This window comes from Papilio polytes, unplaced genomic scaffold, assembly GCF_000836215.1.
Source record: "Papilio polytes unplaced genomic scaffold, Ppol_1.0 DF821511.1, whole genome shotgun sequence".
In the NCBI taxonomy this organism is placed as follows: Eukaryota; Metazoa; Arthropoda; class Insecta; order Lepidoptera; family Papilionidae; genus Papilio; species Papilio polytes.
This window is the reverse complement of record NW_013527693.1, coordinates 1-144,179: the sequence shown is the minus strand read 5'-3', so window position 1 is coordinate 144,179 and position 144,179 is coordinate 1. Positions and strand designations below refer to the sequence as shown.

The 144,179-nt window shown below is 33.5% G+C and overlaps 6 protein-coding genes and 2 non-coding genes across 8 annotated transcripts; 4 read left to right on the top strand and 4 right to left on the bottom strand.

Annotated features, from left to right (window-relative positions):
- Positions 1 to 12,114: 12,114 nt before the first annotated feature.
- On the bottom strand, positions 12,115 to 21,203 carry LOC106108412. The gene is made up of 5 exons (XM_013289577.1): positions 21,167 to 21,203; positions 20,803 to 20,946; positions 14,215 to 14,331; positions 12,553 to 12,684; positions 12,115 to 12,209 (listed from the first exon to the last, which is right to left on the bottom strand). Exons 1-5 carry the CDS (start codon positions 21,201 to 21,203, stop codon positions 12,181 to 12,183), a joined length of 459 nt encoding a protein of 152 aa, XP_013145031.1. The 3' UTR covers positions 12,115 to 12,180.
- Positions 21,204 to 31,748: 10,545 nt separating this feature from the next.
- LOC106108478 (calmodulin-A-like) lies at positions 31,749 to 39,892 on the top strand. The gene is made up of 6 exons (XM_013289647.1): positions 31,749 to 31,887; positions 32,101 to 32,134; positions 33,374 to 33,475; positions 37,817 to 37,952; positions 38,404 to 38,552; positions 39,330 to 39,892. Exons 1-6 carry the CDS (start codon positions 31,795 to 31,797, stop codon positions 39,359 to 39,361), a joined length of 546 nt encoding a protein of 181 aa, XP_013145101.1. The 5' UTR covers positions 31,749 to 31,794; the 3' UTR covers positions 39,362 to 39,892.
- On the bottom strand, positions 37,296 to 37,369 carry Trnat-agu. Its single transcript has one exon. It is a non-coding gene; the product is annotated as a tRNA-Thr (tRNA).
- A 12,437-nt stretch (positions 39,893 to 52,329) lies between the features above and the next one.
- On the top strand, positions 52,330 to 70,394 carry LOC106108651 (membrane-bound alkaline phosphatase-like). Its single transcript, XM_013289905.1, has 8 exons — positions 52,330 to 52,446; positions 56,793 to 57,085; positions 63,136 to 63,328; positions 65,007 to 65,176; positions 66,966 to 67,136; positions 67,665 to 67,830; positions 68,743 to 69,063; positions 69,154 to 70,394. Exons 1-8 carry the CDS (start codon positions 52,386 to 52,388, stop codon positions 69,447 to 69,449), a joined length of 1,671 nt encoding a protein of 556 aa, XP_013145359.1. The 5' UTR covers positions 52,330 to 52,385; the 3' UTR covers positions 69,450 to 70,394.
- Positions 70,395 to 71,718: 1,324 nt separating this feature from the next.
- Positions 71,719 to 83,917, top strand: LOC106108658 (membrane-bound alkaline phosphatase-like). Its single transcript, XM_013289912.1, has 9 exons — positions 71,719 to 71,823; positions 78,210 to 78,289; positions 78,748 to 78,921; positions 79,510 to 79,702; positions 80,651 to 80,811; positions 81,044 to 81,377; positions 81,918 to 82,123; positions 83,130 to 83,238; positions 83,556 to 83,917. The coding sequence occupies exons 1-9, from the start codon at positions 71,745 to 71,747 to the stop codon at positions 83,744 to 83,746; spliced, it is 1,527 nt and encodes a 508-aa protein (XP_013145366.1). The 5' UTR covers positions 71,719 to 71,744; the 3' UTR covers positions 83,747 to 83,917.
- Positions 81,515 to 81,586, bottom strand: Trnae-uuc. Its single transcript has one exon. It is a non-coding gene; the product is annotated as a tRNA-Glu (tRNA).
- Positions 83,918 to 86,676: 2,759 nt separating the features above from the next.
- Positions 86,677 to 116,043, top strand: LOC106108411. The gene is made up of 16 exons (XM_013289576.1): positions 86,677 to 86,788; positions 94,810 to 95,012; positions 96,547 to 96,644; positions 100,861 to 100,995; positions 107,786 to 107,908; positions 110,157 to 110,270; positions 110,847 to 110,972; positions 111,883 to 112,011; positions 112,850 to 112,979; positions 113,104 to 113,226; positions 113,657 to 113,746; positions 114,177 to 114,300; positions 114,984 to 115,072; positions 115,343 to 115,472; positions 115,542 to 115,633; positions 115,879 to 116,043. The coding sequence occupies exons 1-16, from the start codon at positions 86,785 to 86,787 to the stop codon at positions 116,041 to 116,043; spliced, it is 1,875 nt and encodes a 624-aa protein (XP_013145030.1). The 5' UTR covers positions 86,677 to 86,784.
- Positions 116,044 to 117,627: 1,584 nt separating this feature from the next.
- On the bottom strand, positions 117,628 to 143,576 carry LOC106108410 (receptor-type guanylate cyclase gcy-21-like; the record flags this gene model as incomplete). The annotated part of the gene is made up of 12 exons (XM_013289575.1): positions 117,628 to 117,753; positions 118,771 to 118,862; positions 119,671 to 119,889; positions 120,549 to 120,643; positions 120,709 to 120,950; positions 132,746 to 132,875; positions 133,737 to 133,880; positions 134,163 to 134,387; positions 137,343 to 137,363; positions 138,357 to 138,449; positions 143,045 to 143,148; positions 143,441 to 143,576. Coding segments are annotated over 12 exons (1,627 nt in total), but the record flags the coding sequence as incomplete, so codon positions are not given.
- Between the last annotated feature and the right edge of the window lie 603 nt (positions 143,577 to 144,179).

Sequence of the window (144,179 nt, the reverse complement as noted above, 5' to 3'; positions counted from 1 at the left end):
TTACATTATTAGAGCGTGCTTACACCTTTGACTAAACTATCGCATATCTGTTGTGAGATTGTCGATTGTTTCATATCCAAGTCAACTGTTTAGTTGCACAACTAAAAATCGAGTAGTGTGCGCACCTCCATAGAAGCTCATAGCAATTATAGCGCGACTAAATAGTTGTGCGACAGTTTAGTCAGAGGTGTGAGCACTCTCTTTAAGAGATATTTAGTGACTACAGTCACTTTGAGGATGGTAGCCTTTATAAGATACTATCTTCTATTGCGTAGGTTCTATCCTAAACATACAAATATGTTCTCTACTGAATATGCTTAAACTGACCGATTTTAAACAAACAGCCAACCGCAATTACTTGAGCCGGTCGCGCGTACATCGCCGAGAATTCCCTATCGGCCGCTACCAGAATTGAAAAGCTAAGGTTTCAAAAGACTGCAGCCTTAACGCATTTTCTAGAAGAGAGCGCAGTTTCATTTCATTTCAGTTCATTCGAATAGTTCATTCATACATTCCTTCGTTCAGATCGTTCATTCGTTCATTGGTCGTTTGATACTGTAACAGATTACGTCGCGAGCAACAGCTATTATAGTTTAAACTAATATAAATTGTGAAATGTGTCAACAGTTTTATCCATACTAATGTAATAATGAGGAAAGAATTGTAGTTTTGTATGTATTTAATTCACGTAAAAACTGGGTCGATGTTAAAAAATCTTTAACCATTAGAAAGGTAAATTTATCTGTGAGTAATAGGTTATATTTATTAATTTTACGCGGGCGAAGTCGCGAGCAATAGCTAATATCTTATATTTTGAGACTATAAATGAAAGGTCTCATCAAAACACCATTCCTTATCTGCAGATAGATTGTAGGAATGAATTATTTGGCAACATTCCAGTTTCGCCGCCTTTCAGGTTCCTTGTTGCGTCGCTAGACTCGCGGGCGTCTGCAACTGTGCTAACAACTAAAATAATGAGTACAATTCAACTAGTACATCTCTTTTTTTTTTTTTAATGGGCGGCTCTATGCCACCCTCTCGTTCCCCTAGCATATTTTTGGGATAGGGACGTTAGGTGCGGGTGGAACGTTTCTTTCTTTATTGTGAAATTACTATAAATTACAAATATCTACAAATTACTTACAACTTTTTAAGATTTCTACTTGCCTAATAAACTAAAGTTACTAAAATGACTAGAAAATATTACTAACAAATAAAATGACAAAATTAATATTGCACTTACAATTCAAAAAATAAACTTACAATTAAATTAAAATAATAAAATAAAATTTACAATAAAATGGCAAGGAACTAGTACATCTTGAAATTAACCAGAAACTCAAAATAAATATATTTTAATTAAGCATTATTATATAACTTTAGTTAAAAAACGCACAGTAGGACTAAGTCTTGAATAATTAATAAAAATTCATTTTGAAAACAGACCAAGCGAAAGATAACTAACGGGAACTAACCTACCGCAAAACGATTGCGCGATTGTCGATTGTTTTGCAGCCAATTCAACTGTTTAGTTGCACAACAAATAGAGTAGTGCGCACCTCCATATAAGCTCATAGGAATCAAAGCGCAACTAAACAGTTGTGCGATAGTTTAGTTTTAAGTGGACTTGAAAAGTGATGTTTTTTTCAAAATTAACTTTTGAACATTTCAGTACCAGAGTATTATTATGTGGAATTGAGAGTTAAAGGGACTAACTTATTTTAATCAAAGTAGAAAGTTTTTCAAACTCGCAAAGTTGATTGGCGCTGTATAAACACTAAATTATTCCACAAAATTGTTTGTAGGCGCGTCGTCTTACCACATATGTGACCTAATTGGAAAAGTTCTAAGCCGCAGATTATGTCACTGATCCCAGTCGGCATTTAACAGGACGAGAATGTGCGCAAAGAATTTTGATAATAAATCACTATATTAGCCAGGAATATATTTTATCGCGCCATTTCGTAATCTTACTTTTTACTAATGAGAAAATTTATGTGGATGGATGTTGCAAAGTGTCTAAAGGGCTTAACAGATCTCGATATAATTTGTAACATGTAGAACATAGTCTAAAAGAACAAATACGTTATTTAGTTAAGTTTTTTAATTCCACGCATACAGACTCGAGGGCAAAAGATAGTCTAAATTAAATTATAAAAATTCAATCGTCTCAAAACATTGAATTAAAAATATATTTAACTACAGACGAATTGAGTACCTCCTTTTTTTGGGAAGTCGGTCAAAAATAATTTTACGCAGGCTTCAATTTAGAGTTTTAAGAAATACGAAATTTGGTGTAAATGTGAACATTTTCTTTGCCAATTATTTTCAACGAAACGAATTTTTACCTCACGTGTATAAAATCTACGTACCATTTTGGAAAAGCGTATAACGAATTGAGACATATTCGTGCTGTTAGCGGAGGACTTAAACAAATCGGCTCATTCTTCATCAGTAATTGGGTCAGGAGTTACAGTCACACCTGTACGGAATTCTAATGTGCCATATCTATCAATTGTTATCAGGTAAAATACGTGTTGGATATTTATAGTCGAATAAACGTAAGAAATTGGTCATCTTATGTTGACTTCCAAATTACATTAGCAATCTTACTAATGTTATAAGTGCGGCAGTTTAGGCGGTAGGATGGATGGATGTTTGCTACAGTTTGTATCCTAAACTGCTCAACGTATCTCGATGAAATTTGGCACGAATGTAAAGGACAGTCTGAAAAAACATAGGCTATTTATTTTTGTTTATTCCAACTCCACGTTGACGAAGTCGAGAACAAAAACTAGTTAAAAATAAGTAAAAGAGTACTAAAATTAATAAGAATTAATCTCCAAAGTCTTTGTGGTCGCAAGATTATTATTTCCAATAATCGATTCAGAATAACGCGGAAGCGGCGACTAATGTAATTAAAGGCTTTAACACGCCGAAACACGATCAAGCTTTAATGAAGCAAAACAAATACATGCTATTTTTAGGTATCGGTTTACGAAATCTCGCCCGACAGCCCGCGTAAATGGAATTGTGAAAATGAATCCTTTTAGATCGCCTTGGGTGTAGATGTTGAAACTTGGCTAACATTCAATGAAAGTTCAAAGTTTATTTTAACTATCCTTGATTTTTGGGAGTAAAAATTGGTTTATGTGTAAACGTATCTATACTAATATAATAAAGCGTAAAAACACACTTCTTTGTAACGTAAGATGTCGGTACTTACACCATATTTTTGAACAATTATTTCATTAATAAAAAGCCCTACACTTACGTCACGCTTTAGGCTATATATTTTCACGGCGTTAAACTTAGGGGTAAATATTTTGGAGAAAAACCCTAATGTGGGAAAAAAACCATAAGTTGTTCCCAACATTAAGGAAGTAAGGTTGCCATAGTTTGACATCATGTCATGTCATTTTGATATTTCCATTGATAATTTGACAAATGTGAACAATAAAATGAAATTTTTATAATTTTATGAGGATGAAGTTGTATGGGAGCAGCTAGTGATTTATAAAAAAAAACATGGAAATGATAGATAGGTATCTAAAAATAAATAGATAAATTAGTTACCTTCTCGTTTCGATCATATCGCAATTAGATTTTTTAAAACTTTGTTCCATTGTAAGAAACTAACAGTACAATACTGTGTTATTGGCTATCGTAGTAATTGTAGAACATACGGCAATCGATAGAATTCCGCTTTATCAATGTTGAACTTTGAATCAATATTGGTGACATTTTGTAAACAACAGTGACGAAATTATATTACTCACGCTATTTTATTGTGTATTTTAAAGTCTATTTTCTGTATATTTAGTATTTGTACTGCTACGTTAAAATCATACTCCATACTAATACTAACATTATAAATGCGAAAGTTTAGATGGATGGATGTTTGTTAGAGTTTGTAGTCTAAACGGCTTTACGAATTTCTATGAAATTTGGCATAGATGTAGAGGATAGTCTGGAAGAACACATAGGCTATTTTTGTTTTTGGCGAAAGCTAGTTATGACATAAAATACAAGCGATCAATTGAAGTCAGTCGCGATGGACACAAAAACGTTTTCCATTTATCAACACACTGACTTGTTACATATCATTGTAATTTGGGTACATTTTATAACATTGTTTTACGTGTTTATTATTGTGTTTACGGTTAACTTTTTGCGTCGGCGGCAGTACACGACAGCTGCACAGAATTTTAGAAACGATACAAATATTTTACACTGCTTTATAAATTTGTTTTTGTTAAACTGACTTTCGTAACATTGCTAACGTCAATACTGTACTGTCAAATACTTTAGAGAGATTGAATTAACTCGAAGTAAAACTATATGAAATTCAAATTGTCGCCCGCGACTTTATCCGCGCGGAACTAATAAAACTTTAATTAGTAGCTTATGTGTTCTTCCAGACTATAATCTATATTTGTGCCAAATTTTAACGAGTTCTGCTAAGACATTCTGGAGATACGTTACCAAACATCCATCTATCTATCCAAATTCGTAACCTTATCATATTTATTAGTAAGAAATAACCAAAAATAGAAACTGAAATAAAAAGAGTTGTATTTTATAAGAATATTAGTCAAAATTCTATTTTACATTCAAGTTTGATTTTTAATATTCTGAAGTCTAATGGACTTGATACCTGAGAAGAAAAATTTTCATCTCATTCCAGCAATAAGCCTCTTATAAGTTCGTAGCGCACCTACATAAAGCCTCCATTGCAATTTGCTCGTGTAATCGCTTTTGTAAGGCACGACGAAAATAGGTTGTATTGTCTGAAATTCTCTGCTGAAGGAATTAAATTTAACGAGCAATTTCCTTAAGTAGTAAACAACTTATAAGTTTATATTGAAGGAAATGGTACTAGAGATTTTTATTGCGTTTAGTTTACGCTGATATTAAGGTGCGTACAGACTGCAAATACACGGTGAGTATTCATGCAGTACCGTATGTAGTGTACGGGGAAATAGGCGAGCATCGAACCACTCGATACGAACGTTACACCTCGTAACGTTGATTAGAGATACTTCATGGTAAATTTTAGATGCGAGTAGTATGGATAATAATCTACGTTGTAAAACATAGACCGAATTTACAAACGAATGATTGATTTTTTTGTTTATTTGGTAGACATTCCCTCTATTTGATTCACCTTAACAATTATATAACGTATACAATATTTGCAGATTTAAAATACATTAGAACAATTCTATTTATTATTGTGTTAAAAACAAACAACGAAGAAGGCAATAAATCGTAATAAAGTCGTTATTTAGTGATAGTTCAATTAAATTAAAAACGAAAAGCAATTAAAATTGTCAATTTAATTAATAATATTAAAATCTGTGATCAAAAGCCTAAAGTGATTGCGGTTTTAAGTAAGTGTTAAATTTGAGGAGTTGCGAAGTGTTAGGGAAAAGTGTTAATAAAAGTGTTCAAATTAAGATTAAAGTATTAGGGACTTTGTTGTAATAAGTGTGGCATCGGATAGAACTTTTTATCAAATCAAGATGGCGTTCGCGGCGGCGCGTATGATATTGAAGGACAAGCGACGGAAGGCTTCCAAGGAGGACTTCAGGGATCCCAGGAATAGAAGCAAGGTATACACTTAATTATACACCTTAAAACAATTAACATACGTGTTTATTTTAAATGGTACGAAAATTATAAATTCAAAAACACTTTGTCTATTTAAAATATCTTGAACCAAAACCGCACCTTTAGAATTACTTAACGACTCTGCGTGGAAAATAAACTTGGAAATAATATTATTTAAGTATATTAACGTCTATTTTTGTATCATAAAGGTATAATGTACCCGCCCTGTGGCGGCTTTTCGCTCGGAAATTGCTCATTAAATGGCGCTGAGCCACGTTCAGGCCGTATATTACACCGTAACATAAATCAATGTGTAATTCTAAACGACAGTTCCTAAAAGTTATTTGTTATTTTATTATAGTGCTACCATGATTTAGACGAACGATATTAAGCAAAAAATATTAATTTCAACTCGCTAAGATTATAAGTTAACGCAAGCATTAGTATCGTTAGAAAACATTACATTCACTAGGATGCCGTCACACTTCGGTGTGATAAGCGTCCATCAAAGCTCGACTTGCTAAGAATTTAACGCGAGATAATTGTAGTCGTTAACGAGTTGAACTTTTAATGGGCTTTCGTTGTTTTTGTGGCTTTTATCCTTAAAGCACTACTAGCCTTTCCTGAAAGAATTTTTCCAACATTTGAAATTATTAAGTCGTCTTATTTTGTACTTGACACTGAAACCGTTTATTTTAAGGACTAATGTAAGTATAAACTTCGGACCAAAATGACGTAGAATATCGTTAGTGTGGCGGCCCGGTTGTTTAATTTCCGTCAGTCAAAACCCGCACTTCCGGTTATAGCGGCACATGAAGGAGAGTATATACCATTCTTTTATCAGTAATTATTTTTCTTAAAGGATTGTATGACACACACTCTCTTTTGTTCGAAATCAAACTGTATATAGTCATCCCACTTATTCCCTTCGAAAAAATAGAGACAAAAATCAATAACCCAAAATATTGTTACAGCTGCTATCGCAATTCGCACCAAAGCTTCAGCACGCTCCATTGGCTCTGGTCTCGGGTAACGCCAAGTGCATTCAATGACATCGCGAACCAGCAAATAAAACTTTATTCGTTCGCAATATTGAACTATAAACTTTTATCAATCGTTGCTTTTAGAAATCGTGTTGCTTTATCGTGTTGCTTTATCGTGTAACTGATTAATTTAATCATATTTAACTTTTTACAAAAAAGAACATTTCTGTTTATATTACGCCTAAACAGAGTTGATACATTTCAACAACAAAATAATTCAGGATTAATATTATCATATTATCATAAAACTATTAAAAAATCATGGTAGCACGTATTAATATGTATTTTGTAATTTAACATTGACGCAATAAATAATAATGAGTAATGTATTTTATTACAATACTAAAATACATTGATTTAATAAAATTTTCATGTAATCTTTCACAGGTACCAACATAATATAATTAAAAAGGCATACGTAATGACGTATAGTATGCAAGAAAATGAGTTGCAACCGATAGGTGTCGCTGATTGTATTGGAATTCGCTTTATATGTTGAACATGATTGCTTACATTTAAGTTTGATAACACGACGCCAACAGCTTTGTATATTAACATGTTTAAACTACCCTTTTTCAATATTTTTAACATCAATAAAAACGTTTACTATATAGCTAAGTGTTGGCTAGTGTAATTACTTCAAACACACTTATTTGAAAGCTATTCAAGTACTCTTCATGTTTGTAATGTAAATGTTTAACAATTCGACAATAAATATATGAAAAGAGATACATCTCCGTAGATATGTGACTTTTTTCGTATTATTTAAAGAGTAGCTTGCAAATTTGCAGATTTCTCTGTAGCTTTTCTATGGCTAAGTAAATGTTTTCACCGTTTCCAAATCTCTTCGTTTCTTTATTACCAAATAACACTTCGGACCAATGCTTGCCTAATTGTGTTTGTTTCCTTGTGTTTTGGAGCCAGATTTGTATGCCAGATACATACGCTCAGTTTCAACTGACAATTTTAACTGAAGAATCGAACTAGTTAGTTAAAACTGTGTGTAGGCGCAATGTTAACTATCAGTTGAACTGTTCAGTTGCTTACACACACAGTTTCTATTCATATGTTCGATTTAAATTGTAAGTTAGAACTGAGCTTATGTGGGCTTTAAGAACATTTTTATAATAATACTGAGATATACAGATCTTGCTCTAAATATGCATATTTATATGTTATTGTACTATGTATACCAGACCAACAAGGTAGATATGCTGCACGATTTCTCTTCCTTGAGCACGTTGTATAACAATATTGTTGTTACACTTTCACACTTTAACTACACCAGTGAGAAAATCACATATCTGACATTTTTGTACACCTCATATCATTTTTATTAACGACTAGCTTGGGCTCCAGAGTTCGATCGCGCCGAAAAAAAAGCTGTAACCCAAATTAATCCAACTCAGTGAAGTAAATTTTGAATATAAACATATAAATACAAATAATATGGATATCATTAGTCCTATCAAGTTGTCTATCTTCATTAAATGACTACTAAAGCCTGCCTCAAATGCTAATAAGCAATTAACATTGCCCCTGTCAGATATTCACAGCATTAATGAATTTATGATTGACAGTCGGTTTAATATCGAAACCTTTAACGATATTAAATTATTGCGAGCTATCCAATCTTAAGTAATTAAGATTGCGCCAACTATGATTCTGGAATCAAATTATTTTTTTTAATAAATGTTAAAATTTAATTATCCACATTAAATGGTAATCGATTATCATCTCCCTTGCCTTATCCTACTCTTGTAGGTTATTCGTTATTCGTTATTCGATTATTAGTCGATGATTTTAAATTAAGAATTAGCTCATGGCAATGTCGCAATTGAATTGGATAAAATGTCCAAACTATTAAACTATATCAAACGGTCCAATTTTAATATATTCAATTTGCATAAATACACAAACCTTTGAAATAAAACAAGTCATGAAATCGATTCAAATCAAATCAATACTATATACTCCGATCCTGTAATCAACGCATTGACAACACGAATTTGTGCTTTTTGAATTTCTGTATCAGCTTTAATTTTTTTATGGTTCCTTTTTATTTGACATTACATTTATAAAAGCAGGAATACAGTTCGATATTCTTTTTTACAAACCTTTATTACATTTCATTCGAAATATCCTAGCAATGAACCTTTTTGTAATTTGCAATATTTCTTTTTACTACAACGAGGACAGGCACTTTTCATAAATTGCAAAATGTCGAACCCCAACTCTATATTTCATCGTTCTATTAAATCCTTGTCACAAGCTTGGATTCCTGTCTAGGAACATAACGTAGTTTTCACTCCATTTTATTTTTAGAGTTAAAATTCATAGTAGACACTACAAACGTAGTCACTGCAATACTTTATTTCAAATTCTCGTAAACTATGATCCAGAATTACGAGATCAAAACTTAAAAAGCAATAAAATTTACTCTAAAACACTTTGTACATTAAAATACGATTAAAGAATTAAATCACAAATTCAAAATTGAACTCAACTACATGTACTTCAGCATGTCAATCTTCTTGGTCGCTACATGAGCTATGTGTGCTTGGTGTATAGGAACGATTATTTCTTCTTGCAGGCTCGGAGCGCTAGCACCAGTAGCTTTAGGAGTGTAAGTCAGGTAATGACAGTACGTAAAGACGCTTTCTTCACTCCTGATCATTACCATCGTCTATTTGATTTCGTTGGTTGTTTTGTCGGCAATGATTTTTGAATGCTACACGAATATTAAATTGATATTTATCATAGAAAAACTTACCTTGACGCAATTACGAAAGATTTACAAACTCTAGGAATTAAAAATGCTTCAAGTTGGCACATAAATCATTGCCAAAGGGTTTTGTCATGAGTCATGCGCGGTTTTGATCGTAGTTTGTTTTAGATGTAGTAGCACATCATCAGCCGTAGAATATCCAACAAGGTGAAGGTAAGAAATGACGTTGGAGATATCATACTAATTAATATATCACCAATGATGACGTGTTTTAGAAATGATGATGGGGACATAAACCAGAAAGTGTTAAGATTGAATGTGGATGGCTACAAAGGAAGAGGAAGACCGAAGAAAGTATGGATGGATTGTGTGAAAGAGGATATGCTTAAGAAAGGAGTGGATTCAGATATGACGGCTGATAGAGATGTATGGAAGAGCAGCACATACTGTGCCGACCCTCCATAAGGGATAAGGGCAAGTGGATGATGATGATGATGATGACGTGTTTTAGAAGAAACGAATGAAAAGAAGTTTGTCTTCTTCGTCTTTTTCTCGAATATATTTTCGTTGTAATGGATATGAACAAATGGTATAAAATCAAATACGCCTTAGGCCACATTTTTTTTTAAAAAAAGTGTACCAATTAATTATACTTTGTTTAAAAACTAAAATAATGTGCTAAAGAGCATTCTACTCAAACAATCGCCTGTAAAAATATTAATTCAAGAAAATTATGTTATATTTCGTCTGCTTTAACTAAGTGATTAATTTGTTTTTAATATGTGGTTGGAAAAAAGAATCTTTGCCCAAATTTTGTTATCACCTTTACCTCTGATCATCTTTTATATTTAAGCGGTCGTGAAGCTTAATTTTTATTCTTCTTATACATAAAACATTTAGTTGCTGCATGAGATTTATCGAATTAAATAGTTTAGTGTTTAATCAATATGTTTTCTTAATTTTTTTAATCTTAAAACAGCGTGGACTTCTTTTTTAACCTAAAAAAAATATTTTCAACTTGAGATTATTAAAAACAAAGCAAGTAAGAAGTCTTGAGTGACAGATGCCCTTAATCATCAGAAGTTATCTTCAATATTAGAATCATCGGCGTACGGACATAAGAAATTATGCCAATGGACCTAATAGACTTGAATAACGTAAGACCGCGGTTAGACAAATTAGGCTACTTGACGCTAATTTTGCATAAAAGCTACATAAACAGAACTATGTAAAACAAATAAGAGGAAAACGTAAGGTAAATAAATCAAGAGGCTGTAATCCCGTTTGTAGATCTTTCAAACAAAAGACGTGAGGGAATTTAGTCAAACGTCCTGTGACCCACAAACCTAGTTTTATGCTTGAGGTAAGGAATGAAACGTCTCCACTGCAGTCTACTATACAAATAATTTTAAACCTTTACAGTCTAATACAAAGAAAGATCACTTTATTCATAGAGAATCTTGATAATTTTGTGCTACTATTCCTTGACTATTTACCATGAAACTCATTTCGTAAATTGGAACTTAAGTAAGTAAAAAGAACAAACTAAACCCATAAATGAACCTTTCCTCGGAATAAAATTCAAACTCGTTAACTATTCACTTACCCTTCGCAGCCCTTTTCTTATCTTCAAGAATCTACCTTCGAGCTTATTTGGCATTTACTATTCGATGTTTCATAAAATTTCTCTTTTTAACTTCAATTGCTTTATCTTGACCTTTTTTGGGTACGCTTTAAGAAGTGTGTTTTGTTTGAAATCTAGTACGCTGTTTAAGATTTTAGACTTTGAATTTTAGTTTAGTATAATTTAGGGAAACGGTTTTTTGTCACCTATTTGTTACTATGCTTTGTTATACTCTTAATCATTTTGATTCACACCACCGATAATAAGAGATAAGCAGACGACAAACCATCAGGTTTCATCCTCACCAGGATAGCTTGTATTCCTCAACGCTGCAATTCTCCTGGAAAATCCTGCCTCGGACAGCCGCTTTATGGACACTATCTCGGTGGTATTACTAAACCAGCATGCCTTAGGTTCCTTTGAGAAGCGAGCTTATCTCTATTTCAAAGGCAGCATCTGCAGTCCCTGTGGTAAAGAGGATAGCGAGGCGTCGATGACTCAGTATTCCCGCACCTCGTTTTCCTTTTATTATTAACTATAACTTAAATAAATGCATGATACCTTATACTTTAAAATTTTCTAACGTTGAATATAAATGTGGCAACGTAAGTCTGTGATATATTAAACAAAAGCGACCACATAACCTCAAAGAACGTTCGCACGTAAATATTTTCCTATAATCCTCAAGCCCGTAAATTTCCGTTGCCCTAGTTCCATACGTAAACACCGACTTTAAGGATAGTGTGAAATAGAAAATACGACGTTGTGAATATCCTAGTAGAAGTCCTGAAATGTTTCTCTTCTCACGTGCAGAAAAGAGACGGAAGGTTTTATTATACGGTTAACCGAGAAATAATTTTTGAGGGTTAGGGCCTGTCCCAACAAATTGTAAATTGTCTGGTAACAATCCAACGTGTAAAATATGTGATGGAAATATCGAAATTTGTTTCCTTATCTGACAGGGACGTTTTTAAGCTATCTGAGCCTCTATCAGCCAGTGGTGGGACCGGCCCTTTGTTAAAACCACACTTTATAGCTTTATGTATGATTATTCTAAGAAAGATCGTATAAGGATAAAAAATAGTCAATATTATTTAATAGAGTTGTTTATTGCATGACTAGAAACTTTTTTATAAATATTTTTTTCATATTTCTCTGTATTCATTTGTTTCTTAATCGCCAGTCATCATTTCCATGAACTCTGAAAGAAAACTTCTTATTAATATACAAACATTGATATGAATTATTTGCATTATCGTCGTCATTGTCCTTTCCTTTATATTAAAAAGAAATGAGACTTGACATGCGGTTAGCAGTAGTGTAATATAGTGTAGCTGTTACTCGAGACTTCGTCCCCGTGGAATTAAGAAATAATAAAAAATATAGCCTATGTTACTCACAAATAAAGTAACTTTCTAATGATGAAAGAATATTTAAAATCTGCCTAGTAGTTTTGGAGTAATTGCGATACATACAAAAATGCAAATCTTTCCTCTTTATAATATTAGTATAGATTATTCCGATATAAAAATTGTAGTAAATACCGTCAAAGTCAACAGTTCCAGAAGCATCGGTGTCAATTTCTGCGATCATTTCGTTGAGCTGGTCCGGAGTCAGCTGGTCATCTAGTGCGGCTAGGATCTCGCGCAAACTCGATGTCGGGATGTATCCGTTACCTGGAAAAACATTTTATGGAGTGGATTAGGAAATGTGTACTATTTATACCAAAAAAGTGCGCTGACAACTTCAGATATAATAAAAAAAAAATTAAACCACATTATAAAGTATATTAAAATGAATAACCAGTCACTGTGTAAATATGAAAATAAACAAGCTAAAATTGATTAAATTTAGATTCAATTTCGTATTTCATCCGAAATACGTATGGCAAATATCGACAATGGCACATCACTACGCTCAAGCAGAGAGTAAAGTCGGCCAGTGCGAGTTTAATTGTTTGTAGTGACGCGCTGTGACGGACAGCTTCACATTAATTCTGCCAACGAACGTGAAGGAATCGATTCTACCGTCCACCGTGTATGATTAATTTACCCCTACCATTCGCTTCGTAATTCAGAATTAATATAATTTTCTTGATTCTTGACATAAAAGTTCACGAAGTTTGATCAGAAATGTATGATATAAAATTATTCATGTCTGTAAGATTTAAAATAATCACTAGAACTAAATTATAAGGCGCACAAAGAGGGACTTTTATATTTTTTTCTAAAAGAGGATCTTTTCATTTTGTCTACGTGGAATAAAAAAAAAGTAAAAAAAAATTGCTCAATGATAACGTTGCTTTTTAACGGTCAAAGAATTGTTGAATTTGATTTATTTTAATACATACAAAAATAGAATTTTTTCCTCTTTATCACTAGTAGAGAAAATACGTAATATGCGTATGTAAAAGTCTGTGCAAAAACATTAGTGAATTTATATAGCTGAATCATTTTTGCTACATTTTCAAAAGATTTAATTCTTTTATTGTTTATATTCGAGATCAATTTATTGTTCGAATGTAACAAATGGTAGGGGATGGCTGGCGTGCGGCCAGCGAATCGATCGTTCGCATTCGTTGCGAACAATTAATGTCGAGAATCCATTGTTTTCTACACTCGTAAAATTGGAAACTGTGTTGTTATATTGGTTTTAGCGAAAACAATGAAAAATGTAATAAAGCTGATTCTATAGAATTCACAGCACTATTCAATAATTATTTTTTGCTATAAAATATATCATTTTTAAATATATTAAAACAACTTTTAATAAACATTAAAACATGAAAGCAATATTAAATCCAACATTAAGGCGACTGCATATTTAACTATTCTATTTTACAGTGAACTTTTCTTAAAAAAGTGATGTAAAAGTGTTCAATCTAAACAACCAAGATAAACTCCGAACAAAACTTGGAATAGAACATCCGTTGTTATCCCAAGCTACTTGACACCTACAATACGTTTTGCGATGTGTTGTTTGTAAAACAAACGACTTGTCGACGAGTCAACAGCCCTGAAGCAAGTTACGTCTTATCTAAATGGCACATAAAACACGCCGCTGTGCGGGAATCTGCAAAATCATCTGTTAAGGTACGTTTTCACTGAAAAAGTACATCCACTTAAAATAATACTGAACAACAGATTTTAGTACAGAATTATTTAGTGCATTTGAAAGCAAAGGGTTACCTAATTAAGTTTTGTTACCTTCTTTATCGTAAAGCCTGAAAGCTTCTTTAAGTTCTTTCTGCAGAGCTTCATCATCCTCATCCAAGAAGTGGGTTGCAACTCGTACAAAAGAGTCGAAGTTGAGCTTTCCTGAGCCTAGAAAAAGATATGAATAAACTTAGTTAAAATAACTAAAGCTTACGCTTAAGCCTCTACATCAAAAACTATGATACAGAATTAATCAAAAAAAAAATGTGTTTATGAAGTGGTAGAACCCGCTTTAACATTTTCACACGAATAGGCCGACTCGTCCAATGCACAAATTGTTAATTATTTTTACAAAGCATGAACGATAGTAAACCTAAATTCGACTAAACTTTTAATCCAGTAAATGTCTATTTTTGGTTGCACGATTTCTAAGAACTCTACGTTCACATTCTACAGAACTTTGTATCTTGGCACCGCGTTACTTTCGCCAATAAAATGATCGCTTAATGCATGTCCTACTTCCTTGGAGATATCGTAAAAATGTGTACCGGGCTAGCTTCCAAGAATATTTCGTGTTAGAAATACGAATCAAATACAACCATATGTAAAGGGAATATGGGTCAAAATTGTTTGAACTATCAATAAGTATTTACTAAAACATACGACAAATTGTTTTAGTTAGCCAATTCCTTAAGGCACCTTGTTAATAAACATTTTTATGAGAAAGTAGGAAAGTCATGCGATATTTCACTTTATGAAATTAATTTATCATATGAGGACCTTGTTTACGTCCACGTGGAATAAAAAAAACAAAAGTAAATAGCCTGTGTGTTCATCCAGATTTGCTCTACATCTGCTAAATTTCATCGAGATCCATTGAGCCGTTTAGGTCGTAAACTTTAACAAACATCAAAATTTTCGCTCATAATATTAGTAAGATTTGTATTATTTGTTTCTTTATTATTAACAGGATATTTCTAGCGGTTTTTTTTTGTTAAAATTTATGCAAAGAACCAAATAGCTTAACTTCAATTATTTCAATACTAAATTCAAAAAAATTCTACATTTCTTTGTGGTCCCTAGTCGAAAACAATGTAGATTTACTACATTTTTCTCATTTCTTATTTGGCATTTTTTAAATAAATGTATAGCCCGAAATTCATTTGTAGAGATAAACTAGAACTTAAGACCTCAATCAAGGAGCTTCCTTTTAACTAAGTTAATGCAAAGTAATTTGACTCTAATGTCGTCCAAATTATAGACCCGATGACCTCTACGCGGACAGTAGGACACACCTCAAGGTCATCTGAATCTAAACCGCTTAAGAAATCCTTCTTAAGCAAGAATCCCACTCATTTATTAACCTTAAAGGATTTGGATAGATTGTGAGCTTTTCTATCCAATCTTAAGGTTGCCCTTTATGGTTTTCGTCTAGTTGTACAAAGTAGTAGGTATTTAATACAGTAGAAAAATACTATTTTAGAAACAACCCATTTGAAAACCGATGCCACAGATTGATTATGCTGGAGAATTCGTATGTTGAATAACTTATCTTATGGTCAGTTTCCATTGACACTAAACACAACTAATTATTTATAACAAATCTGATACTCTCTATAGAAACCAACAGTCAATTATCAAAACATCTCTTTGGATTTAAGGTGCGTAATGATCGATGTTACCTGGTGTAAATGTTACAAGGCGAGCTTTCATTCAATCAGTAGTGTTACGGGGAATCCAGCGAGCAACGTTCGACGCGAATGTCACACCTCGAACATTATCCCACGTTACGTTCGTTCAACACGCACCGGTAGAAAGAGCGCACACCTTTGACTAAACTCTCGCACAAATGTGATTGTCGATTGTTTCATAGTCCATTCAACTGTTTAGTTGTACAAATAACTATCGAGTAGTGTGCGCATCTTCATATAAGCTTATAGGCATTACAGCGCGACTAAACAGTTGTGCGATAGTTTAGTCAATGACGTATTCATAATATTGTTAGCTAATTTTCATTAAATCCGCTACGTAGTTGACATCCATTCAAACAGCTCTGTCTCTTGAACTAGATTACAAATGTAAGGTTAATTAAGTGAAAACACATTTGTAGCGATGTCAATTTCTCATTCACAGCAATATGAGGCAGACTAAGAGTTAATATCGCTTGTACTGTTTAATGATTCTGTTCTGATGAGATTTTAATTACTCCTGGATGTAATCAAATTCATCTTAACATTAAACAGTTTAGATGTTTAAAGTATTCATTTGTTTTATTAAACCTAGTGCTGTATTACGTAATCTATACTATTATAACAAAGCGTAAACACACACTTCTTTGTTGCCTAAGATGTCAGCAATTACAACATATTTTTGAATAATTCTTTTTTTAAGAAAAAGCCCTACACTTAAGTCATGCTTTAGGCTATATATTTTTACGCCATTAAACTTAGTGGGTAAATAATTTGGATAAAAATGTGGGAAATAGACCATAAGTTGCTGCCAACATCAAGAAATAAAAGGAAGATTGCTAAGATTTGTCATGTCATGTCATGTCATTTTGACATTTGCTATTGATAATTTGACAAATGTAAACAATAAAATAAAGTTTTTATAATTTCAAACGGATGAATCCGCACGCGAACAGCTAGTAGGAAGATATATCAGTTTCTATAATTTAACTTTTTTTGTTAATTATTTGTTAAGCTAGCGCTTGACCACGATCCCACCAGAAGGATGTGACGATGCAGTCCAAAGATGGTACGCGCTTGCTTTATAGGCAGCTGTTCACTCGCCTTTTGAAGGCCACGTTATTACCTCTGTACTAAATTAACTAAGACACAGACACAGCCCCGAATTAAACAATCTAAAAGCCGAATACTGAAACGACAAAATATCCCGGTCAGATAAATTGATGTCTTTCTTGTGAATTTTGATAAATTTTAAATGTGAAAAACTTTGCAAATCAATTTTGTTCACTGCAAACGTCGGCTAAAGCATGTCAGAAGCAGTTAGCGTTACAAGTTTTGAAAATAATTTGCATGCTTTGAGAACTAATACCAGTCGGAAACCAACATTATCCGAACTTCAGCAAAGTTGGAGATGCTCTGAAGACTTCCAACACAAGCTCGATTAGTTTGTCTGTTCGTGAGAAATTATTACAGATAGAGTATCTATAATATTCTGTAACTATTGTTTATTTTAAAATTATTACCGGTTATTAAAATATGAAAGGTTGTTCGTTGTTAATATAAAGAGGAAAACTTTGTTTTTTTGATTGTAATGAATAGGCTACTGAACTACTGGACTGATTTTAAAAATTCTTTCACCGTTAGAAATGTGATTTATCTGTGAATAACATAGGCTATATTTTTTCATTTCTTTACTATTATTTTTAAATTTCACGCGGACGGAATCGCGGACAAAAGCTAGTCGAAGATAAGGATAGGCTTTCAAGGACTTATCTATACTAATGTTATAAAGAGGAAAGATTTGTATTTTCGTATGTATTGAAATAACTCACAAACAACTGGACCGATCTTAAAAATTCTTACACCATTAAAAAGCTACGTCATCACTAAGTAACATAGGCTACCTTTTTTATTATTTTTTTTAATTTCACGTGGACCGGCAAGCAACAGCTAGTATATCTATAAAATCATTAGTAAATGTAGAATAAAAATTACTTCAAATATTAACGCGTCATATCTCTGTGTATTAACTTAAAGAGAATATTAGTTCATTAGCTGTTGAGAAATTGAATTCCTAAAATGTACACGACGCAAAGTAATTAAACTTGGAAACGTTTATCTTACGACGCAGAGTTTCACTTTATAAGGTTTATGACAGGGTTATATTTTGTCATCGTTTACTAGAGGCATAATATAATTTTATGACGTCATAGTCTGTATCCAGATGTTATTTATCTGGTTTAAGATTCGATTACGAGCAAAAAGTTGCAATATTTTTGTTTGATTAGGAAGCAGTTATCAATTGTCCGATTGTGTTAAGATTAAATGTGGATGGCTACAAAGGTAGAGGAGGACCGAAGAAAGTATGGATGGATTGTGTGAAAGAGGATTTGCATAAGAGAGTGGTTTCAGATATGACGGATGATAGAGATGTATGGAAGAGCAGCACTTACTGTGCCGACCCTACGTAGGAATAAGGGCAAGTTGATGATAGGAAGCAGTTATCAATTGTTGGATTCTGTGTACATTCTAACGGCTACTTTAACCCTTACTTAGTATAGATTTATTGTACTAAATCTACTGACTCTTTTAAAAATAGTTAAAGACTCTTCCATCACTTCTTGTTATCAACAAACTAATGAAAGCTAATGAAACAATAAAATCAAGTATCTGGCCGAAAAAAAATATGGTTCATATTTTTTTTAATCTAAGTAGTAAAAATGTAATTATTCATAAAAGCATTAAGACATAATGACAAAGTTTAAGTCGTTAAAGTTTAATGACTTCAACTTAATTGGCATCAGCTTAATTGAACGACGCACTTAGACGGATGATGGAGTAAGTTCTCGTTAAGTTATCATTTCTGAAAGCTGAAGACTTGAAATTTACAATTTAATTCTTATTAGAGAAGTTTGTCGTGTTTTAATGTTTATTACAACTTCTTTACTCGCCAATTATTAGCTCTGTTTGTTTTTTTATTTCACAACAAAATGCAGTTTTAATGTAATCCTTCCTATTTTTATTTTACCTACTTTTCGTAGTTTTACTTTCAAATTTATCACAGTGTCACAGTAAAACTACGTTACTAAAGATGTCATAAGAGTTTTCTAGAATTATAAAAAAGTTGTTTACTTGCTATTTTAAAAAGATTTACAAAATTTCGTGTAATACAAGTGAATTATAATGTAACGTTAATTTGAGCAGAGACGTCTATCAATTAAGAGCGTGAAGCGTGCCCGAGTGACAGGTAGACGTTGAGGCTTGTCGCTACAGTTTATGAGACAACGCGTCTAACAAATATAGTTAAACTAGCTGTCCCCATGGCTTTATCCGCATGAAATTATGAGAATTTTATTTCATTACTGACATTTATCACATCATCAATCCCAAATTTCAAAATGACATGACACGATGACAAACCGTGGCAACCTTGCATCCTTGATGTTGGCAGTAGCTTATGGTCTTTTTCCCACATTAGTGATTTTATCCCAAATATTTACCCAGTAAGTTAAATGGCGTGAAAATATATAGCCTAAAGCGTGACGTGTGTAAGGCATTTTATTAAAAAAAGAATTATTCAATAATATGCTGTAATTGCTGACATCTTAGGCAACAAAGAAGTGTGTGTTTACGCTTTATTATAATAGTATAGATTTCATAAAATAACACGGTCATTATTCTAATAAACACACCCCGATTTTAGTCTGAAACGCATAGATTTTGGACTGATATTTAAAAATTTACGAATTTAAGCGTAAATTGTGCAATGAATCCCATGAAATCAATGTTTACGGAACCCATATTACTAGCCAATAGAAGAACATTCTTTTAATTACGGCATTTTTTAATCTGTACCAATATTATAAAGAGGAAAGATTTGTATCTCTGTACGTATTGGAATAATTTAAAAACTACTAGGCCGATTTTAAAATTTTTTTCACTATTACAAAGCTACGGTTGTATGTATCAAAACATAGGCCATGATTTTAATTATTATTATTGCACGCGGACGAAGTCGTAAGTAATAACTAGTGTATCATAACTATTCACACTTAAAGACATTAAGAAATAAATCGATGGTATGTTATGTGGTCGTTACAGTTAAATAGTTCTTCGTATTTTTTTACACAATGACAACTCTTGTAAAAGAATTTAATCACACTTTTTTTGTAATCAAACATCAAAGGACGTGTTTCTTTGAGTCAGCAATCGTCAACTCGTAAAGACAGTAACTGTTAGGAATATGCTTCGCTCGCGGATTTAAAGACGCTATTTTGGTCACCGGCCTGACTGTTTTAACATTTTAATAGTCGCCTGGCGACATCTGTTTTATTTACACTTAGGGTCTGACCCACCATATTGTAAATTGTCTAATAACAATCCAATGTGTAAAATATGTGATGGAAATATCGAATTTTGTTCCCTTATCTGACAGTGACGTCATTTTTAATCTATCTGAGCCTCTATCAGCCAGTGGTGGGACAGGCCCTTATAATTGTAATACTCTATGGTTATTATACATTGAATATTAAAAAGCAAATAATGTTTAAACATTTTTAGTTACAAACCGTTTTATAACTTTTTTTTTAATATCTCTTATATTATAAATGCGAAAGTTTAGATGGATGGATGGAGGTATATTTGTTAGTTTGCAGCCTGAACTGCTTAACGGATCTCGATGAAATTCGGCATAGATTCTGAGGACAGTCTGGAATAAAACATAAGCACGGACTCGTGGGTGATAGCTAGTTTAATACGTTCAAGTCGCCTTTATTGTGAAAATATTTATCTTTATAGTTTAGATGTAAGCTGTTCAATTATTTAAGAATTGCATAGTGTAAATCCCTGACGAGAACACAATAAATCTGCGACATATCAATGGCAGTAGATTGGATGTTAATCTTCTTGTCCTTCTCCTTCTGTATGATTATGAAAAGAGATAAATGCTTACCATCGATGTCTTCGTTGTCTAATATCTGGTCGAGCTCATTGTCGTCGTAGCTGTGCACCATTGTGTTAAGGATGGTGCGAACCTTCTCCTTCTCAATGCGGCCCTGCTTGCTTGAGTCGAACATGCTGAATGCGCGTCGCAGCACTGCGGAAGAATAATAGGTTATATGTAGGTATCTAATGTGTGCTTCTATGTGTAAGAATTTGATAGGCTATTACCTACATGACTGCTATAGGACTTATATTATGTGTACGACGAACTGTCGCAAACTTCGTTAGCGCAAATTGGACCACCATTTACGCAATTTTGACAGCTCGGCATTTAATAAAAAGTAGCCTATAACATGGCCGTCTATGTCAGCTACCCTTCAGCGAAAGTCCGGTCGAAGTCGACCCAGCCATTTCGGAGATTACCCGGAACAACGCGGCTTGCGGACAGACAGACAGTCAAAAAAATTTTAAATGCTATTCTCGTTATCAGCAACGCACACATCATCTTCCCGAAATCTGGGATTTTTCTTTTGATATTCTACGTATAGTACGATAGGAAATATATCAATTTTATGTTACAAACATTTTTGATAAAGCAGCCTTTTCTAACATTGTAATAATAGAGAAATAAGTGGCCTAAAAATCCTTTCCATTGTAGTTTTCACTTAAGCAGGAGTGTTACTATACCCGCAACGTTTGCCAATCGATAGCCGAACCTTTCAAACTCCTTGATCCTCTAAAAGCTTGTTTAGTTAGCAGCAGCTTTCGTTTGAAAGCTTTTTTGTTAGTTTCGACTTTCATTTCTTTGTTAATAGAATAGTTCGACTTTTGTAAAGGTTGGATAAGTTTAGATTTTAATTAAGTGTCTATTGTTTACCAGCTTTCGCTCGCGACTTCGTTCGGGTGTAATTAAAAAAAACTATAAGTGATTAGCCTATATATTCTTCCGGACTACGCTCTACTACAAATTTCATCAAAATCTGTTCAGTCGTTTAGGCTACAAACACTAACAATCATCTAAACTTTCGCATTTATAACATTAGTACGATGTTCTTACTGAGCGACATGATGTTTATAACAAAATGCGACAGTTGCAATATTTTCGATACGTGTGTAAAATATTGTTCGTCTGACCAATTCTTTTACCTTAAGAAAACAACTTATTTGAAGAGATAATAAACATACAAACAACAAATTAAGATTGAGTAGAAAGCTACAAAAGTAGAGGAAGACGAAAGAAAGTATGGATGGATTCTGTGAGAAAGAGGATATGCTTAAAAAGCTAAATTCAGATATGACGGCGGATAGATGTATGGAACAGCAAATTACTGTGCCAACCATGCGTAAAGAAAAAGGCAAGGTTGATGAAAAAAAAAATAACTAATTTAACATGAAACATGATAGGCAGTAAAAGATTATTATAAAGGCCCTCGCACAAGTTCATATTTCCCTCGTAAAATTTATCGCGTACACATGACAGCTGCCACAGATAAATAAAATTAGTGGCTTTGTTTTTTTTATGTGTACTAAATTGTAGACTGCCTGATAGAAACGATAACAGATGTATAAATTAATCACGTATAACAAAAAATGTTTATTTTAAAACAGAATTCGGTTATCCTTTCACCTTAAAATAGGAGTCTTAATCCCAGGAATTTATGATGCCCGTTACACACGCTCTGTTTTATCTGAACAGCCAGATTGTTCAGATAAATCTAACAAAACTGAGAACTATATAAGTTTCAGTTTTGCGTACACGTTAGATTTATCTGAACGATCCGATTGTACAGATAAAACGGAAAGTGTTACGGCTTAAAGGTATACCATGTCATTCTGAACGTAAATAAAGCTTAATCGGTTATAGTGAGTTCTCTTTTGTTTTTTTATTAATGGCCAGCTTTAATATCGAGAATTATTAGATAATTTAGACAGCGCAATGATTTCCATGTGTAAATATTCGTGTTTTTTTTTAAATTATAACGTGGCAAATGTACAAGCGGCCACCTGAATCTGCCGAAATGGAGAAGTGACCGCTGCTCATAGACATCCGTAATTGCAGATGCGTTGCCTACCCGTAATCGACGGTAGTTGAGACACATAAATAGGATATTTCCCCTCCCTATTCTACTCCGCCGTCAAATCCTATCTCTCTAAGAAAAGCGTGGAAAGGAAAAGGGACTAAAATCAGGCGTGTTACATTCCATGTATTAATAATATTGGATTTTAACCCAATCCAATTTATTAACGCGTTATACACTGATTTAAATCCCAGTAATGTTGAAGCATTACGTTAATGTAATTAAAGTGTATGTAACCAACCGTTCACGCGTTCAGAGAACAAAGAATTATGTCATGTAAACATTCACGAGCTCTACCTTCAAACATTTAATTTGAATTAACTATTTTTTTTTAATTCTCAATAATTAACTTATCAGTCTACTAATTTTGAATAATATCATTTTAACTAGTTATACATCTATATTAATATAATAAAGCGTAAACATACACTACTTTGTGGCGTAGGGTGTCAGCAAGCACAGCATATTTTTAAATAATTCTTTCTTTAATAAAAAGACCTACACTTACGACACGCTTTAGGCTTTATATTTTCACGCTATTAAACTTAGGGGGTAAATAAATTGATAAAAACAATCATGTGGGAAAGGCACTAAAGCTGCTAACATTAAGAAAGCAAGGTTATTATGGTAACATAAAAAAGTTTTTTATAATTTGATGCGGATGAAGCCGCACGTGAACAGCTAGTATTTTAATATTATTAAACTGCATACAAAAATATAAAAGTAATAGGGCTTTTTCTTATTCCAATTTTAAATTAATGTGGCTTTAAAGTATATTCTCAGTTCATTCTCTTCCCATAAATACATCTATTGAAAATCTTTGTATTTTTACGTACAATAAATAAATGAAGTAGTTCTGCGATCTTAAAGTTCAAAAATCTTAATGTTCCACAATTGAATGTATGAAAAACTAGAACACACTAGTTAAAAATATTTAATTTTGTACGTTTATTCATTTACATTGTTGATTTAAACGTTTACTGCAGTAAGTAAAATCATAATTCTTCATCTCTTGCGGCGGCGGGCCAAAATTCGCCCCCAATGATCCGCCAGTGCGTGACAGGTCGTTCCTGACCCACTAGCACTAGGATCGATTAAATTGCTATAATGATTTTGGAAACAAAATGTACATATTTTATGTAATGTAAAATATACACCTGAAATAATTGTTTCACATAAGCGAGAGGAACATAGTTTTCTTCGTCCGCAACTAAAGTACCGCGGCAGGCCGATATCGGCCTGTTACGAAGTGAACGTATTAAACTATGAAGAAAAATAAAAACACTATTAAAAATATCTCACATTTTACAAGTTCTCGTCTGGCAATGTTTTGTTTAAGTTATTTGGCACAAATATTCTAAAACTCTAAAAACGTCTGGCATTTAATTGTTACTGACAGGTAATGAAATAAATTTCTTCTACACTCATAAACATTTCTACCGACGAATCGTGTCTTAATAATAGGTAAATTATATGAATTTGAGCGTGAAATACAATTGACAAAGACGTGATAAATACAAAATAGAACTGGCCATTTAATGTACATAAAAACTTATTTAGTAACGTCATTTACTGAAAAAGAAACAACCCGTGGTAAGTGTTAAGAAACACCCGTTAGTGTTAAGAAACAAAAAATATTATATTAGTAAAAATCATTACAGTTTAAACTTATGTAAAACTAGCTTTCGCCCGTGACTCCGTCCGTGTTGATTTAAAAAAAGTAAGTAGCCTATGTGTTCTTCCAGACTGTTCTCTACATCTATATACCGAATTTGATCGATATCCGTTCAGTCGTTTAGGCTACAGACTCTAACAAACATCCATCCATCTAAACTTTCGCATTTATAATATTAGTATGATTAAAAAAATTACTATTAAGTATAATATACAAAGACAAATGTGTATTGTGTGACTACATTTATGTCTGATTCAACAATTATCATATACAAAAGCTATTTAGAAAAGAATAAAATTTATAACATCCTTGATTTAATCTAGTATTTTTATTTTTGTCAAGTGTAAATATTTAAATTATATGTAACATATCTTACATGAATTAAATAAATAATTTAAATTAAATAAAATTATTATTCTAATTTAAAACAAAACATAAACTTAATTATTCATTAGTAAGTTTATACATTTATCTATCGTTAAATTTGACTATTTACTGTTTCAAAAATAGTGTTAAAATAAAAGTTACATTTTAAAATAAACGACACATTAACTTCACAAACGTGCTATAAAACTCAGTACTTCTCTACTGGAAATAACCTAACATTGACTGTGAATAGATGCTAGAAACTTCGAAATAGTAATCAAATAGTCGTATTTAAATACTCGTAAAATATAATTATTCCTATTGGAATTCCTCAGAAATTTTTTTGACCGGAAACGGAAACAATTAAAGAAACATTTTTGCAAACATTTGTATGTTATACGATGACTTATCCATTAACGAAATTAAAAAAAAAAAACTTAGTAGGCTGCGTATACTTTACGTATATTTTTTTCAACTTAATAGTATGCTTTTAAATAAAATTAAAACTCACTTGTAATCTGCTCATCGTCGATTTGAGTAGTCTGTAAACAAATAAATTCACATTATTATTAGTTAAATTCAATAAAATTAAATAATCAAGAAGTCAAACGCACCATTTTTCAATCTAAAATGTAACTAACTACTTTGAAACAATAAGCGCGCTTGTCGATGTTAGCGCGGGGCGAGCTCGTATAGCGACTGACGATTTTGAATCATGTTCGAAATTCAAACTGAGTCTGGAATGTTCAGGCTATGTTTATACGGAGTCTATAAAAACCTATATTGAAGCCGGAATATTAAAACTTAAGGACATAATAAGGTTTTTTTTATCTGTGAAGATTTCCTGCAAATTAAAGAAAAATAAAAGGTCTATCATTACCAAATCTCGTAGTGTCCCAAGCAAATATAGCTGTTTGCTATCAACTCCACAGCGCTGTTCTTTCATTGGACTCTTTTTAATATCCCTGATAATAAACGTGCAATCCGCTACAACAGTGCTAGTCATTATAGACTGTGCGCTGTTTTTTATTTGGTGAATTAAAAAAGCAGCGTAGAGTCAGCAGAAATGTGGCTTAGTTACAACGAAGTACTGACTGAGAGAAATGTTATTTTCTTTCAGTTAGTACTTTTAAGTAGTTTTAAACATTTGCCTAACAAGGTCAACTTCTAGTCATTTTAATATTTGTTTTAATTCATTTTTAAAGAAGATAAAATAAAACAAAAAGCATAAAAAGGTTTCGTTTGTATACTAAATAATAATTATGAAAAACTGACCAGCCAGGGGAAAGGAAAAAACAGAACGAAACTACTCTTTTCTATTCTTTTTAAAGAAGAAGAAAATATAATAGCATCAGACCGAATAACAAAATATGCTTTCTCATTTGCCTCTTTCTACGATAAAAAATTCAAACTCACTATTAAACATTCTATGCCAGCAATTATATTCTTTTCGTAGCAAAGTCGTGTGTACGCAATGAATAATTCTACGAATTTTAAAAATCATACTTGAAAAAACTGTCTTTTGTTTCAGCCAAGACAGTTTCTCGTTGTTAGCTTTGAGAGCAGAACTTATCTTGTTGATTTTGAACGATTTAGCTCTTGGCTGTATTCCAATTTAAAAGTAGGCTTAAGTATAAAGCAATTTTAAAAAGTTACCGGCTGCTTTCACTTTCAAAGGGCCATTTAAAACTACTCGTTATAGATAATTGTGTTAGCAGTTTTAAATTTAGAAGAGAACAATGGAATGTCATGTCATCACTTTTTGACTAATATACCAAGACCTATTCCAACAGAAGTTGATGACCTCCCAAGTTGACTATCGAGTGTCAATAATTGTTTTCTTCTCTTTATTATTAGGTTTACTTACTAGCACACGGCAATAAGCTGTTTTACTAACAAAATATGAGATAAAAATTTATTATTATTAATAATAGCTGTTCCCGTGCGATTTACATTATACAATTATTTTATTGTTTATATGTGTCAAATTGTTAATTGCAAATGTCAAAATGACATGCCATGACAAAACTTGACAATCTTGCTTTCTTGATGTTTGTAGCAACTTATGGTCTCTTTCCCACATTAGGGTTTTTATCCAAAATATTTACCCCCTAAGTTTAATGGGATGTGAAAGTAGCGCCAGTGGTGGAGAAATTGAGAAGCAAAAGGTTAGCGTGGTATGGACATGTTGTGCCGACCCTCCATAAGGGATAAGGGCAAGTGGATGATGATGAAGTTTAATGGCCTGAAAATTTATAGCCTAAAGCGTGACGTAAGTATAGGGCTTTTTATTAAAGAAAGAATTATTCAAAAATATGCTGTAATTGCTGACAACTTAGGCAACAAAGTGTGTGTTTACGCTTTATTATAATAGTATAGATAGTATAGATAACTGTTGAAGATGTAACTTAAGTCTTCTTTAAGTATTTTATTAAATATTGCAATATATGTCAAGTTTGTATTATTTCTATTTATTTCCTAATTGTGTTTATTATGCTGTATTGGCCATATGTTATCTGTTGCTACCGAGTTCTACCACTGTAGATGGAAAAAATGTTATTAGTATTTAAATATAAATAATAAAAGGAATTTGGAGGGTGGCACACAATAAAAAGTCAGTCGTCGGAACCCGAATTGTACACACCTATTTAAAACCACGAGTATTCTTTCGTCTCCCCATCGCCGCATCCTTTATAATTACTGTGGGGATTTCTTGGATCTTGTATGTCTTTTACATATTATCTTTTAAAAATATCCTTTAAATATATCCATCCATACAAAGTCACAAGTCATATACATAGAATTAGTTCCATAGTTGCTTAATGAGAATATTTTTTTAAAATATAGATTAAAATACATTTTTACAAACATAACATTTTAATTTCCACATCATTTTAGATATTCTGGTATATCTAAACTGCTTTATAGTTTGTTTATCAGGAAGGTAGTATACTAAATCTGTTTATCTATAGAGAAAAATTAACATCTTATTTGTCAACAGGCTCGGAACAAACCAGCTGACGGAGGCGGCCACGTCAATCAAAAGAATGTCGCCGGACAGAAAGCAACCCCACCCTGCCAAAAAGGTATCAATTCAACTATAATTATTTACGTTGTATTGTTGCTCGCGACTTTACTTACTCAGCGATAACGTAGCTTTTTATTAGTGAAAGAATTTTTGAAATCGGCGCAGAAGTTTTAAAGTTATTTCAGTTATTACAAAAATGCAAATCTTTCCTTTTTGTCTTAGTATAGATGAAAATTAGCAGGTTTTTTTATCTAATCACAACTATCATTACATCATTAACATCGACATTGCAATATTTAATGGTGATGACCTCAGGCTCTAGTGAGAATAGACTGGAGTTTCATCATCCCATCCTTCACCCAATGGACGGATAGCATAGTGTGTACTTCCATACGTCCCCGTCCATACTTTTGGTACCATACCATTTTGGTTTTCGTATGCCTTTGTATTGAAAATTACTAAACTATACCTTTTTAGGTGCATCAACTAAAGGTGGTCCTAAGACTCCAGTTAAGCCATCAGCACAGAAAGGTGCAGCGAAGACCGCGCCACCGAAACAAGCTGCGGCCGCGGCGGTGAAGACTCCGCAAGGAAAAAAGAAGAAAGGCCACAAGCATCAGCAATACGAACTTATTGTCACCATTAATTTGGTAAGTGTACTTATCAGATATACCGAGAGAATTTGTAACATGAAAAATTTAATTCTGGGCACATAAATGACAAGCAAAGTCAAATTTTGCAAACGCCAAAATTTCTTCTAAAACATTCCGACGGGATTTTAACAAAAAAGAACTAAAGAAAACAAAAGATTATCTTACTAGAAACTTCAAATTCTAATCGTATTGCTTTATTATTGCTATTACAAAAAATATCTAGAATATTCCAAAGTTATAAGTAATATTAGGAGGCTATAAATTATTATTTATGTGGTATCATGAGGCTGTAGACAAGATGTTTAGTCAACTGAAATATGTAGCAATTTCAAAAGTTATTTCAAGGATATTGCCTCGCAAAATCTCTAGAGTAAAGTTCTATTGTCTCTTTCTGACAAATGAAACTATAGCTACAGCTATCTCATCTTTACTTCTTCAAGTTCGGGACCAATTTTCCGTAACTTGCTCCCACTAATGCCGGAAGGAAAAAGTTTCAATGTGTTTTCTTACAGCAAATTATATTTGAATCTTCAAACATAAAACCGTAAATAAAAAATAACTTTTATTTTTCATATTCACGCCAAAAAAAATGTAGTTATGGTTTATCTGGCATTAAAAATACACATTCGAATAAAAACTCTTGTAAAAATTTATTCAGCATATCAACTCAATGGGTTATTTATTGACAATAAAATCTACCAGATTAACATGTACAAAAACGATATCCAATTTTCGTAAATCATATAAAAATGTACAAACATTGTTAACCTATGTAACCCGTAAAAAACAATTTCGATTAACTCGTATCGAAAACAGTATAAACAAATGATTATTCTTGTCGGAAAAAACAGATAAAATAAAATTACATTCTCGTCTAGCGTTCGCAGCGGTGATTAAAAAGAATTTAAATTCCATTCACAAAGTCTTGGAGTTTTAAAAATAAAACAGACTTACACCCAGGCATTCGAGCGTTGTTAAAAACGCTGTAGGAAACTGCAATTCTTTTACGATTTCTCTGGTTTAAAAAGTATTGTTTGTTATCTAGGGCTGTCACTAAATCAGAGGTTTCAAAATATGATATTTTAAAGCACATCTTACATTAATTCGCTCTTGTTTTTAATTACTTACTTTTGATGAAACTCTATCATCTTATCGTATTTAAGACTTTGTTAGATAATTGATATTTTTAAATAATTGTGACCATATATTTACTTAGGAACGTAATGGAATCACATTAACAAAATATACTTGAGTTATTAATCTACGTAAAGGACTAATGCTTGGGTGGTCAAGTATCTTATTATTAAGATACTATATACCTATGTATATAAATTTATACATATTTTGACATAGTTTAGTTTATCAAGAAAATTATTGAAACCAATCTCGTTAAAAATCCACCGCAACAGTTGGTTGCTAGAACATCTCAAAGGAGTTACACGGGCCGTCGACAGCCGCGACGCTTGTTGACAGCATTCCGCTCTGCTGCTTTGTTTATAGCTTCTTCACGGCTATTCTATTTATAGTTTCACTGAGATGTGTTATCATATTTTACTGAAATATCGTTTTTAACTTCTTACCTTGGAGAAATACCATATCCTAAAGTCGTGTTTCATCTGACGAGTTAGTTTCAGACCTAGGTAAACCCTTTTATACCTTCTGATAAATCTCATGAGACATTTGTGTTTCACCATGACGGGTGTGTTTCTGGTGATAAATATGTTTAATATTGTGAGGACCTTTCTTGATAGGGCCATTTAAAACACGTGAAAAATGAAACATAAATAAAGTTTACTTAAACATTGTTCTGAACTTTTAACGCCATCTATGTGAACACTCGTACATTAAGAGGTTAGTTATTTGTTTTTTATCATCATAATAGATGGCGCTAAGTCACAAAACGTTATGGAGGGAAATAAAAATTTAAAAATATGCGAAACTAACCTCTATTGCATCTATCAGATGTTTTTTATTAACACAGATCTAATTATCCTAAATATGTATTGCATTTTCAGCCGAAACTGTTCTTACCATTAGACAAACTAAATTTAGTAAAATGTAACCATTCTCTTCTTGCAATAATACTTTACTATGTTAATACGTGCATTTAATAGAATGGAATTTTTTAATGCAAATATCTGTTTTCATTACTACTGATACGATATTTTTAAACCTAGAACGCCAAGAAATCGGTACTATTTAAAACAAAGAGCTGAGTAAATAAAATAATTGACATCTATTAAATCTGGCTCATCCACTGACGTCGCAAAAATAGACACGTTAAATTGCGTTCACTTCGCGAAGCAATGGTAATTGCAAAGAATTAAACACTTCTGCTAAATTAATATATCTTAATTGTTTTGATAAGCCATTATGAAGCTTATACGCACGTTGTAAAGTTGACAATTGATTTACTCAGTAAATGTAGTATCACGCGTCGTGTAGTATCCACAATTTTCCCGCCAAAACAACGCGTTCCTAATGATTTTGTCTGTGCCAAGATTGTAGGAACATTTATCTGTTCTACAATGACCACAATTTTAAAAGTATAAAAAATGTTAATAATAAGGAAGTAACTAAATAGAATTTTATTTCTAAGTAAAATCGATTACAAAGTTTTTAAATTTCATCGGATTAAAAACTTTTTTGTTGATTTTCAGTAAAATAAATACTACCTCATATTTAACCTGATTGTATAACTAAAACATTTTAATCTTACAAATGTAAAACAAGCGCATATTGATACCAAACAAAAAAAAAACTGCAAACATCCGATAAAAATGCAATCAAAACCGACCTACCTGTCACTAAAAAAATCTGTTACCACTGTAGAACGACCACATGTTGTTATAGCGCAAAAATCCAATTTAAATATAGTCTACATATAACAGAGCTGACAATGTCACGCCGCTCGTGTCACTACGAACTTTATCCGTTTGTAATAAAATTAAAAATTTAATCAATTTGCCCGCGTCAATTTATACAGACTACGTAAACATCGTATTTTTTTTTAAATCTGCGAGTGTTTTTTAATAGTTTTGTTCAGTGCCAGTAACATGTGTTAAGATTAAAAATAATAATTTTAGTGTAGTGACAACGCGCCAATTTTAAATTGTGTTGCGTCGATTTTATTGTTTAATTTTATTTTCTTGTTACGTGAAAAATCTTCAAAAAAAATAAAGTGATTGTATTGAATTACAAAATGGCAGATATAGAAACAACTGACGAAATATACAATAAGGAGTACAGAAGAATACGTCGAATAACAAAAGATTTGGCGATTAGGCAGATATCTGTAGGTTTAAAATATTTACTAAATTTGATTAAATAATGTTCATCTATACAAAATCTAACTTATTATTAAGGGAAATTTCAATAGTTAACGTCTTATTGAAGTCTAACTTCGACGTTCAATTTCAAATATATTTACTAATTCTCCTATTTTTTAAAACTATTGATGTTTTAAAATAATAAATTATTGAAATCTCACAGTAATCTTTCTTTTCAGTCTGAATACGGTCTCACCGAGGAACAAGTTGCAGGTAACATAAATTCCAATAAATAAGGTAATTAGTATGGTCTTTGAATCTACGCTTGTTTTATTATCTGTGATAATACAGTTTCTAACGGCGTGTGGCCGCCCATAAAAAAAAAAAAACGTCGACATTAAATCAACTTTTTGCAAATTAAACGAGTGCTTTCAAAACGTTAAACTTGCTATGTTATGTTACGTTAAATCTCAAATTACATGTTTAATATCACTAAATATTTTAAAGGCGAAAGTTTAGATGGATGTTTGTTAAAGTTTGTAGCCTAAACCGTTGAATGGATATCAATGAAATTTGGCACAGACTTAGAGGATAGTGATAGACCTTATACAAGAATTTAGATATTGTTTACAATCAGGTGTTGTGCATTATCCTGTCCAAGGTTGTTTCAACCAGTTAATATAAAATGCAATTAAGCGAGTATTTAATAATTTAGCACAAGTGTAAAGACCTTTATCTGATTTGGGTTCTTAATGTTTCCTGTTTTATTTATTTTGCAAGCCGTTATTTTTTATACCAATTACGTGTGTACGTGTAAGGTATTAACGCTCTGGAATTCGAGGCTTTTCGAGACACGAACAATGGGGCCTGCCTTTTTGTCGGTACGCCTACGTTTTAATATTACTGTAGGCTTGTGATTTAATAATAAAAAGATTATCTTTAATACTCACATATTACAATTTATTAATTACTAGCTGTCGCCCGTAACTCCGTCCGGTCCGCGTGAAATTAGAAAAAAAAACAAAAGTGAGTAGCCTATGTGTTCTTCCAGAGTATCCTCTACGTCTATGCCAAATTTCATCGAGATCCGTTCAGCCGTTTAGGCTACAAACTCGTAACAAACATCCATCCATCCATCTAAACTTTCGCATTTATAATATTAGTATGAAGTATGATTTGTATGATTCCATATAAGATCTTTGGTTAGGGATTAATAAAGAGACAATACATGTGCACAAAAAAATAAAAAACATAAATTTAAACTTACTTGCTACTAGACCTTTGTAAAACTTTTAATCTATTCAAAACATCAGCTCACAGTCTTGATCCGTTGAGCTGCGGCTCAACATAGCAGCTCACGGCTCGACGCGATGTATTAAAACTACATACTGTCCGATCTCGCAACGCAAATTAAAAAACAAACTGAGCTGATCTGACTCGATTCATAGATCTGCGAACCGTCAGCTCTAGCAATGGTCCTTATGAAAAAATGTACATTGTTTTTCTTGTTAGAATTCAAGGAAGCGTTCATGCTCTTCGACAAAGATGAAGATGGCACCATCACTATGGCGGAGCTTGGAGTTGTGATGCGCTCCCTCGGACAACGACCCTCAGGTATGTATGAAACAAATATATTTACATGCAAACCTAAAACTAAATTAACGCACAACTGTTTAGTCTCGTTTTAATTCTTATAAGCTTATATGTGGATGCGCACACTATTCAATTTTTTTAAACAGTTGAATTGGCTGCGAAATAATTGACGATCGCACAACAGTTCTGCGACAGTTTAGTCCAAGGTGTGCGCCCGCTCTAAAACACACTACAAATGCTCTGTTCTGATAGATTTCACTGGATAGAAGAATTCTTCATTCAAAACTGCATGTAGGCATTAAAACTGTGCTCGTTTGCCCGCTTTTCTTATAAAAAGGCAAAATAACTATAACTGTCAATTAAACAGTTCAGTTAGAGTTTTTTTTTATAACATAAGGTGGCAAACGAGCAAGCGGCCACCTGAATTCGCCAAAATGGCGAAGCGACCGCTGCCCATAGACATCCGCAATTGCAGATGCATTGCCTACCCTTATCCGATGGAGGAGGAGACGCAAATAAAGAGGATAGTAATATCCTCTTTATTTGCGTCTCGAAGGGGTAACCCTTCCTATGCATCACCTCTACCGTCAAATCCACTTCCCGTTCCCATCCTCTCATTATAAGAACAGGGTGGTAGGGTTTTACTTGGACTACGAGTATTCAGTTAAAACTACCAGAACGGAGAGTCGGTTTTTTTATAAATATCAACTTTGTTCTAAGTCTTTTATTAAGCAATAACACACTCTAATGTCTAGCCCATAAAGTGTGAATTTGATACTAAAACGTTAGAATAGATCATTTGAAAACGATTATTTATTAAGAAATTATAAATCTTTATTGGGAACGTAAATAGGAGTAGCTATATTTCATTATATTTGGCGCCATCAGCACTGATCAAAGGGCCGTTTGATCTGTTACACGCAATGTTTACATTCCTAACTGCCAGTGGCATTTCGTCACGTTTTTTAACATGCAAAATACAGCTGTTTGATAATTTGTCTAATATTTTAAAGATAATATATGTTTGTCAAAGATTAAACTTATACGTATTCTTATAATTAAAATATTACGTGAACAGTCGAGAACTTTTATTTCCTACCCATTTCTGTGTAATGACATTTAAAACAATATGGTCGGAAACTCATCACAACAGATACCTGATTAATGCTCTTATCATGCTCTGTATATTCGACCCTAAGTAAGTCATCATCTCCCCTACCTTATCGTACTCTCGTAAGGTCGGCGTACCGGGTTTTCGTCATCCGAATAACTCCATCATCCGTCATCTCAGTCATCACTCCCTTCTTGATCATGTCATCTTTCATGCAATCCAGCCATCTCTTTCTTGGTCTACCTCTACCGGTGTACCTCTACACTCATAACTAACGTTCCTCTTGTTACATGCGATTCATCCTTCTTTTCTATTCATTCGATTCATTCATCTTTCTATCCTAAGTGGGTAGTGAATTTAATTCTTTCACTGCAATGTTATTATATAAGGGCGTTGATTTGAATCGTTACAATGTCTTTATAGTAAACACTTTTAACCCAATGTCATCAGTTACAGCGGTTACGTTGCTAAGAGATGCTCGTATTTCGCTTAACCACAAGTTATGTGTCCTAGATATGTACCGGCGCTGTTGCATTTGTTTGAATGTGTTGTTTTCTATAAGAGAAATAAAAAATTAAGTAATGTGTTCTTGCAGACTTTGTACTACATTTTTGACAAATTTAATTGAAATCTGTTAAGTCGTTTTGGAGATATTTAGTAACAAATATCCATTTATAATTACTTAATTTAAGCTTTGTTGCATTATTTGTGCAAAAATATTAAATAAATAAAATCAAATGATTATATTTTATAATTTTGTACATGTTATAAATAATTTATATCTAAGTATCATTTTTTTAAATTTTTCGACTATTAACGTATCTATATGACGGAACCAATTAGGGACTTTCTAAAGGTGTTACTATGTTCTAAATCTCTTGTCATGACAACAATCATTATAGCAGTGAACGTTAAAGTTTGTTTAACGAGATTCATCATTCCCAAACTGATATCAATAATTTGACGTAACTGCCAAAGCCCTTGCCAAATGCGTCCCCAACTGCCGAAGAATGACTATTAATAACTGAGAAAATAAACTGTTGACAATAAACGTTTCTTCCTACATATCTATACTAATATAATAAAGCGTAATTATTTGTAGCCTAAGATGTCAGCAATTACAGCATATTTTCGAATAACTCTTTTTTTAATAAAAAGCCCTACACTTACGTCACGCTTTAGGCTATATATTTTCACGCTATTAAACTTAGGAAGTAAATATTTTGGATAAAAACCCTAATGTGGGAAAACCATAAGTTGTTGCCAACGTCAAGGAAGCAAGGTTGCCAAGGTTTGACATCATGTCATGTCATTTTGACATATGCAATTGATAATTTGACAAATGTGAGTAATAAAATGATTTTTTTTATAATTTTATGCGGATGAAGTCGCATGGGAACAGCTAGTTTTTTTTTTTTTTTTACTCTTGAATTTAAAATTTGATAAACAGGGACTTATAACATTAAGGAAAATAAAAGATCTATACTATACTAATATACTATCTATACTTCTGTCTATATAATCTATACTTCTATACTAATATATTAAAGCTTAAACACACACGTATTTGTGGCGTAGGAAGTCAGCAACCACAGTATATTTTTACACACCAGAATTTCAAAATACCAGATTTACACACACAGCAAATCTGGAATTTTTCATTTGATATTATAAACAGACACTTCAATTGTTGACCGACTTCCCAAAAGAAGGTACTCAATTCGTCTGTAAGTTTTTTTTATGTGTGTTACGGCATAACTCCGCTGCCAGTGGACCGATTTTGATAATTCTTTTTTATTCGAAAGGTAATGCTTGCAGGTGGGTCCCGTTTTGATTGATTTTTATTACATGTATAAATAGGTATATTATCGTGTAAATTAGTGGATGTTTAAAATAAATATTCTTTGCAAATTTGCCACGAACAATTAAGTAAAAGCCATACCCATGTTAGTACATTTAATTCGTGCAGATTAACATTATCTACCCACGTGATTGCCTTTAGGAGAGAATACAATGGATTTCCTTGTTTAAAATTTCTCAAAAAGGTCGAGTATAATAAATTACTAACAATTGTACTGTAACAAATAGTTTTCAACCTCTATCGTACGTACCTTAATTTTGTATAACTATACTTTTTGCGGAAGATCGGATGGAAGTTTAGTGGCTTAATGGATTTCGATGAAATTTGCTTGGTGTCAAACATAATCTGGTAGAACACTTTTTTTCACTCATAGTCGCGAGTAAAAGCTAATATTATATGTAGACTATGTTACTGGCATATAATGTAACATTCTAATGCTGAAAAAAATAATAGAAATCAGTTTAGTAATGCTTGAGTTAGCTTCCAAAAGATCAATAAATAATAATAATAATAAATTCATTTCAACAAAAAGTGGTTACAGAAAATTGACCCAGAATTTCAATTTTGAAAAGATCAAATATTTACTCTTTATAAAAATACAGCAGATTATAAAAATAATGCGTTGGGATCAATTTCATTTAATCACAATGTCCTCGAGGAAACCTTATTTGTTATTATCTGTAAGTTCCTTTCTCGTTTTTTTTTTTAATTCAATTTTTTAGTTATGCACACGAAGTGTTTACGGCCAGTTATATGAGAAGGTCTTATTGTACAACCTTTAAATTCCTGGCCAGATTAATTATTATTTTTAATAATGCTGCGTTAACTACCGTAAATTATTGGAACAAAATACAAAAAGGACTTATCACAGGCCCCGGCGAGATTCGAACTCACGATCTCCTGTTTACTAGACAGGCGCTTTAACCAACTAAGCCACGGCGCCGATGAGCGCTTCGACGAAATTATCGTCTTATTTATGTTAACAAAAAAATCTCAAATTGTACAAAATTAATTCGTTTATAAATTATCTGGAAAATTTAAATTAATAATTTTCAATCAGACCACACAAGGCCATAATTCAGAGGCAAAGTTATCCCACAATTGTTACTCTCGCATATAAATCATGGGATTTCGCTTACAGCGGTCGTTCCCGTGAAATCCGAGCACTAATAAAGCTCGCCAAAATTGCATTGCTTCATTCCCTTTTTGTTTATTACGGAATAAAACTGTAGTTATAATAACCTATAGATTTACCTGTCAAAAATATCACTTGGAAATCCAATGAAATGTATTGGAGTTATATAAAAAAATGTTTCTGGGATACTTTTTATCAAGTTTTTTTTTTTATAATAATTATGTTGGTTCTAATTCTCTAAACACATAATTTCAGAGACTGAACTGAGAGACATGGTGAAGGAGGTGGATCAAGACGGCAACGGCACTATCGAGTTCAATGAGTTCCTCCAAATGATGTCCAAGAAGATGCGCGGGGCTGATGGAGAAGATGAACTGAGGGAAGCTTTCAGGTAACAAGTAAATGAATTAGTCAATTTTCCCAGATAAGAACAGCTATGGACGTACCCTTGCATCAGTGTGCGAAAAACGCAGTGTGCAGGGGTGGCGGCAGCTTGTGTAGCGGGTCACTGATACCTGATACGCGATAACTACGAGTCTGTAAAGACTCAAGCCACGAAGAAGAAGAAGTAAACATATTGTAAACAATATATAGCAACACAGGCTTTATTATTATATAGTAATCCGAAAGTGCCAATGATAGAGAAATAGTATAACGAATGGTCAGCTATAGAAAAATTTTACGGAGAGATAAAGACCATATAAGTTTTAACGTAATTTAAATAACTGTGGATGTTTTCAATGATATAAAGTCCAAATAAGTTATGGACGTTGACCCCCGTAATGCAATCATAAACCTAGAAGAAATCAGCTATCGCATTAATTCTAGTTGTGTAATTCCAGGGTATTCGACAAGAACAATGACGGTTTGATCTCGTCTGTGGAGCTGCGCCACGTGATGACCAACCTGGGCGAGCGGCTGAGCGAGGAGGAGGTAGATGACATGATCCGGGAGGCTGACCTCGACGGTGACGGCATGGTCAACTACGATGGTAATATTCTAACGATAAGTGCTCGTCAATGATTATTCTTTCGATTCTTATCTTTACTGATATTATAAAGAGGATTGATTTGATTTTTGGATTTTTTGATTTTTGTATGTATTGAAATAACTCAAAAACTATTGGACCGATTTAAAAAAAGCTTGCACCATTAAAAAGCTACCTTATTAGTGAGTAATATAGGCTATTTTTTATTATTTAATTTCACGCAGATGAAGTCACAAGCAATAGCTAGTTTTTAATAAAAAAAATAGGAAAAAGTGGTAGTCTTAATGGTGAAGAAGTTAATTCTTAACTTACTTCTAACTAATATTTTAAATGCGAATGTGTGTTTGTATGTTTGTTATTACGTGTTTTCAAAATTGATTACTTTATCTTGTTGAAATTAGATAAATGTAGAACAGAGACTGGGATTATTGTTATAGTTATTAGAGTTTGGAATAAGACTGTCCGCACCTTGCAATAATCGCACAACCGTTGTGCGATTGTCGATTGTTCCGCAGCCTTCAACTGTTTAGTTGTACAACTAAAAATCGATTAGTGTATACCTCCATATAAGCTTATAGGGATCAAAGCGAGACTAAACAGTTCTGCGATAGTTTAGATTCAGGTTTGCACACTCTCCGAGGCTATTGGATAATAAAAAAAAAAACATATCGACGAATTGAGTACCTCCTTCTTTTGGGAAGTCGGTCAAAAAGCATTATCAGACGTAGTTGAGTAGTCTGAAGTAGTTGTTTATTGTATTAAGTAAAATGTTTTTTACAGAGTTCGTGACAATATTGACATCGAAAAACTAGTATGCAGAGAAAAGGCCACCAAGAGATCGTCCCCCGCCCGTTCCCAGACAGTGCTCTCACCACGAACTGTTCAGGTTCGGAGGGAAAGAAACTCTTATATAGTTGCCAAATACTCTGAACTGGAACGTAAACGAATGTGTTTCCGTTCGCGTATAGTGAAGTACCCAAGTGTTAACGCAAATAACGTTATTACTACATTTTAGATGCGCTTTACCGCAGTGTTTAGATGTGTGAAGTGTAAAACATTGTAAAAATATCATAAAATTCAATACAATCGCTTTATGATGTCTTTTTATTGTTTTGGAACATATTTAATGAATGAATGTTTGTTTAAATGTATCATTTTATTGGTGTCCAAATTAAAGGAAGGCAGGGTAATCTGCACATCACTACATAATTATCGCCTTCAAAATTAGAATATAAATTATTACGATCAGAATAACATTTCTAAGGATCCGTACAGCGTCGCAAATAGAAAATATCTCCTTAGTACATTTTCTTACTAAAAAATCACTTTTTAAATTTTTTATAAATCGCTCTAATAAATAAATTTCAATAAATATAAATAAATGACTGGTATTTCATAGCTTAAATGCGGTTCGATTTTTACGTATCGTGGTGAGAAAATTGTGTATATGACGAAAAATTCGAATATAACAGATAATGTGAAATCATTTAAAATAATTTTTATGTAATATCTCAAATTTACATAACCGTTATAAAATAAGACTGTTATATACACCATCAGAAAACACTTATTGGTTTAAAAAATCACTTTGTTTCTTTGAAAACATCACACTTGAATATAAGATCATTTATATAATGAAATAAAATAAAAAATATATAACTGCATACCATGTAGCAATCATAGATGTGTTAAGAATTATTGAACTCTAAAACTACAGATTCTTCGGTTATACTGTTTTCCACATGAGGAAAATTTAGTGATGTCACGAAGAAAGAAAAGTCATCATCTCCCCTGCCTTATCCTACTCCCGTAGGTTCGGCGCACCGGGTTTTCGTCCTCCAAAGCATTCTATCATCCGTCATCTCAGTCATCACTCCCTTCTTGATCATGTCCCCTTTCACGCAATCCATCCATCTCTTTCTAGGTCTACCTCTACCGATGTACCTCCACATTCATAACTAACATCCTTCTTGTTACATGCGATTCATCCCTTCTCATACCATGCCTATACCACTCTAACCTTTTACTCCTTATTTTCTCAACCACTGGGGCTACTCTCAAACTTCCTCTAATAAAGAAGAAAGAAAAGTGAGTCGACTAAAGTAGGAACGATGTTTGTTGGTTAACTAATAAACCTTCAGAAAATACGATATATTAAATACTAGTGTAATGTTCGTGTAAGATAAACGAAAAAGTTCAAAGAAGTTTGAATCTTGTAACATCTTTATTAGTTGAATTCGGCTGTAATTTTTATGCGTGTAGGCTATAATCACTGATCTGTATAAATGGACAGGTGATTGTTTGGAAACGGCAGCTTTTGCTACGTTCTGACTTCGCGCCTTATGAATTTAGTGGTAATTATGTCTTATCACTTATTATAATAGTTCGAAAACTCTTCACCGCGGCCAACCATAACCATTAGAGTCTGCGTTTATAGCCTGTCCATTTATATAGGTCGGTGGCTACATAATTAACTGTGTGAATTAGAGGTAGATAAGCAGAAATGTGTGCATTGTATTTTGGTGTCGTTTCTTTAGGGCCTGTCCCACCAAATCGTAAATTGACTGATAACAATCTAACGTGTAAAATATGTGATGGAAATATCGGATTTTGTTCCCTTATCTGACAGTGACGACATTTTTAGGCTATCTGAGCCTCTATCAGCCAGTGGTGGGACAGGCCCTTAGTCTTCCAATTAGCGGAGGTTGACTGAAAGTTAAATTACGCCAAATCAAGTTCATTAAGGTTACGAGAAGGTGGGAATAAAAAAATATTTATAAATCGTAGAAGTTCGATGTAAAATGCTGTAACTCTAAATTTTAAGATATCTCGTAATTTGTAAAATTAAGATTGGATTTAACAATTTAGAGAAGAGATAAAGGGTACGTTTGTTGACAACGTAATAGATTTTAGTCTTTATTTTCGAGTGTTTAAAGTTGTTTTTATTATTGAACACTTCGTTGCATTGCTATATTCGTGTTTATTTCATATTTATTATATGTATGACTGAAATGTATGAATTCACCAAAAAATACTCTATCAAAATTTAAATGTCTTTCATAGTCATATTTTTAGAGAAAAGCGATTTATTTTAATTAAATTTGATATTACTTTATTTAAATAAATATATTTTTTTTCGATTCTGATTTTGAAAAAGGAATAAAACAGATGTTGTTAGTGATAAAAAATGGGCTTCCCCATGAGTGAAAATAAATTCGACAATTGTTATTAAAATTTATTAAAATAATAGATATATTTTCTTTTATAGAGCCCATATTTCTTGGAAATTAAAAATGTTTTTTTTTAATTGATGACAATAAATCAAAAGATTACGTCAATTTTCATATTCCGAAATTCAATATATTTCTTGATATTTTCTAAGTTACGTAAATACGCATATCACGAGCAATAAAATATATTCAAATGAGATATTTTATTTCCAAAAAAAGATTTCTATATTTACATGAAATTATTTTAATGAAATGTAATTTTTATATTTACTTTATTTTAAGAATTTTTATGTGGAAATTATATTTACATGGGAAATAAAGATTAAGTTATTTATATTATACGAACGATTTATAATCTATAGATATAGATAGATGGAGGTTTTATTTAAATTTGACGTTCAATAATGATCCAAAATTCGAAATGTCATTTTGTACTGTAAATCTAGACACAAAAAAGGCCTCGGAACAACTTTTTTTGCCTTTTTTTGCTCCAGATTAATATCTGTAGGTTATATCTATATACCATTATAAATTAATACATTAAGAGCGCGCGCCTTTGACTAAACTAAACTTTGACTAAAAAAACTAAATCAAACAACTCTTTAATCGCTCTTTGATTCCTATGAGCTTGAACTAAACAGTTGAAGGCTGCGGAACAAAAGACAATCGCACAACAGTTGTGCGATATAAGTGTGCGCCCGCTCTTAAATATATACTTATTTTAAAAGATAACTAACCATGCGTTAATCATATCTTTGAAACTATAAAATATAATGCTTTGATTGTATTTAATACTGTTTGAAATAGATTGATAGTTGTTGAAAATGAATAAGTAATATATATCAGGATTAGGGTTGTAACAGAGGCCATTTAACCGGAAGCGGATGCGGATGCGGAGGCGAAGGGCTTCACCTCTGCAGAAGCTGAGGTTAATAATAAAATATTAATTGCGATTTATTAAAAAAAAGTAAAACTACGTTAATTCAAAATACAGATTGGTACATAATTACAAGATACAGTTTTTATGCAAATTTATTGTATAACAATTAAAGTTAGTCGAACTAGCACAACAGCCTAATCGCCCTATTCGCGTTAAAGACGTAAATTAACCTCCGTTATAGCTCCGCATAAGAAATAACGGAAACGGAAGCGGATGCGGAGTTAATATTTCTTGCGGAAGTTCCGCACTTGCGGATGCGGAAATGGAGTTCCGTTACAGCCCTAGTCAGGATATAAAGATTTGATTAAAAAAACTTATCCGTGTAACTATAAGTTATGAAGGTACGATGTTATTTTGCACGTATAGGAAAAAATCTATGTTACAGTGAAATTTATTTCGTAAATTGTCAATATGTACCAACATACAGATATATTTATTGTGTAATTATTGTCAAAAAAGATGTTTAGCCTATGAGAAAGGCTGTTATCGGTTTTGTCAGAAAATATGTTAAAACGAATAGTTATAGAGAAAAATTTAATAAGAGGGCGCTAGTGAGTTAAAATAATTCAGTTCCACTTATGTGCATCGGTCAAAAAAGCTGTTGGTCTATAGCTGAATACCTCAGAGTTGTTAGAGGATTGTGTGTTCTTGTCATGTGACCTGTGTGTAGCTATTGAAACAAATGTATATTTATGATTTGTTTTTATTTCAAAGTGTACTTGGTTTAAAACGTAAGTGTAATAGTTTGAATTAATCCGGTAAATAACGCTCAGTTTTCAGTTAAGACGGAGCGTCTCTAGTCGGCTTTGTTCATATTTAACCGACCGAGGTTATATTTATGAATTTTTTTGTCTATCAACAAATTGAGAAAGTGTTCGTACTAAATTTTATTAGACGTCATTTTCCTCAATGCATCGGTCAGAGTAATTTTGGAAGATATCCAAATACCAGAGCTATGAAATAGAATATAATTTTGATTAATATTATGTCACCAACTACAGTTGTATTTGTCTGTACTTTGACATATCGATTCGATATGCCAAGACATAATAACTGGTAATTCGTTTCCCATTGTAATTAGACTAGAATTAAATTCTAAAATGTGTTTTCATTTATTTTAATTAAAATAAGAATGTATTGTGAGCTCGCGCACATCTTTGACTAAACTATCGGACAACTGTTTAGTCGCGCTTTCATTTCTTTGCGTTTATAAATGCGCACACTACTTGGTTTTCAGTTGTGCAACTAAACAATTGGATTAAAAAAAAATGCTGCGAAACAATCGACAATCGCACAATAGTTTAGTCAAAGGTGTGCGCCCGCTCTTCATATTGGAAATTATTCATGTGTGTAATACATACTATGTTTGTTTGTTTAATAATAATAATAATAAAACTTTTCCAACTGGTACTAAATCATTTTTGTCGCCACTCATTTCTTAATATTATTTGTAAAATGACGTAGATTTGTTTAATTTGATCTATTTCTAAATGTAGTCATATGTCAGATGTAATTTATACGACAAATAATTGTGGCGTGTCTGTTGTTTAGATTAAGTTTATTCGATGATAAATCGCTAAGAAAACTTATGTCTGCTAATGTACTTAGTGTGAAAATATTAGTGTGGTTTTACATAGATTGTAAATTGTTTTACAAGTGTTAATGTGTAGTGTACAGTCGGGTAATCTAGCGGTGTTTCATAAAGCTACATTCGATTGAACGTTTTGGAAGATTATTCCCAACCGTCACCCTGCTGCCCCCACGTAAGAATAAAAAGTTTTATCCGTCCCACCTATAAGTCTCTCTATTACCAATAAGGGGACAGATGGAACCGTTATGAAATAAAATAAGTTCTAACCGCATCGCAGAAGGTGGGATAGATAAAACATTTTATTCTAACATGGGGACAGAGTGGGGTGACGCTTGGGGATAATTCGTTTTGAACGCATTACGACGCGGAAGTAACCAATAGGATGCAATATTTAAATATGCTATTAAAAAAGTGATACACCGTTTTTTAATATTATCTCGTCGTTTGTGCTACTTACCTGGTTGTTGTAAGAGGCGGAGTTTGCGTAAGTAAGAGAAAGATGAAGAATTTTTCTCTAAGTGTAACACCGCGGATTTTCGCGACAGTACAATTGGCTTTTATATTAGCGAAGCAAGTTTTTAACCATGGAGTTGATATCACGGGAGGTAAAGTTACATCTCACAACGTTGGGCTTCCATTGTCGTGATTCCTGAATAAATTATATTAACATCTATCTCTGTTTTCTTCAAAGTATATTGGATGACATATTTTTGTACGTTGTCCGGACAGTGGAAACTCATTTATTTATTGAGATAACCCTACAGGACAAAATTATGACGCATACACAATACAATAAGTAACATGCAGATACTTTGTTCTAATTAGAGGTATACGTGACGTACGTACATATAAAAATAACATCAACAGTACCAACAGTAAACAGTTTTTTTATTTGTTTATTGAATACAAAACGTAAAATTTTAATTAAATTTAAGCGATAACCTCTCGTGGGTATTTTCTAAAATTGAACATTCTCAGTGCTATTTAAATAATAAAAGTCATTGTAGCTTTAATGTTAACTCCATGGTTCTAACACTTGTCCGCACTTTGATTGTTGAACTCGTGTATTGTATGAGAATAATATGTATTGCGTATTAGTGATTCGATGTAATTAGATGAGTTTACAGGCTTCGTATGAGATGATTCTAATAAAATCGATGTGTGATGGCGATTGTGTTTTATTTCAACAGATAAAGTAATACTTATTTTTTTTTTATAATATAAGTCGGCAAACGAGCAAGCGGCCACCTGAATCCACCGAAAAGCGACCGCTACGTAAAACATTCGCAATTGCAGATGCGTTGCCTCCCCTTCATTAATGGAGGAGGAGGCGCACATAAAGTGGATATTTCCCCTTCCTATACGTCTCCTCCGCCGTCAAATCCACTTTTCCTTCCCATTCTTCCCTCTTAAGAAAAGAGTGGAAAGGGAAAGGGACTAATATTAGGCCTCCGGCACCACACTCATCAGACGAAACGCGGAATTGCTTCTGTGTAATCGTGGTGTTACACCGGGCGAGCCGGCCCATTCGTGCGAAGATGTTAAAGCGGGCTCTACCACTGTTAAATTGCTTATAGTTTTACGTTAATCTACTTAATTGAGTCTTTAACAGATTACTTTCGCAATAGATATCTTAGGCTTATCTCTTCATATTCCATTGTCATTAATCCTTCATACAAGTTGTGATATTGTTTATTCTGATATTACCATTGACTCGTTATTGCATATTATATATGAAATAGCTCATTGGGATTGCACTTAATGCATCTTTATCAAAAGAATATGATTAAAACCCTACTTTATTATGGTCGCCTGATAGAAATTAATAGCAAAATTGCCGATGAAATTTTTGAACATGTATTACGAATTCTCAAAAGAAAAAAATCATTTCTCATTATGATACAATCAATTTCCTCTAAAACTCAAATGTTAAACCTTAGCAAAGACCGCCAATTCGTCTATAAGTTTTATTCAAAGTTAGATAAAAATTATTGAACACACAAAGAAAACATACCAGTCATAGAATTTAAAAATAGGTGAAAATATAGTTTAAAATACAGTAAAAAATATATCCATTTGTTGACCTAACAATGTTCCGGAAACGTGTTAAAAATAAAACAGGTTTCAGTTGTTTTGTTTGCATAAAAACGTATCTATTATAAAGAAAATAGCAAAGCATTAAATCGATAAAAATAAGTCAACCAAAATAAGTGTAAAATTTATTTACAAAGTAAATAACAAGCACGTGGTACGTATTAAAATGTTTCGCTAATCACGATATTGCAAATGAGCTAAGAGAAACGTGATCAACCAATAACCGGTTTAAAAATAGATATCACATGATAACTGTTCTAAGTAACACGATAAAGGAAGGCGCAAACAAAGTTTTCAAACGGTTATCGAATACAGATTAAATAAGTTGTTTTTTCGTTAATTGTTATCAAATGAGTTACAAATAATGTAATCGCAATAACGTCATAAGGTAGCACGTGCCGCGGACGACACGACACACCGCCTTTCCACTCGATCGTCACGCGAAGCACGCCTGTTGCCTTCAAGTCAGAGAAGTACGGAGACGGCTTTTTAAATACAATCAAGATAGTTTTTTAAGAGATGTATTACCATTTTAATTGTGTTATTCCATTGTATGTAATCAGATTAATTAATAATTTCGTCAGTAAATAATTCGATTTTCACAGTTTTTAATATAATTCACGCAGATTCACAGTTATGAATTCGCACCGCAATAAACGAATATTTCAATAAATAAATGCTGACACTTTTTCAGAATATTGGTGCCATTGGTGGTGGTTCAGGATATTGCCATTTCGGTGGATTCAGGTGACCGCTTGCTTGTTTGCTATCTTATGTTATAAAAAAAGAATAGAACCTCTCGTAGATGGATTAACATTTAAGACACAAACATAGTAATCTTACTAATATCATAAATGCGAAAGTTTAGATGGATGGATGGATAGATGTTTGTTAGAATTTGTAAACGACTGAACGGATTTCGATGAATTTTAGCATAGATGTAGATGATAGTTGGAAGAATACATAAGCAACACTTTTTTGTAGAGTAGAGTATAGTACACAGAGTTAAGAACAACTGTAGTGTTTTATTTATAAAAGTCTATCTCCACACTAACTGATCACTCTACAAAATTAGTTTGAAGGCTCGTCTCCGCTCCACAAAGATAACGACTTGATTAAACACTCAAATATATTAAAGCAGTATAAAGCTATCTCTGACCACGCCCCATTCTTATATTAATATTTTTGTCCGCAAACGATGACTGTTATATTATCAAAGCAAAGTTTATCATTCTAGCAGATAAGGAGCATGATGACCAACCATGGACTGTAATTTTCAGATAATGTTTTCCACATATTCTAAACGTTTTCAATAGTTACTATTAATACTTTCCTGTTTAAGACTTTTTTTATTATAAAAGGACATTGTACTCGTATGCACGCTTCTTGGAAGACCCTATTGTAGACTAGTTGTTGGTCGCGACTTTCCGCATGAAATTAAAAAAACAATAAAAAAGTCATGTCAGTCATGTTACTCACTGACAATGTAGCTTTTTAATAGTGAAAGAATTTTTGAAATAGGTTAAGTAATCTTTGAGTTATTTCAATACATACAAAAATACAAATCTTTCCTCTTTATAATATAAGTATAGATGTAGATAATGAAAGGATATTCTTATGATATTTTGTTTAAATAAACACTAGCATTGTTTCCTTGAACAATTATACCGAGACATTTATCATAGAATTGCATGTTTTAAGATTAGTATCGCACAACTTGAGGATAAATAAGCTTAGATTATTATGAGATAAACTAAATACAAAAACGGCTAAGATATCACATACTACTTGTATACCCATTGTAAGTCTCTCTCTCTCTCTCTCTCTCTCTCAGCTTAGTAATGGGAATAAAGACTCATTCTCTATCTTATCTTTAAGCTTACACAGATCCTATAAAGTTCCTTAAAAATGACACATCCTAAAGCAAAATAGTTTGTAAATGCACTCACGCGCGGGGTCAGTGCCGACCGAACCTTCCAAAGTAGCCAGAGGCCGCACGGTCCGCGTTCCGAATCACGCAAATCTATTGTCATAAAATAATATGTACTTAAAACTATCAAAGAGGTTTAATACGCATGTTCTAATTTTAAAAAAAGTGTTGCGAAACATAACAATGCTATTGTGATCTGAATTTAGATGATATTGACCTCTTAGTACCGTTATATTCTTGACCGAAATTTATCAAGAAATTAGTAACATTAGGGCGGTGATACATACCAGTATCTTGTATGTAAAATATTTGCTCGAGCCAGGCAACTGGCATGCCAGAAATTGGTATTCAAGTAGCTAGTAAAATGTTTGATTTCGTAACAGCTATGTGCATTCGAGCTAAGGACTTTTTATGTTAGAAAAGGAAGCAAACGAGCTGGCACACCGATGAGCACATCGACGACTATGGACATCTCCAACACGAGAGAAAGTGCAGATGTGTTGCCAGGCTTTGAGAAAGAGATAGTCTCGCTTCTTGAAGGAACCCAAGTCGTAATGGTTTGGGAAACCCACCGAGGACAAACCGTTCCAGGAGGCAGCTGTGCGGGATGGAAAATTCCGCGAGAAGCGTACTATTGTGCGTGCCAGTGTCAGCCATACTGCCAGCTATCCAGGTATGAAGCTTGCCACTAACACGCCTTGTCTACTACGGTCTGGTAAACTGGGATTCAAGCTACTATCCGTGACATTGACATGTGGATGTGCATTATTCCGGTAAAAGTGAAAGTGCTATGATAACTATAAATTATTTAAATTTTGCATATTTGAGTAAGGAATAGAATGATTTGTTTACTTTTAACTGAATAGTTTTATTTAAAAAGTCAAGTCTTCGCTATAAAACATAAATCGTCGTTATCAAAACAAACTCACCGCTAGCACTAGACTAAATATTTTGACAGAAGAAATTTAAATATTTAACATGTCATAATTCTTTTATAATTTTCCGTGAACAAATGAAAGTTACGTATTCAAATACCAACTTTAATCGCGAAACACAAGACGTGATAGATTAATTAATTAACAGAGTAAACAACTGCTAATAACTTAATCTATGACATTACATGGAGGTTATATAGTAATCAACTGAATTATTGTTTTAATCTTTGACAAAGGTAATCTCCTTAGAGCAGTGATTCTCTTAGTAATCCTCTCACGGTGGACTACAGGAGACCCGACTCGATCCACTAAAATGTTCACTGCTTTGAAACACGAAACACTAAAGGCTCCTGTGTGCAAAAACAAAATTAATAAATTCAGAAATCAACAAAATTTTTAAAAAATCTTATTAAATATACATAAATTTGCTAACAAGATCACAAGGATACAACGAAAGTAGTAAGATTTTGGATAGTGTATATAAGGAAAAAAACTTTGGGAACCGCTGCTTTAGTTAGTTTTTAGCAGACAAGTAATGTTCGTAACTTTATTGATTTATTTTTAACTGAATTTAATATCTTTAATTTTAATATTAGTACATCATGAACAGTACCAGTGAAACCAATGAGTCAAGACAAACACGATACAGGAACCTTCTATTCTAATAAGACAAATCGGAAGTGCTACATTGCGTGTACCAAATCGTCCGTAGCTCTCCGTGGTCTGTGCAATCTGGACACAATACGCGTCGCCTTAGCAAAATTAACGACATCCTCTTTAGATGCTTGAATGCCGCCAACACAATGCCAGCTGACGAGTGCCGGTAAATAATTGCCTCGCTCACACTACTGACATAGCTCCCAAAGTAATCCAGATATAAATTGATGCGCAGGCTGCAGGTACAGCGTACCTGCACGCTGTTCCTATTAGTTTGGACTTAAACACATGCGGTATGGTTTTAACTCATTCAGTCTATGTCATGTTAAGATCCGAAGTAAATCTTCTTTTCTACAAGCAAAATTATGAGATTCTTTTTCAAATTATGGTTATAGAATTATACAATATTAGCTATGGCCTGCGTGGTATTAAGAAAAACAAAAGCCTATGTGTTCTTACAGACTGTCATCTTTATCTATTCCAAATCCTTTCAGCGGTTTAAACTACAAACTTTAACAAAGATTCATCCATCTAAAATTTGGCATTTATAATATTACGAGCTGTTGCCCGCGACTTCGTCTGCGTGGTATTAGAAAACATACAAACTATATAAATTGCAAAAAGCTACGTATCCCTCGGGAAGCGGACAATTCTCGGGGATGAAGCTTATCCCATGTGTACTCCAGACTTTGTTTTATATCTGTGCCAAATTTCAATAAGATACATTGAACCGTTGCAGAATGATCGAGTAAACATTAAAAAACTCAATTAATGAATCCCACGGAAACCGTATCTATTCCCAGGATAAAAAGTAGCCTATGTGTTCTTCCAGACTATACTCTAAACCTGTGCCAAATTTCACGGGGATCCGTTCAGTCGTTTAGGCTACAAACGCTAACAAACATCCATCCATCTAAACTTTCGCATTTATAATATTAGTAAGATAATAAGAGGTAAGATTAATATTTATAACTAAGCATATTGCATTATGAATTATGAATACAAATAAAAAAGGCTTGTTATAAGTTAAGACACTAAACAAAAAAGCGTATAAGAGGTTGTCGAGGCTAGACAACCTTGGAGTCATTTCAGATAACAAACTAAACATTTTACGTCCACATTGATAACATTCTGACAACCTTAAAATTGTATGATTTGTATACCGCCATCGTTGACATTTTAAACAATATTTTTTTTAAAATACCCTACTTTATGTTCGAAAATCGTTTTACGTAAACAGGGCGACGCCGAACTACATAAAAAATTTTGTGCTCCAACTTCGGAGACCCAGAAGCTGACCCGAAGGACCGTGGTAAGGTGCAGTGCTGAGAGACATGGGGTGCTAAGTCTCAGAAAGATTTCAAGACAGAATGCAGTGGAAAAGAATTATTAGGTAAGACGTCACCAGATGGCTGTTTACATGCTGAAGGAGAAATAAAATAGAAGATAGGACAAGGGTGGCGAACATCTATGCACCAAAGTGCTTTTTCATTAAAGAAATGTGTAACGCAGTCTTAGACATGCCGTCGAATATTTTTGACTACGATTATTACGTCAATTTCATGGTAGACCTCCTTTAAATTTTTTTCGTAGTGCTTGTATGATTTTCGACATGGCCTAAATATTATGTCGTGTGCCAGTGGCACGCTTGCCAGTGGTTTGCCACCCCTGGTCTGGGGAATGTAGCACATAGTTTGATTTAATTTTACATATACTCGTATTTACCATTTTTTTTCTGTCTTTAGAATGCTCCTCATTATATGTTTTGCGACATATTATGTCTTAAAAATCAAACATAAGTAATGGCTTCTGCATGCGTCATTGTTTTAACAAGTGAAGGAGTGTTTTTTTTTTCAATTTATAACTTATTGTTGTACGTATCGTCTTACGTGGATCATAGCGAATATACTTTTAAATAGATAAATTATTAGGGTATTGTTCAAAGTGTTTCTGTTCATAAAAACCTTACTTGAAGATTCAATTGATTCATAATTATATATTTTATTTCTTTCGTCATTAACAATATGAATCTGAATAAAGGTGTGTAAAATCATCTTAAAGTATAACATAATTTAGTGGTTTTCTTCCAGTTTTGTTGAATTAATACAGTGCTACATGTGTTCTAGAGCCCATAACTTATTTCTTTCATCAATCCTCCGCTTGCTTGATTTTAAGAGGTTTTGTTTTATTTGCAACACTTAAAAATAGCAACAGTAGCAGGCAGTATATAGTGTACTTAGTTACCGAATTTCTCTATTCTATATTGGAGTAAGTATTTTATTTATTAAGGTTTTTACATATTTATAATAATAAATATCACTAGTAAATAACGGATTAAAAAGTCATGGTATAAAATGGTGGTTGCGCACGAGTGGTCGAAGTCCACAGTACAGTGGTCGTCTGTGTTCAGTTCAGTTCAGTTCAGTCGGTGAAGCCACGCGGTGGCGTTCAGTCGTGAGATGGCGTGCGCGCATCTCCTCGTGTTGGCGCAAATCGCCTTCGCCGTAATTATATTCGCAGGTTTGTTTAAATTTAATAGATTAAAAAAATAAGGTTTTTAATAAATACAATTATATTAGACGCTATTTTTTAGATTAAAATGATTCTAGGAATTAAATAAATCTATAAAAATGAAAAAAAAATTAAACCGTTGTAAAGTGTAGTATGTTTTAATAGATTTTTAAATTTAGTTTTTACAAAAACCAAGATGGATATTTAAATCACAATGATGTACACTGATGAAAAAAGTCACGTTATTAAGGACATATTTAAGGACATTTTGAGGAACCATTTTATATGGATAAACATAGGATGCCTTTTAGACTAGACTTTTATATCTTAACTCACGTGGCCGTAAACAATTAACAAACGACTCGCAAAACTGCTAAAGGCTCATCTGAAAGCCACATCAGGTCCTTACAACCCTTATCCAGTTGTAAGAACATCCCTCCAATTTCATCGTATTATTACCGATGCTATTCTAATTATCCTGTGCTCTTTTATTAAAAAAAAATGATTTCTCTGAATTTATCCGACACAAACAATATAAAATTTTCATTTAATTATTGATTACATTGCCATAATTAGTTCACGTCAAAAATTGGTTCATTTACATTAGCATAGGAGAACAATAACATTTTCTTAACATTTCAAATGTCAACTGCAGGCAGCTCGCACCAAGGCTGGCGAGAATTTGCACAGCCAGTTAACAGCTGTTGTTTTAACGCAATCAATAAATAGGAATTAATTTTATTTCACTTTTATACTCAATAACATCAGAGACTATAAGACAATCACTTTTGTTAATATTCAAGTTGGATTTTTCATCGAAATAGGGACCATACAAACGATGTAGAGTAGAAAAAATACCCTTTAAATTAATTGCCGAATTAAATCATAATTTAAATCGGCAGAATTTAATGCAATTAATTTAAGAGCAAGCCTATCTACTTATATCCTTTGTGTGGTAGCTAATTCAATAAAAAATACAACAAAAAGGCGAATAAGAGGTAGAGGGAGGTAGGAGGTCGGATAGTAGGTAGACAGAGGTAATACATCTGGATATTCACAGTATAATCACTTAAATTAACTAACAACACCAAATTGACTTATTAAAAACCTGTCTGTTTTATCGTAATGACGTCATACTTTTAACATACTGGGCGATCGTCTTTTTTAGTGCTAATTAAAAGATCAAAACTATCGAATTTATTTTTTAAAAATAATATCTTACGACCTCGACTACTTTTACGCGAACTTTAAACAATTAGTAACCTATATGTTCTTACAGCTCTACATTTATGCCTAATTTCATCGAGAACAGTTTAGCCTAGTTTAGGCTACAGACCATAACAAACATCCATCTAAACTTTAGCGTTTATAGTATTAGTACGAATACTATAATTGTATATAATATAATATATAACTGTATATAATTGTATAATCTGTATCTAATTGTATCAAATAAATTTTTATTCTGTACCATCAGTTACTGTCACGTATGAATTCTGTATTATCTGTCATCATAAAATTAGATGCACGTGCGTTATCAATAATAATCTATTGATTATTTTACGAAATGCTGTCATTATCTCTTATAGATTTAAATCACGAAATGTATCTCATTCATTCTATTTTGTAATAACCTCAATGCTTATTTGTAGACGGATATAGAAGTAAATTTATTCCATTTTCTATACATTTTCCTTAACATATTAAAAAGTTGTTATTAATCTTATTAACTTAATGTCCTTCTTAAGTTACTATTATTAATAATGTCGCTTACAATTTATTATAACAAAAATTTTTAACAGTCGCCTTACAGTGGGTCAAAATCTTAGAAACAAATGCTTTCGTCTCTTTCTTGCACCTAGAAAAATATGAACCAACAATGTCTTGTACGGATGTTTCGGGCGTGGAAACTCATTCTAATATTAAAGACACAAGGAAAAACTAATTTAAAATGTATAGAATAATAACATAACCAAAAACAGGTTCACGTGATAAAAGCGTTTTTCCTTTTTCTTGCTATTTTCCCGTCATTTCTCATAGACGTTTTCCTTCACACGACTCGCGGTGCATTTAATTCTTTGTACATACGAGTATTTACTTCTAATATTTTCTATGAATAACACTTGTTTGATAATGTTTCCCAACACGTCATATGGTGTATGATCTGGAATTCCGCGCTAGGGCATTTCATATATGAGGATAAATGAACAAATTAAAGACTAACAAAGTCTTACTTATTAATTAATAATTATCGCTAAAAGGTGCAGAAATCTATACTATTACAATAAAGCGTAAACACAGACTTCTTTGTTGCCTAAGATGTCAGCAATTACAGCATATTTTTGAATAATTCTTTTGTTAATAAAAATCCCTACACTTGCGTCACGCTTTAGGCTATATATATTAACTTCATTAAACTTAGGGGGTAAACATTTTGGATAAAAACCCTAATGTGAGAAAGAGACTATAAGTTGCTGCCAACATCAAAGCAGCAAGGTTTGTCATGTCATGTCATTTTGACATTTGTAATTGATAATTTGACAAATGTAAACAATAAAATATAATTTTCATAATTTCATGCGGATGAAGTCGGTCGGGAACAGCTAGTATTATATAACTATACCACATATTATTAGGTTTTAAGTCGTATTTCAAGTGGTAATTATTCACATTACTGATTAGATAATTGTGTCTTAAAAGCGCTGGTCTCAATTTTATTATCTTAAATCAATTTTAAGTATACCTCGATAGTATTCGTATTTTAAAGAACCTCTTAACGAGCTAACTAAAGCATAATGCGGTTAGTCGAGTACCTAGTAGTTTAGGAGCTAAAGTAGATTAACTCTCGTCTAACAGTGGTAGAGCCCGCTTTAACATCTTCGCACGAATGGGTCGGCTCGCCCGGTGTAATACCACGACCACACAGAAACCAGGCGTGAAGTGGAAGCAATTCCGCGTTGCGTCTGATGAGTGTGGTGCCGGAGGCCTAATATTAGTCCCTTTCCCTTTCCACCCTTTTCTTAAGAGGAAAGGATGGAAGATAAAGTGGATTTGACGGTGGAGGAGACGCATAGGAAGGATGGATTCAGGTAGTCGCTTGCTCGTTTGCCACCTTATATTATAAAAAAAAAATATTATCAACTCTACTCCACTAAATGTCTCGTATTCAGACACATTTTAGTAACTAAACTACTTTTTTATTTTTATAGGCGGTTCTATGCTGCCCTCTCGTACCCCTAACACTTGGATCAGGGATGTTGCTTACTTTTTCCTATTTTCAACATGATATCATTGTTATAACTTAAACTTTTTTAAAATTTACGATATTATACTTGTCTTATTTCTAAATATCATTTTTTGCGCTACATATTTACATTTTTTTTTAAACTCTTAACTGAGTTACTTCTCTATTAAATTACTAGCCTATCTATATAGGTATCTTGGTTTGCTGAGATCGCTCCCAGAGATCGGCAATATAAAGGGTTTTTTTGAAGTTCTTCGGAGGGCTCAGTTGGCTGGAGTAATCCATGTCCTATTCTTACGCTAAATACGCGCCAGTCGTGGAGTTGCGAAAACGTAGCCCCTACTACTACTAGCGTAGTGTGAACTTGGCATTAGATAAACATATCCTAGACCTGTTATGTATTCTAAGCATTTGGTAATAAAATTGCAGTAATCGCTTTAGTTTTTCGAAATAAAAGATGTGTCTGTTCTTTGATGCTAATATTCAAGTCGTTTGACCGAATTTAAAGAATGCGAAGAGAATAATAATTTAGCATGTTAGTGCGTTTTGAGCTTGAGGCAACATGACTCGGATCATGTAAAACTAAGGAATTAAGAAAAAAACAACCTTTATTGACTTACGCGTATCTTTGTGTTTTGTTTTAATTTGAATTTTCCCAAGGGTTACGAGTAGGAATATTTTAAATGATGTACGGAGAAAATTCTCGCCTTTAGCTCTTAAAAGTCATATGTTTTTAAATTTCATATAATGAACAAGGGCAATAACATCCACCTGATAGTTGTAATTTAATACACTCGTATATGCGAAATAAGATATTAACCAGTACAATTACATCAAACGATTTAATATTTAAATCAGCGCCATCTATTTAAAACCAAAATAATTGACTAAACAAAACATAAAGTGTCTGAGCTAAAATTCAAATCTTACTAACATTATAACTGCTAAAGTTTAGATGGGTGTATGGATGTTTGTTAGAGATCTCGATAAAATTTGTCATAGACGAAGAGGATTGTCTGGAAGAACACACAGACTATCTCCTTTTTTTAATTCCACGCGGACGGAGTCGCGAGCGAAAGCTAGTTAACACATAAATATTCTTATTTTACAGAAGACGTACCGAAACCAAAGAAGGTATTGGATACAATAATGAACCCAGTATATATCCCGCCAGAGGAGAAGCATGGTTCATACTGGAAGAAGTCAGCAGCGACAACCCTGAAAGCAAAGCTACACGAGACGAAGAATATTAATAAGGCGAAGAACGGCATCATGTTTATTGGCGATGGGATGTCACTGGCCACTGTAATGGCGGCCAGGACTTACGGAGGACAAGTGGAACAAGGATTGGGTGAAGACAACATTTTGGAGTTTGAAACATTCCCCGTAACCGGACTGGCTAGGGTAAGTGACTTTTGTAAAAAAAAAAATTACCTACAAACTTTCGATACTAATACAGAAGAAACCATGCTGATATTGCCTGTCGATTTAAAAGGAATGAAATTGATAACAAATTTTGTACCCGTATAGACGAATCTTATGGTATCCTACTAAATGTCCTGATAGTTACTCATTACGTAAAAGATTCACGAACATTTTAAAAATTACATACGTTGTCGCGAAAAAAATCTGTGGCATTTATCAATTTCTTGCATAATCCAATCAATCAAAGTTAAGAAGTTGCATAACATTCTAAAATGAAAAAAAGATTATTCGTTAAACCGACTTTGGAAGTAGATTATCGGCTATTGCATAAACCTGTGCTAAAATAAAACAGCTTGTATTCGAGTGGCTGCGTTAATACCTGACCTGGCGAATTTAGAATTACATAATATATTTTTTGCATCTTTAGAAATATAATGTTGCTGGTAAACTTTATCTAATCTGTTGCATCAAGAAGTTATAAGTTTTTTTTCTTTTATTATATACATCCTGCTAGAGGAGATCTTTAGTTTATAATGCAACCAAAACTATGTATACAGGATGTTCTAAATTATCTTACTTGATTTAATATTACTTTTTTCTTGTTAATAATATTATAAAGACGATAGTTTTGATTGATAACTGCTTGTCTGTAGCCCAAATTACTAAACGAATCTCAATGAAATGTGGCACAGATGTAGAATATTATCTGTAAAAACACATAGGCTACCTACTTTTTTTTATTCTACGTGGACGAAAATTAGTTCTATTAAAACAGTCAATTTTTTGCATACTTTCTGGATATTTTTGTCAATTTGTCGACCCCGTTGGCATAGCCAGGCTTGAATCTTTTCTGATAGCTGATTGTTTCAGCAGAATAATCTAAGTACAAATTCTTTTATGCGTCTAATCGTTTTTGTCTCATCGTATCAATTTAATAATGTAGAAATTAATGCCTTTTATAATTGTTTATCAGCAATACTTGATTATCGGATTAGGCACATTTGTACAACTAATTGAGTAATATTCCCTTATCCTTTGATTAGATAGCTTTGTAGATGGTTTTTAGTACAATGACGTTGAAAATCAGTACAGAAACCTTTCATCACGTTTTATTTATTTTTATCGTTATTTTAGTATTATGACATTCTACACGGATTGATATCATCTATCTGTTTAGTCCACTGGCAACTTTCATTAACATAACCCCTACGCAGACATAAAGCCTACCATTTCCTCGAAGGCCGGCAACGCATCTGTAGTTTCTCTGGTGTTGCGGATGTCCATGGGCGTCGTTGATACTTCGGTGTACCTACCCGCCGTTCGCCCCCTTTAAATATAAAAAGATGAATTGCTCAGATAACACAGAGAACATAGTTTTTTTGTAAATCATGTACATATAAGTACTTGCAAAATTACTTGAATATTGCAGTCACGAAAGCTCGCGGGGGAAACACCGGAGCAACGGGACTTTACCCAATTATTGGTCGCTTAACCGGTTGCAGTTATTATTCTGCTCGAATTCAACCTCTTTGGTTGAAAAAGATTTATACATATTGCCGAAAATCATTGTATTGCGGCACACCGTGATCACGTAAACCTGATCTATCTTTTGCTGCTATTAGGATAGTAAAATTATTTGACCTGTTGTATTTTTCTTTGAATATAATCAAGTTAATATCAAACTGCAAGTCTATTGTGGAAAATGTTGCAATCATTTATAAAAACGTGAACTTGGTTTTCACCTTTTTTACTCTATAATATTGAATTTAACACGAAAAAGGGCCACGGATCAAAAAGGAAAAAAATTGTTTACTATGGAACTGTGTCATGGAGAATCGCTTTGGATCTCTTAAGTAAATATAATAATTCTTTTGTATATAGGTAATTTTTGCTTAGTATAAGGCTGGTCTAAGTAAAGACTTATTTCATATTCTCCTTGATATAACCAAATTTAAGAAGCAAGTTTTTATTAACACCTTAGTAAGGATAAGATTTACCGGATTTCAAGGTGGTTGAGTTGAACTAAAAGTAGACTTACGGCCAAATATTGAAACGACTTTTAAATAAGTGACATCTTAAATGATTAAGTCACGCTTGAACTCCAAAATAATGAACCTGACAATTTGAAGACTTCTTAAAACTTGTACAGTCAAGCATAAAACGTAAATTACCAAAACAGTGACTCGCTACAGTCTTTCGAGCGGAACATTACACGACAGTACGTAACGAGTAAGGCATTTTCCAAACAGAAGACGAAGTGTCACGATTTAGGAAATATTAGCGAAGGCTGTACAATACGCGATTTATTGAATTATAGAAAAAAATATCGCTTCAATATTTCCAAGACAGAAAAGTATTTACTAATGACTAGCATTCCAAAGACATAACACAAAGGTACAAAATTAAATAAACAATCACCTTTCAAAATGCTCGTATATTTGTTTATACCAAAAGTGTTTAATTCGTTTACCTTGCAAAATATTTCCTTATTAGATAATTATGGGAAGGGGTAGTAAATTAGGCAAGGGACACATAAGAAGGGTGGAAAGCTCTTTCTGTGCGTCCTCCCCATTAAAATTAGGCAACACATCTGCAATTGCAAATGCCTATGGTAAAAGGTAGCTTCGCTATTTCGACGCATCCAGGTGACCGCTAGTTCTCAACTAACCTCTCTATATCTACACACAACATACGTTTAAGCAATTACCGGACATATGATATAACCCAGATCGAATGCAACAGAATTAGCGTGGAGAATCTATTAAAGTTTATTGAATAATTACGATACTGCATTCATATGTCATTTCATCGCAGAGTATTCCTGATTGTAAGTTAAAAATACTCTTAATACTGTTAACAACATTAATCGATGGTTTCCTAGCTACGTTTAAACATTCGTTAGTGTTTTTATTCGATAACTTTATCATATGCGTACCTACGTAACTTGAGTTTTACTCATCTATCCAAACTTTCGCATTTATAATAATTGTAAGATGTAGGAAGAGGAAGACCGAAGAAAGTATGGATGGATTGTGTGAAAGAGAATATGCTTAAAAAAGGAGTGGATTCAGATATGACGGCTGATAGAGATGTATGGAAGAGCAGCACATACTGTGCCGACATACTGTGCTTACGGAGGGTAAGAGATAAGGGATCCACCTGGGATGATGATGTAAGATGTGCAAGTTAAGATCGGATCTGGATGTAATTTGGAACAGATTTAGAATGTAGTCTGTAAGGACAGATTATTTGATTTTTTTATTCCGCGTGGTTTTAGTTAAATGCTAGTTACAGAGAAATGGTTCCGTGATATTTAATTTCTTCGTATTTTAAATAAAGGATGTTTAAATTAACTCCCGGAAACGTACTCAATGTAACAAACAGTGCATGTTTTATTTTTCCTAATACAACGGGAAGGTTTCTATTGTTCTTTGACATTGAGAATTTCTTTACAACCGATTAGCATTCTCTATCGGTTTTCCTTCGTGTCCGTCCATAATATTATAATAAAGTTTTTGTAACAGCGTTTAAATATTTTCCTTTACAAATATTCATAATGGAGCATTAACAACTCATAATTACTGTCGTTAAGTTATCTATCTATACTAATATTATAAAAAGACAAGATTTGTATTTTTGTATGTATTGAAACAACTCAATAACTACTGGACCGATATTAAAAATTCTTTCACCGTTAGAAAGGTAATTTATCTGTGAGTGACATAGGCTATTGTTACGTATTGGGAGTATTGAAAGATAGCTTGCTTAGCACAGACTGTTTATTTAAGTAGCTGTCACATAGACGGCGGGCACAGCCGCCAGTTCGGAAACACGTTCAATACATACACATACACAACATCTATATTTTTTAATATCACGCAGGCGAAGTCGTGAGCAACAGCTAGTTAAATATAATTACGTTCTAAAATGTAGCTAGAATATAAGTTTGCTGTAGGACATTCGATAAGTGGGAAGCGAATATAATTCTTTGACTACATCTAACTTACTGTTACAAATGCGAAAGTTTAGATGGATGGATGTTTGTTAGAGTTTGTAGTCAAAACGGCTGAACGGATTTTAATGAAATTTAATATAGATGTAGAGGATAGTCTAGAAGGAAACCTAGACTCACTTTTGTTTCTTTTATTCAACGCGGACGGAGTCGCGGGCAGAAGCAAGTATGCTATAAATACAACAATTTTCACTTTCAGTTGAGTCAAGGTTTAAACAAGAACAATTGTTGCAGAACATGTTTTTATCAATTCACTTTTGCATTATGTAAATTTTATTGATAACGACTGTCACGTTTTATGTAGACTTAATTCATACTTCATACTAATCATACTTAATATTATAAATGCGAAAGTTTAGATGAATGGATGGATGGATGTTTGTTAGAGTTTGTAGCCTAAACGGCTGAAAGGATTTCGATGGAATTTGGTATAGATGTAGAGGATAGTCTGGAAGAACGCACAGGCTACTTTTGTTTTTTTTTAATTCCACGCGGACGGAATCGCTGGCGAAAGCTAGTGTCTAATATTTGTGTACAATAATAGCAATAAATCAATCACTTGTGTTATTAAGGTACTAGCTTTCGCCCCCGGCTTCGTCCGCGCGTAATAAAAAAACAAAAGAAAGTAGCCTATGTGTGCTTCCAGACTATCCTCTACATTTGTGCCAAATTTCATCGAGATCCCTTCAACTGTTTAGGCTACAAAGTCTAATAAAAATCCATCCAGCTAAACTTTTGCATTTATAATATTAGTAAGATTTATTAAAATAAAAGTCTCGAATAAACACCACATTTATGCGTGGATTTTAAACACTATATTAAATCAATTTCAATAACACTCATAAAAATGATGAATTCGAACTCAAGACCTTCAAATCTAACCACTGAGCCGTAATGGTGATAATATTAAGACAACAAAAGGAAACGTAGAAGGAAATAATATCGCTTACTCGTCGACACGAACCAAGGTTAGTTGACAATACTATGGTCTTGGCAGTGAGGATTCAAAAGAGTTGTCAGTCATCATGTATGGTAATTATGACCATTCAATAAAATCTTCAATTACTATTGAGCTGAAAATTCTAGACTAGCATTTGAAGACATACGTCTATCACGTTTAAATAACATACGTAATAGTGAAAAACTATTCGATTTCTGTTAATGGTCAGGCATTTTAAGTGTCTTTGAAGTTATACTTAGAGGACACGCACATTTTTGACTAAACTAACACAACCGTTTAGTCTAGTTTCTTATGAGCTTATATGTAGGTGCGGACATTACTCGATTTTTAGTCACTGTTGTTGAATGAGTTGCGAAACAATCGACAATCGCACAACAGTTGTGCGATGTATTAGTCAAAATTGTGCACCCGATCTTCATCATCACCAGCTCCACTATACGTCCCCACCGAGGGGCTCAGAGCCTACCCTAATACGGGGTGACTAGGCCATAGTCAACCACGCTGGCCCAATGTGGGTTGGTTGACTTCACACATATCTTTAAATTTCTTCTCCGATATGTGCAGGTTGCATCACGATGTTTTCTTTCACCGTGAGAACGTCTGGTAAATCATGTACATATGAAAATTCGAAAAATCGAAAATCACATTGATACATGGCGGGATTCGAACCCAAAACCTGTAGATTACAAGTCAAGTGTTTAAACCACTGAGCCACCGATGCTCTAACTGAATATTGGTTGATTTATTCAAAGCTACAAAAACTTTACAATCAGGTAAACTAACTGCCTGAAAATATAGTCGTTAAAACGTTTTGTTACCAAATATGTTTGAATCACTAATACGTGTCTAATTGTTTTTTTTATTGTACTGTCGTTTGTGCTACCTTATTGGTTAAATGTGAGTAAAGGCAGAATTTGTAAAGGCAATTGTCATATAATGGAGCACCGTATATTTCCACGACTGTACTTTCTAATTTTATCTTCTCCGTCAAAAATATTTACTAAAAACTAACAAACCATACTATTTAAATATAAACTAAATATTACTATTTTTCAGACGTACTGCATCGACGCTCAAGTGCCGGATTCCGCGTGCACGGCCACCTCTTACCTTACTGGTGTGAAGACAAAGTACGGCGTCATAGGGCTTGACGGCAACGTGACTAGAGGAGCATGCCACCCGCAGCTCCACGAGAAGAATTGGGCCTCGTCTATTGGACAATGGGCTTTGGATAGTGGCCTGGATGTAGGTAAGCTAAATAAGAAGTCACTCTTTAATAAGCTTACATTTTTAAAGTTCTTACATACCGGAATACAAACAAAGGACGATCGTTTACGAATTGTAGTTAATGGCGGGATTCAAAATAAATCGGATACCATTCTACGTATACAGGGTGTCCCGTAATTAATGGACAATCTTAAAACCCACTATACACCTATCACACGTTCAGAAAAAAACAATCGTAACCCTTGATGTATTGTAGGTGGTTTCAGGATTATCCATATAGGGACATCCTGTATAGATTCTCTTTAGATGAGTTTACACTTCTTAAGCGAAGAACTGGTAAGACGAGAACTGATATAACCCTGAATTACGATTATTTGGTCCATTATTATCTCACCTTTTAATATAAAGGATAACAATGTTGTCCTATATTAAGTAAAATAATCAAAAAATTACATATCTATGAAGAGCACAACTTTCAAGGACGTGTATTCAAAAGATGCATTACAAATGATATGGGAAATGTTACTAAATACACTAGTTAAATTCACAACCTAAGCTGAACCGTCATAACAATGCACGATAAAAAACAAGGATGGACAAAGAGTAATAAACCAATCCCATTGAATGAAATAATATTTCAATTGATTTACGTCACCACTAACGTATAATATGAACAATTTGTAGTTAAGGTCACTGTGAATTTAGATCCTTAAATCTGCAATCTTTTTTTTTTTTATAACATGAGGTGGCAAACGAGCAGGCGGCCACTTGAATTCGCCAAAATGGCGAAGCGACGGCTGCCCATAGACATCCGCAATTGCAGATGCGTTGCCTACCCTTATCCGACGGAGGAGGAGACCCACATAAAGAGGATATTTCCCTTTCCTATGCATCTCCTCCGCCGTCAAATCCACTTCCCCTTCCCATCCTCTCCTTATAAGAAAAGAGTGGTAAAGAGAAAGGGACTTAAGTTAGGCCTCCGGCACCACACTCATCAGACGAAACACGGAATTGCTTCCATTTCACGCCTGTCTTCTGTATGGTCGTGGTATTACACCGGGCGTGCCGGCCCATTCGTGCTAAGATGTTAAACCGGGCACTACCACTGTTAAATCTGATAGATTAGATTTCACCCGCAAGTCCGTCCGCGTGGAATTAAAAAAAAAAAACAAAGTGAGTAGCCTATGTGCTCTTCCAGAATATCCTCTACATCTACACCAAATTTCATCGCAATCCGTTCAGCCGTTTAGGCTACAAACTCTAACAAACATCCATCCATCCATCCATTTCAACTTTCGCATTTATAATATTAGTATGAAGTATGATAGTTGAGAATTAGAGCGGACGCACATCTTTGACTAAACTATCGCTTGGCTGTTGTGCGCAGTGTATTCAACTGTTTAGTGGCAAAACTAAAAAGCGAATAAGCGCACTTCCATATAAGCTCGCACGAATAAAAGTGCGACTAATCAGTTGTGCGATAGTTTAGTTCGTATATACCATAGCAAATTCGACATATTGTCTTTGACTGACACTTAAAAAAAAAAACAGTTTATTCACACCGTGGATAATATTTACAAAAAAAAAAAAACAAATAAAACACTTCGTACAATTATGAATGCACACACTGCCATCTGTCAATACTCCGTGATCGAGGATTTTGTACTAGATCTTGTCTTCTAAATTCTATTTAATTCTAGGTCTTGTGACAACAACGCGGGTAACCCACGCGTCACCAGCTGGGATGTACGCCCACACATCAGAGAGGAACTGGGAGAGCGATGCAGACGTGCCAGATGAATGCTTGTCTCTGGGATGCCGGGACATCGCATACCAACTCATAATGAACAATCCCGGTCGACAGTTTAAGGTAGGAGCTCTTTTAATAATTCAAAAAAAAGCTACACGTATCTTACTAATATAAATGCGATGGATGGTAGTTTGTTAGAATTTATAGCATGAACTGCCGAAATGATCTTTATGAAATTTGGCATAAACATAGAGGTCTGTTTAACATAGGCTACTGTCTTTTATTTTTTAATCTCACACGGACGAAGTCGCGGGCGACAGCTAGTCTAGAATAATTATTCAATATTAAATATGAAACATCACTTGAGTCAACAACATCATGCGATTATGTTTATTTTATTAACGTTTTAATAAACGCTTTACTATAAAATAAAACAACTGATTCCACTTAGTCAAATTTGAACTTTAATCTTAAAACAATAAATATTTATTTAGCACAGCATCATGAGCACCATAGCAAAAAAACGTGAAACAAAATTTTCATGGTATAAGCAGCAAATTCAATTAGGTATATAAATCTTAGTCACTGGTTGATTTTTACTTCTGACTCCACCAGCTTTCACTATTACTTCGGCCACATGGAAAAAAAACTCACTTTATTTAGTCTGTGCGTTATCTCTAACTAGCTGTTCCCGTGCAATTACAAATGTCAAAATGACATGACAAGATGACAACCTTGCTTCCTTGATGTTGACAGCAACTTATGGTCTCTTTCCCACATCAGCGTTTTATCCAAAATATTTACCCCCCTTAGTTTAATGGCGTTAAAATTTATAGTCTAAAGCGTGACGTAAGTGTAGGGCTTTTTATTAAAAAAAAGACTTATTCAAAATATTCTGTGATTGGTGACATCTTACGCCACAAAGTAGTGTGTATTTACGCTTTATTATATTAGTATAGAGTATAGATGTAGAAGTACGTTTCAAACATCTCCCGTTCAGCAAGATTGAAGCGGCGTGAGGTCCTAGTAATCATAACTAACATGAGAAAGTTGTTACGCCAGTAATACAGTAGTCAGTAATCTAGAGTTTACTGTCCGATTGATTGCACTCCTAACAAATGTATAGATTAACAAGTAACTTTAGATCGAGAGTTTTAGCAAACCTTATTAAATCCTCATTTGCGATGTTGACCTTGGTACAAGACATTACCGTCACCAGCCTGGTAATTGACGCCTTATCTCACAGTCATTACACTCTTCATTATTACGTGAATGTACAATGTTTTTATACAAAACATTTGATACTAACTAATCTAACAATCGTATACCTGTCGACAACAAGAAGCACAAGTTGTATTTGAAATCGTCACATTGTTTTCAAATTCCGTAATAATTTATTCTTACTTTCTTTATTAAAAAATACAGAAAACAAAACGATCCAATACGAATTTAACTAAAATATAAAATGTTAAAAGAACACAATCGTATGAGATTATGAAGTATTTGTGTTACGAAACATGCAGCCAAATATTTCTGCCAGAACAGGTTTTTATTCGCAAACGGTAAAAAGCAGGGGTTGAGTGATTGCTAAATAATGGCCAGTGAACGTTGAATTAAATGCGTCTTGTATTATTCATGTTTATTACGTCCCCGAGGCTAAGACCAAACCGTTTAATAAAGATATCTCATAAGTTTTTAACTTTTAAATCCAAATAAAACATCACTGAGTACATTAAATGATAATTATTCCATTCTTCAAACAATAAGTGTGCTAAGAGACGTCGCCATTTTTCGCATAATATATCTACAAGAGTATGAAACTTTCTATTGGATTCCTATGCAAAAAAGACACATGTATCACAGTATTCTTAAATAACGTTATAAAAGTATCAAAATTATCAATTTCCAGGTAATAATGGGCGGTGGAAGGAAAGAATTCTTCCCCAACACGACCAGTCTGCTGCTAAACGGTACGGGAGTGCGGCTTGACGGCCTCGACCTGGCGGAGAAGTGGCACGAGGATAAAGTAGAGAAGAACGCCTCTCATCAATACGTCACCGACAGAGCTGAGCTGTTGAAGGTATGCACTATATATTGGGTTACTAAAATTAAAGCTAGCCTTAGGGAAACAGCAATTTTAGAACATCGGTGACGTATCAAGATTATATTTTTATAGGGGGCTATGTTGTGGTATGGACATAATGCGACGAAACGATGGGGACATAAACCAAAAAGTGTTAAGATTGACTGTGGATGGCTACAAAGGTAGAGGAAGACCGAAGAAAGTATGGATGGATTGGGTGAAAGAGGATATGCTTAAGACAGGAGCGGATTCAGATATGACGGCTGATAAAGATGTATGAAAGAGCAGCACATACTGTGCCGATCCTCCGTTAGGGATAAGGGCAAGTTGATGAGTGAGAAAACTCAATTATCTAACTTCTTTCTTAAACAAATGTCAGCTAACTTAAACACCATTTAGGTCTAATAAAACAATTCCTGGTTCTAATTTCACTTTAACAACGGACAATATTATTTCTGTTACTAAATTGGTTTCATAGAATCTGGTTAACTACCTATGTCATACTATTGGCTACTCTTCTTCCAGGTATTCAATTCTGATGATCTGCCGGAGTATCTCCTTGGACTATTCAACGATGATCATATGGAATACCACTTGAAGGCACACAATCAGCCCTCTCTAGAAGAGATGGTTGAAGTCGCCATTAAAATGTTAAGTAGAAGCGAAAAAGGATATTTTCTGTTTGTGGAAGGTGAGTTTTACAAAAGACTATTAAAGCAACCATTCTAATTTTTTTGAGATTTATTTGACCTAACAATTTACCAAATAATTGTTCTTCTTCATCCGCATAAAATTATCAATTGCAAATGTCAAAATGATATGACATTATGACAAACCATGGCAACCTTGCTTCCTTGATGTTGGCAGCAACTTATGGTCTCTTTCCCACATTAGGGTTTTTGTCCAAAATATTTACCCCCTAAGTTTAATGGCGTGAAATATACAGCATAAAGCGTGACGTAAGTGTAGGGATTTTTATTAAAATAAGGATTATTGAAAGTGTGTATTAATTGCTGACATCTTAGGCAACAAAGAAGTGTATGTTTACGCTTTATTATAATAGTCAAGATAGTATAGATATAGATTAATCTGTACAAAATGATTATTTGCCTTTACCTAACGATAAAACAGCGGGATTCAATCAACATTAAATCTGTGATCATTAAAATAATTATAAATTCCACAATGGCTCTTAGACGAAACCAATTACTAGTGGCATTGTACCAATAACTTCTATTACCTTTATTTATTTTATCTCGTAGTGTAAACACAACTTTATTATTTTTCGTCCAATGACACTGAACTGGTTACACCTATGTATTTTATGAAAATCTTACTATTAATTTCATAGAGGCAAAACTGTAGATTGATGGATGGGTGTTTGTTAAAGTTTGTAGGCTAAACTGCTGAACGTATATCGATGATATTTGCGATATAGAGGATAGTCTGGAAGAAAACATAGGCAATTTAGTTTTGTTTTAATTCCACGCGGATAGAATCGTGGGCGAAAACTATTATCTGCTCAAAACATAGACCTAGTATGGCTAGATGTTTGGTAACAAATCTCGAAAACCAAACTAAAAGTTGTTATTCAATGTTCCAGGTGGAAGAATAGACCACGCACATCATGACAGCTACGCTCGTCTGGCTCTCGACGAGACGGTGGAATACGCCAAAGCTGTAAAGAAAGCTAGGGCTCTGACTGATGAGAGTGATACCTTGATAGTGGTCAGTTCAGACCACGCGCACACAATGACTGTAGCAGGTTACCCCTCACGAGGTAATGATATCCTGGGCGCTGTAGACACTGCAAAAGGATTCGACGATAAACCTTACACCACTATCAGTTATGCTAACGGTAAAGCGCCATCTATTGCCGCAGATGGAAGAGTTGACGTTACTTTGCAGGATAGATTTATAAATGGTAAGAATCCTGATATACTTATACAGCAATATTAAAAACATGTGATAGATTTATCATTGTTCTGAAATCTTTGCTATTAAATTCTTACAGGCGCTTTGGACTATTCGTATCCAAGCTTGGTGCCGCTAGACTCGGAGACTCACGGCGGTGAGGATGTTGCCGTGTTTGCCCTTGGGCCTTGGCAGCATCTCTTCACCGCCAGCTATGAACAAAATGTGGTACCCCACCTCATGGCATATGCAATGTGCTTAACAGAAGATAAACACGACAACTGCAAAAGGCATAGACATTTCTGGACGTCCAGCGGTGAACACAATAGACCAAATGTATTTAGTTACGTATTAAGTATATGTGCTGTGATAATTAGCTTTAGATTTAGTTTTTAGGTTAGAAATAAAATTTTATGGCAATGTATACTTAAGTGAAAATCATCGAATTGTTACAAACATAAGCATTTACACGAATAATGTCTATTTAAGTCATCTCGAACATTCTTTGAGTCAGTGTTGAATGTTTTAAACTAGATTTTTCTAACGATAAATATATGGCACAAGGCATTGATGTTGGTTTAACCTAAAAATTGATAAATGAAGTACAAATATTATTAAGGTTGCTTTAGAGAACATTCCTGGATAGAAAATAAAAAAATGTCTATTTGTAAGTACAACTTTTTACAATTCCAAAAACTCGTTTTATATTTTTAATTGTTATATCGAAAACTGCAGGAAAGCTTAAGTAATTAACGCAAAACAAATATTTTTTGGTACAAAAAATGTTAAATAAAAGTGAAAATACTAAGAGTATGAACAATTCGGGTAAATAAAAATTTTAATTTTTTAGTGCATGCGTTTTCCGTAAGATGGCACTGTTATAAATCGTAAATGTTCTTTATTGGAGTTAGTTGGAAAATCGAAATAATAACAATGAATTAAAACAGATAACCTAAAAATTAGTGAGGAAAGCTGTAATAGCTAATGTAAAAAAAATTAAACGTTCAAGTGTGTATCGATATAAAATAAGACGAAACCGCTCAAAGCCGAACAATGTTTTTGTTTTTAAAAAAATATTAATTATGTGTTGTGTCGTGTTGTAGTTATTCGTATTTTTTAATTAATTCTGATATATCTTGATGCAAAATATAATTTGCATAGATTAAAAATGTAAAAGAAATTGTACAGAAATGTAACTTCAATTAACAAAAAGTATGGTTGTTACTTTATTCAAATGTAACTTAGATATAATTTATACTTGTAAAATTAAGATGGAATCATGTTATACATGTATTATTTGAACATCAAACAGGAAAACCAATAAGTAATAAAACATAATTCTGATAATAAATACTTTATTTACAAATTATCAAAATTGGACGTATTTTATTTATAACAAATTTTAATTAAACGTTAATAAAAATACCTTACTAAAGCACGAAAGTTAGTATTTTTGTCATAACACCTAACTTTAAGTTCACTAACTGCCAACTCATAAACAACTTTGTCACAACTTGACGTAAATCCCATGATTTCACAAGAAGGGCGCAAAATTAATATAGACAATAAGGACAAAGGCCTAGATTTACAGTAAATACCCTAGGTAACTACTCGATCGGGAATTCCTCATATCAACGGGGAATTTAAATGACAACAAAGCTATGGAGTAGTGCTAGTTTTATTAGTGTTAAGAACAAAATTAGTACCATGCTGTAGAATTGGCGCAACTCTAGATTATCGGCATAAATGTCACGTCCCTGGCTGACAGCTGTCAATGTCACTAGAAGTATGGATAGATTGGCGCGCATCCAAAGTCTTGACGAGAAGTGTTGCTCTGAGTTTAAAGCGACAGTATCAATTAAATAAGTTGTCTAAAAAAGTTAGCATTTTTGAGTTAAATCAGGAACAACAATGAAATATTTTTCCTTGTAACATAAACATAGCAAACTAAAGATAAAAATGCAACATTTAAGTCTGAATAAACTAATAAATAAAGTACAAAATGTTTCATCTATAACAGACACTGGGCATTTCAGGAGATACCATTTACTATTTACAGCGTTTTTTTTTTATAGTCTTACTAAAAAATTCATAACAATATAATTTGATAACGGAGAATAAAAAGCATTGAGGTCGAGGTGGGTCGAGTCCACAGGGAAAGTGCTTTACAGGGTCACTACGTATTCAACATCTATTATTTTAATAAAACTACACATGCAAAAAAAATTTAACACCAACAAACACTTTTAAAATCACCTCATGTAATAAATTGACATCAACACAATCCTGACATAAAAATAAATGTGAACATTTTAGAAATATTTCCCGCAAGCTAAAACCACTTAAAAGATTACATAATTTAATATACTTATTTCATGTAAATGTTAAATTTAGTAAGTGTAACGTATAAATATGAAAGCAAAGTCACGCTACAAATAAGTAACAAAATATTTTTACGGCCAATGTCAACTCCACAGACGGCTGTGCTGTACCCGAATTGCACTTTTAAACTGTCTCTTAGAGATCTCTCCCGCTAGTGTAATCGCGACCGTTGCAGTGTGGTAGTGCTTTATAATTACATTTATTTTAATGTGAATTTTAATGAATTAAAATTGTCCATAAATGTTAATAAAATATTTATTTATCAATAATTAACAATTTATTGTTACGTGAATCGTTTTTTTTTCTAAAATGAGGCATTTAAATCGATTTTATTTTGTGCCAGTGTTTTTATTTTGTGTATGGGCAAGAAGTTTACATCAGGAAAATCGTAAGTTTTAATACGCAAATAAAAATTGCTTTGTTAAAATTTTGAATACTGGAATACTTTTAAAAACTAATAGTTATAAAAATGTACGTAACTTTAAGGCAATAGAAAAATAACACGATCGTTTACTCTTGAGAAATATCTTTTATTAAGTAAATATTACGTTCGTAGTTAACAATATTTGTGTATTTAAGTTTACAATTACTTAAGATTAACCTTCGTATTCGACTTTGAAAGTTATTATTTCTATTATTTATTTAAAACCAACTCAATTTTTATTGTAATAACGAATGTAGGTAGGAACAGAAAATAAGGCGACAAGAAAACATTCATCTATCCACACTTTTGCATTAATAATATAAGTATGATGATCTGTTTCCTAGACTAAAGGTAGTAATATTCCCGAATAATAAGGCAAGGTTGCAATTGTGTCGATACTTTTTCTTTAATAAACTTACGAGTCCCTCGTCATCGTCCCTATATGATCCTACTAAGAAGCCTGGAAATCCAAGTTAGGGATGACTACACCGTAGTTAATCACTTTAGCCCACTAAGGATCGTTGTCTTAACACAAATCGAACTCAGGACTTGTAGAGAACAAGTCAACTGCCATCCCTAAGCCGCCGACGCTCGCGTAAACAGTCTCAATATCTTCCGCTTCCCTGTTAGCCGCTTTACCTGAAAAACAGCAAGTCAATGGTTTTTGTATTCCTTTTTTCCATCGATCTTTGAAGGTTTGTCAATAGAAAAGAATAAGAATTTTTGTTCTTTAACAAAAAACGTTAATAAAATCAATCTCTGAAATCAGATCAAATGTTTTGAGAAATCATCACAATTCGTTATATTATTTGGTTAGACGGTTATCAACGAATTTTCCCAGAATTCATTATGTTCTCATATTAATTGGAAATGGTTTCTTTTGATTTAAAACGACACCGGTTTTAAATTATCAATATGGTATACGAATATTCAAACTTTAGAGACGTTTAAAAGAAATTAAAACGATCTATTATTCCTTTTTTCCTGTATTTTATTCCTTAGTCTTTTTTAGAATACTTTAGAAACGGAAAGTTTACTTAGAAGACAAAGCATTACTTCCTAGTCCGCTTGATTACAGTCTGTCCCCTTCGAGTTATTGTAAAATCATCCACGCAAAAAAGACGCACCCTTCATTGTCAAATAATAATTTTTGGATAAAAGAATAATTCTACGCAGGTAACTGGCCGATTATGAAAAGGTTACTCTCATAGCATACCGTGTGCTTTGAAGAAAGAAATTCGTCTGTGTTTGTACCACCATAGACCATTGGACTGACTTCCCAATTAAAACCGTCTTTCATGCGTAACGCATATTATTGTCTGCGACTTGTGACTGTTGCGTTTTGCGTATCATATTAAGCTTGGAGATAAAAAAAATGTTCCGCATATACAGATTCACAATAATGATATATGTATTACCAGCTATTGCTCGCGACGCGACTTCGTCCGCTTGAAATGAACAATTTAGCCTATGTTACTCATAGATAAATTACCTTTAAAACGGTGACAGAATTTTCAGAATCGGCTTATTACTTTTAAAGTTATTTCAATACATACAAAAATACTAATCTTTCCCCTTTATAATACCAGTTATTGTTCCCGACTTCGTCTCATAAAATTAAAACGTAATAAAAGGTAGCCTATGTTACTCATACATAGATTACCTTTTTAATGGTGAAAAAATTTTAAAATCCGCAGAGTAGTTTTTGAGTTATTCCAATAAATACAAAATACAAATCTTTCCTCTTTATAATTATACATATAGATAAATTATATTCGTAACGTAGTAGTTGTTAGGAGACTTGCAACAGAAACGTATGTTGAGTCACATAGTCGTATGTTGTATCATAATTCAGAAACAAGCACAAATAGCACAGTTAATCTTTGACCGTTGCCTTGTTTCTCTATAGATCACGGGTGTAAGAGTTACAAAGGACAAAGTGTAGTTTACAAACGAGGAAGCGACAGTAAGTGAACGTGTCAAATCTGATAACCGGTATCTAGCGACGCCTCTGTCCGGAACTTGGTCTGTGTCGATAACTGAGGTCAATATTGTATCTGTATACAAAGTCAATAATTTCTAATCTAATTATCTATACTATTATAATAAAGCGTAAACACACACTTCTTTGTTGCCTAAGATGTCAGCAATTACAGCATATTTTTTAATAATTCTTTTTTTAATAAGTGTAGGGACACTTACGTCACGCTTTAGGCTATTAGACTAGACTAGAAAATATATTTCACGCCATTAAACTTAGGGGGTAAATATTTTGAATAAAAACCCTAATGTGGGAAAGAGACCATAAGTTGCTGCCAACATCAAGAAAGCAAAGTTGTCATCATGTCATGTCATTTTGACATTTGTAATTGAGAATTTAACAAATGCAAACAATAAATTTATAATTTCAGCGGATGAAGCCGCACGCGAACAGCTACTAGTTTACATAATATAGAAACATGTGTTTTGATGAGAAGAGATACTTAAGGGTGGGAAGGGAAGTGGGTTGCCAGGGGATAGGATGTACAGGAGAACTCTGTGCGTTCGTATTTGCAAATACGTATGCCTACGGGCAGCGGTTGTATCATTATTTTGGCAAGTACCAGTTGCCACTAGCATGTGTCACTTTATATTGTAAAAAAATTACCCGTACAAGATCCTATTCCTAACTATATATGTATCTATCTATAGCTACAGATTGATTTGTACTTACGTTTGCATCCAAAGACAATCTTACTAATATTATAAATGCGAAAGTTTAGGTGTATAGATGGACGTTTATTAGAGTTTGTAGTTGAACGGATCTCGATGAAATTTGTCATAAATGTAAAGGATGGTCTGGAAGAACACATAAGCTAATCATTCCACGCCGACGCAGTCGCGGGCGAAGGCTAGTAAATAAATAAAAAAATACGATATTCAAAAGCAAATGAAACATAATGTAAAATTTATACCAACCGATTCCATGTTTAATTATGTTATTATTGTATTACTCATAAGTGAGTGTAATGTAGACATCCGAGTACCAAGGTCGTATTTCACTGTAGGTTGCAGGGCTCCACAAATTACGAACCATAGCTGACGCTTTCTGCGATAATGTTAAACCCTCAATATGTCACATAGCGTTATTAAATGTATCTAAGAATAATTATTTAATACTTTCATTTTTGAGAGTAGTAAACAGATGACCGATTTCGGCGTAGTCCTATCAAATATCCATTTAGGACCTAAATCCGGCTTCAGTCGATCAATTCTAACTGAAGGACTTAACTAAACAGTTCAAATTTATGGACAGGCTTTAGAGATATAGACATAAATGTTTGTTTTCTATTCTCTTTTAATTTTAAATAAAGAAAAAAAAACGTAAAGGCAATTATTCAACTTTTATTTTAATTTACTAATATTTCCTTTAACTATTCCAATTAGGTTTTAGGCTTGAGCTATAAATATTACTATAAATAAGTAAATAATGCGCATAATTTCAAAGATTCCTGTAATTTTAAAACAATCAAACATGTCTGAAGTCACGTATTTGTTAACTATACAACCATAATTTTGTATTAATCACTAAAATTTCCAGTCTATTTTGCATCCGCCTACGGGTCTTTCCCGACGTAATGTGTGACATTTACAACTTCCGCGTAGCCCTGGCCCTGCCCTATATGTTGTGATATAAATATATCAGATATGATATAATCAGGACTTTTGTGTGATTAAAAGGACGGTCGAATTTATAAACGTTCTTTAAAATTCTGCAGTTCGTTAATTATATCTGCATATGATGATAAAGGCAATGATTCCATAATAGGAATATACGTCAGTTTTTACAATATACAGCCACCTTAAAGGCTACAATTTTTTTAAACATTTTGAAACGAGACACGGAACAAAAATCAGTATAACGCAGCTTATAAATGTTTCTTTAAAATAAGTCGGTTAGTGGTTAACGGCTTTGTTTATTATCCCTTCGTTTGGTAGGAAGAGGCGGAGTTTGTCTCGTTGCAATGAAGAAGGAAATTTTTCCAGAAATGAAACAGCACGGATTGCCGCGATTGCTAAGTCTTCCATTCAAGTTAATGAGATTCAACGAGATTTTGACCGGATTTAAGATTTTAACACTATTTCATTACTTTCTACCGAAAACTCTCTGTAATTTCTCTAGCCATCAAACAAGCTGCCAGAATATATAGAAGAAGAATATATTCCCAGCATGTTTAAGTAATTCTAATATAGATTAAGAGCGAGCGCTATTGTGCGATTGTCGATTGTTTTGCAGCCATTCCAACTGTCTAGTTGCACAACTAAAAATAGAGTAGTGTGCGCACCTAAGCTACTCATAAGAATCAAAGCGCGACTGAACAGTTCTGTGATAATTCAAATATGTGCGCGCTCTTACGGTTTCTATTGAGTTCTTTAATTTCTTTCTAAAAATATCCCAGTGTTACGTGCGTGGGTGGTTCGATGCAGCGATCATATATCAGTGATAATAACAAAGGCAATCCCGTTAAATTTAATGTTACTTTAAGTCATTAAAGACATCTTACCCCGAAATAAAGAGCACATAAATAACGTCAAGCTATCGTAAAGTGAAGCGATGTAACTTAGGGCTTGTACACACTGGAGTTTGTCAAGATATTTATTGACATGTGCGGGATATTTTTCGTTAAAGATTTCACATTACTAAATTGATTATAATAAAAGAATGTTTCTGAATATTAGTTTAAAAGAAAAAAAAGTGGTCTTATCCTACTTTTTTAAACAATCATGGATATAGGTAACTTAAGAGATTAAGTGATCTATAAGTGAAAATGTCATAATAAGGGTCTTCGGGCCTGTCCCACCACTCACTTGTAGAGGCTCAAATAGCCTAAAAATGACGTCACTAACAAGGCAAAAAAAACTGATATTAACATCACATATTTTACACGTTTTATTCTTATTAGACAATTTTCAATTTGGTGGGACACGCCCTTAAACTCGCCAGCTCAAACTTGGGAGTTCTTACTCTCATGTGTACAGGTCCTAAGGCTCCTGTTTCAGCGGTAGGCAGTAGGTGTCATTGACACGACGCGTGCACCCTAAGAAGGCCAAGGACAAGAGAAACCGACTCCACATAATGTCACGTAATTCGTAAAGAGTTTTGAAACTAAACTACTAGTATAATGAGATCGCCTTGTCCTATTCCGATGAATGGAATTATATGTTATCAATTGTTGCCAAATCTTGTTAAACGGTATAGTGTTTACTGATTAACTCGTTTTGTTTGATGAAAATTTAGAACTTGAGTATTTACCTTACTAGAACAAATAGAATTATGGATAATATTGCAATTTTCACAGAGAAATGTCTCCAAGTTTCAATAATGTTATAACAAACTAGCTGTTGCTTGCGACTTCCCCGCATGAAATTAAATATATAGCCTATGTTACTCACAGATAAATTACCTTTCTAACGGTGAAAGAATTATTGAAATCGGCTCAGTAGTTTTTGAGTTATTTCAATACATACAAAAATACAAATCTTTCCACTTTATAATAGTATAGATTTGTATCACATTTATTAATTTATTAAACGAATACCATATGTTTGCTTTAGTTTTAAATAAAATAAATCTGTTCTCCAATTAATAATAATTAACAGATTGATGACTAAATGTTTAAATAATTATCTTTTAATACGTCTCACTATTACAGTACTCGTAATTTAATTACTTTGAGATGCCTTAATTTCTCACAAGAGAACTTGCGTTTCTTTATCTATACTTTTATACTATCTATACTATTATAATAAAGCGTAAACACACACTTTGTTGCCTAAGATGTCAGCAATCACAGCATATTTTTGAATAATCCTTTTTTTAATAGAAAGCCCTACACTTGTCACGCTTAGGCTATATATTTTCACGCCATTAAACTTAGGAAGTAAATATTTTGGATAAAACCCCTAATGTGGGAAAGAGACCATAAGTTGCTGCTAACATCAAGGAAGCAAAATTGCCATCCTTTGTCATCATGTCATGTCTGTCATTTTTACATTTGCAATTGAATTTGACAAATGTAATCAATTAAACAATTTCCATAGTTTCATGCGAATGAAGTCGCACGGGAACAGCTAGTAATGGAATAAAACTTTTTGCGTAATTCATTCTTTCTAATTGTTTTCACAGACAAGAAACCCGCAAGTTGCGTGTTCATAAAGACTTTACGATTTCTTTGTTTAGGTTAATTTAATTCAAATAAGTCAAGACCAATAGCGATGCAAACTTTATTAAAGAATTTTTCTTAAAATTTCTACGGTTTTCTAGATTTAATTCCTCAAAACTGGAGTACTGTATTTAGATTTATTTACAGAGAATGCACCGCGGCCGTTATTCGACGAACACAATAAGGAGCACTGGAAGATGCAGGCGCAGTGGATTTTAAAAAATAAGGTAATATATATTGCAGTAGACTGATTCACATCAAAGAAGAACGCTAATTATGAGTGGGGCACACTGACAGAGGTAGACATAGTAAGAGATGGATGGATGGAGAAGGGAGTGAGATGATGAGAGACTTATGATAGTTATTTAGGGGACGAAAAAGACTATGGGAGTAGGATAAGTGGGGAAGATGATGATGATGTAATAACCTACAATTTTAAAATACCGATAATGTTATAGGTCTTCGTTTCATTTTTACAACGAAAAGCACAGGAAAGCCATTGCCGGATTTTTAATAAATAATTCAATGCTATATTTTTCATCTAATTTTAATATCGATATTGTATTGTTTTTTATTGAGTTTTCATTTAATTACCCTATGGCCAACACGACCTATCAATCCTTTACTCTTAACTTTAATGTATAACCAATTTTGCTTAACCCATTCTATAATATTCTCTGTTCAGGTATCAAGTACGTTAAATAAGAGGACCGCAAAGAACGTGATCCTGTTCCTAGGCGATGGTATGAGCATCACCACGCTGGCCGCCACACGGGTCTACTTGGGACAGAAGTACGGCCACATGGGAGAGGAACTGAAGTTAAGCTTCGAAGCATTCCCGTACACTGGGTTAGCAAAGGTAAGAAGATTATACACAAAGATTTGAACCATGCTACTATGTTTAGTACTACTACTAATGTCGTGTTTTTTGGCGTTAGTATTTAGCCAGAGTGCAAAGATATTCAAATATCTAGAGACGGCAGAGTTAACATTTCACTTGGAACTTCACATGTTGTCACTAACGCTATCTATTGATATATCCCCAAAACCACACGACAACATAAATTGTATTTAAATAAATGTTTATATTTTACTTTGTAACATTGTTTAGTTTATTTTATAACAAAAGATGAAGCTTAGTATTTTTACAAATGTTTTTTTAATGTCAGTACAATGACACTAAGTGGCACTAAACTTGACAACCTTTTAAAGAAAGTACCAGTGAAAAACTTTTGTTCACTGTCTTGTCTATGCACTATTTAAATGTCTTTACCAGACCGACATTTTGTATTGAATCACTTTCAAGTTCATACATCTGTTTACAACTGTTATGGCTGTAACTCGGATCAAATAGGCCGGTAGCTAATTCTCCTAAACATAACCTTGGCCTTTGTATCTTTGCTTTTCATTAATCGTGTGAACTGAGTCGGAAATATTTTTTTCGCAGACGTATTGCGTGGATAACAACGTAGCTGACTCAGCGTGTAGCGGTACTGCTTATCTAACTGGCGTGAAGGCAAACAGTGGGACTGTTGGATTGAGTGCTGCAGTCAAACGAGGAGATTGCGATGGACAGAGGGGAGGAATACACGCCGTCACTGGCCTGATAGACTGGGCACAGAAAGCTGGGAAAGCCACTGGTACAATACTTATTTATTTCGAATAACGCCATCTATTGACAACCATGAACAAAGTTTTCGCTTTTCGAAAAAAGAATTGCCCCATTCTTTTTTGCCAGTTCTATACGATAACTGTATAATGGTGCTAATGTTTGGTGTATTTAAGTTATTGCTAACTGTTAATAAGGACTTTAATTTATAACCAAATCGTAACAGCAACATCGTAAAGGGTTTTATTGCATTATTACCGGTTATATTATCCCGTTGTTGTAAAGTATTAATCAATATTTATTGTAAGTTTTAACCATTATTTAATAACAGTACAATTATTGTTTAGTTTTCTATTTTAAGACTGTGATATAGTACTTAGTTATGGATTTTAACAAACATTAGCAATCTTTTCAGGACAACAATGTTCAGAATGATAAAATATTCAAGTCATGAAGCCTTCCGTCAAATCGGCGTGCTGTATGAATGAGAAGATATTAGCATAAATATCACGCCTGCCAGTATATTTTTAGAGTACACGATTTTGAAAAAAAAAATAGCAAATCCTTACAAAACTACAAACGTTACGCTGATTGTTTTCCAATTGTTTAGTAAAATGTTGTTAGTATAATTTGAAATAGTTAAAAATCCTTTACTACTTCATAGGAAATAAGAGATCTTAAAAAAACTTCATCTATCGTTTTATACACTACTACGTGTTGCTAGCGACTTCGCCTACGTGTAATGAAAAAGGAGTAAAAAACATAGCCTATGTAGCTCAATGATAACGTAGCTTTTTAACGGTGAAAGAATTTTTGAAATCGGCTCGGTAGTTTTTGAATTATTACATTACATATAAAAATACAAATCTTTCCTCTTTATAATATTAGTATAGACTTATTTCCTCTTACACATGGATTAACCATCTTCAGATCGCTCATAAGAATCATTACTGAGTTTATTCAATAATTACGTTCATAGGTGTGGTAACAACAACTCGAGTGACACACGCCACCCCGGCAGCATCTTACGCGCATGCAGCGGATCGGCGCTGGGAGGCGGATACCGACCTGCCACCTGACAGCCATTGCGAGGATATAGCCCTGCAGCTGATTAGAGGAAGTGTAGGAAGCCAGATTGATGTGAGTTAACCAGGCCTATTAAAGCGTAGCTAATGCACTACCTACTTAGGTCCCTGTCTACCTTAAGAGGCCCAAAGATTTGCTGAACAAATGATTTCATGAATATTATTAAAATAACAAAAGCGTTTTAGAGAATAGTCTTACATTTAAGTACATTATAGCTAAGTTAATAAGCAACTTTGATTGAATTACTTTACTCATATTTTAAAACCACGTTTTTAATTTTTTTTAGGTTGTAATGGGCGGTGGAAGGAAGAACTTTCTCTCTCGCACATTGAAAGACGCTCAAGGCAATCAAGGATACAGAACTGATAGCTTGGATCTGATAAAAGAGTGGCAGTTCAACAAGAAGTCGCGCGGCGGAGCACCAAAATACTTGTACAATAGGACGCAACTTTTGTCTCTTGATTTCAAAGCATACGATAGTTTATTGGGTCTCTTCGCAAGCGATCATTTACCATACCATTTGGAGGCGGCTGAAGATGTACCAGTTCTAAGTGAAATGACTCAAAGAGCTATACAAATGCTGTCAGCTAATAAAAATGGTTTCTTCCTCTTTGTTGAAGGTAAGCAGAAAATATCAGCATTTGTACATTTTTTTTATACTGTCTTTTTCTCTGATGTACAATATTAAAAAAAACCATCCTAATAAAATTAAGTATCGCTTTTGCAATTATTGATATTAAAAAAAGTAAAATAAAATTTCCCGTACCGGGAATCGAACCCGAGCCTCCTGGGTGAAAGCCAGGTATCCTAGCCACTAGACCATACGGGAGTTGCAAAGTTAATTAAAATTAACGTTTGTTATTTATATCTCATTTTCCCAACTTTGAACTAAGGAGACCATTTTATAATGACGTAATAGAGTTTTTATTTCGCTTGATTGCTACATTTTTATTTCAACACTCTTATTTCCTTTTTTTGTGAGCAGAATTGTTGCGTTAATAAAAAAATAAAACCACTATTCAGTCGTTAAAATATTTTGCTATCATAAAACGCCAGGCGTTTAACTGAAAATTTATAAAACTAAGATAATCTGTTTATGTAAACTTTTGTAAGCAATAATATTAACTTACATTATTAAAAATATCACTTTTCAATGCAAGGTGGACGAATTGACACTGCTCATCACGAGACAAAGGCACGTAAGGCATTGGACGAGACAGCTGAATTAGCCAAGGCCGTTGAAGCAGCCATCAAGATGGTGAATCCTGAGGAGACCCTGGTTATCGTGACGTCAGACCATAGCCATACTATGACGTATAGTGGATACAGCAAACGTGGGACAGATATATTAGGATTTACTAATAGAGTATGTATACAAACACTTTCTTTTCTCAATATTAAACCCAGACCTCTCTTATACCTAAATTTAAACATAACCTAAAGCAGTTACTAATTAGAAATGTGAGGCTAAAATGTAACCATAATTGTAACCTATAGGTAAAATTATTAATCGTAAAACACGGATAGCGTTAATTCCATAATCTCAAAGTAACTAATAATTGCGCATTCCTACAAAGTTAAATCAATATTACTTCCTTTCCAATTAAAATAATAAAACCCAAAGCACAAACAGGATATTTAACAAGCAGTTGTAATTGGAATCTTAATTATATTATACAACCACGAATAATAAATTATGCAATAGTTTTCAATTCTATCTTTCAACACTACCGTTTTCATTTCAATGTTTCGTAATTGACAACATTTCTGGCTCTTTAATTGTTATTAAACATTTTAATAACAAGTCTTAACTATTGTAATTACTGTACAAGTACCACAAATCATAACAAATCTGACTATACTTTATACATATTCTTATAAATGATCTATACTTCTATACTATTATAATAAAGCGTAAACTCACAATTCTTTGTTGCCTAAGATGTCAGCAATTGCAGCATATTTTTGGATAATTCTTTTTTTAATAAAAAGCCCTACACTTTCGTCACGCTGTAGGCTATATGTTTTCACGCTATTAAACTTAGGGGGTAAATATATTGGATAAAAACCCTAATGTGGGAAAGAGACCATACATTGCTGCCAACATCAAGGAAGCAAGGATGTCAACATGTCATGTCATTTTGACAAATGTAAACAATAAAATAAAATTTTCATAATTTCATGCGGATGAAAGTGTGAAGGAAGATATGCTTAAGAAAGGAGTGGATTCAGATATGACGGCTGATAGAGATGTATGGAAGAGCACCACATACTGTGCCGACCCTCCATAAGGGATAAGGGCAAGTGGATGATGAAGTCGCATGAGAACAGTAGTATTCTTATATTGAATAATGTAATTTGTGTGTTTTCAGTTGAATGCATCAGACAATTTGCCGTATACGACGCTTAGCTATGCCAACGGGCCGGGCTACAAGCCGCACGAGAAATTTCAAAGACACAATCTTATGATGGACGATATGAGTAAGTTAAAGCCAATTAATTGCATAATTTGCAAACGAGATAACTATAATTGATTGAGAAGAAAAATATTCATAAACTTACTGTTCCCATGCGGCTTCATCCGCGTGAAATTACAAAAAACTTTATTTTATTGTTTACATTTGTTGAATTCTCAATTGAAAATGTCAAAATTACCGTTACAATAATAACCTTGCTTCCTTATATTGGCAGTTTTTTTTACAATTTACGACATTCTAAATACTAGTTTAATACCTATCTAATTCAAAATTCCTTATAAAATTACTATAATCTACTAAATACTACTGTTATATTTCCAGACAATCCCGACTTCACGTACCCTTCCTTAGTACCAATATCACGAGAGACTCACGGCGGTGAAGACGTAGCGGTATTCGCTAAGGGGCCTTGGTCACACCTCTTTACAGGGAACTACGAACAGAATTTTATACCACATGCGATCGCATTTGCTGCCTGCATCGGTCCCGGTTACACTTCTTGTAAATTATGAGTCGCAGTTGTGAGTTCTGAGTATGAGTTTTGAGTTTTATCCTGAGTTTGAGTCTCATTGTGAGTCCAGAGATTTCTGTTATATGTTACTTTGATTAGTGATTTCTCAATCTATACACGTTGAAAAATGTGTGACCAAGTTATAAGTTAAAAATTATGTTTAAGTAAAATGAATGTTAGTGTAATTTTTGTAGTGGTAGTGCCCGCTTTAACATGTTAGCACTGCAGGGCCGGCACGCCCGGTGTAATACCACGACTACACAGAAGACAGGCGTGAAATGGAAGCAATTCCGTGTTTCGTCTGATGAGTGTGGTGCCGGAGGCCTAATTTAAGTCCCTTTCTCTATACCACCCTTTTCTTATAAGGAGAGGATGGGACCATTCCCATCCTCTGTGTGTGAAGTGGATTTGGCAGCGGAGGAGATGCATAGTAAAGGGGAAATATCTTCTTTATGTGCGTCTTCTCCTCCGTTGTATAAGGGTAGGCAACGCATCTACAATTGCGATTGTCTATGGGCAGCGGTCGCTTCGCCATTTTGGCGGATTCAGGTGGCCGCTTGCTCGTTTGCCACCTTATGTTATAAAAAAAAATTAGTGAAAAATTAAGACATTATTCAATGCAAAATGCAAACAATATGTTTTAAATCACGTGTAGTAATTAATAGCAGTTTTAAATCTAGTTGAATATGTTTTGACGTTAAATTTATTTTAAGAGCTACGCACGCCTGAAACTTAACACTGTTTAGTAGCGCTTTGATTCATGAACTTATATGGAGGTGCGCACACTACTAGATTTTTAGTTGTGCTATAAAACAGTTGACTTGGTTGCGAAATGACAATTGAAAATCGCACAACAGTTATGCGATAATTTAGTCAACGATTTACGTGCGCTCTTACTCTGAAAGTATTATTAGTGTAATGATTGTTTTTTGTAGAAGTACTTTAATCATTATTTGTAAATATTAATGGCTATTAGGTTTTTATTAATATCTTAATGTAAGATTTTAAAGTTGTATAAACTATCGTAAATCAATTTGAATAAAATTGTACTATTAAGTTTAAGTTAGCATTACGAATACCAAGCTATCCAGTAAAAGTTAATGTTTCATGAAATTGTTTCTATGGACTTGATTATTGATCCTTTCGAGTTTACAAGAAAAAACTTTAATTTAATTTATTTACAACTCCAACTTTATTTATGTTTATTGCATTAGTAGAAAGTATTTTTCGCGATTTTGTAAATATTAGAAATATAAGGATAATACAGTTTTACAGTGCATTTTTATTTATAACACTAGATATTGCCCACGACTCTGTCCGCGTAGTATTAAAAAAGTAAGTAGCATATATGTTCTTCAATACTCTGCTCTACATCTATGCCAAATTTAATCCAGATCCATTCAGCCGTTTAGGCTGCAAACTAACAAACATCCATCCATCTAAACTTTCGCATTTATAATATTACTTAGATAAGTTTTAGTAAGTGACTTACACTGAGAAATAACCTGGCTATAGTAATAAGCAAACATAAATTCCTATTTAATCCAATTTCTTATTATTATATGATGTTATATCCTAGGCTTAATACAGCCTTTTGTTTGCCCGAGGGGAATGCTTTATGCATACTGCCGTCCCGGGGGGGGGGGCAGTTATGTGAGATTCTCCTCTTGTGAGGCATACCCACTAAACCCCTCGGTTCCGTCTCTGACGATTAGGAAGTAAGGGGTGGACGTGTATTAAAAAAAATCCTCGGTTCCTCCAGCGCATTGGCTAGGGCCACGGGTAAACTTAGCTGTCGTCCGCGACCCCGAAGGCTTAATACATCCTAGTATATACTCGGTCATTCAACTCTATCTCAATTCATACTTTTACCATACGAATGAATTATTTATTCCAATATTACCAGATTCTTTCAAAGTAAATAATCAGTATAACATGAATACGAATCTCAGGATTTCGTTCTCAAACAGACCCGAAATTAATTACGTTACAGTATGTCATTTTGTACAGGTTAATTATCAACAGAGTGTACTGTTTAAAATGATCAAAGGAAAATGTTAATATAGATAAATGAAATGAAATACAGTTTCCATCAGTCGTATGACATTGGCGACTTTATCTATCGAAGCCAGTAGTAATGTTGATTTGTATTCTCTTTGTTCTAACGGACAGGTGTACCACAAAGGAGTATTGTATTCACTCCGGCCATCTAGAATACACATTTATAAACGTAATAGTTGTTTATATTCTGAAAATAACAATGTGCAAACTTCATGCAAACAATAAAATATGTTAAATAATCTTACAAAAGTCATTAAGATAATTAATTTTAATGCTGTTCAACTAGTTTTTTTTTGGTTTATTTTGAATTTCGAACGAACTTTCGGTCGTCAACGTTGCTTCTAAATTAATCTTTATCGCTCTATTGCTAACTACACTGTGCTTTGAATCAATTAGTACACACATTATACTTTAGCGTTCTCAAATTATGAGACTCCTCGCGTATGAGATACTTAATCTTAACATTAAAATTTCATTTACTTTAATTGAAGATTTATTGTAATCTCTGCTTACAATTTCGCTGATGCTCCTTGAAGTTTTAGCCTACTTTACGATGTCTTTAGTCAATAATCGTCAACATTAGATCTCTAAACGACTCTAACGAGAGGCTTTTTGGGGAGACTAGGGCATAGTCAACCACGGTGGCCCAGTACGAGGTAACTTTACACATCTTTGAATTCCTTAACAGATTTGTGCAAGTTGCTTGACGATGTTTTCATTCACAATAAGTAATTTTCTCATTATTTCACACTATTCGATTTTGTTTATTTCATAGTAAATTGGTGTTTATAATGTGTATGAAGTAGAATGTCTGGCCGCCTGTTCCTTCGAACTTCACGGTACAGCCTCCGTTCAGTTCGACTACAGCCCTCGAGGAGGGTGGACGTGGCGCCTGAACGCCTCGCGAACTTAGTGCATAACGTACATTTGTTTACAAACTATAATTTTCTGCATCTAGGTCGAAAAACAACGCGTCCAATGGGTGAGTCAATGCTCGATACTTAGATCTGAAACAGCTTTTTTAGGTTTTAGTCACGCTGACTTTAAATGTGCAAATATTTTTTGACATGCACTAGTCCTTTCATATTGTTATCTCTCTTTTTCATAAATAATGAATATTATAATAAAGCGTAAACACACACTTCTTTCTTGCCTAAGAAGTCAGCAGTTACAGCATATTTTTAAATAATCCTTTTTTTAATAAATAGCCCTGCACTTACGTCATGCTTTGGGCTATATATTTTCACGCCATTGAACTTAAGGGGTAAATATTTTGGATAAAAACCCTAATGTTGGAAAGAGACCATAATCGCTGCCAACATCAAGAAAGAAAGATTGCTATAGTTTGTCATGTCACGTCATGTCATTTTGACATTTGCTTTTGATAATAAAAATGTAAACAATAAAAAAAAATCTTCATAATTTCACGCGGATGAAGCCGCACGGAAACAGCTAGTAATGAATACAATGGCTAGACTTTTGTACAAGTGTTTCGTCAATGAAAACTCACATCTCTACGCACAATTAGAAGATTTATTAATTCACTCAACTTACCTTACAATTACAACAACAACATATTATTCAATAGAAACCTTATGATCTATTTTTAACTCTAATAACAAATAGATTTATGCTTGACTAGCTTTCGTCCGCGACTGTCTGCATGGAATTAAAAAAAAATTGAGTAGCCTATGTGTTCTTCAATACTATCCTCAGCATCTATACTAAATTTCGACGAAATAATTTCAACCGTTTAGGCTACTAACTCTAACAAACATCCATCCATCCAAACTTCCGCATTATAATTTACGCTTGACTAGCTTCCGCTCGCGACTCCGTTCGCGTGGAACAAAAAAACAAAAGTGAGTCTATGTGTTCTTCCAGACTATTCTCTACATCGATACGAAATTTCTTAACTCTATACGAAGTTACTTAACTCTAACAAACACCCATACATCCATCTAAACTTTCGCATTTATAATTCTTGATTACAAACCGAAGTTTCGTCGCTTATGTCTAACTAGCGGTATACAGTCTATGTTACTCGGTAAATAGTTTTTGATAGTAAAAAAAAATGTTTACGTCAGTTCAGCAGATTTTGAATTTATTCGTTAAATACAAAAATACAACTTCTTATGAATATTTCCTCGTTTTAATACCAGTGTAGACTGATTAAGATACCTTTTTTGTATCATGAGTTGGCAAACTAGCAAGCGGCCACCTGAATCCATCAAAATGGCGAAGCGACCGCTGCCCATAGACATTCAATAGCAGATGTGTTGCCTACACTTAATCGACGGAGGAGGAGACGCACATAAAGAGGATATTTCCCCTTCCTATCTCTTCCACTGTCAAATTCACGTTCCCTTCCTATCCTATTCTTATGAAAAAGGGTGGGAAGAAAAAGGGTTCTGTCTTAAGTTCTAATGTAATATTAATAATTTATTAAATTTAACTTTCAATATTCAGTATCATTAAGACGAAAATATTTGTTTTTTTTATTATCCTTACCAAGAACTATATTACAACTTTTAAAAGCAAAATCTAGTATAACTTTAAAATGTTTACAGTTTGGTTCAAGTTATAAAAGTAAATTGCTGACTCGTTTTATCTTTTGAAATAAATATACAAACGAAATTGTTAGCAAACTAACTGTTGACTTCGCCCACAAGAAAAAAAACCAATAAAAAATGTAGCCTATGTTACTCACAGATAAATTACCTTTTTTATGGTGAAAGAATATTAAAATTCTTAGCTTAAAAACAGTTTTAAAGTCGGCCCAGTAGTTTTTTAGTTATGTCAATACATACTCATGATTAGTTTAATGATAGTACGGTCATATTTTTAATGATTCTGTTACCATTGTTCGTTATATTAAGTTATTTTAAAGCTGAAGTTATAAAAAAGTCAACAACCAACTTAACTTTTTATTTGTCTAGAGAGAGCATCTTTTTGATAGGAGGATTTTTTTGTAATTCAAAAGATCTTTTGTCAGCAAACTTTATGGGTATGAATAAAATTTTAGTGGCTACATCTGACTTGATAAATTTAAACTACAGATTGCTTTTTTGTCTGTGCTAAGTTTACTTTTTAATACAGTAAAAGTTTGCGAAATACTTCGGATTTCATGAATAAGAAAACTTTATCAAAATATCAATAGAATTACATATATTGTTTCTTAAATGTAACTTTAGTAGACTTTATTGTTAACATTATTTTTTAACAATTTAAGTTTGGAGTTTCGGTAAGGAGTTTGAGGTCTTAACTTGTAATCTACAAATCTTGGGTTCGAATCCCGTCATGTACCAATAATATTTTCGATTCCATATGTACATAATTTACCCGACGTTCTTGAAAGGAAAACATCGTGATGCCTGCACATATCAACGAAGAAATTCGAAAACGAAGAAAAAAACGAAGAAAACGTTTCTGTATCTGATGTTAAATTGCTTAAATCTTATAGTTTTATCGTAATTGTCAACCTGAGGGCAATATTTTCCAATTTAAAGCATGTCTTTTAAAAAAGCAATTAAAAAGTTTCATAAACTCCGCTGGAACGCATATAACAAAGTAATAAATCCTTTTTTATCTCACCAAAGTTAATTAAAGGGTGTTAAATTAAAAATCTCTGTAGCATAATGATTAGCTACTGAATAATCTGTGTATTTGATTTTATCTATTATAATAAAACGTAAACACACACTTCTTTGTTGACTAAGATGTCAGCAATTGTAAAAGTTCGTTTGACAATCAAATTATGAATGCTCGCTGCATTTGTACACTAATAATTCCCTCGTTAGTCATCTTTTTTCTATATAAAAAAAGCTTTTTAATCAAGTAAAAATCAGTAAGGATGACATGGTATAGGTTGCGATTGGAAAAAAAACTAAACTATCGGAACTATTTAGTCTCGCTTTGCTTCCTATGTACTTTTAGACAACTTATTTAAGTGTTACTGTTGCTTTAAAGTCAGAGCAACACTTCTCGTCAGGACTTAGGATGCGCGCCAAATCTATCCATACTTCTAGTGACATTTACAGCTGTCAGCTAGAGACGTGACGTTTATGCCGATAATCTATGCGCCAATTCTACAACACGGTAGTAATTTTGTTCTTAACAGTACGTATGTGAAGGTGGGCACTCTACTCGATTTTTATTTGTGCACCTAATCAGTTGAATTGGCCAAAACAATCGACAATCGCACAACAGTTCTGCGATAGTATAGGCAAAGGCAAAAGTTGAAAAGTAAACAAAAAAATTGTTCTCGAAATGGACACAAACCTTGATCACTTGCGACCGCTACATATTTATTAGAGTAATATTTAACTTTGACTAAAAACTGTATTTAATTTTAATTTAGTAAATGTTAACATGTGTGAAGCATCATTTGCATTTAACACGGAAACTTCCGAGCGCGTTGACCGTTCATTTGCGTCAACGAACATGTCGTATATATAAATGACTTTTAGTTGCATTGTTTACAATACCTACTGTTGGGATTTATTAAACAAAATGAAATAAAAAAAATCATAAGTGAATAGCCTAGGTGATCTTCCAGACTATCCTCTACATCTATGCCAAATTTCCTCAAGATCCATTCAGCAGTTTAGACTACAAACTCTAACAAACATCCATCCAAGTTTCGCATTTATAATATTAGTTTGATTGTCTTAAATGCAAACATCAAGTCACTATGGCCAATTGATTTAATGGTAACCAACATAATACATTTATGTTAAACAACACTTGAATTATGATGGAAATTACAGAGTCTTTTAATTATTATTTAAAGGGCTGTCCTATAGGTTTATGTCACGTAATAAATCTTGTCAGAATTCCTTGACCATAAGATTTCTTAAGTACAGTAATTAAGGACATGCTAGTAACCGTAACGACAATTTTTTGATTCGTCGATTATACAAATGGTGCTTAGTTTCCAACAATAGTAAACTCGTGTAAAATCCCCATTAATGTTGATACGTCCAATTTGTAACCAGTACATCCGTCTATGTTGGCAAGTTTCCAACACGTGCTGCTGACAAATTGCTCCCCAGTTGGCGAGTTGACGAAGCAAGAGTACATTATATATTTAGTGTGTTAGAAGAAAATAACCCTTAACCTACCATACCTACCGATAACTTCCTTTAAAAGTCAATTGACTGAATCTTCCATTTTTAAATTTCGAATCACTCTTCAATAAATTGCATTAATACAGTTATTTCATTCCACAAAGCTTTGTAGGTTATCATTATTTCCTTTTGTTTTGTCGTTCCATTATTAGCAGTAAGAGAGTAATTTATAGCCCATCATAATCTCCGACAGAAGGACTAATCGAAAATTCTGGACTCTATGAATATTAAGTAGATGTTATTGACATGTGTCGTAATTTCTAAATAACCAACTGAACGTTGACTTCAATTTGATAAACAAACGTTTCACTAGAAGAGGCTATTTGTGAAATATAGATAGCTAAGCTAAAGGGATTGTTGTATTCATGAGTTAAACTAGCTGTTGTCCACGATTCCGTCTGTGCAGAATTATATCCTTGTAGCATATGTGTTCTTCCAAAGTTTGTTCTACATCTGTGCCAAATTTCATCGGGATCCGTTAGGTAGTTTAGGCTGCTTTAACAAACATCCATCCATCGAAACTGTCACATTTACTATGTTAGTAAGAGGAATGTGGAGATTTGCTTACAAAGTTAAGTCAAATTTCAGACATCATTTAAGTGATAGTATGTCAAAAAATCAAGAGTATGCCGAATAGAAATAGTAACAAAACATTTTATGTAATAATTGGGAACAGCCTTACCCCGACGTAGTTAGTAACTAGATTTAAACTTTGAAAGGATTGCATCGGACTGAACTACATCCCGGCTGCTTTTATGAGATTTTAAAAAGTTCTAAAAATATGGCTAGTGTGCCAACGGAATATATTTTGTCAATTTGTTACAATTTTTTCGAGTTTCAAGTTACTATTTTTTTTTACTTATGCTCTGGTCATAGTTTATTTTGTTCATGTATCCGATTTAAACCTATAGTAACCTACAATAGCGTTAGAAACAAACTGAAGAGGTTTTTTTTTTTACCATCAAATTCTTATAAAATTGTATGAAAAAAACTTAGAAAGCTTTTATTTATTATGTGAAATAAAATGAATAAATATTATATGTTTTTTAACACAATGTGTATATGGTAAAAATATTTATTTAGGCTTAGATAAGATTATTTTTGTGAAGTTTGAAAATACTTTTCATTGTAAATAAATAAAAGCTACAATCGAACGTAAGTTAAAACGACATCCGACGAAATTCATTTTGTTGCATTGCAGCATGGCGTACTGCCAATACGCGAGGCCCATTGTAAAGAGAATTTTCACACCAAATACAACTGTTTACTATCTATATTTCGAAAGTACAATGACTGCAGATTAAAAAAATCAATGGAGTACTTTTACTCATTGATAGAAATCTTTTTAAATTACTTAATTTTTTCTCTTATTTAGTATGGTATAGAAATATAATTATAACAAACAAAACAATCCTTTAACTTTATTATTACTATATTCACAATATTATCTGCATAAAGCGATGCGACACAATGTGTTATAAATTTTGGATAACTGCCAGGACTCGACGGATAGATTATAGAAAATATCCTCTATTATTCAGTACTTACTGGTTACTCTCTAGCCAAAAGGTAAGTGGATAATGGATTTATAATGTAAACAAGCTGTAAGAACGCAATTTTTAACATTATGTATGTTTCGATTTATTCATTATGTTTGGTTACGCATAGTTGATAATAGATGGCGCTGACAACAATTATAAATACATTTTCATTGATTTAAAAGTAAAAGCATATTAAGACTTAATATTAACATGTTTTATAAAAAAGTAAAATATAAAATTATAATTGTTTAAGTTGCAAAAATATTGAGGATGAATATTTAGTAACGTGCTGGCCGCAAAGAAAACAATAGACAAAATTGTTATAAAAAAAAGCAACGAGGATTTTACGCGCGAATGTGAATGTAAGATGTGAAGTAAACGATATAACAACGATTTCTTTTATTTTAAAAGTGCTTTTTTACCAATTCTTGTAAATAGTATGTTTTATCAGCAAATTAAGAAGATTTTACTTAACATTTAAACAACGAGAAAATAATGTGTTACAGAAGAGAACATGGTTTCATTTTCAAGTAAAAATATTGTAATAAGTTTTATATTTGGTATCCTTTAATTGAGTTCAAAAGATAAAATGCATTTAGCAAAAAAACATGCTTTAGCTTTTCTGTTAATTGTCTAATTTAAAACCGGGAAAACGATTTATTTCCCTGCTATTACGTACCCTCACTAAATCCCTTTATTATCGGACAGTTTAGCTCTATATATATTGAGGGACTACGAATATTGACATCCGTTTAATCAAATGGGTAGAATAAGGAACATGTGAACATATGTGATAAAAAGACACATACACTATGTGTCTTTTTATCACATATTTTATTTTTGTTTTACCATGTGAATGCTGCTAAAAATGTACTAAAAAATACTGACGTAAATTTTTATACATTATGTAGTCTTATTATGTCACTAATATTATAAATGCGGAAGTTTAGATCGATGAATGGATGTTTTTTAGAGTTTGTAGCTTATATAGCTCAACGGATCATCATCATCATCTCCCCTGCCTTATCCTACTCCCGTAGGATCGGCGCACCGGGTTTTCGTCCTCCAAAGCACTCTATCATCCCTCATCTCAGTCATCACTCCCTTCTTGATCATGTCACCTTTTACGCAAACCATCCACCTCTTTCTAGGTCTACCTCTACCGATGTACCCCTCCACATTCATAACTAACATCCTTTTTGTTACATGCGATTCCTCCCTTCTCATAACATTCCCATACCACTCTAACCTTTTACTCCTTATTTTCTTAACCACTGGGGCTACTCTCAAACTTCCTCTAATATACTCATTTCGTATCTTATCCGATCGTGTTACTCCACACATCCATCTTAACTAGATGAAATTTAGCATAGACGCAGGAGAAATCTAGAAGAACACATAGGCTACTTACTTTTGTTTTTCTTTTAATTCCACGCGAAGGGAGTCGTGGGCGAAAGCTAGTATAAAATTTAGAGTTAACGAGGATAGCCTTGTTCTACAATTTAAAACGACTATTATCTGCAAAGGTAACCGTTAGAAGGTAACATCTCATATAACTATAGACTTTGGTTATGCTTTAACACGTGAGGTAAAACACGTTTTCAATGCAGTTGCACGTTTTCGATAGCGTTTCAATGGAGATGTTATGGCAACATAACCAGCTATAACATATGACCGTTGATAGCTTGTAAGCCAGGATCGATTTTATAATTATAAAATATAAAATTTGCTAATAACTAATACTCGACTTATACCCTTAAAACAAAGTAAGTGTAATGCATAAAAGAAATAATTTTTAACATTTACTCCCAACCGTCACCCCGCTCTGTCCCCACGTGGAGACAGATGAGAATAAAAAGTTTCATCCGTCCCACCTTTTGCGACAAGGGTACGGTGGTAACGTATTTTACTTCATAACGGTTCCATCTGTCACCTTATTGGTGATAGTAGGACTAAAAGGTGGGACGGGTGAAACTGTTTATTCTCACGTGGGGACCAGCGCGGTGACGGTTGCGAATAATCCAAAAACATTTCATTGCATGAATCGACCAACTTGTTAGGGTTTTGTCCGCAATTTTGTTGATCTTCGTCATCATTGATTTAATTCGAGCGAAATAAAATAATAGTAATAAGTAGCCTATTTGTGCTTCCATACAGTGTTCTACATCTTTGTTAAATAAATGACCCGTGAGGCCGCTTTAAAGATACGTGGAATCATCTATACTTCCAATCTTAAACAACAGTAACGTTATGCAATGAATTAACAATCTATTATAAAGGTCGAGAAACTCGCTTTCTAAAATTTAACAAAATTAACCAAGCTCTCTGTTTAGCGTCACCCACGGACTCTAAGCTGGAAGGTAAAGCGCCCAGCTTGGGTGTGAAATTGCGCCGCTGGTGCCGCAGCCGGCGCTGTCAGCTTTGGCGCCTCCTGCTGCTTCCTTTCATCCCCATCCTAGCCCTCATTGTGCAGACCACGCTCTCATTGAAGAATAGTCTAACTAACGGTAGAGAAGTCGCCGATGTTGAAGAACAGGTATTTTTTATTTACATTTTACAATTGTTATACAAATAAGTATTGCATTTAAGTTTTTTAAAACTATTAGAGGGGGCGCACACCTTTGACTAAACTATCGCACAACTGTTGAGCGATTGTCGATTGTTTCGCAGCCAATTCAACTATTTGGTTGCACAGCTAAAAATCGAGTAGCGTGCACACTTCCGTATAAACTCATAGGAATCAAAGCGAGACGAAATAGTTGTGCGATAGTTTAGTCAAAGGTGTGCGCGCGCTCGTAAATCCAACGTTGTTTTTTCATAAAATAAAAATTCTAATTATGCACTGTCAATTCCCACCGGCCAGACCAGTCAGACATCGGACAGACCACAGACTAAAATGTCTGGCAGAGTTGGCTTTTTAATTTAATCTTTCATAGATATCTATAAACATAGACTTTCTCACTAGAATAGACATTTTTGTTATACATTTTACCTAATCTCTTTATAATTTATATAGTTTTTAATACGGCATGATAAAAATAGGTAACTAGTATATTACATACTAAATTAAAAGAAATCACCAAAATTAACCAACATTTGAATCTCCATTTTTTTACAGATGCAAGAATGTTGTATATAATTCCTAAACATTTTTAAAATCGCTGTCTGAGTTTTCGTTACTCTTTGTAACGCCTCCACTACTATGGAAACAGACATTCATGAAAATTTATGGGTTTTTCCAAGAACGGAATACATTTTCTTTTAGAGTCTAGTGATTGAAGAGTCACTTAATTACAATGGGGCGATTAAGCCAGCTTTATGGACGACCGATAGATTTTTATTTAAACTTTAATCTAAGGAAAATTTACGATGGATTTAAATAAATTACTATAGTTACTAAAGTGAAGGCCAATAAACTTAAAATAGCATATCAAGTATTATAATATGATACTTTAATAGACGAAATTATTATGTAAATTATGATAATAATACCTTGCTAACTATTTTAAGCAATAAACCTATAGATACAAATAAATATAAATTTATTAGTTATTTGCTAATTATTAATTATTTAGTTATTTATTATTAATATTTGAGGTAGGAAATACTTCACCAATTACATTTAGGACCTTTCCCACCACTGGCTGATAGAGGCTCAGATAGCTTAAAAATGACGTCACTGTCAGATAAGGGAAGAAAATCCGATATTTCCATCACATATTTTACAAGTTGGATAATTTTCAGACTATTCACAATTTGGTGGGATAGGTCTTTAGAAACCAGAAAGTGTTGAGATTGAATGTGGATGGCTATAAAGGAAGAGGAAGACCGAAGAAAGTATGGATGGATTGTGTGAAGGAAGATATGCTTAAGAAAGGAGTGGATTCAGATATGACGGCTGATAGAGATGTATGGAAGAGCAGCACATACTGTGCCGACCCTCCATAAGGGATAAGGGCAAGTGGATGATGAGGTCCTTAGTTATGTATCATATATGTTTGTAAAGACTTCGAAAAAACATAACTTGACACATAAATTCATAGCCATAACATTAAACTGCTTTTCCATAGGTCAGCCGCGCGACAGAACTCGGAAAATTGGTGACCAGACTACAGCAGGAAAGATCAGAAGTCGCTTTCTTTATTTTCACCAACGGCAGTACATTGCGGTAAGAATATCCCTTACTAGCTTCCGCCCGCGACTCCGTCCGCGAGGTATTAATAGAAACAAAAGCAAGTAGCCTATGTGTTCTTCCATACTATCGTCTACATCTATGCCAAATTTCATCCAGATCCGTTGACTTTTAGGGTACAAACTCTAGCAAACATCCATCCATCCAAACTTCACAATTATAATATTGGTAAGATGAGATCAACAAATAAATAGTGTTTTAATTATTTTTCAGTGATGCAAAACTTAACAAATGGAAATGCGTAATATCTGTCTGAACCTCTGGGTTATAGGCGTAATTTTGTCAGTGTCTACGACCTCCCTTTATTATTAAAAGTGTAGAAGAACAGAAAGTATTCCAATCTGTTCTAAATCCTTGTATTGCCTTTCTCGTCACGTCCAACAGGGTTTCTTCGATTTACATGACTGCAAATTTAAAAAAAGAATTCCACTGTTTGTGATAGAATGGTTTTTAAATAAGGATTGTTGCTCGTAAAATCTTCAATAAATACACAGGAAACAATAGAAGAAATCTATTTGCTTTTTAAAAAATAGTTTAGGACGTGAGCCCATATTCATCACTAGCAACAAAGAATAAAAGATTTTTTTATTAACTGTAGAAAAGTCATTAACTTTAAGAAGTTAAGATTTAATTATATCGCAAACGCAGTTTCTACACGATAAGAATTCCAAACTATAATATACAAGTTTTGGACCACAACTTGAAACAAGTTATACAAAGTTCATTTACTTATCTTTGTTAAAATAGCACTTTACTCCCGGCTGAAAATATCCATGAACTGTTTATAGCGCGCACAACTTTGACTAAACTATTACACAACTATTTAGTCGTCCTTTAATTACTATGATCTAATACGGAGGTGCGCACATTACTCGATTTTAAATTGTTCAATTAAACCTTTGACTTGATTGCGAAACAATCGACAATCGCGCAACAGTTGTGCGATGGTTTAGTCAAAGGGGTGCGCATGCTCTCAAACGACACTGTCATACATAAATGTGTAAACAAAACTTTGTTCTTTCACTCTATTTTCTAATTTCAGTTACGATTTTCTCGTTGGTATACTCCAGGGTTCCAACTTTTATTGCTAAGTTTGAGAACTGCAATTATTGTTCAGGACGAAAATGTTTTTCTTTTTTAATATTTTTAAATTTTAAAGAAATTATTACTAGTCAATTTGAAATTAGAGGATATGCTAAAGAAAGGAGTGGATTCAGATATGACGGCTGATAGAGATGTATGGAAGAGCAGCACATACTGTGCCGACCCTCCGTAAGGGATAAGGGCAAGTGGATGATGATGATGAATTTGAGATTAACGCCGTCAATGTACCATGTTACTTGTTAAATCAATTGAAATGATCGCGTCCTTTTATGAATGGCATTAAATCGAACATTCACATCTCTGTTCACGTGTTATCTCGTAAAATTTTGTAAAAGAAAACCAATTGTCAACCATCATAAACTCCAGCATAACTGTGCCCAGATTTTATAGAAAAAAAAAACCAATTTCTTTCTAAATTCATTTTCTATTTGCTCACATCGTTTATTTTCAGAATAAACAATATATACAGCATTTATTAGAATATTTGAATAATTATAATTTTTATTATTTGAAGGTAAATAAGAAAAAAATGGGTATTTAAGTCAATAACTAAGGGTAGAACTCCAAGCTCCTCAATGGGGACGTATAGTGAGCTGGTGATGAACTCACCATAGACATCTGTATACAGTGACGTCATATCTAACCGACACCCATATAGCAGGGCCCGACAATATTCAATGAAATGGAAACCCAATCATACTGGGACACCTCTCAAATGAAATCATCAGATCATATAGACATCTTAAAGTATATTTGACATGTTATTTGTTTTAATGAGTAGCTGTTGCCCCCGAATTCATCCACGCTATATTAAGATAAAAAAAGTAGCTTATAATATGCCTATGTCAGCTACCCTTCAGTGAAAGCGACCCAGGCGTTTAGATTACCCGGGACAAAAGCGGTATTGCGGACAGACAGACAAAAAAAATAAATGCGATTATCGTTATCAGCAACGCAATTACATCATCTTCCCAAAATCTGGAATTTTTCTTTTGATATGACAAACAGACACAAATTTTATTATATATAGAAAGTATAATATACTTTATACATATAAGTAGAGTAATCTACATTACTCGTATCCAGAACTCTGAAAACTAAGTTACTGCAATCGTAAGAACTAACTTTTGAAGTTGAAAATTCTTCTCTCTTGAAAGTCTTGAGTAAATAGTTTTTAAATTAGTACGTCTCAGTACTTTGATATTAAACAAGTTAAGTGCATTACAAAAGTTTTCTATTTATAATGAAAATAAAATGAATATAATCTAGTTAAACTATTTAGAATGGAAGAACACACAATCTACTTAGGTTTTTTTTTAAATTCCGCGCTGACCGCGACGCTGGCGAAAGCTAGTTATCAATATTTTACACTGATATTTAAGAACGACCGCACTTACATTTGTCACTAAAGATACTCCTTAGGATAGATTTTACACGAGAAATCTATACCTTATCTACTCATGTTTACACAGGTGTTGTAGTTTAAATTTACATATAATTAAATATAATATAACTTAACTAAAGTAATATATCTTGTACGAGCAATTCAATTCATACAATAGACAACACAAACGCAAGAAAAACAAACTTCTCAAATGATTTAGTTGCTCCAATAGTTTTGTCCTTGTCCTAAATTTGTTTCTCACTGTACTGTTGTTGGGGAAGTAACCATTCGTAATATTTGCGACTATTGTATCGTAAAATTTGCATAAAAGACCCATCAATTTTGATCAAACAAGTTATGATTTATCACTAAAATATGGCAGGAAGTAATATAAAATTAAGGTGCTTGAGAATACAAGCTCTTGTCACCCATAATTCTTAAAAATAGGAGCAATAAAGGGCTATTTATTTAATAATTAACTGTTGCTCTCGACTTCGTCAGTTTGAAAAAAAGTTACTAATGTTACTCAGTGGCTACGTAGCTCTTCGATGGTGCAAGAATTTTTGTTATTGACCCAGTTGTTTTTGAGTTATTATAATACAAACAAAAACCTTTATAATATTAGTATAGGTACAGAAGTATTTATTAGTTTTAGATTAGATTAAATTTGATAGCAGCCAAATAATCAGAATAGTATAACGCTAGAAAGATATGCTATAAATATAGTAAGGTAGTTATGTTAATCTTTTTCTTATTTTATCGAAGACATCATCAGAAAATTATCTTAAAATGAAGCCAAAAATGGAGAAGAAATACAACAAATGGCTACATTTTTAACCGACTTCATTACTCCTTTGAATTTTAAACATCTAACATTTTAGTGTAAATTTTACGTTAACAGTACGTTGCAATGTTTAGGTATCTCGTAACCACATAGCGTAGCTTCTGGTAATCGATTTCCAACCGTAATTTCCGTTAGGTCGTACCTGTATCGTACTTGCTTCGTGCTCTGTTCTGTCTATTTTTTGATCAATGGTCTAACTGTTTACCACTATCGAAACTCGAAATTTTTATCTTACTAATATTGTAAATGCGAAAGTTTAGATGGATGGATGTTTATTAAAGTTAGCAGCCTAAACTGCTGAACGGATCTCGATGAAATTTGGTAAAGACGTAGAGGATAGTCTGGAAGAATACATAGGCTATTCACTTTTGTTTTTTTAATTCCACGCGGACGGACTCGCCGGCGAAAGCTAGTACCAAAAAAATCTATAATTATTTCTATTATCTTTGTTTTTCTGTGAATTACATGACAAGGATAAAACACATTAAGTTTAGAGCTGCCATTGCCTAAAATAATACATAAAAAAAATTCGTATTGCGGAATAAGGAAAGTCAAGTAGCTCCTAAGCCGGAACTAAATGCCGTAACCGTACCGGAAAATTGGAGACCTACAGGAAAAAAGTGCAAATAATATCTGAAGCGAATTTAACAAAAAAAATCTGAACAGTAACTAAAAATGTTGTTTAAGCAAATTGAACCGTGACAAAGACCATAAACAATTCAATTTGGATTGTTAACTTTATTTGCCTCAATAATAAAGTAACGTGGAAGTACGAGAAATACTGTTGTCCTACTCATTTGTATTATAAAAACAAAGATAAAAACATGTTTGTACAGATGCTTACTGCTACTTCCCTACAGGTCTAATCTAACGCAGAGGTTTGCAGCAACGGACAGCGCGGTGCAGCAGATGGGTACGTTACCTCCTCTCGTCTTCAAGAACCGCTCCAAACCTGTAGATGGCAGTTTCTTCCTCGCTCAATTAGCTGACTTAAGGTACGCCCCCTTTAGAACGGACGAACACCTTTGACTAAACTATCGCACAACTGTGTGCGATTATCGATTTTTTCGAAACCAATTCAACTTTTTAGTTGCACAGCTTAAAATCTAGTAGAGTGCGCACATATGAGCTCATAGGTACCAAACCGAGACAAAACAGTTGTGCGATAGTTTAGTCGAAGGTGTGCGCGAACTCATAATCTCACACATGTAATATTTAAGAGCATTAGTGTTGAGATGCTTAAGTAACTAAAGATACGTTTAATAATTAATTGGCCAGTTACAATTCTTCACAGCCATTAATATTATTGAAAAAGTTGTTTCGCGTAGAAAATTGTGTGAAGTTATCGAGAAGACTGCCAGATGATTTATGTCTTTGAAAAGTTTTAATGTGGCCACAGACAGTTGCGACTGAAAAAGATGATTAGGTTTGAGAGAAAATTTTCAATAATAACAAATTTACTCTAAAAGAAACTCGAGTACAAACTCGAGATTCTTATACCGTTTATTTGAAATCTTCGAAAGTTTCTGCTGTGGTTAATTAATGTTATTGGTGTTTTTCTTATTAATATTATAAACTAGTTATCGCCCGCGACTCCGTCCGCGTGGAATTAAAAAAAAAAAGTAGAGTAGCCTATATGTTCTTCCAGCCTATCCTCTACGTCTGTGCCAAATTTTATCGAAATTCGTTCAGCCGTTTAGGCTACGAACTCTAACAAACATCCATCCATCCATCTAAACTTTCGCATTTATTGTAGTAATATAATATAATGGGAAATTTAAGATGGATGTATGGATGGTTGTTAAAAGGAACCTCTGAACGGTTCTCGCTGAAAGGCGTAGTCGAAGAGCGTAATCTTGAAGAACACACTAAGATTTTTAAAACTTCACGTGGACGAAATTTCAGTTAGAACCTAGTATGTAATAATACCCCAAAATGAAAAAAATACTTTCAAAGCTAAGAATTTGAGCTACCTATTTCTTTTTACGTCAGTACCATAATTACATCCTATCCGCATACACATGATAAAATTCGAAGCGCACATGACAGATTGTCAGACGAAAATAAGAAACATGTCGGAAATGTTAACGAAAGAGAGGAGAAGTTATTAACTTCGCAATATTATTGCATAAATTAAAAGCATTACATTTTTACAAGTAAACTAATCATACTATACTATTTCTTGCTTATAACTCGTTTGTTGGAGTTGGGAGCATTAACTGCTGTTAGAATCTCCATGAAATTTGGTATAGAAGTAGAGGATAGTCTAGAAGAACACATAGGCTACTCAGTTTTGTTTTATTTTAATTCCACTCGAACGGAGTCGTGGGCAAAAGCTAGTAATTGAATAAATGTAGAAATAAGATAGGGACATAAAAATAACCACAGGTAACAGTGTTAAAATACTACATTCGTCTTGGGTCAATGACTTTTAAATTACTTCACTCAACAAAGGTCATCTGTTGGACCGATTCTTCTGGAGTATGGCATTATTCTAATACTGTCATAACCTTTAACGTGACTATTTAAATGTAAAAACCATAAGACAAAAAGAAGAATGTATCTTCGGACTTTAACTAAAACCTGTCTTTAACAATGAGGTAGACCCATTAAGCTATTCCATGGTCGCGTAAAGCACTTTCTATAATTTCATTAAATGAATAATTCAGAATTAATTCGATGAAAGCTTTATCCATAATGACTTTGTTTTTCCGCCCTCTTTACCTGTCTTTCATTTAGTTATTGAATAGTAATGTATAGAACATTATATAAACGGTTATATTATTCAAATTATACAATTTTACACATGTTTTCTCTAATGGTACGTTGTAACATATGTATGTATGTCCAAACCTAGTTCTTGTAAACCATTTTAATATATCTAATCCAATATTCCCTAAAATAATCCAAGACTATTAAACTAACTCTAGGGGTTCCCACCCCTGGGGTTCACATAAAACTCTACGGGAGTACGAAATTGTAGGGTGCAACAAAACTAGTAAAATTTTACGAGAACAGAAACTTTTTGAATATACAGGTTAAGGGCTTGTCCCACCATTGGGTTACGTTAAGTTAAACGTTATTGTCAGATAAAGTACCAAAATCCGGTATTTCCAACACATACTTTATTTGTATTATCTATCAGACAATGTACAATTTGGTGGAACAGGCCCTTAATCTAATAAACTCATAATGACCAGCTTTTTAAATAGAAGGGGTAATTAAATTAGAAATAAACTATGAGCAATAATATGTGTCGTAATTTACTCGCTGGTCACACCCTATCGTACTAATGGTGTTTACAGAGTCATTACAACACCACGAATGACTGATGTCGATAATGATGTTCATTAGCTTTAAAAATGGAATATTTTTTGTAATAAATCGCCAATGAATATTAATGTATACACATAACTATAAGTGCCTGGAGAATCCTAAAGATACCACATATGTGAATGCATAACCCGAAACGATTGATGGGTTACGAATAATTTTACGCACTAATTAACCTTTTACGAGTATGATTTTTAAGTAAAATAGCTTTCGCCCGTGACTCCTTCTGCGTGGATATGAAAAAAACTATGTGTTCTTTCAGACTCTACATCTCTGCCGAATTTCATTGGGATCCGTTTGTTAGTTTAGGCGGTAAACTCTAACAAACATTCATCTATACTTTCGCATTTATAGAGGTTAGCTTTGCTTCAGTGTTATTGTGGGACCAAAGCTTTTGTGGGCTAAGCGCCAACATGTAGTCAAACAAGTTTATCTGGCCTGTAGAATGGCGGTGCTCACACGGTTAGCTCTAACAGAAAGCATGTAAAACACGTAGGCATAAAAAAGACATGACAACTACAATACGATAAGGATCTTGAGACACTGATGTAGACAGGGGGCGCTAGTGTGCTAAATTAATTTGATTTACGTCCACCGGGGTAAATAACGTTGACGGTCTACGAAGTCTTCACATAAGTCATCATCAGTGGATTTAATATAACTTGACAATAGAATATTTCTGATAATATACTGACGCGGAAGTCGCCGAATTTCCACAGGCCGTAAAAAGTACATTATTTATTTTATGTGCGATTTATTTTTCATGAGTCATAAAAAATAACTGTGTTATCTTCGGGGACACACCTCTATGTATTGCTTACAGTATCTCCAATATGATGAAATAGGTATAGTCTACAGAATATAGAAATTCTAGCATGAGGACGCAATCAGCTTCTTTATTATTTCACTGTCTTTGCAATAGAATGTGTTTAAAATCACCCTTTTTTTTTCTTTCGCCTACCATTGCAAATACAACACTACCTGACAAAAGAGCGTCGCGTTTAAAAACACTGCAGTATTAATAAATATGTACTTACATACATAACCGCAAATAGCCTAGCGGTTTGGGGTACGGACTACCTATCTTGCGGTCGAGTCAGTTCGATTATTGTCGTGAACCATATCCTAGCACAAGCAGAGCTTAGTTGGCATGGTTAAAACAAATATGAGTAAATTAACAAAAATAAACTAATATTCTTCTATATTAAAAAAAAATACAAGTAATTTGAACGCTTATTTAAAGCACGGTTAAAAAGCGCCCATGCGAATGGGACTAAGAATAATTTCAGATAAAAGAAATGAGGACCCAATTTCCAAAAGGTTTATTTATACCAAAAAATCCCTCACGATCTAAAAACCAGACGAAGTAATATGATCGAGCTTTACTCAAGGTCTTCGGATTTCGAGACGTAAAAAGTCAGAGAATTAAATTCGCTGTCCACTTTGTGTCGAATGATACAAAGAAAACTGGCCACAAGAGATATAATTTTTTTTCTTTCTTTACTATATTCAAGTTATTTGCACTGATTGTGTTTGATAGCGTTTAACTGATGGGTAGGTAATTATCGTTCTCAACTTTGTAGATCTTACCCATTCTGTTATCGTCACTTTTTCGTCAACATAACCTAATATCTGTGAATACAGTATCACACACAATAACAGAAACATAATGAATGATTCATTTAATACAATATCCTTGTCTCCGGGGGTTTCCAGCAAAAAATGTCAATTACTTTATTGTGACCGTGTTAAAACATTACATTCCATTATAATATTATGAAGAACATTACGCTTGTTATCCAAAGAGGATAAGCATAACACTAACTAGTAAATACTATTAAGTTTTATCGATTTATGAAACACAAGTTTATTTAACAGAACCTAAAGAATCACGTAAACCTTAAATCGTAATTATGCTTTAAAGTACAGAAGGGAAAAGCATTAACTTCCTATTTGTGAGTCTCGGCCGAATACTAAAACGACATTTAAATGTTATGTAACAGCGGTTTTAACGATAAATCTACGCTACTCCATTATAATTGTGATGTCTGTGAACGGCATTCTGTCAGAGTTTGTTTCCTATACGAGGCTGTTACAACTCTACGCAAAACAACCGCATAAATGGAAATAAAACAGCTGCAGTGCAGTATTGACTGCAACTAGTAGCAAGGCTTAGAGCGGGCGCACATGACTAAATTATCGCACACTGTTGTGCGATTGTGGATTGCTTCAATTCAACTGCACAAATTAAAATCGAGTCGTGTAACCTCCAAAAAATTAATAGAAATCAAAGCGTGGCTAAAGATTTGTGCGATATTTTAGTCAAACGTGGTGCGTACGCTGTTAGTATTATTGACGGCTTTACAACAATCAGATAAATCCACTATTAGCTTCGATGCTTATATTTCAATGGTATGAAAATTGGCAAATTCTACAAAGGGAATTTCTATGCGTTGAACAAGAATTGAACGAAAAAAAAAATCATTTTGTGGTTTCCATTTCGACTTATGTTAGTGGCAAAATGATTGTTTACGAGGGTGAATCAAAAAGTTCTTAGAAGTGCATATATATGAAACCTTTTTGGATCAAGTTCGATATTCAAATTAAATTTGCATTTTTTAATATTGAAATTTTTTAATTTTTTATTATATATTTATTACATTCTATAATATTATAAAATTATATATTTTTTAATATGTAACTTTATAATATTTTTTTATATATAGTATTTTTTAAATTTTTTAATATTTTTAATTTTTGCATTTTTTGATATTGATTCCAAGAATTTTTTGATTCACCCTCGTATGTACTCATTGTTAGCTTAGTCAATGCACTTCTTGAAAGTGCTAATGAATAATTACCTCGTGATATTTATTCCAATTCTTTGTTCTGAAACATTACAATAGCACTCGGATGTGGGAACTATCGACAGATATCGGCTAGATATGCGTAGTAACTTTGCAAATTTAAAGTATATCTTTATCCAAGAAATTCAAACAAATTTTGACCTTCCTATGATGTTAACATACTTACAATTATTAAAAGTAATAAAACAGTAATAAATATGGACCCTTAACTTATGCTAATGGATAGCGACCTCATAAACACTTAACTTGGTAAGGTGTGTCAAGATTGTCACTTTACGACTTCGTCTGAGTCATAAAAAATACAGTATTTACTTATTAATGAGCGGGAATTAATTTTTATGTTACATGTTTTTATTCATTGTGTTCTTTTATTTTCTAATTTAATTGCGTCTATTCAATTTATTGATAAATACTCTTCAATGTAAAAACTCACAAATTTGTGGCTTTACATGTAATTGACAAATATTTCTACTAAAAGCCTCTCCTTTCTGTCTACGTTTCTTAAGAGGAAAGGATGGGAAGGAAAAGTGGATTTGACGGCGGAGGAGACGCATAGAAAGGGAAAATGTCCTCCTTATGTGCGTCTCCTCCTCCGTCAATTAAGTAGGCAACGCATCTGCAATTGCGGAAGTTTATGGGCTCTTTCCATTTCGGTGGATTCAGGTGACCGCTTGCTCGTTTGCCACCTTATACTATAAAAAACTTAAGGAATTAATTTCTGTGTAACTGAAACGCAAACAAAACGCGTTTCTACGCGTGCATTTGGCAGACAATAGAAATCTATTTTTTAGTATTTGCAGTTCCCTTTATAGTAAGTAATGGTTTCTACTATCGTCTAACAAGAACAAATTTCTCTCGGGAGGTTCGAACTTTTATTAATTAAACATCATTCGTTCCCTAAACGTGTATAAACAGCCGGCGTGCGATCGTGGTACAAACTTTACCGTGGACAAACCTTACGTAGTAATTACACGTGGAAATTGAACGGGATCTTTCCATTCTGCAAACTGGGAAATACAGTAATACTAACATCGCGCTCCGGGGCACGTTTCTAACCAGATTGTGAAAAGTTCCTTTATTAATCATCTTATTCAATATTAGCTAGGATTTGAAGATATCTACATTCTATTTTTAACTAGATTTTTCCTGCGCGGAATTAAAAAAATTAAAATAGTCTATGTGTTCTTCCAGACTATGCTCTACAACTATGCCGATCATCGCAATCGTTTCGGAAATAAAGTCATAAAATATCTATCCATACATCTAAATTTCCGCATTTATAATATAACTAGGATTGTCCAACATTCGCGTTTCATTATTTTTAATCAGAAAAGATTTCCACTAACAAAACACGGTTTGGTCTAAAATTTACCGAATATAAGCTAACTAAACTAAACTAGCTTTATCCCGAGACTCCGATCTCGTGGAATTAAAAAAAAAGTAAGTAGCCTGTGTTCTTCCAAAATATGCTCTACATCTGTGCCAAAATTCATAGAGATACGTTCAGCTGTTAAGGCTACAGACTCTATGCATCCATCTAAACTTTCGCATTTATAATATTAGTAAGAATGTTATATTTTCTCAGACATAATATCAACCCCGGCAAGTCGATGACGGTGGCAGTGGAGTGGTATACGAACGCGAACGCGGCGCTACTCAACCATCTTACTAAAGAGATCAAAGACACCGACAGCAGTACTATATGGAGGTATATTTTTGTAATCACTTCATTAGTCCCTTTACCTATCTTTGTTAATTTTCTATAAAACATTCCCGCTGATAAACGAGCATCTCTTATAAAATATCTTGTTTCCAATTAACAGAGAGATCTCTTAATAGAGTAATATTTAATTAACTTTTATTAAATTAATAATAATATTTAATTAAATAAATTTAGAATCAGTAAGATATTGTTAATAAAAAAAATTGTTAATAGTAAATTTTTAAATTTCAAATTATTAACGTTTCATATCTTGTTCTACATTATTCTTTTTAGGTCGACATTTTTTATATTCTGTAGAAAAATAGGTTGAAAATATTAAAAAGTATCCTTAATGACTATATTTGCGGAGTATTGAGGTTAACTAATATAGACGGATATGAACATCTTCGATTAAAACTTCAATAATCGAGATGTGACGTCAGTTAATTCATAACTAGAAAATGGGTCGCCGGTTATCGTATTAGAAATTAAACTAAGTATAATAAAAATTTAATATATCGGGGAATTTCAATGAAATCTGTATATTCTATATATCTATTTCTATTTTCTATTATCATAATAAAGCGTAAACACACACTTCTTTGTTGCCTAAGATGTCAGCAATAACAGTATGTTATTGAATAATTTTTTTTTAATAAAAAGCCCTACACTTACGTCACGCTATAGTTTATATAATTTAACACCAATAAACTTTGAGGGTAAATATTTCTGATAAAAACCTTTAATAAATTTGAATATTGAAAATTTGATAAAAACACTTGCGTCGCGCTTTAGGCTATATATTTTAACGCCATTAAACTAAGGGGGTAAATATTTTGGATAAAAACCCTAATGTGGGAAAGAGACCATAAGTTGCTGCCAACATCAAGGAAGCAAAGTTCTCATCATGTCATGTCATTTTCACATTTGCTATTGATAATTTGAGACATTTAAACAATAAAATTAAATTTTCATAATTTCATGCGGATGAAGTCGCACGTCTTCGAAGTCGGAATGTCTGAAGTCGGAACAGCGAGCTTTAAATAAAACATAATTGTTGGAACCCACATTCAAAGTATTGGAAGAACTAATAATAGAAAACAACGCCAACGAAAACCTACTATTATAAACTTGGCAATTATAAGGAACTCTTATTGAAACATCACAAAATAGACTTTAAAACTATTTTATTAACTTTCGCCCGCGACTCCATTAGGATTATGGGAATAAAAACCAAAATGAGTAGCCTTTTTATTCTTTCAGACTACCCTCTACGTCTATGCCAAATTTCATCGAAATCCGTTCAGCCGTTCAGGCTACAAACTCTAACAAACATCCATCCATCTAAAACTTTCACATTTATTATATAGTAAGAATGAATTAGATTCAATTCTGAAAAATATAAACTTGTAAAGAAATATAAAATAGTATTTTTGTAGGAAAACATTGAAGCCATAACTAAATGCAAGTTGTCGCTACAAAGGACCATTTGAACCAAGAAAACCTCTCGCTTGCAGCACCATTCCTATAAAGCACGATGTATTTTACAACAAAACTATTCGAAGAGAATATTTACAGAGATAGTTTTTAAAATGTATTATTTTATTTTATTCAAAAATAGTTATCATACTAATATTATAAATGCGAAAGTTTGGATGGATGAATGTTTGTTAGAGTTTTTAGCCTAAACGGCTGAACGGATCTGGATGAAATTTGGCATAGATATAAAGCACAGTCTAGAAGAACACATAGGCTACTTACTTTTTTTTAATACCACACTGGCGGATGTGCGGGCGAAATCTAGATAAAAATAATTATAAAATCTTTGTGCAATTATGATTCTAATATTTCCACTGATATTAACAAAATAAAACATATTTATTAAACACAATAAAAATATTCAAAAACAAATAACTAAAAATTTTACATAACAGAAAAGTTAAAAAAAAAATACTTTCTTAACTTTCAATTTATGTTTATTTGAGTTAATCTGGTGATGGCCACACGAGGCAATGTCTGTATTTCGGCCACCAAGATTAGATACAGAATATAAGCTTCTTAATGTTTTCGCGTTTCATCATATAAATTTCTTTAATAAATCTTAACAGAGAACGCCTTTTTCTTTGAGTACGATCATACTTTATAAGACCCAAAATTATATTTACAAATTACTGGAATACCTTAAAGATATAATATTGCTTTTTGTTTTAATAATGAAAGTATCACAGTATATTCACATAGTATTTTCTTGCAGGTATTTAGTAGGCTTCAAAAACTTACTTCGAAGTATAGAGTGTAAAGGGATTGCTTCTGTTCTCGGTATAAATTACTTCGCAAGAGGATATTTGCAGCCACGATCACATGAAAGGTATTTTTGTTATTTCTTTAACCATCTCTTGTATTGCAAATAAGATTGATGTTATGAGGATTATGTAATTAACTATGGAGTCAAAATTTTTGTTAATGTCAGATTTAAAAAACAATACTTTACAGTTTAACAATACTTTTAGATTTGCGTATTGATTTGTCGAATGATAACAATTTGTGTTTTCTACATGACGCTTGGACGTTACCAGGTACTGATCTGCGTTTAAGGGTTGGTTACCACCAATAACTTGATCATAGTTGAAGTGGTTTATACACTTTTAAATTGTCTAGAGGGACGGACGTTAGTTATGAATGTGGAAGGGTACACCGGTAGAGGTGGACGTAGAAAGAGATGGATGGATTGCGTGAAAGGTGACATGATCAAGAAGTGATGACTGAGATGACGTATGCTAGAGTGCTTTGGAGGACGAAAACCCGGTGCGCCGACCCTACGGGAGTAGAATAAGGCAAGGGAGATGATCAATTGTCTAGAGGGATGAAACTTCACTGCCACTTCATCCTTGCGACGATTATTATTTGCGAATATTTCTCTATCCTTAAATTATTTTAATTTCAGGTATATATCACATATGGTATTAGGTCGTGATCTTCTTGACAACACATTAAACCTGGTGCCATCTCTGATACCTCTGCACAAAGACATCAAAGAAGATAGTCCTGAATACCAAGTCCTGGAGAAAAAGTAAGCATACATAGATCCTTCAGTTTTTAAGGTTATAATTTGTCATTATCATGCATTTTGTTTTTATTTTTTAAATTATTTTACTAATGTTATAAATGCAAAAGTTTAGATGGATGGATGTTTGTTAGAGTTTGTAGCCTAAACTGCTAAACGGATCTCGGTGAAATTTGGCATGGATGTAGGAGATAGCCTGGAAGAACACATAAGCTACTTATTTTTGTTTTTTTAATTCCACGCGGAGGTAGTCGCGGGCGATAGCTAGTTAATAATAAATAAATGTTTTTTTTTTTTATGAATTAACTCATTTTAATCTTGGAATAGTTTCAACACATAGAAAACCTTCAGAAAGATCAACAAAACTCGTTCAACAGTTCGAATTAATGTGTTTGTTTTGAACAAGAGCGTTATTTGCGATCCGAGTTCACTGTCTTGTTACTCGTATATCAAATAAATGATCGCGTCTACTAATATTATATCAAGATAAATTAAACGAAAGAAAACACTTCGAAGTAAAGTTAGTAAAAATCAATGGTCCCTAAAAGTGTTTCTGTATGAAATGGCAACGTAAATTGTTAAGATTACTGCGACAATTGACGTTGTAGAGTCGAATTTGCCATCGGGTTATAATAAACTACATTCTTGATGTGGGTTTCCACTATTTGTATAATACTGTAATTGCATGTTCTTCAAAAAAAAACAAAGATAATGTTAGAATCTATAGTAATTTTATGAAGAAGAAAGGTTTGTATTTTTGTATGTATTGAAATAACTCAAAATCAACGCGGTTAATTACGTTTTCTACCATTAAAAAGCTACGTTATCTATGAGTAACAAACAACAAGCTAGGATTTTTCACTTCACCCGGACCAAGTCGTAAGCAGCAGCTAGATAAATGTTAATTTTCTACAAGGAATCAGCAAATAGTGGACAATAAGTACCAGGAGGGCAGCGTGAGCGATGCTATAGAGTATTTCGATCAGACAGCCACTCTACTGGATAAGCTGCGAGCTGTGCAGAAACAATTGCGTCAATATATCAGGTAAAGTACATTCTCCTCTTGATACAAGCTTATGTTGTCCTGGTACTTTATATGAATATACAGCGACATTTTCATATAATAATAAATAATTATGTAGTTGTTTTTAAATTTCCTATAAGTAATTTGTTACCCTTTAAGTAAATTTGGAAATTAAGCATTGCAAGTCCTATGGGTACTTAGTCGCCTCTCTAAAATTTTAGGTAATAAGATAAAGCTTTCTTGCTTCTTCATTATATTTTTCTTCCATAATTTAAATTGAAAGGAAATCTTACTTACAAAAATAATATCTACACATAATCTGTGCAATATTTCTAGGAGCTAAAATTCATCACAATTGAATATTTAAATGTATCGTTTAGTCTCTTTGTCTCTGATTTAATTTCATCGTACAATAGATTCAGAGTAAATAGTTCGTATCTAATTCGATACGTGATCGCAGTATCAAAGCCGGTTTCACTGAATCCTGTCGACATTGCAGCCAAGTTATTACGTCACCAATAAAATCGTTAAAACCGAACAGATTTAACACCTCAAGCTACTTTTAACTTTATTACTTTACCGTATTAAGTTACTATGTATTTTAGAATATGTAATTCTAAACCCCAATCTTAGAAATTAATTACCACAAGACTTTATTGGACAAAATTTTTCGTCGTCGTAAATCGAGATTGAGGAATTTTATTGTAACTTACCAGAACCATTTAGGAAGTACTTTTAAATTGGCGCGAATAGTGATTAGTTTGCGTTCAATTCGAAAATATGTACTTCAAGAAAAGCTAATTATTTTTCTCGTAAATTCACTTCTTGATGATGAGTGCTTTTGTATCGATTTTCTCAGGGAAGGTGTGAACGAAAGTCTAACAGAAGCAAGGAGAAGTGAAGCAGTATGTGCTGGTATACTAGTTCTTGTCTGTGTCGTTTCTCCGATTATCATTGCTCTAGTTAGGAATGCAGTCAACACTATACAGGTAAGTACACAAACAATCAAATTAGTGATAATTGAATAAGAATTTTGGATTGGTCGCCATTTGATTTGGTTTAAAGCTATATGCTCTAAATTTATGTTGCAGTAAAAGATTGTAAACATTTCAGGTGTATGCCAGAAATCTATCGGAAAAAGCCCGAGAGCTTGAATACGAGAAAGAGTTAAGCGATTCATTGTTATATCAAATGCTGCCGCCAAGTGTTGCTAAACAACTAAAGCAGACTCAGCAGGTAGGGACAGTATTCTAGAGAATAAAACTTTGTCCAAGTTACCTGAACTGTTATAATCTTTGCAGCCTGTGCAAGACAAAATCAAAACGTCAATCATACTATTCATACTAATACTATAAATGCGAAAGTTTAGATGGATAGATAGATGGGTGGATGTTTGTTAGAGTTTGTAGCCTAAACGGTTCAACAGATTTCGACGAAATTTGGTATAGATGTAGAGGATAGTACTTTTGTATTTTTCTAATTCCACGCGGACGGAGTTGCGGGCGAAAACTAGTATGTTAGTTAAGAAAAGATATGCATGAATTTTGGCTGTTATGTTTCGTACCCTAATAAAAGAAAAATGGTAGTCCAACCTTTTCCGTGTCCTAGGATTTTATTAGCCAATTTTGGTGACCATAAATGTAATTATAAATAATTTATTTTCCAGGTACCAGCAGAATTCTTCGCATCTGTGACAGTCTACTTCAGTGACATCGTTGGCTTCACCGCAATAGCAGCTGTCTCCACTCCATATCAGGTCCGTTCTTAAGGTTTCTTCTCAGTTGATTTAGTTTTTGTTAATTTTTCAAGTTTTCAGTTTTATTTATTCGATCCTTTTGTACATCGTTAAATTAACTTTATTAAATTGTTTCTGTATTTATATCGGATATTGCATCGGTTCTGTGTACTTGTTTCCTATGTAATTGTGTGATTGAATTAGCTTTTGTTTATACTACTACTACTACTACTTATATTTGCTTTCTCCCGCGACTCTTTCTGCGTGTAATTAAAAAAAAATAACAAAGTAGCCTATGTGTTCTTCCAAACTATCCCCTATGCCAAATTTTATCGAGATCCGATCAGCAGTTTAGGCTACAAACTCTAACAAATATCCATCCATCTAAACTTTGGCATTTATAATCTTAGTAAGATAAATAAATGAAACAGAAGGTATTGAATGTTTGCAGGTGATCAGTTTTCTCAACTCCGTGTACAAGCTGTTTGATGAACGCATCGAATGTTACGATGTATATAAAATTGAAACTATCGGTGACTCCTACATGGTTGCTTCAGGATTGCCCGTCAGAAATGGTAAAGTTACTACTTTCTGTTGAAAATGAAAATTATTTATTGCTGTAACAATAGATTATACAAGTTATTCAGATGTAGGGATTCGCTTTTAAATAGCTGATAACTTTTTAATAACTGGTACTTGTGATCGGAAGTCCCGGTCTTCCCTGTAACATCTTACCATATGTTGTAATGCATGCACAATCTTGATATACTAATATAATTAAGAGTAAAAATACACTACTTTGTGGCGTTAGATGTCAACAATCACAGCATATTTTTGAATAATTCTTTCTTTAAGAAAAAGCACTACAGTACGCTAGACACTAGACATGCTTTAGTACCCACAAGTTGGCTACGTTTAAACAGTGGTAGAGCCCGCTTTAACCGGTTTTCCATGTTTCAACTGATATGTCAGAGGCCTAATTTTAGTCACTTACCCTTCCAATCCATTCCTTATAAGAAAGAAGAAGCCACCACCATCAAATCCACTTTCTTCTTCTAATGAAGGATTTGATGGTGGATAACACGAAAATAAGGGAAAATATCCTCTTAATGTGCGTCTCTTCCTCCGTCAATTCAAGGAAGGTAACTCATCTGCAAAGTTTGATGGGCAGGGGCCGCTTCGCCTTTTCGGCGAATTCAGATGACCGCTCTCTAGTTTATCACCTTATTGTATAAAAAAATGTTTTATTCATTTCCAGGAAACAAACATGCAACAGAGATAGCGAGTATGGCTTTAGAATTGTTAGAGGCGACATCTAGCTGTCGCTTGCCGCACCGCCCCGATCAGGTACCTACTTAGGTAATAATCGTCTCAGTGTTTTTGCCCATACATAAAACATATGTTACCACCACACAGCTTTGCATGTCTTTTTAGTGATTTTTTTGCTCAATTGCACAATATTGCTTTAAATATCAAATTGCTGTAGGTTTTGTAGAAAAGCGCTTTAATCAATAGATGGCGCTGATATCAAAAAATATTAAACATTTTAATGTGTGCTTTTTAAAAACTTAATTTAGTTATTAAATGTAATATTTGATTGTAAATATCTATTTTTAGACTCTTTGTATGAGAAGTGGTATTCACACGGGGCCTTGCGTCGCTGGTATTGTAGGCAGTAAGATGCCGAGATATTGTTTATTTGGAGATACAATTAACACAGCCAGTAGGATGGAAAGCACAGGAGAACGTATGTTAATCTTTTTATTAATTATGTACTGTAATTAAGACATTTTTAATAACCTTGTTATGTTCTTAGCCATGAAAATTCAAATCTCCGAAGACGTGAAAAGAGCGTTGGATAAATCTGGTAGATTTATTACCGCACCTAGAGGACTTGTTGATGTTAAGGTAATTTCTACGTTTATAACTGCTTAAATATACTTAACGGCTATGTTTCAATTTGCTTTATAATTTATTATATTATGCGCCCACGAAAGTGCTACAACTTTTCTATCTCATAGTTCCGGATCAGTGTAGGATTTTTAAATTTTCTAACTGTACTAAAAATTTTCATTTTCTTTATCGCTTTTGTTCATCATTTTGTAGTATAAAATTTCTTCTCAAATCAGGAAAAAATCAAATTTTCTCTTCAGGGTAAAGGAGAAATGATGACGTATTGGTTAGAAGGTAGAACCGATCCTTCGCCAGTGAGACCCACCACATCCCTGGACTGCACGCCCAGCTTCCTCGCCAGGATACACTCCAAAGGAAGAACATCACCGAGATATCAACCAAAATCAAAACGAGAACAACATTAAAAAATACCATTTACTAATAAATCAGTTCATTTAAGACCAAAGATATTTAAATAATATATAGACGAGGCATTGAACAATTTCACTGGTACTTTCTCTGAAAGGTACTATATCAGATGTTTAGTGCCACCTCGTATTTGTATTGTGTACGTGAAATAAAAAACAAAATTATAATAAAACTCCATCTTTTGTTCTTAAACTAAACCGTGTTACCAAATATTTAAATGTTATTTAATGACATCTATTGGCAATTAATTTAAACACAATCTTACCTACTATACTAGGATGTATGGATGTTACAACTAAACTGCTAAACGGATCTAGATGATATTTGACACAGATGTAGAGGACAGTCTGGAAGAACACATATGCTATTTTATTAGGATATTTACATATGTTTTTTTTTTAATTCTACGCAGTCGCAGTCGCGAGCAAGAGTAGCTAACTATACTGACATGTGGTTTTGAGGATCTGATTACGTGAAAAATGTCTCAAATGTCAACTATGCCTCGTCTATACATTTTTAAATCTCTTTGTTTTAGAGATGTTTAGTGGACAGTTTAGAATATTTTTGGACTGAATGGTCTTTATTTGGTAAGTTATAAAGAAGTGTGATGAATGTTGTTTTTTTTCTTTATCTACATTTCTTTCTTACACGAAGGATTAGAGAAGGATAGCATTACCTAGAGATAGTTACATAGACCTTTGTGGTGTTTTAGGACATAGGTATAAATTTCTAGACCTATTTTCCATCGTTTTCATTTCCTAATACCAAAGAGAACAAAAATAGTGAGCTTAAGTAGATTTACTCGATGTCACTGTTTCTTGAATTTGCACTTCAATATTTATTGATAGGATTAATTGTAATTCTTAATACAAAAAATTGAGAGATTTTAAAACCAAAAATTGACGAATACGCAATCAGAATTAGGCTTTCTTCTAGTGTAGGTATACTTAAGTCGATCTAACGGCAAAATCCTGAAACGAAACACTTCACTTCATTTTTTTTATTTTCTTTCTTTTTTCACTACACTTCGTTAGCGTCGATTATAATCTGAGAGTCGTCGAATATTTTATAGCATTTGTAGTTTAGTCGTGACTTTATCATTAAAGTTGCTGTTACATACTTAAATATCGTTTCAATATTCGGCCGTAAGATTTTATTGACAAATTAATAGTGTAATTTAACAATAGTTCTTATTTATTTTATTTGCGGTAGTTTACGATATAGTCGTGAAAATGAAATTTCTAGAATAAGGAAGCGTTTAACTTTTATATTGTCAATGTCTAGTCAAATGTAGTACAATAAAAGATTGCAGAGTATTCTTACCTACTTTTATTAAAACGCCAACATTTTATCATCAACTTCTTTAGCACACTTTTTGATATACTATATTTACTAAAGTACATCAAAAGTACACTACGTTGTAATTCGTAACTTTACTGTAGTAATTTCAAATATTTGATAAAAAAAAAAGAAAAATCACAGTAAGATTTAATATTTATTTAATAAAATCAAATCTTATATTAATGATACTTATTCTTGGCACTAACATTTTCTATAATAATTTAAACTTAAAATTAACATTAAGATTTAATGAGCATTTCTAGAATATTCTGGTCGTAGTCATGTAGGCGCATACAACGCGGACTCTCCAGGGGTAGACCACCCAACTTGCCCAGTAACCAGAAAGTCTCCATAGATCCCTTACCCTGCAAAAAATGCAATAAATTTCCTAGCATCACCTTTTCCACAAGGCAAGAACAGAGTAGTAGATAGTGCAGTATTGCAATTACTTAAACATTAACTGTACCGTAAGAGCGTGCGCACATTTGTAATACCACGACCACACAGAAAACAGGCGTGAAATGGAACCAATTCCGTGTTTCGTCTGATGAGTGTGGTGCCGGAGGCCTAATTTTAGTCCCTTTCTCTTTACCACCCTTTTCTTTTAAGAAGAGGATGGGAAGAGGAAGTGGATTTGACGGTGGAGGAGATGCATAGGAAGGGGAAATATCCACTTTATGTGCGTCTCCTCCGTCGGATAAGGGTAGGCAACGCATCTGCAATTGCGGATGTCTATGGGCAGCGGTTGCTTCGCCATTTTGGCGGATCCAGGTGGCCGCTTGCTCGTTTGCCACTTTATGTTATAAAAAAAAAAAACTAAACTATCGCCCAACTGTTTAGTTGCACTTTGCTTCCTATGTAGAGATGGGATTTTACCCGGAAAAAACTCTCATGTGGGAAAAAACAGGTATAAAACCCGGGGAAAGTTCCCGAATGCGAAAACATTCGGGTTTTTTCATATTTAGCATATAAAACAGCTAGATAATGTGTAGGTACAAGTATATATCAAATAGCACGTACTATTACTGCAACTAAACAGTTAAAATGGATGCGAAACAATCGACAATCGCACAACAGTGCGACAGTTACTTCAAAATTGTGCGTCCACTCTAAAAATGTCTAATTCTGTCTCTATGTGTACCATCCTTTCCTACCTTACTGTCTACTTCTCAGCTTCTCTCCGTTCTCGTGTGACACAGGCATTGTTATGCTTATGAAATAATATTGCGGCAAATTATCAACACTGACGTATTTTGTCAGACTAAACTCAAGACGCAAAATAAACAATTAGTATGGCCTCTACTATCATTAATAAAACATTTAATGTATATAATTAAAGTATATAACAATGTTACATAATAGAAGGTAAGAGAATATATTACCGGTATATCTATGATTCCTCTGGATTCAATTTCATATTTTCCAATAGAGTCTAAAGCTTTTTTCGTTGTTTGAGAAATGTGAATTTTCATTGCTGAAACAATAATTTAAATACATCTACTATTATAATAAAGCGTAAACACACACTTCTTTGTTGCCTAACGTGTCACCAAATACAGCATATTTATGAATAGTTAATCCCTTTTTCTAATAAAATTTTACGTCACGCTTTAGGCTATATATACTCGTATATATTCTCGCCAATAAACTTAGGGGGTAAATATTTTGAATAAAAACCCTAATGTGGGAAGAGACCATAAGTTGCTGCCAACATCAAGAAAAAAAGATTGCTAAGGTTTGTCATGTCATGTCATTTTGACATTTGCAATTGATAATATGACAAATGTAAACAATAAAATACAATATTCATAATTTTATGCGGATGAAATCGCACGGGAACAGCTAGTAAAAACATAAAAAGGACCTTTCATATTTTAAAAATATTTTGTCTCATGTCTGGGTTAATTCCATACTTTCTTGCCCTTTGCTATCGGTTGTAACGTATGTAATCCATCATAAACGCCGCTGTTTGCTACGTATCTATTAAAAGACCATTTATCAATCGTGAATCACTGAACCAACTTATTCGATAAAATATCCTATCTATTACACATCATAAATATCAACAGGGTATTGATAATATTTCCGTTATAGATTAAATTGTAGACGAAATAACGGAATGTAAAAAAAACTATCGACTTACCAAAAAATATTGCACCCCAGATCTAGTGATGGGCGAGTGCTTATTTGACAGATAGTAGCATATCTTAGAAGACTCAGAAGACTTAGAAGACTATTGAATACTCTATGGTTGATCAAGTAAAATAAAATTACATACACACCTTCACCGGTACTTTCCATTCTGCTGGCAGTATTTATAGTGTCTCCAAATAAACAGTACCTCGGCATAGTAGTACCGACCACGCCAGCAACGCACGGACCAGTGTTGATGCCAGCTCTGATCCTCAGCAACTCTTCAGGTCGATGCGGCACCCGCGCACCTTCCAGACCACGCATCAACGACAGGGACATATCCGCTATCTCTGATGCATGACGATTGCCTAAAATAAATGAAACGTGATACATCTAAGGTAGCTTGCATTTGTCTTCAAGCGCTGCACATAATATAATAAGTATAGGGGTTAAGTAATAAAATAAACGGACATCCCTTTACACTGTGCTAATATGTATATATATAATATAAGGTGCTAATATGTCAAAACATCTTAGCACGAATGGGCCGGCACGCCCGGTGTAATACCACGACCACACAGAAGACAGGCGTGAAATGGAAGCAATTCCGTGTTTCGTCTGATGAGTGTGGTGCCGGAGGCCTAATTTAAGTCCCTTTCTCTTTACCACCCTTTTCTTATAAGAAGAGGTTGGGAAGAGGAAGTGGATTTGACGGCGGAGGAGATGCAGGAAGGGGCAATATCCTCTTTATGTGCGTCTCCTCCTCCGTCGTATAAGGGTAGGCAACGCATCTGCAATTGCGGATGTCTATGGGCAGCGGTCGCTTAGCCATTTTGGCGGTTTCAGGTGGCCGCTTGCTCGTTTGCCACCTGCTGTTATAAAAAAAAAAACACAATGAATCTGGCAACATTGAGCACATGAACAGCATTCGCTAATTACCAACAGCCTAAAATTTCTTGTAAGACAAACAGTCTTTATTACCTTGGTCAAATCTACAGTACAAGGTAAGTAGATACTTATCCCGTACCATTTCTCTGTGGCAGTCCAGATACGACCATATACGCGTCACCGATAGTCTCCACCTTGTATACATCGTATTGAACTATTTTCTCATCGAACAATCTGGAACAGATTAGTGTAGATAGAAAAACTGATTAGCACTTAACAATAAAACAGTTCTAACTTACCTGTACAACATATTAAGCATATTTATAACTTCAATAGGAGTACTGGTAGCAGATATGTTGGTGAAGCCGACAATATCACTGAAGAAGATGGTGACAGCGTCAAAGGATTCCGCAGGAACTGTCCTCTGGGCTCGAAGCCTCCTTATCACAGCCATAGGCAGCATACGGGACAGAAGAACGTCGCTTTTTCTCTTCTCAGCAACTAACCGCTGATTACTTAGCTCTATCGATTCTGTAAATGTCTGAAAATAATATGCCTATAAATGAATTATCGCTAAGAACTCAAAGATCGTTTTATTGTTTTGGTTTATTTAAAGACGCTATTAAATCATTAAGGAGATAGCAAGGTTTCCCATTCACTGATTACGTCACAGAGGACATCATCATCTTCAACTCATTAGAATGCCTCTAATTTTGTTGGTTGCAGAACTATCCTCACTATTTCCTCTCTCTTTCGTATGGTTTTATTTTGACATTCTTTCTTTATTTATCTGACCTAAAAATGTCAGCTTTCTAACTTGTAGATCGAACTTATAACGGTCATACAATACAGTTCTAGATATTGTTAAGTTGTTTAGAGTCTTGTCAAGTTATGTCGATATAAATTCTTCTGTTATTTTTTTCTCCTAAAATTCCATAAATTAAAACCATAAAAACATTTAAAATTAAAAATGAAACGAATCTATACTAATATTATAAAGAGGAAAAGTTTAAGGATCATAAAGGTTTGTATTTTTGTATGTCATGTAATAACTCAAAAAATACTTGGTAGATTTCTAAAATTCTTTAACCATTAAAAAGCTACGTTTTCAATTAGTAACACAGGCTACAGTTTTCATTTATTTTTTTTTATATCACGTGGAAAAAGTCGCCAGTAAAAGCGAGTTGAGTTGTATTGCAGCGTATTATTTTCATCTTATCTGTATAGATGAATAGTACGTCACGGTCTATTATCTAAAGTAGACATAAGCTTATTGAAGAAGCCACAAATCAAGTAGACATTATCATCGAGATATTCAAATAAATTAAATCTCGAACACGACAACATAAGCTTGACACGTGTCGTCACATTAGACAAAATACTATCGACGTAATCATAATTATAAATGCGAAAGTTTAGATGGATGGATGTTTGTTAAAGTTTGCAGCCTAAACCGCAAAACGGTTTTCGACGGAATTTGGTATAGATGTAGAGTATGGTCTGGAAGAATACATATGCTACTCACTTTTGTTTCTTTAATTCCACGCGGACGGAAACGAATAATAGAAAATCCTTTGTTAACATCCATATTGTGCTAGATATCAAGAAATCTGCACTGAAAGTAAAGTAACTAAAGCATTTTAAAACTAGATAACTTATTCAATTTTATACTTTTGATAGGATAAATCGATAAGTTATTCGTTTATACAACTTTGAACGTATCAAACTCGATCAATAAAAAATACGTTCGCCTTGGCCGCCTCCTACTTGTATCAATAAATCCGTTCACGTCATCGCTACACCTTCTTCCTTCCTATTAGTAGGATGTAAAATTGTCAGGTCCTGTATTACTTCAAATCATGCTATTAATATTTATAATAGGATCAGAAAGTCACCAATAAATTATTATTAAATGTCAACTTGTCCCGTCCATCAAGGTCTTTGGACAATGTCAATAACTTTTGCCTTTCTATAATAGCTTTATTGAAACAGATGCTAACGAAACAATACTCATGACGTTTGTTAACTATTTTAACTTACTGTTAACTATAGTAAACAATTGTTGAATTGCAAGGGAAATTTTTAATTTAATCTTTCTCTGAGTATAGGCCACCGCTTTGATTATTAGGCTTTTGGCTCTTTGAAATAGTTTTTTGTAACTCTCTCCAGTATGTACGTAAACCTAGTAGTATTTAATACGTAATAAGTATACGTATTTAATACGTAAATAAGTGTATTTATTTATTGGCTTTCATCCGATTCCGTGAGTGTGTAATTTAAAAGAGGGAATGTAGCCTATGTGTTCTTCCAGACTATCGTCTACTTCTACGACAATATGCATCGAGATCCTTTCAGCCGTTTATGCTACAAACTCTAACGAACATCGTATTATCTAAACTTTCGCATTTATAATATTAGCAAGATATTTAAAAATTTATAAATGTGGATGACAATGATTAATGTATTGGTCATTATATTATAAGCCTATATTTGGGTAATTAAGTATTTTATCATACAAATAATGGACAAGGAAAGGTTTAGTGTGCAAGAGGTAAAAACTAACGGTACGGCTGCACATAACGAAATTCAAACCTACTACCTCTGAGTCATAAGAGGCTATAAATTGATTTACTTACGCGCAATTTCTTCCAATCCATCGACTACCAGAACCTCGGATAGCTGAAGGCTATTCAGTGTCATTTCGTCTCTCGAACTGATCGGACGTGCATCATGGCGGTGAATAAATTAGTCATATATGCGTTCGCGGTCATTTTACTGATCAAACTTGTTGAGTCTAAATCAAATGTTGAATCCAGATTAAGGACTGACCCTTTAAGGGAATTGAGTGAAGATATAAAGTGGTTGATACCAGTGAGAGTAAAACGCAGTGCTATAGTGTATAACAGATGTCCTATAGGCTATAAGAGGTTACCGCCGCCGATAAACTGTATGGGGTGTGATTTGTAAGTAAATAATTTACCTTTTTAAGACTAGTTACAGTAACAACTACGAAGTACATTGTACGAAAGATATTTACATAATTCCGTCTTGTTTTCTTTGAAAGATAACAAACTCTACCAAATGTTTAATAACTTTCCTTTTATGTAAATAACAATGACGATCAAGACTTCGGAGAGTTGAATACTGCATAAACCTACGACCGTAAAAATTTATCAAGATCCGGTGGCCTGCGACGAAAATTTTTGTGCGAAATTCGTCAAAAATTATCGATGTCGATACGAATAATTTCTCGTACATTTTCGTACTAGACCACCTAATACATTATACTGTCTAAAGATAAAACAGCCTAACGAATTTTAGTATAGTCAGGAACATTTCAAATAAATTTAATTGCTATTTCAAAAACCGGCGTCAGTTTGCATCTAGACTTGTGCAGATTAATTGAGCATTCCATGACCTAGGCAGTTATTCCTTGTCCCATCGAGTTAGGGAAGGTCAGGACTCGTTCACGAATACTTGTATGTGAGAAAAATTAATATTTACATATTTTATTAATAACATTGTAAATAAATCTAGAAATATATGCATAATAGTTCAACGCTCGTGTAACTTGCAATGTTGCTCGCTAATAATAAAGATAACAAAGTTTTCTAAGTATAAAAAGATTTATACAATTTTATTATTCAGCGAATCAACACTCGATAATGTTTTAAGTAAAAAAAAATCAGCGTAAACTTGAAGAGATCTCGTTTCAAAACATCCAGTAAAATTAAAACGAAATCAAATAAACATCGAAACGTGAAACAGTATAAGGAAACACAATCAAACATTCCATCCACACAGTATTAACATTTGGCATTTTTAACACAAGTTCTTGTCGAACAGAATTTGCCTTGCGGACAAATCCTTACCTGAGGTATTTCCAAGTTAATACGACACAAGACCTTCATATAAGAATCGTGTCTATTTCTTCCTGATCGATGTTATTCTGTTTCTTTTTAATGGAGGATAGTGACAAAGGAAAATGTCCTGAATTACACTCTTCTGTTTGAATATTTTAAAATAGTGAGCGGATAAGCGCGTTTTCTAATTCCACGCGGAAATCGCGGGTAATCGCTACTATAATAAAATTTTAATGAAAAACAATTGAAAAAAGGCATGACAATCGTTTTATCACACCGTGTACTTAGCTCACGTTTTTTGTCGGTTTGTTTGTCGTAGAACATCTTCAAGATCGCGTCGTGAAGTCGTGATCGCTAATATGTGTCACCTTGATTTTGACATAAAAGGTCATGTGCGCGAAGTAATAGCACTGTAGTCGTATGTTTTGATTCATTCTTAACAAATTTATCTCTTTATCAAACATCCTAGAGACCTAAGTCTAGTCATTTACCTTTTCTACCTTTTTGTAAAAGAAAAGGACAATAAAGGGAAGTTTATTTTAAAAGCGAAAATTAGGATAGTTCTTTTAGTAATTTAAACACTTTTTTTTATAATATAAGGTGGTAAACGAACAAGCGGCCACCTGAATCCACCGAAATGGAAAGCGACCGCTGCCCATAAACATCCGCAATTGCAGATCCGTTGCCTACTCTTAATTGACGGAGGAGGAGACGCACATAAAGTGGACATTTCCCCTTCCAATGCGTCTCCTCCACCGTCAAATCCACTTTTCCTTCCCATCCTTTCCTCTTAAGAAAAGGGTGGAAAGGGAAAGGGACTAAAATTAGGCCTCCCGCACCACACTCATCAGACGAAACGCGGAATTGCATCCACTTCACGCCTGTTTTCTGTTTGGTCGTGGTATTACACCAGGCAAGCCGGGCCATTTGTTCGGCTCTACCACTCAAAAAAAGCTTCCTTTTGAACAGATTTAGATTACAATAGAATATTTAATACAAGATTTTTACAAAGAAATTAAAAACAAAACATTTAAAATGGTAATACTATTAAAAATAACAAGGAAATTGAAGAAGCATTCGACGGAGATGAATCACGTATGTCGTAATCGGAATTCTAATCGTTCAAATATTTACCGTGTATCGGCGCCATTGTAAATCATCGATAAGGTTAATAATCATATAACAAAGTGATTCACAGGATTAACATTTTAGGTGCCAACAAACAACTATTTAAAAGATAACACTTTCCCTTATTTTTCAATTTTTATACAAGCAAGAGCGCGCGAACGCCTTTGACTGTATTATCGCACAACTGTTTTAGTAGCGCTTTGATTCCTATGACCTTGTATGCACATTACTCTTTTTAATGCAACTAAACAGTTGAATTGGCTGCGAAACAATCGACAATCGCACAACAGTGTGCAATAGTTTAGTCAAAGGTAGGCGCCCGCTTTTAGAAACGTTTTTAATACGTTAACAGTCGCCTGTTGTTGGAAGTAGTAAAATTGATAAACATGTCGCAATGGAGAACGAATCTATGCGATAATTTGTAAACATTACAATGTTTGAGTCACAGAGTATAGTCTAGTGAAACTATGTAAATAAGAATGCTATTTCCTACGATATAATATATTATACATACTTTGTTAACTCAAGAAAACGCCAACGCCGCCTGCGCCATCTCCAGTCGACTGCTTGTAGATGGCGCAGGATATTCTGATCTATCTTTGACAAAGTTAATCATCTTGTCAGTTATCTTTATTTTATTACGCAGTTTAAAAAAGCATGTGGGTATTAATTATTTCTTTCTAAAACAAAACGAACGTACTAGATGCAATAATAGACTATAGAAAACATTTACTTTGCCACAATAGGTGGATCTTTCCTTGCACATATAATAAAATACGCGGTGCATGAAATTTACAAGATAAGGAAAATCAACTTTGAAAAATACATTTGCAAAACACTTATAGGTAGATATGAACGCCTTTAATTAATAAAATGCTAGTGACATAACATTTTAATCGCCTTCCCTGAATGGGGACTTCCCCATCCAGATTCCTTTGAGTTTTCTCGTTAAAAACTAGATGGCGTTAGAGTACCTATCACCAATGTTACAAAAAAAAGTGTTATAATAGATTGGGAATATTTTAGGATTTTTTGTACGTTACTTTAAAACGTTCTTTCTTTGTTTTCAGATATGAGCAACAAACAGGAGTGCCATGTTGACATAGATAAACCAAATAGATTTTATTACAAATCAAAGACTGATCGTTTGTAAGTTAGATCAAGTTTATCAACAGAAAAGAAATAGACGGCGCTGACGACAAAGGGGATCGACTTTGAAATGCAAGATCAGAAAAATTCTACAATTTCACAATCAATTATCGAACTGAATAATATCGAAATTAATAAAATTGGTGTGTCTATTTGTAATATCAAAAGAACTGCAGATTTCAGGATGATGATGTATTTGGGTTGCTAAAAACGAAAATCGCATTTAAAAATGTTTTGTCTGTCTGTCCGCAAGCTGCGTTTGTTCCGAGCAATCTCCGAAACGGCTGGGCCGATTTCGTGGACGAAGTCGCGGGTAACGACTAGTTGAGGAATAAAAACTGATGAAAACTATGTAAAAATCTTTTGAGAGTAGTATAATGGAATTTAATTTGGTACAAACGATATAACGCGGGCTTTTAGATATTGAATTCGGAAAAAACACAATCAAAATTAACTTAAACGTGAAGTATTCAAGTTACAGTATTATAAGTAGTTTAGTAAGAAAATTAAACAATTCAGGGTAAATTAAATGTAAAGAAATACATATAATTTTTATGTAATTATGATTTTATTTTTATTTTTTTATTATTATTAATATGTAAGGTTAGCGTGGTATGGACATGTTTTGCGGAGAGACGATGGGGACATAAACCAGAAAGTGATTAAATGTGGATGGCTACAAAGGAAGAGGAAGGCCAAGGAAAGTATGGATGGATTGTGTGAAAGAGGATATGCTTAAGAAAGGAGTGGATTCAGATATGACGGCTGATAGAGATGTATGGAAGAGCAGCACATACTGTGCCGACCCTCCGTAAGGGATAAGGGCAAGTGGATGATGATGATAGCTTATGTATTACTTGCCATGTTTAATTTATTGTTTAATGCGGTTAGAATTTCTATGAAAATATCTACGCCATCTCACGCATTTGCATCTTCTAGGATAATTATTGTATAGTGTTAGACACGACTATTGTATTGCTGTTAATAATGTTTTATTTATAAATAAAGTATTTCGCATACGTAAAATATTTAGATTTTAGTATAAAATTTTCTATGAAGTTCGTGTTAAGAATAGAAATTCGTATTCACAGTATTAATTTCAATAACTTGTTTTGATTACAACTCAAAAACCGCTGTCCATTTTTTTATTATTTAAAGGTTATTATTATATTAAAATATTATATAATTTTCATTTTGTATCTACATGCTAGTATAATAAAGAAAAAAAATGTATTTTTTTATGTAATGAAATAACTCAAAAACTACTGGGCCAATTTCAAAAATTCTTGCACCAATAGAAAGCTACGTAACCGCTGAGTAACATAGAGTCATACCAGGCGGATGACGTCGGGAGCGACAGCTATTATTGTATAAATGAAAAATAGTCTGACTTTGCATACAAATGTCGTTCTTGTCAAGAACACTTGTCGATACTCTAGTCAGATCTATAAAACAATGTTAATATTCTCTATTTGTTATTGTATTTTATCTGTGTTTTATATTACGTAACAATATGATTTTTTTTAAATAAAACTTCACAACTACGTTTTTTTTTATTTCCTAACACATGACTACTTAGTTTACTTAGATTTTTAACATTTATTGTCTCCATTAAATAGAAATATTAAAATAAACTATATTATATTACTTTTAAGTATAATAAGAATAATAAAAAAAAACTACTTTTAAGTATATAATATGGAAAATATCAAAAAATAGTACATATTCATAGAGCGTGCTTTCTTATTGAGGTAAACGCCTCTAGATATAAACAATTTTCAAGATGACGACAAAATGATCGTCGGTCGTCATAATCTAAGCTATAGTCGCGTAAAAATCCTATAACGATAAAGAAAGAATTGTCAAAGCTAATCTTGATATAAGTATGCATAAAACAAGGAACATGATACAAAATTTTACAATAATTGTGACCATAACAAAGCATCTATTTCTATCAAACATAATGACTCTGACTGATTCTTTAACACGCTCACTGCGTGACAGGCCGATATCGACCTGACGCGGTACTTAATCTAGCGCGGTCGAAGAAAACTATGTCCCTCTCGCTATTGCGAAACGATTATCTCAGGTAAACATTACATTACATAAAATGTATACATTATGTTTCCACTATGGTGCAATTCAATCTATCTTAGTGCTGGTGGGTCTAGAAAGGCCTGCCATACATTTTCGGAAACATCATTAGGGGTTCATTTTGGCCCGCCGCCGCACCAGATGAATTATGATTTTACTTGCCGCTGTGAACGTGTTAGACACGCATACCAATCTTGTAATTACAACAATTACATATCGTGTTGATCTAGACAAACACGCAGCTAATTCTTGTAACAAATCATCTTATTACAACTATGGCGCCATCACAGTTATATTTACACCTCTTATTAGCTTTTGACTACGTACGTGCGGAACAAAAAACTAAGCAGCTTTTATGTTCTGTATCTGAGTTAAATCCCTTCGAGAATCGTTAAGACATTTTGAAGATACGTAGTAAGTAACAAATATATCCGTACAAACCACAGTATGTTACAATGACTTCATTTTATAAGTATTTCTAGCCCGTGGCGATCTTTGTAGAATTAAAAAAAAATACTTTTATTAAGTCGACAAAAACAAATACATTATTTTTTATGATTAGCCAACGCACATTTTTATGCTCGGTAGATAGTTTAGAATTAAAAAAAAATCTTTAGCCGTTCTATTGTGTTCTATGTCCATGTGGTAACAGGATGTTTTTCCTAGATTTAAATATCCACTATAATCTAATAATTTTTATTCTTGAGTCTATTGGAAGAAAAAAAACTAAATATATTTGTGTAGAAACCAAAAAGTAGTATCCTACCAAATTGCGAAATCGCAAAACTCACGCAACCAGCTGTCAAAACTGCAGAAAAAGAAAACTCAATGTGCTCCAGCTGTCTAGTAAGAGCTTTTTAATGTGTTGGTCGAAGTTCTTCGCTATTACTCCAATAACTAATGTTATTTATTACTTAAATAATGCTAATAATAATGGATTTCGTCAGATTGTCCCATACGTCACACATCCTCACTGAGGACGACTTTAAATAAGGGATGACTAGGCCATTGTTAACATTGCTCATTACTTATTACGGCCATCTAACGTGTTATAAGAGTAAAATATTAAATTAAACCATTTATTTTCATTTTATCGAAAGTGAATCATTATATTCTTTTACTGCTTTCCTTCTGTATTCGACGGAATTAGTAGGAGTTTAACACTCGTGTTGGATAGACGTGCAGCAAAAATGGGAATTTACAAGCAATTTTTAGCGATGTTAGTGTTCTTTTTTGTTCTACAATTGAGTTGGTCATTTAAACTCGCGGTATCTGATTTATCAAATTTAAATTTCGAATCTTCAAGTGCTTTAACGCAATATTCAGAGCTAGCTAAGAATAAAAATCTAAAAGATATAGTGAAACGGGATGCTATATCTGCGAGTATGATATGCCCACTGGATCACATAAGAATACCTGGATATGGATGCATCTCTTGTAAAAAGTGAGTATTAATGCCCGGTTTAACAATAAATTTAACCATTCGTAAGCGTTTTTAGTTCGATTTACGAAATGCATTTCCGAACTATATAACTCGAGTTTTACTCTGTTCAAGTATAGATCAGTCTAACACTGAGTCGCTAGGTAATGTCGAAATAAATGGAAACTTTATAAACCCAGCTGAAGACGAACATCTAACAGAAGAATTCTAAAACGGATCTCAAACACTTCGCTTCTTAACAACTTAGAGCGTGCTCACAACTTTGACTAAACTATCGCAGAACTGTTTAGTCTCGCTTCGATTCCTATGAGCTTATTATTACTGTCATGGTGGGCAGTTGAATGGGCTGTGCAACAATCGACAATCACACAAAAGTTGTGCGATTGTTTAGTCAAAGGTGTGCGTCCGCTTTTACAATTTGAAAGATGTCATCATTTTATTGTAAACTAGCTTTCGCCCGCTACTCCGTCCTAATGGCATTGAATAAAACAAAAGTGAATAGCCTATGTGTTCTTCCAGACTATCCTCTACATCCATGCCAAATTTCATCGAAATCCGTCCAGACGTTTAGGCTACAAACTCTAACAAACATCCATACATCCATCCGTCTAAACTTTCATATTTATAATATTAGTAAGATTGGATTTAAACATGGCCTTGTCATATAAAACGCCGATTTATATTTAAATATCGTAATAAAAATATACCATTAAGATGCGAAAAAATGACATTAACATGTCGCTGATGTGACGTGAAAACTTTAGTAATTTTAATGCCTCATTTGATTTAAACAAATTCAGAGAAAGTGAACTTTCATACCTGTTTAGCAAAGCTTAGTTCCTTCTTAATTTAGACGCGAAGTACTAGTGATAGACCATCAACAAATAAATGTGTAAAAAGATTAATTTTGTTTCTTTTCTTTTCAGATACCAAGAGAATACGGGCGTTCCTTGTCCGAAAAACATATGAAAACTCTTTAAAGTACAACCAAAGAGATAAAAAAATTATAGAATAAGCATAGTTGACTTCACTTGAGACATTTTTCATCACGAAACCACATCATACTAATATTATAAATGCGAAAGTTTAGACGGATGGGTGTTTGTTATATATAGACGATAGTCTGGACACATAGGCTACTCATTATTTTATTTTTTAATTCCACGCGGACGGAGTCGTGGGCGAAACCTAGTGTCAACATAAATTAATTGTATTTAATTTAATTATCAATAGGTGCCATTAAATATGTTTAAATGTTTTTATTTGATTTTGTGAAACTGTTGTCTTTATTATAATAATGTAAAATATATAACATGTACCAAACTTAACAACTGATGTATTACCTGTCAGAGATATTACCGATAAAAAAAAATGTTCACTATATCTAGTCTATATGTTTCATAAATATCTTTGAATACAACAAACGAAAAAGAAAACATATCTATGTTTATGAAGAACATCCAGAAGTGTGTTGCTTCATAAACATTTTCAATATTACTATCTCGATTTGTCTGCTGCCGCAGGTATACACAATCATATAGTCATCTCTATCATCTTTACGTTAAAGAAAAGAGACAAGTATGTTTTGTACGCACGTTTGAATAATTCTGTGATAAGTGTCGAATAAATGTGATTTCTTAATAAACTATGTTTTAAGAATATTTCGTCAGGTTTATTTTTGTTTGATATAATGTATTAAATGTGATATTACTTAAGCCAATAATTAGTGGATTATTTCAAGCAGTTGTTAGTTGAGGGCGCACTTAAGTCACATTTCGTTTTATCTGTGTATGTATTTTTAAATGTATCCATTAACCAGGACGATTGTACGGATTCAATCGGCAAAGGGAACTTTTCCCTTTGAGCCGTACTATCTGTGGGCCAGTCGGTCCAATGGGAAACACTCAATCAGCTAAATTGTACTATTTATCACCAGTTAAGTATTTATTTTGTGACCTTTATCACTTTTATCTTTTTGTTTTGTTTCAATAAATTATTTGTTATACAATTTTGAACTTTTATTTGTCGAAATTACTATTTTTCTATTTATCAAATACAAAAATGTAAAAAAATTCGATGAGGTTCTCTTCTCGAAACCCTATATACAATAACCTCTTTAATATTGTCTATCACAAATCCAAACTTAGATTAAAATTAGATGCATAACTACATTTCAGAACAAATATTTATTAACTATACAATTTAATATTGTGATTAGTTATTTATTATCTATTCTCATAATTCAATCGCGTTTGCTTCAACTGATGTTCGAATCAATTCAGTTCACTCAATAACAATCAAAATACGAGGAAACTCTTGTATTACATTCAATTATCAACATTGGTAGAAATAATATCATTCTTCCTGTAAATTCGATTCGAAATTCGAATTTTAAAACTATTAGAAATTCGAATCTTAAAACTGTTCGAAATTCGAATTTTAAAACTATTCGAAATTCGAATTTTTAAACGATTCGAAATTCGATTTTAAATTACGATTAGAATAGAAGCACGCACAGCCCAATAGTTTCCAATAGTTTGCTGCACATATCGAATAGTTTCGTATACTGATGTGCATTGTTCGACCGTAAATTCTAAGATAAACGAAAGTAACAGAAAGCGTAACGCCTACATGTCTTGCACCACTCTTAGTATACCGTACCTGTATAGTCCATATCGTATGTCTGAGGAGCAGGATTAATATAGGAGATGCCAGCAGCACAACAATCAATACTGCCACACCTATGCCAAGAGTTCTTCTAGCAGACCACACTTCGTGACTCGCTGATGCTCTACAAACAAAATGTATCAGTTATCATTAGGGCAATCATGCACTATTTCAGGCAGATAGTACTCTGACAACATGCTGATGCTGTGAAAATTACCGTGTACGACAACCCTTATTTTAGTTGAAATAGAATTTTACATGACATGGTGCGTATTAGTGACAATAAAGTAGACGTATTGAAAACATTTTTAACACTTTTGAATTTCAAAGAACTTTGAGTGATACTCCATATACCTATAATGATTGAATTATTTTAATCGTATGAGTCTTCACAGACTAGGTGAGTGTGTTGTGCATAATTAAACAATAAATGGGAAAACCCAAGCGTTAATAAATTACATTTAAAGGGTGTAAGTCACGGATTTCGTCAAAGTACGTAGAAATCTTTGGGTTTAAAAACCACAACGAAACACAAATTTGGTCAAATAAAGAAGATTAAAATAAACATATCATCTCTTTTTTAATGTCTATCTCTTCTACTATTTTATTCTAATTTTATGACCGACTTCCCAAAAGAAGGAGGTACTAAATTCGTCTGTATGTTTTTTTTGTATTGTTTTTATGTGTGTTACGGCATAACTCCGCCGCTAGTGGACCGATTTTGATAATTCTTTTTTTATCCGGAAGGTAATGCTTGCAGGTGGGTCCCATTTTTTTGTTTGATTTTTGGAGTTAAAGATTACGACGTAGTTAAATAGTTTTTAAACTAATTGCTTTATCTTTACAAGACATTACATCTAAATTAACTACAAATTTTATAAAAGCTGCAAGATCGAGTTTGACAAGTCTGTTGTTGGGGAAAACCTTCGTCCACGGGCGTGCCTATATCTCGTTGCGTCCTGTACTAAAGTTATAACATATGTACCTTATAACGTTCCACAGTACTTGTTGTATTTCTTTTAAATCTTGCAATGAATTTTCCGCGCTATCCTTATTGCTTATCGCCCACTGTCTAACAGCGTCCACGGTCACATTGTCGTTAAGATGTAGTGCCTCTGTGTTATTGAAACTGAAAATTTAAAAGTCACTCGTAATTTAACATAAGGCGTGTGTCCAATAGAGGGCAGATAAAGGCAGATGATGATGATGATGATGATGATGATGATGATGATGATGATGATTATGATGTTGATGATGATGATGGTGATGATGATGATAACAATGTAACATTATTAAGAATTTCCTGACGGCATAATGTAACATCGAACACATTTATTACATAGTTATTATGATCACTGTTTGCTGCATGATTCTTAGTGGGAAGGTAATTAAATTCTTTTAATGTACTTACATTAAGCCAACATTTTCCATCATCTTAACTTCCTCCAATAGACTCTCTAGTTCCAAATACTGTGTGACAGTCTGCAGATGCTCCTGTCCCGACGCCAGGTGTACCAGCATCTCAGCCACCATCTGCAGGTCTAACTTCTCCGAGGCGGACGCGTAGATGGACAGCATCAGGACTAACGACAGTTCCTCCATTGTCCTCAGCAACTCCGAACCAGCTGAAAGCTGCCTGGAAACGTGAATTAAATCCTATTATTTAATACTCTTTGTGGGTGATGATACCAGTGTTTATTGTCTTATTTCGGAGTAGATTTAGGTTAGGTAATACTATAACGCCATGGTTCAAAGTAATTCAAACATTATTGGCTCTAATGCCAAAAAATAGTAATGTTTATTGTAAAAAGTACATATGTAATTATTAGTATGTTAATAACGACACTAATTTTACGTCTTTTCATATATCTTTTATGTAATTATCATAATAATGCATTACAAAATAAAAGTGCAATAAGGTTGCAAAGTGAGTCACAACTTTAAGAAAATTCTCGGACGCAGCGAACACGCGCTTTGAGTCATCAGGTAAGAACCGGATCAGGAGATTCTAACACATTCCTCGGTGAAATTATAAAATAAACATTAACTTTATGTGTCCCGATCTTGTGGTCGAAACCACAAAATAGGCGATCAGTCATTGTTGACTAAGTCCTTATTTTCCAGAATGCTTAATTTTTTTACATTAGTAATCGATTATGCAAGATGCCCTCACTATCAGAGTTTTTTTAATCACAAATATGACAATGACGATGACGCTATGCAAATAACCATGAGTTTTCTCTGACAAAATATATTTTATTTATAACGTAAGGTGGCAAACGAGCAAGCGGCCACCTGAATCCGCAAAAAGGCGAGGCGACCGCTGCCCATAGACATCCGCAATTACAGATGCGTTGTCTACCCTTATCCGACTTAGGAGGAGACGCACATGAAGAGGATATATCCCCCTCCTATGCATCTCCTACACCGTCAAATCCACTTCCCATTCCCATCCTCTCATAAGAAATGGGTGGTAAAGAGAAAGGGACTTAAATGATGCCTCCGTCACCACACTCATCAGACGAAACACGGAATTGCTGATATTGAGATAACAGTAAAATTCAAGATATGGCACCAATTACCGTCAGGTACAGGTATAGCTTGTGTTGTCATTCTGTTAGCTTCATTCTGACTAGAAATTGCTCATTCTCGCAAGACAATTACGAATGTGGCTTTATTTACAATGTGGTAACAAGCAGTCCCTTTTATGTCGTAGGAGTTTCACGTACATTGCGATACACCTGATTTTGTTTAACAAATATTTTTAAATGTTACTATAAAATATTTTGATACTCGACTGCAAGTAACCGTTTAACCGCAAAAGAGCTTATTAAGACCTTACTGTATTTTTTAAATTATTTAGGTTAACAAAAATGAATCACAATATGCGGAATGCACGTTTTAACCTTGTCGATAAAACCTTTTGATATTTATTATTATTCAAATTAATCGATTAATTCGGCATAATTAGAATATGAAGGTCGAATAAAGCCAGTTTGAGGTGACTGTCCTGATAACTTTTATTATAGCAGATGAAACAAATGCAAACAAAACTTGTAACAGGTTTCAAATGACTCCCGACATGTTAAAACCGCAACCGTGTTAATAATGTTAAAGGTAATAATTGATTTGACAAGACCACTACTTAATAACGCAAAAATACTACACGACTATTCTGTTGCGAGCATAATATTCTCCTGTCTTTATCTTCTTAACTTTTAGGGCTTTGGGTCACTAGCGGATAGAGATTCAAATAGCTTTAAAATGACGTCACTGTCAGATAAGTTAACAATATAATATATGGAAGTATCATACACTTTACAATTTGGTGGAATAAGCAATCATTTTTACCTGTCTACCCTACAAGAATTATTATTAAGTATTACAGAACTTATTTATTTATTTATTTATTTATAAAGTACACCAACAGATAAGTTATAGAACAATTACATAAGCAATAACATATAAGACACAAGAATGATAACAAATCCAGTTATAGGTATACATGATTGTTAAAGAAAAAAAAACATTACGGTTAGGTTACCGTAACTTACTAAGGCTTTACATCACGGCAATAAGTAAAGAACCTTTTGCATTCAAGATGCTCATTATGAATTTACTTCTCATCTCCTACGTGTTTCGTGGACTATCAATTCTCGACCTTTACTTTATTTCTGACATAAAACAGGTCCTATATTTCTTTCTACTCGTTTATAGCCATATAAAGGTTTAATTTGGAAGCTGCTTACGTCTTTTTATGTCCTTGCTTTGGCTGTTCTAAAAAGTTACTTTACAAGAACCCTTCTTGTGGTCCTGGGCGACTTCGACCCAGGCTAAGTTTTGAAGTTTTTTATTAATATTTTTTTTACTACTTAAAATTATTTATTTTTACAAGTACGAGTAGGTCCGTTGCTAGGACATTCTTGTAAGTATGTTTTGTTTTTTTATGATATATGGAGTTTTTTATCAATTTTTTCTTTTTATTTTTTTTGAGTGTGTTTCTTTGATGCCATTGTGTGCGAATGCTCATGTGTGGTTACTGGTTTTAATTACTAACACTAATAATACTACTTAATAATTATTCTTACCGCCATAACGGAGAAATTGTAGATTTAATATTCCTTGTCATATACAGTAAAAGTACAGAGTTAATCTGCTCGTAGACTGACATCCTCTTGAAAGGAACGTTACCGTGTATAACGGGAGGTTCCCTAAAATAATGCAAAATCCTTATTAGAGTGAGGTAAAATGAAATGCGATTCGGTGTGACATCATTAGGTGTGACTTAGAAACAGAGGTTAGAAATTGTGTAATAAGGAAAATTAGTAAGACTAGTAGGTATGTGATAATGTTGGGTCTTAACTGAGATAATATGCTTCGACAGTTAAAGTATTTTATAATAAAATCAGGATAAATAATCCTGCTTGAAGCTTAGTGCTATCATGTCTGCGAAAAACATTGTAAATAATAAGGATTTTTATCAGTGCAAGATAGCATGGGCAGGTAAAGTAAATATCCTTTTTCAGTTCATCCCCTTCTCCTTCGGTTGATTTTGTTTTGTGTTACAGTTATAAGTTGTAGAAAAACTTACAGCACGGTCTTCCTAGAGGTGCTGCGTGAAAACAAATACTCTGTTGAAAATAAAAAAAATGTATACAACGGTGACGTGGTTACAAATGCATCTGTTACGGTTACTCATTACTCGAACTTTTTAAGGTAATATAAATTACCATTCAGGTCGTTCCCCTTATGAGGCCAGCCATTACGTAGCGTAGTTTGACTCAAGGTCGCGGGATGACCTACATACGTCATAGAATTGATATGACGTCACACACTATTTCGTTATTATATTTTTTAATTTCATCATTAACTACAAGTATGACATTTATTTGGCCCAATAGACAAAGTAAAATTAAAAAAATATAGTAAAATGATAAGCGTCTACTGTCAAATTTAAAACAGTTTCACAGGAATTGGGCAAGTTATCGGATAAGAGCGTGCGCACACCTGACACTAAACTATCGCACACTGTTGTGCGATTGTCGATTGTTTCGCAGCCAATTCAACTGTTTAGTTACACAACTAAAAATCGAGTAGTGTACACCTCCATATAAGCTTATAGGAATCAAAGCGTGATGAAACAATTATGCGATAGTTCAGTTTCAGGTGTGGGCATGCTATAAAAGTCGGTCTGATGACTTATGTTACATGTGATTTTCCATTCCTAAGTTATTATTTTCTGATATTTAATAACGTCAACATCACAACTTAGTGGTTCCGTTTAATGGTCTATTATTCTGCTAATGGTAGACCAGCATCCTCCAATATTTATTTATGGGCTGTATTGCTGCCAATACGGCGCGGTTATTTAAATATTTAAAGAGGTCAGCGGTCGGTAGTTGTTTACTTTCTATGTGGTTTCTCACCCTTCTCTATTTAAGGAATTGAATTATATATTACAGCTAACAAACATTAGAAAAACATGAAATCAGTTTAGTTTCTCAAGCTAGGCAGTTCCAAATTTGTATTAACGTAAGTTCAAGTTAAAGAAATCTACACGATTCTACATATTTAAACGATTCTGCGTATAGCAGTAATTACTTACTATAACTTGTGTATAAAACCTTCTTCTATTATCGAAGCTGGGAGCGTCGCTAGATAATTATCTGTAGCCTCGATAGCTTCCAATAACTTCGATCTGAAAGTGATAAACTATATAAGAAATATAATTATGCAAAGATAAAAATATCTACATATAAAACGAATTCCATTACGAAATAATCGAATTTACATATTTATATCGCATATAGCATTTACATAATATCTATCTGATTTTACACCGCGTAAAAAACAGGTCTGATGGTATAAAGTACCTATATACAGTCGCGGAAAACCGCGGTAACTGCTTTGCCTTTTTTCGCACAGATTTGAGCAGTGCTCCCTATTGGCTATTGATCCCATGTTAATGTGTAAAAAATGTTCAAACGACTGTAGCATTTATGCATACCGGCATATTCCCCGACTGTACTTTATAACAAAATTAGCTTTAAAAAATCAATTAAAGTAAGTACGTAAAGACGGTTTTTATTCTTTTACTAAGTTATCATCAATATGAAAAAATAATTAATTTTCCATATCAGGTTATTCTGGTAGCGTCATGAAGACTACGGTTACGAAAAAAGCACTGCAATCATCAAGGAAAATGAGTAATTTTCAAATAAATCGGACATCCTAATAAAAGTGCAAATGTGGTCAAAAACAAAATTGAAATTAATTAATACATGTTCCATTGAAACTATTATTGAAACATTTCTCTGCGGTCTTGAATGCATTGTCATTACGAACGGCCTGTGATTTTACGATGCACGTAAAATCCAATAGGTTTTTACCTGATTGCGTCATATATATTAATTCAATAAAATAGGAAATAAATGTTCAGTAAACGCTTTACTTACGTAAATTAAAATAGATATAAAAAAATACGGTCCACAGAATTAGAATAATTTGCAATTCAATTTCAAATAAATTCGAAACACAAGATAATTTCAAAATATTGTGCAAGCAAAAAGTATGCTTAAAAATAAAAACATTTTTAGATTCTTCAGAACAGATACAGGCTGATTAAAAAAAAGTATGTTTTATCATATATAATCTGGTTTAGAAATACACATAAAGAAAAAGATATACTTAATTTTTTTTTTATCTTCCAAGCAGGATTGGCGACTGGCCGGCAATAAAAATGAAGCCAAAAAGTTATGTTTAATCTTTCGCTGACCCTAGGTGAATAGGATAAGGGTAGTGAGCTAATGATTTATTTTTATTCATGTAAAAAAGAAAGATGAGGGACTTCAATGACGTAAGCAGATCGTACGCCGTTTAAAAAACGTGGCACATCACATTATACGAATTTGAAGAAGAAAAGAAGGAAAAGTAAGCAATCAAATACACTAAAAAAGGACTTGAGGTTGAGTGGCGTAACCAGTGGGTATAAATGACATCACAAAATTGGAAAAACTCACAACTTTAAGGGAAAAGACAGCGTCGAAGAAACTTTTTTAACTAAATTAGGTTTTTTTTTATAACATAAGATGGTAAACGAGCAAGCGGCCACCTGAATCCGCCAAAATGGCGAAGTGACCGCTGCCCATAAACATCTGCAATTGCAGATGCGTCGCCTACCCTTATCCGACGGAGGAGGAGACGCACATAAAGAGGATATTTTCTCTTCCTATGCATCTCCTCCATCGTTATTTGACGTAACCATTAAAGTGTTAATGTTGACATTTGGATATAACAGCGATGCTAAAAAGTAGTAAGGGAATCATAATTCCATTTTAATTCTGTAAATACGAAAGTTTATATGGGTTAATGTTTGTTAGAGTTTGTAATCTAAACTGCTGAACGGATCTCGACAAAATTTGACGATGTAGAGGACTGTCTGGAAGAACACATAGGCAACTTTCTTTTGTTAATTTTTGAATTCCACGCAGATGTGGGCGAAAACTAGTCTTACTAATGTTATAAATGCGAAAGTTTAGATGGATGGATGGATAGATGGATGGATAGATGGATGGTTGGATGGATGTTTGTTAGCGTTTGTAGCCTAAACGGCTGAACGGAGCTCCATGAAATTTGGCACAGGTTTAGAGCATAGCGTGGAAGAACACATAGGCTACTTTTTATCCCTGGAATAGTTACGGTTCCCGTGGGATTCATTAATTTAGTTTTTTAATGTTTAGTCGATCATTCTGTAACGGTTCAACATATCTTATTGAAATTTGGCACAGATATAAAACAAAGTCTGGAGTACACATGGGATGAGCTTCATCCCCGAGAAAGGTCCGGTTCCCAAGGGATACATAGCTTTTTATAATTTATATAGTTTGTATGTTTTCTAATACCACGCGTACGAAGTCGCGGGCAACAGCTCGTAGAGTTATAATGTAAGAAAATATGTCTATAAACGAAGACTGTTGTTCCTTCATAGCTGTTCAGATCGTCAAAGAATTCCATTAGAATTAAAATAATACGATAAATTAATATAACTACTGTTTCGGTAACCGCTTCAATTAGATTCCGTATGTTAGCAAGAGAAATATGTTGGTTATTATGGTTGTTTGAAATAGAGCGCGAATTGCCCCTACTAGCAAAAATATGTAATAAAAATATGAATTAATTCATGCCACGTTTAACGCTGTGCTTGTTTGCTCAATATATTAAGATGATAGAGTGCTCATGTTCTCAACTTTAAAATTTATGACTGCGCAAAGGTTTATTTTCTAAAAGGGATTTAGTTGCATTATGAAATATGTATTTTCTTTTTGCCTTTACTACCTTACTTATATTTTTATTTCTAACTAGCTTTTCGCGTGCGGCTATCCGCATGAAATTATAATTTTATTGTTTGCATTTGTCAAATTCTCAATTGCAAATGTCAAAATACCAATTATCTTACTTTGCACTACCTTGATGTTGGCAGCAACTTATGGTCTCTTTCCCACGTTAGGGTTTTTATCCAAAATATTTAACCCCTAAGTTTAATGACGTAAAAATATATAGCCTAAAGCGTCACGTAAGTGTAGGGCTTTTTATTAAAAAATAAATTATTCAAAAATATTTTGTAATTGCTGACATCTTAGGTAACAAAGAAGTGTGTGTTTTGAAGTTTTGTTGAAAATTTTATTGGCTTCAAGGTTTAATTTTATTTAGATAACATATCCGGCGCACACCTTTGACTAAACTATCGCACAACTGCTGTGTGATTGTCGATTGTTTCACAGTCAATTCAACTTTTTAGTTGCACCTCCATATAACATAGGAATCAAAGCGCGACTAAACAGCTATACATAGTTTAGTCAAAGATGTGCGCGCGCTCTACTGGTCACTACAATTATTTTTTTTATTATATAAGGTTGCAAACGAGCAAGCGGCCACCTGATCCACCGAAATGGAAAGCGATCGCTGCCCATAAACATCCGCAATTGCAGATGCGTTGCCTACCCTTAATTGACGGAGGAGGAGACGCACATGAAGAGGTAATTTCACTTTCCTATGCGTCTCCTACATCGTCAAATCCACTTTTCCATCCCATCCTTTCCTCTTGAGATAAGTGTGGAAAGGGAAAGACACTAAAGGCCTATTAGGCCGCCGGCACCGCACTCATCAGACGAAACACGGAATTGCTTCCACTTCACGTCTGTTTTCTGTGTGGTCGTGGTTTTGCACCGGGCGAGCCGACCTATTCGTGCGGAGATGTTAAAGCGGGCTCTACCACTGTTAGTTATATTAGTTTTTCCTAACCTGTATTGATATGTTGGCATCAGTCTTTTTTATTTGTATGACTAATTACAAATCTGGTGACAAACTTTAAAAGTCATTCCTGACGAATATCACACTTGACATTGTAAATTAAACGGCGCCGTCAATTGGATCCCATATATGTGACTCATACTGTCATCATTTTATCGTTTTAAACACTAACCTTAAAAAATTGTGACTACAGGCATGAGTAATAGATACAACGATGACCTATCCCATGTACATAGTTTCCATTTACAGTTTCCATTACTGAATTACCTGTATCAAAACATTTTATCTTCACTCTCAATATTTTTTTACCCTAGCTAAGAATCCGGCAATAATAACGAAGTAACGGCACGTGCCGAGGCTCCTGAGGGAGCCCTCGAGCTTAGTTACTCATAAACAAGGTATAGGCTAAGCGCCATCTGCGCTCGGCCACCTCAAGCCCAGAGAATCTGTAAATGCCTCTTTAAGGCAAACAGTGTCCATTCAGTCACAAAAAAATATCCGCGGCATAGACATGTAATAATATATAGGCGATTGTTTAGAAATTCCTGTTTAAACGCGCTGTTTGATATAGATGAGCCAATTCTATCATAATTATTAATTCGAAATCTCTTCAGCGCGACCAACCGTAACCAGCAGCGCCAAAATGGCGAAAATTAAAAACACTAACGTAGTTTATAGCCTATCCATTTATAGAGGTCAGTGATCAGAGATCATATCTTTGGACTCTAGTATAGTGTTTGACTTTTAAATAGGCGCAAATCAATTAAATAAATAACGCAAGAGACTCACATAAAAAGCGTTTAAAAGTGAACAAAAGAGGTTTCATTGCAAGGAGACATAATTTGCATGAAATAGCCGACTTTAAAGTGGTATTAAGTCTAGTGGATTTGACCCCTAAGTACCAATGATTTTATCAATAAGGAATAGTGAGTACCTCTCTTTATTTTTAGTACACTTTGTGCAAAAGCTTGCGACAATCCTAACCTGCTTTCCTGTCGGGATTCTTGTAGACAGCTTGCTTTTGTCATACTCAGTCTCTCCTTCTGAAACGCCATCACTGTTTCGCCGACAGCCAGATTTGTTTGGACCTTAGAGTAGAAAAAGCTTGAGTTATTATTAGTTTGCTTATTGTTTGTTAGACCAAAATGAATAGCAAAAGCTGAATGGACTTCGATGCCTATGACAATCGATTTAATGCCTTTGTCATACTTGGAAAGTTTTTCATGTAAGCGATTCATCATCGTTAAGTGTTGATTTTCTCTCTTAAGAAACACTGTCAACTTTACTAAAGATTTTTTATTTATCTTGTAAAATTGTTTGTTTGCCTTTGCTTTCTTATGAGATAAGACGTTGTCGGGCTTTTTAAATGTTCAACCTTACCTCAGTATCCAGATACAAGGAAGCATCCAAAGTATTGGACAGTTGTGCCATGGCAGTGCAGTTCTGCAAGATGAGAGCCGCGTGCGGGATGAAGCACAGCGCCAACAATTGTATGAAGAATTTCCGACGACCATGTCTGTACAAAATAATATTTAAAGTCTGTTTCCACTAATCAAATAAATGTATAAAGTGTCCTTAAAGAACAAAGATAGGAAAATGTTCACCATAAATGAACGATTAAGTCCTATCAAATTGTAAATTGAAATATCAGATTTTGTTCCCTTATATGACAGTGTCGTCATTTTTAAACTATCTAAGCTTCTATCATCCAGTGTTGGGACAAGCCCTAATAGATACAAAATCAATTAAAACTCCTGGACTGCCAGTATCTCTTGTCTAGGCCTTCTGTTACGAAACTGATTCTTAACTCTCCAGTCAGTTGGGAAAAAGAATGCAAAGTTAAGCCCTCTACAGACGTTCCATTGTCATTGACAATTTCAACTGATGATTCTTCACATAAAACTTTAACAGTTAAAACTGACGGTTTGTTGCGAGCTTAATGCCGAATAAATTTGCATCCTAATTTGCATACTTTTTATACCTTTATTGGAGATGCTGTTAATTTATATGTTAATGATCTGATAATAAAGTTCGTACGTAAACAATATTTAAATGTTGGTAAACTTGACAAACTTGACAGCTGCTGTCAGTGGTGCAAACGTCTCTTCCGTGTAAATTA

Bases quoted from the DNA above. Each gene is read 5' to 3' on its own strand.
- LOC106108412 (XM_013289577.1), bottom strand. From the start codon at position 21,203: ATGGCTGGGTCGACTTCGACCGGACTTTCGCTGAAGG. The intron at 12,685-14,214 runs GTAACAAAACTT...ATGTTTTTCCAG, and splicing joins CAGGCTTTACGATAAAGAAG to GTAACGGATACATCCCGACA. The intron at 12,210-12,552 runs GTATTTACTACA...GTTTTCTTTCAG, and splicing joins TGGAACTGTTGACTTTGACG to AGTTCATGGAAATGATGACT.
- LOC106108478 (XM_013289647.1), top strand. From the start codon at position 31,795: ATGGCAGATATAGAAACAACTGACGAAATATACAATAAGGAGTACAGA. The intron at 31,888-32,100 runs GTAGGTTTAAAA...CTTTCTTTTCAG, and splicing joins TGGCGATTAGGCAGATATCT to TCTGAATACGGTCTCACCGA. The intron at 33,476-37,816 runs GTATGTATGAAA...ACATAATTTCAG, and splicing joins CCTCGGACAACGACCCTCAG to AGACTGAACTGAGAGACATG.
- LOC106108651 (XM_013289905.1), top strand. From the start codon at position 52,386: ATGGCGTGCGCGCATCTCCTCGTGTTGGCGCAAATCGCCTTCGCCGTA. The intron at 63,329-65,006 runs GTAAGCTAAATA...ATTTAATTCTAG, and splicing joins GGATAGTGGCCTGGATGTAG to GTCTTGTGACAACAACGCGG. The intron at 65,177-66,965 runs GTAGGAGCTCTT...ATCAATTTCCAG, and splicing joins ATCCCGGTCGACAGTTTAAG to GTAATAATGGGCGGTGGAAG.
- LOC106108658 (XM_013289912.1), top strand. From the start codon at position 71,745: ATGAGGCATTTAAATCGATTTTATTTTGTGCCAGTGTTTTTATTTTGT. The intron at 78,290-78,747 runs GTAATATATATT...TTCTCTGTTCAG, and splicing joins AGTGGATTTTAAAAAATAAG to GTATCAAGTACGTTAAATAA. The intron at 82,124-83,129 runs GTATGTATACAA...GTGTGTTTTCAG, and splicing joins TATTAGGATTTACTAATAGA to TTGAATGCATCAGACAATTT.
- LOC106108411 (XM_013289576.1), top strand. The intron at 107,909-110,156 runs GTATATTTTTGT...ATTTTCTTGCAG, and splicing joins GACAGCAGTACTATATGGAG to GTATTTAGTAGGCTTCAAAA. The intron at 110,973-111,882 runs GTAAGCATACAT...ATTTTCTACAAG, and splicing joins TACCAAGTCCTGGAGAAAAA to GAATCAGCAAATAGTGGACA.